Source organism: Megalops cyprinoides, chromosome 23 (genome assembly GCF_013368585.1).
Source record: "Megalops cyprinoides isolate fMegCyp1 chromosome 23, fMegCyp1.pri, whole genome shotgun sequence".
Classification (NCBI taxonomy): domain Eukaryota; kingdom Metazoa; phylum Chordata; class Actinopteri; order Elopiformes; family Megalopidae; genus Megalops; species Megalops cyprinoides.
Window position 1 is genome coordinate 4,253,408 of NC_050605.1, and position 143,847 is coordinate 4,397,254.

Below are 143,847 nucleotides of genomic sequence, written 5' to 3' on the forward strand. Positions count from 1 at the left end.
AATATTTTTTATTTATTAGTAATTATTTTAGTATCTGTAGACATAACAATTCCTTTGGACACAATTATTCCGAGTTCATGGGCAAATTGCTATTTTTAGCCTATAGCATTACTTCTGTGATGTGATCAGTGATCACTAGACATTGCTATGTCTTTGAAATCTTCATACTTTATACCAGCTTCCATAACTGAATCCTTTTGTAAGCAGTAGACTGCTGTGTGCGCGAGTGGGTGTGTGCATGCTTTCATGTGTATGTGTATGTGTGTGTGTGAGTGTGTGTATGTATGTAGGCATGTGTGTGCATGAGTGTGTGTCACTAACAGACAGGAATGAAAGCTTGGAGTTTGAGCTTCATGAATTCCGAGTCCCGAGTTTAATGTTACTGATCTATTAATAGTCTCTTGTACTCCCAGTGACACAGAGAGCCTCTCATCTAAATATCCAGTTCCCGCTTTTCGTGTGACCAGATAGTAACTGACAAATGACATTATTCCATAGAAGAAGGTCAGATTTGATGTTGTGTGTTAGTAGTTAACATTGTATAAATGCAGAGTTAGCATTTTATAAGAGTTTTCTGTTTGGTCTTGGTGCTGACTCACCGGCTATCTCGGGTTCATGACGGGAAGCCCCTCCTCTTGCCACTAAAGAGCGAGGGATGATTTGACGAGCTGCCACCTGTGGCCCCGTGACTTCTCTGGTGTTCCCTCCCTCCCTCAGAGGGAGAACTGTATCTGCCTGGGTACCTTTATTCCTCAGCAACGCCCTCCTTGGAACACCTCTGTCTTGGCACTCTCTTTCTTTGACTTTCTTTCCTTCTCTATCTCTCTCTACCCTTGCCCCCTTTCTCTCTTTCTTTCGCTCTCCTTCTCCTCCCTCTGAGAAGAAGCTGTCACGCTTGGAACATTTTCCAGTCCAGTGCCGAAAAGGTCACTCTAAAAAGAGGCCTCTTTCTCAGCTGGAGAGTCAACATTTAGCTCTGCGCTCGTCTACTCGGGTCTGCGCCATGCCAGCCTTCCTGAGGATCAGTTTCTTGAGTTTTGAGTTGGACCCAGGACTGGCGTATTATGAGGAGGTCCTCAACCCGTACTGTGCTGTGTCCCTGAAGGAGGAGGTAGAGACAGGTGAGCCACCAGGGGGAGCTGTGGGGACACATGACTTTGCTATGTGTATGTGTGTGTGTGTGTGTGTGTGTGTGTGTGTGTGTGTGTTTGTGGGGGAGAGGGGGTGATGTTGGTTTATGTGGTACTCCCGTTAGGGGCTCACAAGTAGATATACACTTTATACACTTAAACAAGGAACTTCGCATTGCTTGAGTAAATAGCCAGCTGCACTGTATAATTGGACAATATATGAGGTGAACTATCAAAGTTTCACTGGATAAGACTGTTTCACTACAGATAAATAATGGAATGTAATCTGTAGACGCCTACATATGTGTGCTATCTTGTATCTGAGTCTGATAAGTCTGGTTTATGAACTGTGCCTACAGCCCAATTCTACTAGCACATTGCTACAGAACTGCAGAAAGGATATGAATGACATTAGAACTTTCTCATGTACTTTACATATATTATGTCATAGTCTGCAACAATTTTTCTATGCACATTACCTACAAATAGCTCAAAAATAGACAAGGTGAAAATATCTATGTGTTTGACGTTTTGTTTCCCATTCTGTGCAATATTGGAGGTAAATGTCACCATACGGCTGTGAGCATGTCAGCATACAAAATTAAATGCAGTTGAGCATAGCAGAGGAGAAGCATTTTGACTGAATAATCACAGTGCTGCAGGGATACGTGTTACAGAATCACAGATCACGTGACAGACATCTGAATGGGCCCGTCAAGGCAGATGTCATCGCTGAGGGGAAAAAGAAGGTGTGTCACTCTTGGTGCACTAACAGAGCGTCTTGGTTCTGTAGGCACTCAGTTTGAGCCAGATATGTGACAACCGGAACCAGCAAGGGATGGGCTTTTGTTCACTGTCAATTCATTTTTTTCGTGATTGTTGACCTGTTTACAGTTTTCAATATTTTTCACTTATTTTCGTGAATTAAGAGTGGATTATAATAAAGTCAGTTTTTCCCTGCACAGAGATATGCAGTGGCTGAAAGGAACAAAAACTGTCCAAAAATCAGAAAGCAGCTCATCTTAATATACTCCCCAAAACTAAGGCCAAATCCCAAATTACAGCAGTAGAACCCAAATCAAAACCACCAGCACTGAAAACACCATCCAGACTGTTGTTGGATGGAGAGGTGCACTTATAGTTTAGTGAGTATGCTGCCAAGTGTCTTAGATCATAAAGGCACTTTTTTGAAGCGTAGACTGGGACCTGCAGCCATGTCATTTGACGTCAATGACTGGGAGCTGGCATCAGAACCCTGGGACTTGGATGGATGCCAATGAATTAGTCTGATAACATAAAGAGGGTGCCCCTATCCTTTGAGAGCGTCCTGTAGCGTCCTGTAATTGTAGTATGAAAACTAGCTGTGGGAGGTGTGCATGTGTATTTGAGGATTTCAGACACCTTGCTCCACACTGTTGCTGTTGTTGCAGCAGTGATCATCTTAAATGCATAACTGGTAGCTACTAAAAGGAAGAAAATGCAAAGATATGTTTGAAAAGATTTTATGCTGAGCAGAAACAAGGAAAATTACTAGGTTTCTGAGATGGCTGGGATGGTATTACATTCAAGTTAATAAGATATGATTGGGAGTGCCTATAAATGATCATAAATGGTCATTTGAAAGGACTGAGAGTGATTGACACAAATAATTAGGTCATTGATGCAAATGATCCTGTCATTTAGAGGTATGTATGGTCGCAAGTGATTGGTAGAGGGGGGTCACATGACTGACGGCTCCGTTCCCACACAGACAAGGGGCAAGCGTACGTGCAGAAGGGACCCACCATGTTCCCTCCCTGGGGCGCCACCTTCGACGCCCGCGCCCACGCCGGCTGCATGATGCACGTGGTGGTGATGGACGACACGGCCGATCTGAGGTCGGAGGTCAGCGTGCAGCTGCAGGGGCTGGCCGTACGCTGCAGGAAGGGGAGCGGCAAGCTGGAGACCTGGGTGAGGGCCGGAGGGCGGGACCCCCAGGGGTCACCCGGGGGGGTCAGGAGGAAAGGGACCACATGACCTGTCTTCCGCGTTATACAGACGGCTGGATGTGTGGGACAATTCCACATAAAAATACATTGAAAATAACACTTTTCTTTCTTTAGTTTTACTATTGTCCACATGCATCAAAACTATGAAATAACATAAATGGAATTATGCAATGACCAAAAAACAAATCAAAACTTGTATTTTAGATTCTTCAAAATAGCTGAAAAGCATTTTTTTAACTTAATTTTTTGGAAAGAAATTCACATGCAGGCATCAACTTCACTATTTATATTTGTCAAAGAAACAAATTTCAAGCATTTAAGCATGTCTTTAGACAAAAAGGTCCCATTATCTTAATCAGGTGTGTCCAAATGACAACATATTTCTCATTATATTACAATGTTACATGTATTATACATTATCACAATATTGCAATATCATATGGGGTGGTTCAGTACAGGGACTCATCCAATATATCTAAGTAAACACAGTGTTCACAGAACAGAGGGAACTCAATCCTTTGTGGTTTATTTAATGCTTGCTGGGGTGCATGAGTCTGAAACAAGTTGAGTAGTAAGTGCAGAAAAAAGATTTGCCTTCCCACAACTATATTGGAGAAAGGATTTTACTCTTATATTAAAAGGGGCAGACAAGTAACCCAAATTGCTTCCGTCACATCTGACATCAAATCAACCTGAAAATTAAAAACAAAATAATGATACCATTTCCATGTACAACTGTAGACTGAGTACATCTGGCTGCCATTTAAGGAATGAATCACCCGTCTCTAGTTCGGTGGCTGCTCTTATCTACAGTGACTTGCAAAAGTTCTTAGGCAATTAACTGCACACATGGTAAAACATGGCATATTTTAAAAAGTGAAGATGATGCAGCTATTTGTGACCATGTGTCCTTTCTCCGCCATCCCCTCTCTTCCAATCAGGTGGACCTGACGCCTCAGGGTCGATTGCAGATGGAAGCCAGATACTTTATGGAGAAGAGCGGTGAGTTTGCCAACAGTACCCCCGGCTCCTGTTTAAGGTAGTCAGTTCAGCAGGTCTGATTGATTTAATTCACATGGAATATGTGTATTTCTGTCATTTTGCAGATGCTTACCAAGATTGATTTACATGGGTTACAGTTTTTACATGCTATGCATTTATACAGCTGTATATTTACTGAGGCAATTCTGGGTTAAGTACCTTGTCTAAGGGCACAGCAGCAGTGTTCCAGGCGGGAATCGCACCAGCAACCTGTTCCTCACCACTGTGTTATACTGCCGCCCCTTGCTGGATGACAGTCCCCTGTCAGCTCATATTCGTACTTGCCTTGGTTGTTGGCCGTTGTGGTGATCTGCATCCTGTTCAAACTTAGCTGCCTGCCTTCTTTCCAAGGGTTAAAGTTCATTTCAGAGTAATTTTATCCATGGTCTCATAACTCATAGCTCATTATGCCCCCAACAGCTTCTTCCTCCACCAAGAATACCAGCTTGTTAACCACCGCCAAAGCAGGCCTGAAGACTATTAGCAATATTTCCATTTAAAATACAGTAAAGTAGCAGCTGATTTCAAAGTGCGTAATTTATGAGACTGAATATGGCCCCGCATGGACATTAGGGGTAAATCACCCTAATGCAGGTGATGAAAACAAAGCAGAAAAGGACAAAATGGCTTAAATGTCTGACAAAGAGCTAAGTTTGTGTTGTCAGTTGGGTTTGGGCGATCCGCACAGAGGGTGATATTCATCTCAATAAACAACACATTTTGCAGTCTACTGAGGCTCTCCATTTTAATTCTGACATTGCTAATGCCCTGTGCCCTCTACGACTTTAATCTCTCATTTATCATGGTTCCATGCTCCATATCCTCCAGGAGAGGATAAACAAAGAGTGAATCTCTGGGCATTTTTAAATCCTGGCTGTAGATCCACCTTTCAGGAATGGAATTTGACTCGTTCAAGTGCTAAGAAAAACAGAAGGTGCCCAAAAAATTCATGCCTTAAATGTATGTTTTTGTATTTCACAATGTTCTCTCAGGTCTCTTTAGTGGAATTAATGCAAATGAAGATATAGTTATCTATTTAGAGACAGACAGACAGATAGATAGATAGATAGATAGATAGATAGATAGATAGATAGATAGATCTATCTATCTATCTATCTATCTGCAGGGAGGTGACAGGGTTCCGCCTATGTCTGTTGCTGTGTTCAGACAGAACGGGACGGGGGGACGAAGCGGCGGAGGAGGCGGACCGAGAGAGTCTGTTCGCCCTGCACCAGAGGCACGGCGCCATCAAGCAGGCCAAGGTCCACGAAGTGAAGAGCCACGCCTTCACGGCCACCTTCTTCCCCCAGCCCACCTTCTGCTCCGTCTGCAAGGAGTTCGTCTGGTGCGCCTCTCTTTAAACCGGCATGGTTTCAAACGTTCTGCTCCGCTATGTAGGTGTCGCTGCCCCAGCGCTGTTTCACTTTCTGCCTCACGTACCCACACACACAGTTCAGTTCAGTTCAATTAAGTTCAGAGAAATTTAGGTTCAGCTCAGTTCAGCTTAATGCAAATTACAATCACATTTCACACTACTCGCTTACTGTATGTCACAGTACACACTTAGTCTACGTCAATTGATTTCACACTGAAGGAATATAAACTCCTGCGAGCCGTCTTTACCTTAACTCTTAACTCTTAATCTAAAATGTTTAATTTCATTAACTAGAATGTTTGCTGCAGTGACATGATCATTGCGTACTCACTTGATGTAGAGTGTAATTTAAATTCCCAGCAAGCACTGCTGTTTTATGGCTAATCAACATTTCAATTAATGTTTCAGATGGTTTTTTATTTTTTATTTTTTTTGTCATTAGGGGTCTCAATAAACAAGGCTATCAGTGCAGAGGTGAGTGCCATTTTCACCTCTGCTGTTTCATCCTTTTAAACTGGCCTCCTTTAAGCAGAGTCTAACCATTTCTCTCCACTCTCCGCTTTGTTGCAGAGTGCAACGCCGCCATTCACAAAAAATGCATCGACAAAGTGATCGCACTCTGCACAGGGACAGCTGCTAACAGCAACGAGACCATGGTAACCATTGTGACATCAGCGAATGGTGTTGGCAAAGAAACTTTTATCAGTCAGTTTAGATTCTGAACTACAATAATCTCTCAAGTTGCATGTGCCATTTGTTTTAACTCTTTTAGTTTTAGACATTAGTCATTTTAGAATTGCTTGTGGTACATTTAGCTGACATAAGAAATGGAAAAGCCCAGAGGTTTTTGCCTTACAGGACACATGTGCTCCTTGTGTCTAGGACAACAATGATGCCAGGGTCAAAAGTTAATGACACGGTGGTCTTGAATGGTGCAAACCATGCCATTCTCTTGTGTGGATTAGGGAGGTTTTCTCTACAGGGAAACCACTCCCTTGCTTCTATATTGATGTCAGGCTTTTTTAATAAACACTGTTTCAGTCTGAGGTGGCACATGAACCCCACTGTCTTCTGTGAGCATGTGCTGTATTTGTGACAGATAAACTGGAAGCCATATTCACATGCCTCACCCACCCAGACACAAGATGATTAGCTGTTGTGTTGTGAAGGCAGACAGGCACAACCAGTATTGCCGTTTCAGGACAGAAATGATGAGTCTCATTTGTATGCATGCCGTTACAGTACAAAGATGAGTATGCTGCTATGAGAGGAAAATAAAGAAACTTGATTTGTTTCATATATTTCTCTTCTAGAAGACTGATTGAGCATAAATGACAGTTGGGAGTGATGGTTTTTCAAATGTTAGATGGCAGCAGACTTGCTCATTCTATTCATAGGAAAGACATTAGTTATGCTGATGTTTGAATGAGTACATTTATATAGCTAGTCAGACATTTTCATTTGATGCTACAACTTGAAGAATTCATTTTGACCGGTTGGGGGGCTTGTTGTGAGGTGTCAAAGTTCCAGTCAAGAGGGGCACAGTTCCCCTCTCTCCCTATGACAGCATGTGATGTTATTGCACGGTATTAACATGTCTGTGTCTGTCTTCCAGATCCACAAGGAGCGGTTTAAGATCGACATGCCCCACAGGTTTAAAGTGTACAGCTTCAAGAGTCCGACCTTCTGTGAGCACTGCGGGACACTGCTGTGGGGGCTGGCCAAGCAGGGCCTCAAGTGTGACGGTGAGCGTCTGTCACGTGACATTATCACATGAAACGATCATATGGCATCACTTTGCTAGGGTAGGGCTTGAGTGTGAAGTGTGTGCTCTGTCCCCTCAGCATACGCACACATAAGTATCCACACTTCTCTGACTCACTGCTGAGGAGCACAACCCAGAGTGTAACACTGGAAATGCGAGATCTCACAAAGGACAGCATGAAGAGAGACACATCTGAGACAGATAAATTGTAGTTTAACATTAAATTACATTAAACAGTAAATATGTCAATTACATTAACATTTAATATACACTGAGGATAGCTGCACAGATAACTACAGATAAAATTTATTCTCCTTTGGTATCAGACCCCTATAACTCATCTAGAACACCTACCCACTTATATCACAAATAATTCACCTGTATCTCTGGTGTGTCTCTTCAGAAGAACATCTAGTAAGATTAATCTTGTTTGTGTGTTCTTTTTATGGACAGGATTATTGTTTTGGTGGTGAGTGTGTTCAGTGCGGTCTGAGTGCATGAATAAACGTTCCCTCCACAGAGTGCAGTATGAATGTCCATCACAAATGTCATAAGAAAGTGGCCAACCTGTGTGGGGTCAACCAGAAGCTGATGGCCGAAGCATTGGCCATGATTGAGAGCTCCCAGCAGGTCAGGGTCATGGTCATGTTTGAGAGCACCCAACAGAGCAGAATTATGTAAGCAGTTATTAAGTACATTAATGTCTCCTTTCTTTGTATTGTTCAAACACTGAGGAATGTCTGTTTTAACCATAGTATCAATATCACCTGCCAACACACAACCCCCGGGGGAAATCTCTGGGACTTTGGTTTGTCATATGCAGGTCATACACAGGACATAACCAGCTGTGTGCTCAAGCGTCACAAGGAAACTGGTCCTTCCCCTGAGTGAAACCAAGCACAGTGTTTAATTAATGATGTAAAGTCAAAGTCCTGACTTGTGTCATTAGTATTCATTTCCCCTTTAAGCATACTGAAACCTCAAGACGTTGTGTTTAAGTTCCCTTTACCTAGACTTTATCCAACCAGACTGAGGCAGACAGTGTTTTCAACTTTGTGAGCAAGAAGTAATGTTTTAGGTTAGAACAACTTTGAACATTGAGACCTCTACATTACAGCTTTTGTTGCTTTTCCTTAAATATTGCGGTGATCTGCAGTTGCTAGTATTTGAGCTGAAACTAATGCCTTATTTATTCTTCTATTGAATATTCAGGCCCGAAACTCTAGGGAGACTGATATCATCAGCTTGGGTGGTTCAGCACTGGTCAGAGATCCGTCAGGATGTGTCCAGTGCTTCTCCGTCCCTGCTATGGGACGGAAAGGTACAAAAAATATCAGATCAAAAATCTAGGGTTGGTTATGACCAAAATAGGACCATGGGTGGTTTAGAGCCCATTGGTGACCATTTAGCTGGCTCTTGTGAAATGTGCATGGTCCAGTTGTGGTCATTTTGCATTTGTTGTGATATAACAACCTATTCATTTGAATACTGAAGATTGGGATGGAGTGGAATTATATTAAATTGCTACCAAAATGACTGCTGACAATTCATTAAGATCACAGCATAAAGTCCTCTCTGTCCAACCTCTAAAACATAGGCCTGGAATCAGTATGTTTGATCACATCAGTGTGTAACAATGATCTGAAACAAATGATGTCACACGCATTTGGCTGATGTCGTTTCATCCCTCCCCCCCTCACCCAGAGCCCCCGGAAACTTCGCAGGGCGGCATCACGCCGAATGTATCACCACATTTGCGCCCCGTGATCCCGAAGTTCGCCATCGACAGCTTCGTCCTACACAAAACGCTGGGGAGAGGCAGCTTTGGCAAAGTCAGTGCTGGTCACCAACCGGAGCTGTAGCCTGGTCTTTTTTTCCCCTTTGTGTGGGATCTGACCCTGCAACCTTTTGGGGCAAGCTGTCTAAATCTTTCACCACAACATCTGTTGGATAGTTTGGATGAAGTTTAAAGGTTATAGTTGTATTTAAATAATGAATTTTAAAGGCAAAATTTTCTTCTCCATGACTGCCCTTGTCCACTACGTCATAATCCAAGACAACTTTGGTCTTTTCCATTATTGATATTAATTACTTCTAGTTGGATATTTACTGATGCAGTTCAGGTTAGTTCTGGAATTCCAGGGTAAAATGGTAGAGTTCTACAGAGGATTTGAACTTCTGGTTTCGGGTTCAGTCCCATGACGATTTTTCCCCTTTACTGCCATTGTAGGTATTTCTGGCAGAATACAAGCTCACAGGCCAGTTTTTTGCTATAAAAGCTCTGAAGAAGAACGTTGTTGTGATGGGTGACGATGTGGAGAGTACCATGATGGAGAAGAGGGTCCTGTGTCTCGCCTGGGAGAATCCTTTTCTCGCTCACCTGTACTGCACTTTCCAAAGCAAGGTACTGTCATACCCTACCCCCTCACATACTCACCTGTACTGCACCTTCCAGACCAAGATACTGTACTGCTGTAATGTACTACATGCTCTTTGGGTTGTCCTGGAAATTCACATAATAATTGGGCACTGCAATAATGATCCTGTTGACAGCACAATTTTTCTTTGACAGGAAAACCTCTTCTTTGTAATGGAGTACCTGAGTGGAGGTGATCTCATGTACCACATACAGCACTGTCGCACATTTGACCTGCAGAGATCAACGTAAGAGATGCTCATCTTTCAGGCTTTTGGGCTCAAATCACAGAGACAGAACTGGGGTCGTTGTTGCACATTGGAGGTTGGGAAATGACACTCTCTGCTTTGTCCTGACATCTCTGTCAACCTTAAACCACCAGGTTCTATGCGGCTGAAATTGTATGTGCCCTCCAGTTCCTCCATTCCAAAGGGATCATATACAGGTAAATACAGATGCTAAAGAGAAAGCATCCTGTATTTATACACTGTTGTTGCAGAAATGTTTTCTTAACTAATAGCTGCATTTAACTCTGTAAATCCATGCAGTGGAGGAAAAAAACCCATAGTGTAGAATAAATTGCCTTGCCAGCTGAGATGTGGTATCAGAAGGTGTCTGCAGTTAAATGTTATGCCCATTTGAAAAAAAAAGAAAAGATCCTGAAAAGTTAAAAAAATGTATGCACTTAATTCATTGGAGATATGTGTATGACACACAGGTAATCACAGAAGTTACAGGGAAGGAACTGTATAAAGCTAAATACACAGGTAAAGTACTGTGGAACAATAATGTATACAGGACAATCGATATGCTGGTAATACTGAATTGTATGTAGAAAAATACATATTCTAGAGAAGAGAAGGAATTGTATGTATATTGTACATAGGATAAGTTAAGTGGAATTCTGCCCCATTCTCAAAGGTGATGCCCCCCATTTTTGGGCATAGCAGTGTGGGGCCAGAAAAGGGTATGCTGGATACAAAACTGTGGGTTTGAATACCAGGAGACACATTCTTTGCACTTTTAAGCAGGGTTACATCATTTGCATAGCTTGGATTCTTTTTTTGATAATAGCTGTGTTAGTCTTCCTAGAGAATGTGTGAAAAGCTAAACGCTGTAAGCATAGGTAATGAGTGAGTCTTCCTGGTTCAGTGGGAGGTGATGATGTTTTAAATTATGTGGAATGTTATATCAGTCAGGGGATCCACTTCTATTTGCCAAAGCACATTATTAAAATGTACATTTTCACGAAGAACAGAGCATTGTGTATTTCTCCAGAAATGGCCATGAGGCCAATCTGAGACAAATAAGAAGAGAGATATTTTTCCCGGTGTTTTTGTACCCACAGAGACCTGAAATTGGAAAACATACTGCTGGACAGCGAAGGACACATCAAGATCTCAGATTTCGGGTTGTGTAAGGAGAACGCGCTGGGAGAAGCAAGGGCGTCCACCTTCTGTGGGACACCAGACTTCATTGCACCTGAGGTACCCTGCATTGCCATTCGTTCAGTTCCAAAAGGCCTTTTCGGTAATTACCTTCACAGTAAGGCTTCAGATAGTTGCATTTGATGACATAATACCTAGAAAGACCCTAAAAAGTCCTAAAAAAATACCTAAAATACCTAAAAAGTCACATAACGACTACCTTTTACCTTTGGGGGTTCAGAAATAGTGAGCTCTAGTACATGCTGTACAAAAACTGAAACATTACTCACATACACTTCATTTTATCTTTAACTCTTCATTTTAATGAAAATGTACTTCTCTTTTTGGTTTGGCAAGTTTTATAATACTTTGGGTGAGTCAATGTGACTGAGGCAGTCACCCACAGGGTCATTATCACAGAGAGACTGCAGAATTCCGGCAGTCCCCTAATGAGCATCACCACAGGGATAGAGGAGTAAGACCTTTCAAAACACTGATTAGTTTGACGAGTTGCTAGTTTCCTTCATGAAAATGTGGAGACTGGGAGGGGGAAAGGAAGAGACACGCCGAGGGGGAAATGACATCACTTAGGAGCCGATGATGTTGTTGCAGATCGTGCTGGGGCAGAAGTACGGGAGCTCGGTGGACTGGTGGTCCTTCGGGGTGCTGCTGTACGAGATGCTGATCGGCCAGCCTCCCTTCTCCGGGCGGAATGAGGAGCAGCTGTACCGGTCCATCCGCACGGACTCCCCCTTCTACCCCCACTGGCTGGATCAGGACGCCCGTGACATCCTGGTCAAGGTGCGCCCGTGCAGTCGCGGTCCGAATGTAACGTCATGTGACACTGTCCTGACAGTGGCCAGACTGTTAGGGTCGTCATGGTGTCGTTTCACTTCTCACGCACATCCTTACCTGTTCAGTCTGCTGGGTCTAGGCTGGAGCAACCTGTAGGAGAGGCACAGATGACTCAAACACAGTGGTGTAGAAGAGGATCTGCCTATAGCCTGTGTGACCCCATATCATGCCATGCCTCTTCAGCACCTTTAATTAATGTTATGTGAAACTGCTCACTTTTTCCATCGCTCTATTTCAATCCTTTGTGCTTGGAACCCTAACAAATGCTTTGATTGGTTGACAGAGCAGTGGGCGTTGACTAACCATATCTCTGTTTCCTGATTGGTTGCAGCTGTTTGTGCGGGATCCAAAGAAGAGACTAGGGGTGAAGGGGAACATTAGGGAGCACTCTTTTTTCCAGGATATCGAATGGACTGCTCTGGAGAACCGACAGGTGGAACCGCCGTTCCGACCCCTAGTGGTGAGAGAATTACCTTTTTACTATTCATAGGCTCATTAGCATTGGCAAATATATAGAGCCACAAGATCGGATGCAGTGTTCTGGCTGTCTTCACTTTAGGCCCACTCCAATGCTTCGTTCAATATGACATTCCACGCTGGATTTGAACCAATATACTTCAGGTCTGAACCACATCTTATTGGTTCTGACGATCAGGTGTCAGAGTTTCCTTGTGTTTGGATCAGCTATCTAAAATCAAGTCATCCACATGTAACAGTGACATAACAAGTGTGTAAAAACTGTAATAATAGCACAAATAACATAAACAGCTAAACAGCAGTCCTAAAAGAGATATTTAAATGTGACCCTGGACCCGGGTAATTATCTTGAATTATTTCAGTAAGTATCTGGATGTGTGAATTTAAAATATGTTCAAAAAGTTATCCCAAATGACAAGGTTTGGGACCAAATAAATGTTGGTTAATAGCTATGGAGTCTGATTCTCTGCCTCTTCTGACCCGCAGGCAATGAGTGGTGATATATTCTGGCTCTACTGCGAGCTTGAATGTTTGCCTTCTGTTTATTTTCAGAAATCTCCAGACGACTGCAGCAACTTTGATATGGAGTTCACCAGCGAAAAGCCGAGGGTGTCCCACGCGGACTATATCCTGATCAACAGCGTGGACCAAACCGTGTTCAGCAACTTCTCCTTTGTCAACCCCAAGATGGACTGTGCCAGGAAGCCCTGACACGCTCAGCGCTGTCACAGACGGGCAATGAAAGCAGTGAGCTAGTAGTGCAGGGTTCTCTACCCCGCTGAAGAACCATTCACTGTTTTTATTGTGTCACTGCGAACCAACACCTGATGAGGATCTCAGCTTCATGGGGTCAATGATGGGCAATCAGTATCTGTGTTTCCAGCTGAACTTCAGCATCAAGCAATGCATAAACTGGTCATAGTCACCTAAAACATGAAACATCACAGATGTTCGCTAGTCAATTTGTAATCAGCCCTCCGTTGAATTGTATTGTATTAGATGTTCTTGCTCATGGTTTTTTTTTAGGGGGGGTTTGCTCTTGAAAAATGCTGCGAGTGAGAGAAAGCCGCTCGAATGGCTGCACATCCCTGTGTATCTTTGGAATTTATTTATAGACATTACCTTCAGGTATGGATGCTTGTAGAATATACAGCCTGTTGTTAGATCTTCCACAGAGACCCATTTAGTCAGTGTTCGGATGAGTCACCAGTGTAAGAGCTGAGAGGTTAGAAAGGTTTGAGAGCCACAGAGGCCCTCAGGGGACTAACTCACCTCCACCCCCCTCCCCCGCCACTCACCGCAGAGAGAGAGAGCGCTCCCCCAACGTCAAACCGCGGCTTTGCTCTGAGTCACGACCGTGCACCGATCCAGTGGTGCAGACTGAAGTGGGTGCTCTGTGTTGCGTGCAAAGGGCTTCAATAATAAATGAATACATGTATGTTTCCATGCAGCACTGCCACAGCTGTGCCAAGAAGGCTATTGGTGGAGGACCTGCAGTGCCTTTGCCTCTGTGAGCCAATGATGGTCCAGCTTGCCAAAGGAGTCATCATTCACAAATATGTTAATGACCATCTAAGTTGTTGTTTGGGAAATCATCTGGCTGCATGACTCCTCGAATCGATTCCCTTGGTGTCATTGACCAGCTCACTTAAAACCTTTATAAAAAGCAGTTCTCATCTTCTCTTAATCCTGCCTCGATCTTTGCATGCCGTTGACAAGGTGACGCAGCTGTGGACAGCACGAACAAGTGATTGTGACACAGTGATTGAGATTAAGAGCTGCGTGGCACGGCTCCAGTCACCCGAGGCGACCTGCGTCCCAAAACCCACGGGGCCCCGGCGGCTGGCTTTAGCAGCTCTTCTGATCTTCTTGTCAAAGTCTGCAGGGACGTTGCGGGGCTTCGTTGCCTGAATGCACTTTAATGACCGCGCGTGATTAAGGTTGAGCGATCTGCAGAGGAAGTGACGCACTTCACAAAGAGTCACTCCTGTTTTTTTAGACAGCCTGAACAGCTCACCTAGTTCATTTTACTAATTACCACCCCTTCCCACTCCCTGCCCCCCCAAAAAAATCTGAATCTTTAAAAAAAGGCCTCATGTCCCCCCAGTCCTGTAGTAACACTGCATTTTAAAACTTGACAGGAAAATGAACCAGCAAAACTAGATAAAATATTATCTTTTTATCTAGTTTTGCTGGTTTCTTTCAATGCTTGTCCATTGTAACTGGAACAGTAATCTAACACCGCTCACATCAAATTTAAACTCTGTGTTAAGTCATTTACATGTCTGGCCACTAGAGGGAAATGTTCCTCCGCAAATCCATGGCAGAAAAATAACTTCATTGTTATCAGTATTCCATGAGTCACCAAGTGCGTGCCCATGACTCACAGTTTGAATATTTTGAAGGCATCACGTTCCTTATTGCATCACACCAGCGCGGCCTGATAAAAGAGGCATTGTGTGTTATCTGTTGTGGTTTTCATTTTCCCTGTATATTTCAATTTCCCCTCAGGAAACAAATTCCTTGAGTGTGTCCAGTGTGGGCTGTATCTTTATTTTAATTCACATCTAATGCTTTTTAGGCAAATTCAGGTAAAGTTAAGGGGTTCTTCCCGTGTGAAAAGGCAAAACCCTGGAAAATTCTTGCGCAACTGTGGCTGTATTTGAATTCGTGCTTTTTCATGTGTTATGTAACAGGTGACAGGTGGCACACAAACATCTCACTGGAGCTGTGCGTTCCCCAGGGTGGCAATATCTGCAATAAGAGTGAATAAAATTGTCATTTTAATTTAATTATTGGCTTTATTGGGCTCTAAATATTTCACTGTTTGCGCTGCGTGTTACTGGTGCTGATGGTACCCGACATCCCCAGTAATCTGTATGAGGTGAACCAGGTCATACTAACCCACTGAAGAGATCCGTTCCCTTGAATACCTGCTTTCATTTGGCTTGCTGAAGCACCCCCTAACCCCCATCCCCCGCATCTCAACAACAGTGTGAACTGAACTTTACCTTCACGCGAAGCCGTGACTCAGATATTCGTGGCTGCACCGTCGCGCGGTAACGGGATCAAACGGACTTATGATTACACAACACAGTGGCTAAAATCCTCCGCTCCTTGGAATAGCTCCCTCCGTGGACCTGCGCCAAGAGCGCTCGAACCATCCCTTTGACGTGGTTAGCGGGATGTCGACTGTTAACTGCTGAGAGTGAGGTCACTTCTGCAAGACCGTAATGAAAATAATCACATAGAGGCACAGTGCGTGGTTTAGAAACCACTTTAAGGGAGCAACTGCATAGGGTTAAAGTGTGGAGTGGCAGGGCACGATATTCGGCTTAATGGAATGGGGGACAGAACAGGATGTACAGGTGCTACCTGAGAGGGCAAGAGTTCACACAGGGGGGATCAGTGTTAGAGGATATAATTGAGGTTTGGGACAGGGTTAACAGGATGAGACTAAGATCTGTTACTTGGTTGGTGGCTTAGATGAGGGTCAGAGAGAGAGAAAAGATTGAGTCCGGCTCAATAGCCAATCCCACACCAAGCAGCGGACTCCATCCAAGACAAATGACCATCAGAGGCCTGACAGTTAAAGCATAGTCAGCAAGCTCAGGTGGTTCTATGACTTTGTGGTGGATTAGATTCAGCTCCATTGGGAGCTGAAGTTAAATAACATGAATGTTCTGTCAAAACAGACACTTGACCCAGAATGCCTCAGTGAATACCCAGCAGTACAAATGGACAACATGTGAAAATGATAAGCTGTGTGGGCATCTGCAAAGTATAATGTAGTGTAATGTTGTAAGCCAAAGGTTACTGGTTTCGTTCCCCAGTGGAGCAATGCCATTGTGCTGTTGGGCAAGCTGCCTCGCCTGAATTGCTTCAGTAAATATTCAGTTGTAAAAGCGGATGATTGGTATGCTGTATAAGTTGCTTTGGATAGGAGCGTCTGCCAAGTGGATGAAAACACAAAAGTAAGGTTATATCAGTCTAGGTTAAATGCAGTAACAAAGGCTCCGAGCTGGAACAAGGGGCATTCACTGACTGCACAAGCAGGCCCTAGAATTCGCGCCCCCAAACTAAGCCCCATGGTGAGGGGGTGAGACAGTGGCCGCATTTCCCAGACGTTGGCACGCGTCACATTCTAGCAATGCTTCGAAGGCACCAAGACAATGCGGCTCTGATGACACGGCGCGGTGACGATCGGGGGGGGAGAGATTGAGAGGTCAGCGGTGATTTAGTCCCATGCCCCACGGTGTGACTCGGTGGCACCCCTAGCAACCGGAGACACAGAGGGGTGAGTCAGAAGGCTCCATTCAAAAACATTGCACTCCTCAAAGGCCATTTTCACATTTGTCCAGTGAAATTCACAATTTTAATCTGCATGATGGTTGCTTTTAAGTGGAGCATTATATAATAGGTCAGGCTAGTATCGAGTCAGGCTGTTGTTTTTGAATTTGTAGCAGTGGCAGTGTAGCATAGTGGTAAGGCACAGGGCTTATAACCAAAAGGTTGCTGGTTCCATTCCCCTTTGGGCACTACTGTTGTACTGTTGGGCAAGGTACTTAACCCACAACTGCCTCAGTATTTATTCAGCTGTATAAATGGATAACAATAGAAAATGTGTAACCTATATAAGTCACTCTGGATAAGAGCATCTGCTAAATGACTGTAATGTATATTTATGTATAATTTTGTAATTTCTCTCAAAGGCTTTGACCAGCACTGTGTAGCTGATTGATTTCATCGGCTGCCCCAGTATACCGTGTGCCCTGTGCACAATCGAACTGGAACAGAACGTCCACTTCTGAGTGGCGCCTGCTTGCACACGTACGTGTCCGCACGGCACATGCGAAGACTCCAGATGAGGGGGGACGGGGGCCCTGTGCCATTGCCAAGGTGACAAGCTGACATTCCGGCCCCTGTTGGAGGGACACACCAGTTGCTTGCTGTTAATACGTGCCCCCTGCTTTCGTGCCTAGCCCGTTCATTGATCTCACAGGACAAAGGGGCCCGAAAGGAGATATCAGTCAATGGTGGAAGATTCCGAAGTATTAATTCCTGTCTTAATCAGGAACATTGTTCAATGTTTTTGATTTGTATCACTGTGTGAATACAAGCAATGAATTGCCTGTCACGCTCTCAGAACAGAAACACATTTCTCACTGTTCTTATGGAATTTGTTGAGATGAAATGGAGTCTAATAGAATGATCTCTAACAAAAATAATTATGACTGATGGTGGAAATAGAATCATGAAATGACCTTTGCCGGGCATATTTGGGCTGGTGCTTGCAGCTTGTGATGCAGCGATATGATTGTCCTTAAATACTGCTAATGCATTCCATTCCAAACCATCTCTCTGGGCTTTATCCGCTTCACTTGCTTTTTTAGCCTAAATGACTTCATCGTGCTGACTGAAAGCCATCCTCAGGAAGTTCTCGGGGATTTGTGTTTATTTTCCATGGCCACAATATCGCGATTGTGTGTGTGTGTGTGTGTGTGTGTGTGTGTGTGTCTGTGTGTGTGTGTGTGTGTGTGTGTGTGTGTGTGTGTCTGTGTGTGTGTGTGTGTGTGTGTGTGCGCATGTGTGTGTGAGAGATAATGTGCATGTGTGTGTGCCATGGGTGTGTGTGAGCATGCATGCAGTATAGGTATGTATATATATTAAACACACTTGTTTGCATGTTAAAAGAAGAGTGAGAGAGTGAGAGAGGAAGGGAAGGAGAAAAAGGGAGTGAGAGAGAGAGGGAGGCAGAGAGAGATGAGAGTCTGTATTACCAGCAGATTGAGATGCACGATGCAGGCTTGTATCAGTTAGCAGACCGTAACGCCATGGGTTGGCTTTCAACCACATTTCCCACACACTGTCAGAAATTAGGCAATAAAAATTGATCTCACTTGTGAAAACAGGATGCTCACAAATTCAGGGTTACGAAAAAATAAAAACCACAGTTGTTACCATTTCAAACACAAATAAGATGCTGCTGTGAAAAATGAGCAATTACTCAGCACATTAGCTGCGTTAGATATAAATACTTGTGGAATATGATTTGTTTCATCAGTGCTGTAATTATGCATGAGTGTTTCTCTGCTCTTTTGGATTTAGTTAGTCACCGCTGCTTGATGGTTTTCCCAGACTTTCTTCAAGCAGAGGTCAGGTAAGCTGTCAGCCCAGTGTCAAACACAAGCTCCCAATGCATACCATCGACATCTCAAGGACAGGGTCTTGGGCAAGCGGACCCACATTGCATTGTGGGTGATTTAACATGCCACAGCCAAGGTTAAAAATCAGCCAGCCCTTCCTGGCATCTGCTTCTGGGGACAGTGGAGCTGGAAGGTCAGGTGAGCATGAAGAAGAACGGGTTATGAGGTCACAGGGCAGGTCAGGCAAGCTCAGGAGACGAAGTTCAGAGAGAGGGCCCTGCTGGAAAAGTCCGGAAAAGACGCAACCTGCGACAAGCTGACCTAAGACCTTCAGCGAAACTTAGTGTCTGTCACCAGGAAGGGAGGGATTATGCAAGAGTGGCTCAACCAGGTTACCTCCAGGTCTGGTGATTTTGCTGAGAACAGGCTGACCTGACAGTCTGCCCTCTTTCTCAACGCAGGGATCCACAGGACTCTCATGTTGAGGAACGTGCCTGACTTCTCATTTAATTTTAAGCAACAGTTTTCCGCAGCAGAAGCCAGCAGAAGGGGAAGTGATCTCCCCTCCCTGAAGACTTCAGTAATGTTTAATTTGCCCAGTGAGAGGTAGACATTCACAGACTTTTTCTTTTGCACGTGCTGTGTGTTTGCATGGGAGCCACGGACTCCAAGTCTGAGTTGAGGCCAACATCTACCTGAATTATTTAAAGGAGGTTTAATCATCTCTTATCCAACAGGGCTGATGTCATCTCAAGGTTCTGAGCTCTCAGAAAAGGGAGGAGCCCCTCCTCTTTTTCCTGTTAGTGCCAATCACCAACACTCCTGACAACCACACAGCCACTCACCTGTGCTTTGTGGCTGTAGCCACTCCTTCTGATAACATCACAATGAACTCTCTGGACTTTTGTTGGAAAGGAAGGTCACAGGGGTAGATTTCAGTGTAGATATGCCTGGAGATATGCCAAAAGCTGGCAATACCCCAACAGAGAACCCTAAGGGATTAGTGCAGAACTGCAGTTCCACCTGACCAATCATGATCACATGAAGACATGCCTCCACTCTAGTGCTGGGTAACGAGAGACCTAAGAGCTAAGTGCAGCCCATCAGCATCCAAGTAACATAACATAGCATATAAATACAAATATAAAAACATGAAACATAAAAACAAATTTCTGCAAAGAACCCTGTGCTTTGAGAAGTGTTGAGTGGAAAATTCAGGGTTAGTTAAAGCATACTTGCCAATTCAGCATGAATCAATGAACAAATTGCTTTTGACCTCTGCATGGATTTGAGCCTGTATTTATCTATATCACTGATAACTTTCAGAGTTTTTGGTTCTTTCAAAGGAATGAGGACCATAGATTTGGCCCTGTTGCTATCACAGGTTTTTCAGCCCTGCTCGCCACAGCGGTGAACTCCTCCTCTTAATCCACTAGGTGCATGGGACAGCACAGCTGAGTCCTGATTGGCCGGGGACAAATGTGCGCAGGCGCTAAAGCTAAGCGGAGAGAGGAATCCAACCCCATCGTTATGTGAGGAAACTCACGTCCACCGCTCTGGCAGCCCCTCCCTTCCCATTGCCTCTCCATCCCTCTGTCTCTCTCTCAATCTCCCTCTCTCTAAACCATGTTTCTCTCTATCTGGACTGTGCCCTCTTTCTGTCTATCTCTGTCACCCTGTGTCTTCCCATCTATCTGTCCATCTTTCCTTCCACCTCTCTCTATTACATCTCTCAAATTCAAATTCAAAGGCTTAATACAATTTGTAATTATTTCCACTGCATATTACAAAATGAAAAAATAACATAAATAATAGGTTTACATCTAAACCAATGTACATGTTTAAAGATGAGACACTAAATGACAGACAGCTTCATGGTCTGCAGTGTCACAGCTACTCATAAATTTTATAAAGAGGATAGAAGAGAATGTCCTGATAGAATAGTCTCATCCTTTTTATTTTATTACTTAGGTGGTTATTATTTTATTACTTTGGTGGTTAGTCGCTGTCCCTCGGGCTAAGGAAGGCTGAAATGTAACTGAATGCAAGTGGGCTAATAGTCCTTCCCTTAACAAGAATTCATTTTTTTCTATGTTTGTCATGAAATTGATATTATTCTTAATTTGTGAAAGCATTTTGAGATTCCTTATTGTTGAATATTTTGCACAGTATAGGCGGAAGTACATCTCTGTATCTACAGTACCTTTCCCGTCTCAGTGATCACATGCGGCTTCTTTTGGTAACCAAGGCTTTTTGCGTCTGTCTTTTTCAGTTGCTAGGGTGTGGTCACAGAGCTTGCGCTCAGTCATGATCCGTCTCCCTCTCTTCAGTTTCAATTCAATCAGCTTTCTTGGTACGCTAAACATACAGCTGTTTTGTGAAATTAACAATCATATTCTCAATACATAAGATTTAAATGGTAAAGAGTAATAAAAATCCACAGAATATGGCTGTGTGATCCTCCTCTCTCTCATTGTTGTCACTCTCCCTAATTCTAATGCCACTCACCCCTTTTCTCTCCCAAGAGCAATGGCAGCCTCTCAGTCTCTGTGAACTTCTCAAATTCAGGGCTGATTTTGTTTATTTTGGCAAAGCAGTTTGCCTTTGTACCCCTGTACTTTTCTCATTTGGTGTGGAAATTCACCCCTCCCTCCTTCTCTTTGTCTCTGTGTGACAGACACTGCCATAGGTACTTCTCAAATTCAGGGCCAATTTTGCATTTTGCTTATTTTGGTGAAGCAGGTGTGTCCTTGTACCCCTGCACCTTTCTCATTTGGTGTAGAAATTCTCCCTCTCAGTTTGAGTGACAGACGCTGCCCTGGGTACTGGTCTGTGCCAGATTGCTCTGGGCAAGGGAAGCGGCGCGCACCATTCAATCTCCCGTCCCATGACTGTTCTACCCGCCTGAGCGGTGAAACACCACACCAGAGGAAAGCGCCCGCCGCCTGAAAGGATACAACAGCCTTTCCTCTCCAGGGAGAAGAAAAAAGCAGGACGAAATGGGACATGAGAATCTCTGCCAAACTGATCCATTATTCAGCAGAGATGTGGGAAACGATTGCAGGAGCGCTCACAGAGGCAGAATTAGAAAGAGGGAGGGTGGGAGAGAGGGGAAGAGAGAGGGAGAGAAAGAGACAGAGAGAATAAAAGAGAGCTAGACTGAGGGAATGAGAAGGGAGAGAGCAGGGCAGAAAGGAAGAATAGAGGGCAGGGAGGGAGTGAGAGACTGGCCGTACTGTGCTGTAGTGAAAGGTATTGATGTAGAGCAAGGGGGGCATCTCACACTGCACACCCCCTTCTGCTCCCCTGTATGTGCGCAGAGCCCTGTTTGAAGAGCAGCTGTGTAGGAAACTAATGGAAGAAGCAGAAGACAACATAACAAAATGACATGATACTCTTACAGGAAAGGAAGAATTTTCAGCCTCAGTACACAATGCACCTCACTGTGCATAGCTGTGCTAGCCAAAACATGGTCTCTGTATTGATCTATGGTCTGTGGTCTACGTGGTGTCCATGGGGCTCTGTGGTCTACTGTCCCTCGGATTGCAGGGGATGCAGTCATGCAGTCATCCAGACCCAGTGTTTATTTTCCCAGCAGGCCTCTTGCTGCATCACTTTTTCCATTCCATTCACTGCCTCGGTTTCACTTAGATATGCCTGTCTGCTGTCACATGCGCGCTGATCAAAAGCACACTGTCTTTTCTATTTTGCATTCATATCTCCGGATCATTACTTCCCTGAAACACGCACATGTGCGCGCGCACTCTCTCTATAGCTACCAGCTTAGACACTTCCCCGATTCAGCACTTCACTGAAACACAAACCCACACAGATAAACAGACATAAACACACACCATAGCCACCAGCTCAGACAGTCTCTTTTCTGAGTCAGTATTCACTGAAACGCACACACAGACACACAGACACAGACACACACACACACACACACACACCATAGCCGCTAGCTCAGTCAGTCTCTCCTCTGAGTCAGTATTTTGCTGAAATACAGATACATCCACACATGCATAACCACACACAGAGACACACACTAAAGAGCCACCAGCCGAGAGGAGATCAAAGCCATAATAAGTAATATTTCTCCTTTCAAAGTTTTGGCCACTCGCTCAGACAGTCTGCTTCATCAAGCTTATAATGAGATTTGATTTTCCTCTCAAATTCCCACAGTGCTCTCTAACTCACACCTACACGTACACATACACACACACACACACACACACACACACACACACAGACAGCAGCCAGACAGCCAGATAGCCAGCCACCAGCTCAGACTGTCTCCTATTTGACCATGGACATAATGAACAATAATGGCATTCTTTGATTCCCACACCACAAAGTTATTGTGCTGCAGGGCTGTGCTGACGAAGTGCCATTCACATCATGGCTTCTGCAACAACTCTGCTCTTCCACTTCTCCAGTTATCCAGAATATTTTCATGTGACTTTCAGAGTCTCTGCGCCTTTCTTGTGCCTCTTATTCCTACCATAATGACCATCTACCATAATGATAAAGGTGGTTTTCAATCATGCAGTGCCACAGTATCAATTGAACATCCATTGTTTTCGACCTTGATCTCTGTTACACTGCTGATAGTCTTATCATATTGTTTTGATATTGCGTTTTTCTTTTGCTGTTGTAGGAGCTCTTTGAAAGGTTAGTATAATTGTTTCACCAGCTCATTGTAGCTCTGCACATACATTGTGGAATTGCTGTCAAAGCTTTGCAGCTTCCCAGATGAAATGTAATTGTGTGAAGCCGCTGTGACATTGCAGCATTGTTCCAATACAATGCCGCAACAGCAGGCTTAACAGGGACGCCAGGTCTTTGATTATGTTTGCCGCAAAAAAATTTCTAAGATGTCTTACAATTTATTTTTCAGATTGATGTTGCTATTCAATGCAGACTGGCCCGGCACAAAATGGAGCATAGAAAATTAACAGGTAAAGAGTCAAACATAGCCATTTTCTGAGTCCTTTACCCCTTCCAGCAGCTCCAGCAGTGTAAGCAACCATTGACCCACTTGGCAAGGAGGACAAAGGCAACTCTTAGTGGAGGAGAGGGGTTTAAGGCTGTCTAAGCCTGAAAGGGCTTCTGAGCCAGCCCATATTTGTCACCTCATCTCTCTCTTCCAACCCCGGCCCACAATCCTCAATAGCCAGAAATGGCAGGTGGAAAGGAGTCAGGGGTCAAAGGTCAAACTGATATGCTGACTCACTAATATGTATGTGTCTCAGCAATTTGTATGTGTTGAGGGCAATAAAATGACAGTATGAAAACAATACTCAATATCCATGGCATTCTATACTGCCAAAAAGGGAAAATCTGAGATTTCAGGACTTCAGTCCTTTGATTCAATTCGCTATTTCGCAGGCTCCCTCTAGTAGTTGTACCCCGATGTCGATCGGAGTTCAATTGTATAGATCTAAAATGCACATGAAGTCCAGTGTTGAGGAATCCCAATCCACAGACACACTCCTCCTTAAACATTTTAAATGAAATGGACTTTACATCACTTGCTGAGTTAAAGTTGTGTTCAGTTAGCCTGGTACACATTCTCGATACTCGATACTGCCTACCTCAGCCCCTCTCTTTGAGGAGTAGGTTAAGTTTTATGAAAGCCTGGACTGAATGTTTTGGCAAGAGCACATATCTTGAGACCATACGGTTCTTGAATTCAAAGTCAACTATTTGTTGCTATATGTATGTTATGATAGATGTCAGTACTATGCTGTTTTAGTCCTTTACTTTTGAACATATTGCTATTAGATTGCACTGTGTGGATGAGTGTGTATGCTTTTTTTTTATTATACTTTTTTTTTCTATGTCCTCGTTTTAATCAGCTAACCAAATGACACTATTAACAACCTTTATTGCCAGTGATTGATGTGGTAACAAATTTGAATGCACTTGACTTGACCTGACATATTGAACGAAATGCAAAACACTCATTAAAATGAAAACAATATGTCACTGTCATCATATATTGAGTATGCTTCTGCTCCAGCACATCCATGTTTTCATCACCATCAATATTATTCTATTCAAACAATGTTGTAATAAGACAGGTCATTGGATTTTCATTGGAATACTAACCCAGAAAATGTTTCTAATATACAAAGATGTTGCCTCTCGTATGGTATTGTGATGAAATACAAGCAGTATTCCAATTCCAAAACAGTGTTTGAATAATTATAATAATAATAGTGAGAATAATAATAAGAATAATAATTGGCACCTGAGAAATTAATTAAATCAGAAATTAATTAAATCAGAGAAGGACAGAGACGCAAATGGAAAACTAAACTGAATAGGATAAAGAAGATGAGGTCACGGTCAAGGCCTGGTCATCATCGAGCCAGAGAAGGACCTTTGCTGGACATGGGATCAGACAGTGCTCAAACAGTGGTCGAGGACAATGGGGTGTCATCAAAAGGGCATCAGTGACTCAGTGACTATAAAGCCATCCTGAGACCGCAGGGAATACAGTTTCCTCCCCTGATGCGCTGCCACACCGTTCATTGAGGGGTAATCTAGTGTGAAATAGGGGGATGTCCTCTCTGTATTGCTAACAAATCCCTCTTCTTTTCACCTCCGTGAGACTGTTAGGCTGGGAGAGCCGGAGACGTGCCACCGTGCAGTGAAGTTTTCCAGTGACTGACCTGGCGCGGTGTTCTCCCTCACGTACACCCCAAACCCACCCCGCCCGAAACGCCCCTGCGACTCTCACCAACAGGGGCCCCGACACCAGCCCTGGCTCCTACCTACGTCTGCCCTGTCACATGTCTCCCGGCAGGAGGTCCTGTTCACACACACTGTGACCATCGCCTTGGCCCTGAATTAAATCATATGCAAAAGTAACACCCCTCAATCTATTTCCAATCTGTCAAGGCTGATCTTGCTGCTCTCCTTAAGCTTTGGCCTAGGCTAACTGGCATCAGCCGAGCTTGTGCCACTGTAATGTGAGTCAGAACCGTGGTTTGCATTTCATCGCACCGGCGCCCATATTTAGAGCTGAGCCTTCCTCACACCACTCACGCCTATCTATATTTGTTTGCAAATGAAAGAGTAATGAAATAGTGGCTAATGTCACACGTCAGATTTCCTCTAACTCATGACAAAGGAGGATATCCTGAAGCTGGCGTATTTTTTTTAATTTTGGAGAGCCCACAATAAAAAAATTAAGGAAGTGAAGGAAGCTGTTTATGCATAGTGGAGGTATGACTCTGGATGCAGTATCTACTGTATTTTAGCAAGAACTATCAATGAGACTTTAGCAAGATCATGCTGCATAGCTTGCAGTAAGTACTAAAAACTCTGTCTATGACATTTTGTCAGTTTGCTGTGAAAACACGTCTGGCTTGCCTTAGTTAGAGTTACTTGCAGGTGAGGCAGGAGAGTGGAAATGTACAAACAGCAAGGGTGTGTCTGTGGTAGACTGTTCTAAATCACCAAGAGTTAAGTCTCTCTGTTTTCACATGACCTTTTCGCATTTCACATGTGGTATCTCCACTATCTTTACCATCAGTTTTACAAATGGAACTCAGTTTCAGTTCTGTTGCAGCACTTCAGCACATGTTACAAAAGCCAAGCCTCATTTCAAGGCCAGATACTGGACACCACATCAGACAGGGCCGCCCCAGTCACTTGGGATGAACATAAAGCAAACATTCAGCTGTGATTTTTAAAAGAATTCAGATAACATGCTTGCTGAAGACAACTTGTATGTTGTGCATTAATATACTTTTTTGCATAATTTTTAATCATACATCTAATTTCCTTTACACAGAATGGGTCTGAACTGAATGCAAGAACAGATCATCACAATGAAAATCCCTAAATTGGCCACAGTAGCCTTTAACTTAGCTTTTTTAGAAAATCCCAGTGAATGATTGATATCTATGTGTCATATACAGTCATAAAAAATGAAAATGAATCTGAAATGTATCCTTTATTTACTTTTTGTCCAGGGAGGCTTACTTAGCTCACATTTTAAACATTGTCCATTTATACAGCTTGATATTTACTGAGGTAATTCAGGTTAGATACCTTGCTTGAGAGTACAATGGCAGTGGCCAACCTGACATTCAAACCTGTAACCCTGTAGCAATGAGCCGCTGCACCACAAAGCCATGGTTCTGCCCAAAACATCTACCGCCTGGAACATCTACTGTATTGTGTTGTTCTTCTGCTCTTTCTATTCCCCTTTTTGTGCTTGCTTTTGTGCTTGCTACAGTCATGTTTTGTGACGTACCACAAAGTCAAATATGACAGCTCACGTGTCTTTGTGTTTTATTTCTCCGGTTATCGTCTTCAGAAATCGACCCTGACCGGGAGAAACTGCTATCTAACTGGGGTAAATGGAGCTCTCACCATAGGGAAAATGTAGCTGGGAGATGGAAAAGTACCACTGCATCTCCCCAGAAATCAGTCTAGCCCCACCAGATTAGATTAGGCTGGATGGCTTTATTGTCCTCACGTGGCTATGCTATGTTGTCAGTGCGGGTCCTTGCTCTACTCCCTTTCTTGGTGGTGCTTTAACGGGAAAGCAGCTTAAGTCAACAGTGCGTCCCAAACTCTTGAGAAACACATGCAATAAAAAGTACAGGCTGTGATGTGTGCAGAGTCACATGGTTTCTTTATTACCTGTATGCACGGTCGCGCCTGTGATGGGGTGGCGGGTGGGCCGGGTTTGTTAATCAGCATCCGGGACGATGACGGTGCCATGCCATGCTCAGAGACCTTGAGACGGGCCGGCCACCTGACCCTGAACGCGGCCCTTGCTAGCGGCCGATTGGCTGTGAGTAAACATTGAGCTGAGTCATGTGTTTGGGGGGTAATCGCAAGTCACATGAGCGTATTGTCACACTGGGGCGGTGTGTTACAGTACTGCCGGAAACTACAACAGGAAAGAAATAATAAATGGAAGGAAATGAGGCCACACAATGGAATTTGAGAAAGCTTTAACAGTAAACCCTTTTTGGCCCCTTTTTAGATTCTCCTGTGGGAAAAGAGAGAGACAGTTTCTGTTTATTTGGGTTTAGTTTTTCTTATTTTTGTATTGTATTATATGCCTTGGGAATATTTACAAAATCTACTTCATGCCAATAAAGTAAACTGAATTGGACTGAGAGAGAAAGAGGCAGACAGACAGGGAACGACAGTGAAAGACAGAAAAGAGGAAAGGGGGAGAGAGAGGCATGAAATTATCCTATGAGTGCCACCGTTTAATATCTGAAATCAAATCCCTCATTAACATTCTATTTGTGGACCAATTTTATTTTAGCATAGCAAGCTTGCACAAAACTCAGGGTTGTTTGGACACAGTGTTAGACATCAATTTCAGCCTTTAAAGCCAAATTTGTTTTTAGGATAGCAAAGCAGGATTACACTGTGCAGGGTATTATTAAAATTACACTGTGTATTTACTACAGACATTCTGCATTAGGGGTGGAATGCACAGCAATCATTTGACAGATTATTCTTTATTTGAATAAATATTTCATGTGAGCAACCACGAAACAGCTGTGCATTTAAAAAAGCAATTTATATTCATTTACAGAGGAAATGGCTAATGACATCATGAAAACCACAGAAACTTCAAGCAGAGCTTCTGCAACCTCTGAAAGGAAGGTGTTTTCTTACAAAAAAAAAACAGAACAACCAGCGGGAAATGGAAAACCTACCTCAAGTTTTTGGGTGACCCGGTTTGACCCTCGCTGAGCTACTGGTCTTCTCTCTGCCAGGGCGGCGCCGTTTGGGCCTGCCTCAGTCACGTGACTCGGTGAGAAGCTTGGTGCGTACATGAGAGCGGTCACATACACTTTCTCGCCAGTGGTCACTGACAGCCGTCCAACCCCCTGAGTCAGCCCTCAGAGCCAGCCAGAGCTGGCACCTAGCATTGATTCCAGCACTGTAGACACACACACACACACAAACACACACTGTCCCGGCTCAGGATGTGTTGGCGGCTCCCTGTATTCGTCTAATTATAAGCAGACCTTGGAAAGTCTGTTTTTAATTTTATAGATGATCAAATGCTGTGGGAGGCCCACTAAGAATGTTTGCCTCAGCCATTTCTTTGCTTAACCACACCATTATAACGTTTTTGTTGTTTTTAATTTTCCACCTTTTTCAGCCCAGATTTGAAATTGGCAATTGTGTCTTAAGCTTGCCTTACCATGGCACCTTTCTGTACTCAGAACATGCCCATACTCAGTGCTAAAGTGAGAAAAGAGGAATACTCTGGCATATTTGCCAACAGCTAATGGCTGTTTTTCCACAGTGTATCACAGTACTGATTGGAGGATCGACGAATCTCTCGCTGATGTCAACTGAGCAACCTGTGGGTGCCTAATGAATCACTAGAGGGCGCTGTAGATTGATGAAGAACACTTGTCAGGGTAAATCCACCCTATAACCAGAAAACTATGTTCTACTCCTGTGGGCCCCCAGTCTTCATTAGTAATAGCTAATGACTCAAATGCCCAGACTCAAACGTGCCTCATCGTGGGCCACGAGACCCACCCTGCATTGTGAGCGATCTCCTTATAGACAAAGCCTCTGCAGAGCCCTCTCATTGGTTCAACACTTAATCATCACAAGGTTGCTGGAAACTGAGATTACTGAAATGTATTGTGCAAGAATTCAAAAATGCAATACTTCCTCAAATGCATTAATGTGAGTTAATTACAGCATGACCCAATTGTGCAATTATTGAATATTTGACACTAAGTTCCTTGTTCCTTACTGATATTTAACAATGAAAAGCTGAAGACTGAAAAAACAGTACTTGGCATTCTTGCAAGAATTCAAAAATGCAATACTTCCTCAAATGCATTAACGTGAGTTAATTACAAAGTGACCTAATTGCATAATTAAATGCCCTCTATTGAATATTTGACACTTGTTCATTGTTCCTTACTGATACGTATTTAACAATGAAAAAGAGTGAAAAAACAGTACTTGGCATTCTTATTCTATAGTGTTGCGTTTTCTCACTAGTGGACAGCCACCAGGACATGGAAATTCTATTCAAGGTAGAGACCAGGATTGAAGACTATTCCGAGCCTTGGAAATCGCAATGGCAGCTTTCAAATTTCGGTCTCATTTACTTGCTCTATAGAGAGCGACTGCCATCAGTTCAAGACACGCAACTTCCTAAGGTCGTCTCTAGCACAGTCAGCAGGATTATTACTGAACTTCCTGTGGAATTGGGCCAAGCTGGTGTCACATCATCAGTGTGGCTAAACCAATTGACTTGCATGCATGTTCACATGTGCCAAACCTGGGCTGTGACACAAATTCCCTCGCAGACCTGACAGCAGTCACATATTCTCTTTCCCACAATTCCTTGCGGTCCACAAACCCCTGAGGCTACCACAGGTAATGAATGGGGTAAGGAGCAGAGTGTAATCATCCTGCTGGAAGCTGTTAAAGAATGAAACCTCCAATGATGGGGTGAACAAAGTGGTTTTACATGTTTAACAGTCTCGCTTTCAAAGGGTAGAAATTACCACCCTGCCTCACTCAGATCCAAAAATATGCATTTCCTTCTAATCCACATTTAGTTGCAGGTGTCATTGGTCCACTTACTTGAGAGACCATGGTTGTGTCTCTTAACTATTGCCCTGTATCTCTCCATTAAATAGAGTGTTGGTCAGGGAGACATTCTTTCACAGAATTACATTTTTGTTATATTTTTTATTAGCATAACAGAAATGTATTTACTTGTACAACTATAATGTTTATTTTCTCTCAGAACAATTGCCAGGATGCCATTCCACAGAAGTTATGTCTGTCAGAGAAAAGGAATCCAAGTCTACCAATAACATGTTTGTGCTTTCTGTGTGTATTTTTTCAGTCCTTGTCCATTATGTTAGCTGAGGCACACTGTCAACCGGAAGATTATGCAACGTGATTGCAGAGGATGATGAAAGCCAATGGAAATAGCACCTACAGGCTGAACACAGTCAGGCAGCTGGAGCAGTAAAAGTACCAAAAATACCATTGTGGCTAACATTTGCAGAGTGGAGGGGTGTTTAGGAGCTTATGCTTTCATTTAATTGTATATTGTAGCAGAGTACTATTGCATGTGATAGCTTTTTGTGTCACAATTCTAATATATTTATTATGGGAAACGGTTTGTATGGTACTGTGTGAGATGTACTGACGTATGTTCAAATATCATTTGTTGTTTTCTGACTCTGCTATAGTTCATGTGGTGTAATCACAGGCACTTTCATACCTTTTCTTTGTAAGTCTATCTGAAAAAGAGTGCCTGACAAGTGACAAAGGATGTTTCTGGAAGTGAAAATTGCTCTTGCTGGAAAGGCAGTAGTCATCGTGGCTCAATAGATTTTTTACTGTTATAAAACAGTTCTGAAGAAATGTGTTCTTTGTACAGCCAACAGTACAAACAGTATTCACTTGTTTCTGACTGCAATATGCCTATTCTTGTGCGCAAACAGGATTTTCATATACAGTGCAGAGCATGCACAGGTCCCTTTCAGCGGAATACAAACTGAACCCCTTCATTCTCAGGTAAATTGCAGTTTGAAACCAGAGCAGGACACAAGGCAGAACAGTCTCAGACCAAAATAAACACACAAACACTGCATGAGACATTTCTTTCTTTGAGATGATTTATTGGTCCAGCAACTGCATAAGATAAGACACGTGTAAAAAGGCATTCGGATACACTCAGACGTGTACATTCACACAAAAACAGAATAAGTACAAAGAACCAGACAAGACGCCACACAGTAACAATCTCTCATTGCTCACCGACATGTAATAAGGTGGTACCCTGGGAAGCCAATCATCAAGCTTGTACAATCCACACTTTTGAAGTTTACAAATGAAGGTGCAACACTTCTTTAATTCTCAAGATTTATTCAGCAAACAAATGCTGGTAAAATGTGTCTCAAGCAGCAATGTTTCAACACCACAAATTTGATAAATCTTGATTACTCTTCAGCCTCATTTTCAAACTTTTTCATATTTAAATACAAATAAATAAATAGTTTAACAATATGTTAACAAAACAAAATTCAAGTATCACAATTAAATAAAAAGTCTCTCTCACTGACGTTAAGATTGGTGAAGACAACATCCTACGTTCCTTAAATCACGTGATCAAACCCCATAACTCGATTTGCTTTACTTAAAGACTGCTTCAGCCAATCAGTCATCCACAGTGTATTACAAAATTCTATTTCAAAATAGATGCGAGGGTTCCTTCATTTCATCAAACTGTTACATTCAAACTACTGTTATGAAGTTTCAAGAAAAAAGGTATTGCGTGACTTAATATTCTTGTATTTACAGTCTTATGTACATGTGGTTTTACTGTTCAGTGAAATACATTTGATAAAACAAATATATACTGTAAACAGCTCATTGCTATGGATGATATAAAATTAGTCTTCATTGTTAGTAAGCTAACAGCAAATTAATTTAAAAAAATTCAAAAGCCAACAGTAAAACAAAAGGATTACAACAGAATAAAACACAGCACAATGAATTGTTTAAAGTGAAGATGGCATGTAAGGACACTGCCGGAATTACCTAAGAGCAGCACATACAGAGATATGGAGCTAAGGAGCCACCTCCCGCCATCCCTACGTGCAAAATCTCATTAACAAAGCAGCACTGAATGTGGAGTACAAGCGCTAGGCACTGTGGCTAACGGATCTCCGTCCCTCATAAACAGAACAGATCAGAATAATACAAGAAGAGCAGAATAAAGAGACAAAGGAGAACTATGTGCAGATCATAACAAGACCAAAACCCCATTTGTCATCATTATCATCAGTTTATCATGATGCCAAATGAAGTTTTTTCTCCCATGTTTTCTCACAGTAACTCAAATTAATTTTCAGTTGTTCAGCTGAGTAAACATACACTGATATTGAGTATTGCTGTCTGACACATGCTGCAGAATTTGTGTACGTAAAATTGTTTTTGAGACCTTAAATATTACACAAAAATCAATTAGTCTTCCCCAAACCAGAAAACAGAGTCAAATAAAGAATTAAATATTCCATGCTCTGTAGTCCCAGTACAACTGGTAAGAATTCCACCTCCATCAACACCAAGGAGGAGAACAAACAAAACATCTTATAAAATACAATACACAACACCCAACACTGAAAACATCAAAATACATCTATCTTCATGTAACAAAGGTACAGTTTGGTAAGTGTTACATTCTTTTGTCATTAAAGAATGAGCTTTGGGAAAACTAAAGGATTAGGTCGATTGCTTTGATTGTGTTTTAAACAAAGCAATCTGTACCCCATCTACACTCCATTTCAGGTGCTTGATTGAGTTAAAAGTATTAAAAAGACAACATAAAAACACTATCATACAGTTTTGTGGATATTATGGCCCAAATCCAAACAGTATCATTGAATACAGTCATTTTTGGAGTCGTTTTTTTGAGCAGCCGGCAGACCTCACTTTGCTGGGTGCTGAATAACTTTTTTTAGGTATTTCATATAAGGGGTGTTTCAACCCTCTCATGTTCCAAGATGTGTTGTACCACCGCAGACCTTATCCAATAAAAGCCTGAAAACATGGCTAACATTCAGATGCACATGGATAACATGGATAACATTCAGTGAAAATACTTATTCTAGAAAAAAAGGTGCTTGATAGCTAAATTCTCAAGACCATGTGGTTGAAAAATACAATTTCGATTCAATGTATTTATAATTTCGACATATGTAATTGCTTTGTTGTTAGCCAAGTTTTTTTTTAGCTTTCATTGAATAGGGAGCGAGAAACCTTGATATATGAGAGTGTCAAATGTTGCACATGTTCTTTACATAAACCAGTATTCAGTTCAGTTCTTTCCATGCTATAATGGCAAGACAGTTTCTGCTGTTGCAAGCACCTCTAACATGGAAAGTATATGCTGGTTGAGTTAACAAGACAATCTAACTTTTGGGGGCACATCACCCAAGTGAGGTAAATCATTATTCTATGGAAAGTACATTTAGTGAAGGACCTCTGGACAGATGAGTGTAACTCATCTTATACACTTCCATGTAACACCTCTGGAAATACCCTTCAGGCAGAGTGAAAAGTACCTTGTTCTACAACATTTTCCCCTCGCATAAAGTGAAAACAGAGAGACAGTCACATTACACATACTTCATTTCATCAAACTCTGAGTTTGTGAACACCTAGGACAGACTGTGAGAATTGCTTTACATAGAGCAAAAATAATTAATTTCTTTAAAGTAAAAAGCTGAGACTCTAGAATTTACTGAACTCTAGAGCCCCTTTTCCTTCCGTTTTTTTTTCACAATATTAGAAACGTCACTATTCGTTTACACTGTACACTATTTACAGGGGCATATTCGATGAGGTATTTACAGGAACACTATGTGTTAATGTGTACTATAAGCACTTACAGATCGCAGTGGTGAGACATTCATTGACACGGCAGTGGAAAAACAGTCACGGCCCTGCACTGCTCAGAGCGATGTTCTGTTCCCCACTGATATCCCCGGAGCCGAAGCCAAGCCAGACAAAATGGAAAAATCATTGTCCCATCTGTGACATCACTTCCTGTGCGAGGGGTTGCTTAATGTCGTCTCACTGGCTGAGCTGCACAAGTTCATGGAGGTCCGATTGGCTTCTTTTCAGGTTCTGGAGGGGTAAGCCACACAAAGCGGTCACCCAATTGTACCACGCCAAAATACAAGGTTTAAAAATAACAAAATCAATACAATTAGTACAGAGACAGTATCTAAATACAGACACTACACGCTAAGGGCAAGGCAGGCCATCAGAGACACCACTTACTGACTGATACTAGACTTGCTTAACTTACTGGTTCTCCCTAACTTTGACTTTTACCTCAACAAAAAGCGATGAAAAGAATGGAAGAATTTGCATAGTTAATAAATGCCAGATTCTTCACCTGAATTACTCAACTGTCAGAGCCCCCCCCTCAAATTCTACACTATGTGTGCTGGTATGTGAACTGTATATTCAGAGAAGTCTTGGCACAAGCTATGAAAACATTCAAAGGAACTTGTGCAATGCAGAAATAAATAACTAAGCATGAGGCATGAAACCAGCAGGAATGTACAACACCGAGCAATAGAGGAAGAAGGCAAGCAGCAGTACAGTACTGTTTCGCAATATTTGAGGAAATACCTCCGATTTTAGTCATTTGATTTTCTGCTCATGTGACACGCTAGAGCCAGTCCACATGAAATGTGCAGTGGACTGTTCGATGCAATGCCGTGCAACAATCCTCTCACACGCTGCCTGCTCTAGACCTCAGCTGCGTCTTTTATAAAGGTTAGCTCTGGGGTTAGCCTCCATCTGAACAGCTCTGGGGTCAGGACAAGGACACGAAAGAGACAGGCAGAGGTACTTACAGACAAGCTTCACTAAGCCGGAGCTGTGAAGCAAAGGAAGAGGAAGAAGAGGGTGATGAAGGAGTCGCTCAAAGGCGAGGTGAACACACAAGAGGGAGATGTGTAACAAACAAAGAGATGTGAGATGTACAGAGTGGAGGAGGAAGGTGATTAGGCCATGGATAACAGGCAGTGAGGGGAAAGGAGACTTTTTTAGGGAGATCCCCTAGCTGGTGATCAGACGGCGCACAACTCACCTGTCCCAACAGGGCCGTGGGGAGGGCCAAGGAAGCGCAGTGGGAGAGTGGGGTGGGGGCAGGGCTGAACTCTGGGATGGTGCAGTCATCCAGCCCATCGAAGCGGGGCTTTTTGGTGGGCTCCGGGCTGGTCAGCGGGGTCACACTGTTCCTCCTGATAAGCGTGCCAGGACCCCTCTTCAACTGCTGCTTACAAAGAAAGGAGAGGTCAGGGGTCATGCCATCCCAGCATGCAATGCTGCATCCAAGGAGACCGTCAGACAGAATGCGTACCTCAGGTCTGTCCCTGTGAGTGTTCACTGCCTCAACATTCAAAAAGATGGACTCTACTTTGCACCCTGTGTACACAGAATAAAAAATAAGATTAGCTTTGATCATAGATACATTTGATCAAAGAAGACATTTAAATATAGATAGAGTAAATGGAAGAGTTTGAGTGGGTGACTCTCACCATAAGCAACAGGAGTGAGCTTCAGCACAGTGTGGAGAGGGCACTTCAGATACGGCATCTCATCTGCAAAAGTATAAAAGGTCAGGGGTCACATTAGGCACTGCCCACCATAGCTTTACAGCAAAGCTCAAGAATCAGGCCCTGCATGGTGACCTGTTATAATGTCCACACAGTTTTTGTGTTTGAGAGGCTAATGTAATGGGAATTACCCTCAAACTCAGAGATTCTGCAAATTAGGAGCAGTGGCTGGTGGAAAAGACAGATTGATGGTATTTGGGAAATTTAGAGTAGTTGGTGATGGGAGAAGGAGACCAGTGACTGATGAGTTACAGCTGCTCACCTGCACTCTTGTCCAGGAAGTAGGCCAGCAGACAGCGCATGACGGCCTGGTGGCAGATGACCAGCACGTTCTCCTGCCTCTCCAGCTCCATGATGACGGGCTCCACACGCTGGACCAGGTCCTGGTAGGACTGTAGAGACACAGACACACGTCAGGCTAAGCCCTGCTGAACCCGCACTCAGGACAACCCCTGCTTTAGAGGAGTGGCTAAGCCTGTAAGCACAAGGTTACGAGTTCCATGTGGCCAAACAGAGAATAGCTGAGTGGAGATTAGAGTTTACCTCGCCAGTGGGGTAGCGGTAGTAGTACTTGTCCTCGTCTCTGAGAGCAAACTCCTCAGGGAACCTCTCTTTGACTTCGTCATATGTCAGGTCCTCACACACGCCCTGTAGCCAGAAAGATGACGCATTATTAGAAAAACCATTAAAATACAATCAACTCCTGATACTCGGCCAGCCCTGGGACTGTTGTAAGGTTGTGCACCTAACCAGAGTAGACACTTATCAGGAGTAAGCAAAGCAAGCTGGATTAAAAGAGGCCCAGCTGTATGCCATACAATAAACATGTATGCAATTATCTGACATGTAGTTATAGGCAGTTTCATTATAATTACAGGGAGAGAGAGAGAGAGAGAAGCTTGCACTCACGGCGTCAATTTCGTTGAGGGCCTTCCACTGCTCGTAGGGCATGCCCAGGGCCTCAGCGGTCTGGATGCTCCGGCGCAGCTGACTGGTCCACACCTTCAGGTCCTTCAGATTCTGCTCCTCCACGAATGTGGAAAGGGCTGCGGCAAACTGCAAGGGAAGCCAGCAGGGAAAGTGTAAGGCTCCGTTGTTTCTCTCCTCTGCCTCAGTGTTTCTAGCCTGTATCTCAGTGTTGCTTTTCTGTATCTCACTGCTGTATCTCACCTTTTTTCCCCGCGAGGACAGGCCCGAGTCTCCGCCCAGCCGACCCTGCAGGTTGTACTCGCTCTCGCCATGGCGACACAGGTAGATGGTGCGTGGCTGCACATGGATGTTCATCAAGTAGTAGACGATCTTGCTCTGGATGTGGTCCTGGATCCGGTTCACCAGGAACCTCCGACCCACGTCAATCACCTTGATGAAGGACAGGTTCCTGAAGACCATCATAGAAGTGAGATTTAGCAACATGTTCCATCTTGTATTACACTCCAGAACTATCAGACTGTGCAGAGAGCTTCTGGCTGCTTCATGCGTGACTGTCTTAAAGGCGAGTGAATACCTGTCGTACTGGTCTGGGTCCAGAGGCTCGTATGACAGCCGGTAACACTCGATACGCTTCTGAAAGTCCTCCATGGCATCTGCCTTGTTGCAGTCCTGGTAGTCTGGGCAAGACACTTTCACTTCCTGTCACAAAAAGAAGCAGAGAGCAAGGTGACGCCCTGTACAGAGCGGAACCCATTGGCCTCAGTAATAATCAACAACTTCGGAGTGACACAACGACTACTGGGTCTTCCTTGGGATTACAAAGAGTCCCCCACTAAAGGCTGGGCTTTTCGGAAGTTTGATTTAGATCATAGCTCCGGTGCAGTGCACATAGCTCGGAAAGGAGAAGCGAACCAGAAAGCTCACGAGGTATGACTCACCATTATGTTTGTTGCGATGACACTGGGATCCTCGCACACTGATTCAATGAAAAAGATCTGCGGATGAGACGGAACAAATGTAAACGTAAACACGTGAGGAAAATGATTGATACCGATATCACCGCGAGGTAAATAACTGCATTAGCACACTGTCATTGACTGAAGGTGAACATCCAGGCATCCCTAACCTTAAATCCGTTCTCACTGCCAAAATTCAGGATCATGTCTCTTCTGCTTCTTGTGGTGTTGGTGGCATCGAAGACAGCGATTTGGCCGCCTTCCTCCGTCAGATACGACTTGACATCCCTCAGAGCTGCTAAGGCACACTGTCTGTGGGGTTGAAAAGATCAGATGCATTGTTTGGTATTTCCCTTCACCTCAGCCAATCAACCTCCTTTGAATTCATGGACCAATAGTGTGATTACTCACTGTCTTATTTTCACCGCGTCCTGGTTGTCGGGTTTGAAGAAGTCATACGAGCTGTAGTGCTTGACGGCCTCTCGCCGATACTCTCCAACATTGAAGACTGGAAACAAAAGGGACAAATAATAAAACCATGACTATCAGCTCCTTACTCAGTCTGTACATATAATGTTCCAAACAACTAAAGGAAAGATCACAAGCCAAGACTGTTTAATATTTTCCAGCTATCTAAAACACTGAAGAGCACCCTACGGGTATGGACCAAAGGTGAAAAAAAGTAAAGGAATAAATAACATCATGCTGGAGCCAAAGGCTCTTCTCTGAATAGCTGACATTTTGACAACACAACTAAAACATCACAGCAACGTTATGAGAACGTTGAGTGTTGACTGACCTCAGTTTCATGATGCCTAACGGGTGTACGTTGTGGAGTGTGTGGGATGTTAAGGGAAGTTAGTGTGTCCACTGTGAGGCAGGGATACCTTTGGTGGGAAGCCCGATCCAGTTGAGGTAGCGGGTCAGTTTCCTGGACATGTAGGTCTTCCCTCGCGCCGGCAGGCCAACCATCACAATCACAGTGGGCGGGTTGGCCAGGTGGGGGCCTCCCTCGGCTGGGTGAGACAGAGGGAGAGCATGATTCACACGTTGTTAAGAGCGCCTCCCTGCTGGGGGGGCTGAAACACTGCACCTCTGGGTGTGCTATGTTAACTAGTGATACTGTGGTCTAGCAGGTCTACAAACCAAACTCAGTTTTCGATCAAACAGTTGGAAAGTGAAATGCAAATTGTACTGCAATCTGCTCTTGTCAAACCATTTTTCAAAGTCTGAAAAATAAAGCTCTCCTGAATTAACAAATCAAACGAACCTGAAAAGCATACACTAGGCTAACTGCTTTATTTCAGTGAGATACAGTCATGACAGACATGGTGTTGATGTAAAGGATGTAAAAGGAGAAAATCAATTTTCATCGAGCATTATGCAGTCTCACACACACAGGGAAGCGGAAATACTGGAACATCACAGACTACTGAAAGCCCATCTATTATAACCCCCCGGGTGACACCCCCCCCCCCCCCCCCTATAAAGCAAACACCACCTGCCCCCGCCAGTCTTTGTCTGGTCCAGAATTAGGTCAGGTCCCTCAGTGACGCAGCATGGTAACGCCCCCCCCCCCTCCACGTGCAGGACTCTGGCTCGCGGAGGTGTGACGAAGCCGGACGTGAGCATGCTTGCATTTATTCTATAGAGCTGCGGTTTCTCCCGCTCCGGATGACGATCTAACCGCCACCCAGGTCCCGCAAACGGCACCATACGGGCTGGACTTGTGTCAGCTCATGCAATGGAACGTGACATTGACTGTCCTCCAAATCCATTCCTAAAGACCGCTCAAATGTAATGGATAACATTAAGTAAACTGTACATTACGGTTTTGTAATTGGTTTCTATCCCTATTTCATAGTGGGTCATGTAGAAAGAATATATATTGACCCCGCACCTATGCTATTTGTCAGTAGATACTATGCAAGCAACAATTACATTTTTTTCGTTGAGGACGTGCCGTGCCTATTTAAATGACTGCGTCTTCACTTTGCAAAAACCTTGTGTCTAATGTGCACTAAGGTGTGCATTAAAAATAACCAACAAGTTGCTGCTGCATTTCGGTCAGACCCACATATGTTCTTCGCATTACGGCTTATCATTTTCAGACCCTCTGTAAAAACTGGACTGGATGCAGAAACCTGAGCTCTCAAATTAGCACGTTTTCTCCCTCGCAGATGTAGGGAGTCGGTCTATTCAAAGTCAGGATGTGAGCGAGCGACGTTCACCGGTTTATTCCGGCTAACATCTGCGTCATTCTTACAGCGCTGACACCAAGCAGTTCCTAAATGACGTTCATATGTTAGCTTCCGTTTCACTTTCGCAGCGTGGGGAATTACAAAGTGAACAGTTGCACTGAATATATAAATCAATAATGCGTGTTGCTGAAATAAACTGCGGTTTATTAACAGTTTGGTCAGTTGATAAACTTATTACTGTCAAATGTAACTTCTCACAAAGACGGGTCGATTTTAGTACAATATAACCATACCGTAGCCTATCACGTGGAATCCCAGAAATGCATTCAGACTTCTTTGCAACAAAAAACGTGACTGCAATGCAAATGTATAATTTTCGCATGACCTCATTATCTGATTTATTTAAACCCATTAAAAGGTGACGTTCATACAGATCTCATCCCTTCAGAAAGACAGACATAGCTACTGAAATGGACATACACAGCTACGTTATAAAAAAAAAAAAACGATGTAGCTGGCTACACTGTAGACTTACATCTTCGAGGTACCGCTGGTTTGTCATCCTTAGACGGAATCCAGATTTTTTGGATCCTGTTCTGGGTGAGCTCTCTTGGCATTCCTTATTAAGAAAGACGAACTGATGTATTCTTATTTAAAGCTGTCCCAGTAGACGCCTTCGACTACAGTAATAACTCGACGGACGATAATCACGTTATGATCAAGCGATGTTCTTCGGCTGTGGTGGCTTTCTGTATCCGCTTCGATGCCTACGCGAATAGCTCTGTCTAGATAAAATAACTACTGTAGTCTCTTGTACTGTGCTATATACGAGTCCGCTCGGTCTGTGCCGGTATAATCTCTCGAACCGCGCGTCCCTGATCCTCTATTTAACCGTTACCGGCTCTCAAATCAGAAGGGCAACGTGACATCCGTGACGCTGAGGCATGGGCGTGTATTACCGTATTCAGGAATTCCCGTGGAGACGTCTTGCGCCCCCCTGTGGGAAAATAAGGTTTTGCAGATTTACTGAGACAGCAACATGTTTTTGTGGTACTCAGTGGCTAAACATAGTGCAGTGCAGGCGGAGTTCTGAAAACCAGACTGTACCCACATTCTGTAAACACTATATTTACATGTTTACGATACTTAAAGCAGCTGCATTTTAGATTGATAATGTGCGAAAATAGCTTAAAATACTAGTTGCATTGTATTGCTCTGAGATCAGGAAAAAATGTAAAATTTGTAATAGGCCTAAGTATGTGAAAACAAAGCTGATTGTACAAAAATAATGTGCGTAAAATTAGTTTGAAAGAACCAAGACAGAGGAATGTAAGTACCGAAAGCGCACGTACATCATGCACACTTGGCTGAGTCATTTTTATGAAAGAGGCTCATAGTGGAGATTCCACTTGCAAGTTACGCATCGAAACCCCAAATAAAGGGTGCACACAGGTGACGCTACCCATAAATGACTCTTGGCTATTAGCAAGGCAAATAGTCTAATAATGATAATAATAATAAAACACTTATGTTCTAAAGATGCTCTAACAAGACTGGCATATGATAATATTCACATATTCAAAATAGTCAGCAATGCACGAGTGGCCATTGTGTTTCAATTCGTTTTAATTAGTGCATTTGGCGAAACATATAGCGCACCGACTTTCATTGTTGTTTCTTTTTAAATATATGGATGTATAATTCAGTAAGACGGTACACAAACACAGTTGTTTACAGCTATGCCTTCTAAAAAGTTTGCGTTGCATTTCTACGTTGCTAACTGGTTCAAGAAGGACCTTCTCAACGCGGCTTTTTTAGGCACCAGTGGAAGCTTCCGGGAAAAATGCAGTGGTGTGGCATTTCAAACTTACTGTGGAAGTGAGTGCTACTGTCACAGCGGCACGTACGGCAGAGCAGAAGCCGAGGAGTATAGTGCCCAGAGGGCGGAGCTACTAAAGCACTAGTCAGAGATGCTAAGACATTTTTCCATCTATGGGATACCAACAGTAAAGTCTGTCTGAAATACGGGAACACCTTGGATGTGTCACACAGGGAACAATGCGTATAGGTATGCTTTCGGGTGGCTGAAATGTGTGCACTTGCTCAACTGCAACCCGCTGATCATGCAAACCTGCACGTGCTGTCTGAACGGGAACAATAAACCCAGTTGTCGCTTTTTATTTCCTGTTGACTTCGTGACAGTATTTAATTCGGTACTTAAAAGGTGTTGGTCTCAGTGATTTCTTGTCGACCCGCTCAAAGTTCTTACTGCAGAGCGATGGTCATGCACACAACACGCTACAAAAAACATTAAGAATAATTAAAAAATATATTAAAAAATCAGATTTTCAGGGAAATCTTAAATGCCTGGTAACTTTTCTTCCTTGTTTGACAACTGATTCCTTATTTGCAGAGACTGATAACGTTACACGTGTGTCAGCTTCTTTCCTGTTGCCACCTCTGATTACGTAAAGGCGTGATGACATGCTGTGGTCTCATTAGATGAGCAGTGTGGGCCCAGAATCACTAGGTCAAACCCAGTGGTTTATGAGAGGAAGAATGATCCTACTGCAATTTATTCATTGGATCATGATCACCTCTACCACGAAAAAAAATTGTATGCTGGAATTGGAAAACAACACTTACACTTGCGCGCGCGCGCGCACACACACACACGCACACTTTCCAGTATGAGATCTATAAGGAGAGCTTATGCTACTCCGTAAACTCTGTTAAGACTTGTCTTGTGACTCCCGTTAATGTGACGCTCACAGTGATGTGTTAAATGACATGTATTCCCCAAAATAATTTTACCCACAATCCCTTGGGTCCAACATTTATAGATGGACGCAGTACCTAACTCAGAACGGTACAGAATCATTTGAATCTTCGAAGTCGCATTCCTGTACAAGCACATGGCGACTCAGTAAAAGCTGGCTGTTTAGAAAGACGCCGAGGGTTGCGACAAGTGTCCAGCCACTCTGCGACAAGTGGGCTGCGCTTTATGTCACATAACGACGCACGGCTGTGAGATGCGATGTGCGCCAATATTGACCCGAAAAAGTCGAAAAGTAAGAGTCTATTATTCAGCGCATTCCCAAGCGTCGAGCTGGAGAGATCGGTGGCGAACGCAGGTCTGCCATCGCAGCTTGCGCGTGGGCGCCTAACGCGCAGTCACCGATGCTGACTCAGGGCTACAGATGCGTATTTTATGATCGCTGCAAAGGATGGACACGAAACGGCTGTGGGAATTCAAATCTCTCCTGCTCTCTGTCTGGTTCATCATCATAATCATCATCATTCTCTATTCATCTTCCATCCCATTCCCCAGCTTGGCTCTGCTGCTTCCCCAAACACACACACGCACGCACAAACACACACACACACACTCTCACACACACTCTCTCTCTCTCTCTCTCTCACACACACACACACACACACACACACACAAACTCTGTTTAACACTGGCAAACGCGTCATCATACACACAGCTCCAAGAGCCTTCACTGTATACAGTCTATTATTTCTGCAGAAGTGCTTCAATCCTCCCACCTGATAGTGGGATGACTGTGTATTCCCTCTCTGCAACTCAGTGTTGGAGTGGTGAGGTATGTTTAGAGCTTTGAATCCAAGAATAGTGACACACACATCACTGAGGGCCCACAAAGTCATATTGATTGTATTTTTTGAAATGAAAAAGACTCAGTGGACCTACAGCAATTGTAGTCATATTCCCTGGTTCATCTTCACCACTTAGTAAGTGGTCCTTGACTTTTTCTGTTAGCACTGTTGTTCAGATGGAATGCAAGGAGGCGAACATCCCAAACACCCCGCGACACCCTCTCTCTTTCACCCCATCTCTCTTTCTCAGACTTGCAATATAAATAGTATTAGGGAGAAACATTTTACCAGCAACATCAGCAGCAATGATTTGTTTCACATAAACCAATCACAACCCCCCCCCCCCCCCCGCCCCAATTTGTTTACAGCCATCAAAGTTGGAAGGATGGTTGGGTATCCACCAACAACTGAAGCCATAGTACGTTTACTATCACTTTGTTGAAAATCAGATAACATTATATGAAAGGGGAGAGTTGGATCAATGTAATTAATCCTTTCATGGAAACACAATTTTGTACATCTTGAAATTTACATTTACATTTATTCATTTATTCATTTAGCAGATGCTTTTATCCAAAGCGAAGTACAAAAGTGCATATAGCGGGCAAACAACAGGCACAAGGGCAAGATGTGTACATGTCATACAAAGTAGATGGTGCTGAGGCTGAGCACAAGGTCAGTGTAGCGAGACAGAGCTAATCTGATCTAAGGTTACATATATCAAATACAGTCACTGGGACAATAAAGTATCACTATACTACCTAGGCAAAAACATGCTACAAATACAACGTAAGAGATAGAGCTACAAGTACAAGCCAAGAATCTTAGATTTACATGGTCAAAATGGCAAGGGTGTCAATCCAGATAGAGTCTGAAGAGGTGTGCCTTCAGCCCACATCTGAAAGGTTGGGGTGAAGGAGTTGTTCTCAGGGGGGTGGGGAGTTCATTCCACCACTGGGGGGTGATGATGGAAAATTACATGTGTATTGTTATTTAATAATTTTCTCAGCTGTATTGCTTTTTAATGGTTATGCCAGTAAGGCAGTTTATTTATGTCTGCACTATTGCTAACTAGGCCAACATTGGCAATGTAAGGCCTCGCAGAGCTGGAGAGGGGCAGTCTGTTGTGGGACAAACTTGTTTGCGTCAGCCCTGAGAATAATAATACTCCCGCTTGCAGCTGTGCCCAAATGCACCTGCTCAAGCACAGCGGCCCCCTCCGTCGCATGCCGATGGGGAGTCCCTGTGCCCCCCACGCTCTGCGCCCACGCTGTTTACGGAGTGGTTTCCACTCGTGGACGAGGGGCAGATCACACCCCCGGCACGCCCGGGACTCATGGGTTTGTGTTTACCGCGCCGCAGTGGAACAGCAGCATTCTCACCTGTCAGCCCATCAAAACAGAATTCCAGGCCAACGTAACCCCTGAGAGGGAGGGGGCGGGGGAGGGAGTAACGTGTAGCACGCTGTGAGTGCCTGATGGGGGGGGGGGGGGGGGGGGGGCTGCCCCGGAGAGGAAGGGGGTGTCCAGGTGTCCAGTTTCCTCAAAACACAGCCAGCCTGCAGGACTGCGAGCGTGGGGCGCCTGGCACGGAGGCTCACGCTGCTGACAAGCTCACAAATAACATTCCCAAAATGTGTAACACGACACTGGAGTGACGTTCCACAGACTCCCCCTCATAACAGAAATCACACTCCTGAGCGACTTCTCCACGACCCAAACGCAAGGCTTTCAAGCACAGCTTTGCACTGTTCCCATAGATGAAATTCTGAAATTGAGCAAGTTTGAGAATACAACGGGAAGACACTTTCCCGGACACAAGCCTTTGGAAATATTATGTGTCTGCGTAGACACACACACACTTGCGTATGCTCCATGCGTCACTTCGATGTTATGATAAGACACAGGCTGGTCACTCTTAGGAAGTTGTTTATTTCTTAATGCAGGGGTACCATTAATATGAGGCAAGGGCATGAGGGTTTGTTTCATCTACCCGCAAACTACCGCCACCAATAACAAAGACACGACAAGTGGAAGTAAACAGACAGTCAGCTTAATAGAAACAGCTGGAGACTTTGTGTCTCTTGGAGTTATGCTAAGTGCCTTATAACTTTATTGGGTAGTATCAGTAGCCGGCGGACGGCACTGTACAGCTACTAAATCTTGGCTAAGTGCCGAAGCGAGGACATTATATTATGTCATTGTTGTTTAGCAGATGCTCCTACCCAGAGTGACGTATGGTATTTATCTTATAAACTGGAATGACGAGTTCCACAAATAGGACACCACTAACCACATATGAACAAGCGTCAGCGCCAGACAGGGTGCTCAGATCACGTGTCAACATGTAATTGGAACGCAATATACACAACACAGGGACTGAACCGTCCCAAATACAATAATTACACGTGCCCTGATGTAAACTTCCATATACATAATTACATACAAGGGGAACAAAAGATGATGCTCAGGTAGGAGAAGCCGAGGTGTAGCCTTAAGAGAAGGTCTTCAGTCTGTGATGGAAGATGGCCAGTTTCTCTGCTGTTCTGACCGCGACAGGAAGCTCATACCACCACATCTGAGCCTAGACAAATGCAACATGGACTGTACAGTTGCAAAAGGGGGAGGGGCTTTGGGGGGGGAACAGCCAAGTATCCTGAAGAAGCTGAATGTGGTGGCCTGGCCAGGGCATAGGGTCTGAAAATCGATCGTTTCGTTGCACACTGATGACCCCTGCTGGGCAATCAGGCACCCACAAGCCTTCCTGTATAAAACCGCACGTGAAACGTATTCCTCTAACTCAGTGTTTCTCAATCCTCTCCTGGAGTACCCCCTGCCCTGCATGTTTTAGATCTCTCCCTGCTCCAACACAGCTGATTCAAAAGATCAACTCGTGCTCAGCTGTGTTGGAGCAGGGAGAGATCTAAAACATGCAGGGCAGGGGGTACTCCAGGAGAGGATTGAGAAACACTGCTCTAACTCATGTCTGCCATGCAGGCATGGCAAGGGGGCTGCACTTTGAAAAGAAGTGGCGCTTGGTGTCACGTGTCAGAGGAGAGAACGTCTAAGTGCATGCACTCCCGGATTGTTAGCGGGGGTTGTAGCGATGATCGGCATCTCTATGATATAACTGGGCATTCCAAATAGAGAGAAAATAGGGTAAACCAACATTGGGCAATCCAAATCTAGAAAAGAAGGCAAGGCGGAGTCATCCCTGCAGGAGGTAAAGCACAATTCCCTTATTTTGAAACTCATCACATCAGGGTCACTCCGGGGGCACTCTCTTTGAATACCATGAGGTGCCTATTAACAGTGAAGTCATTTGGTGCATCTACAGTTTCACTGATGACAGATGCATTTATCAGAAGAGGTTGTTAAACAGTCTGCACAGAGATGAATCACCGCCTGCTCTCCAGGAGTGATACTGGCCACACCGATGCGCCTTTGCTACTTTGTATCCTAGTCTCTCTAAGTGGAGCGGCTCAGCTAATCAAAATTAAACCTCCCACGGAGACTTCTGTCGTAATACCCTCAGCGCCGCACACTTGCATAACAGTCCTTACACAGCTGCTCTTCCATACTCTGCGCTCTCGCTGCCAGCGGCCCAATGGCCCGTTCTTGGTGCGTATTTTAAGACCGAAGACTCCGCCTCTCGACACTGTTCTCATTGACTTTGATTGCGTCGGATGCAGGGGAAACTGGGTCCGCGGACGCAGGTTGTCTTGGGTAACGCCGGTTTCGTAATGTAGAATGAAAGGAAAAGCGCTGTAGCATAAAAATAGATGGGCCTGCATTTCAAATCAAGTGGTCTTGTTCTTAATGCTGGCCAGGCAAGGGAAACCAAATGTCCTGCATGTTGGGTAGGCAAGAGCAAACAAACTTGTTTTCAGGAACAAGACGTCTTACAAACTGAGGTGATCTGTGAAGTTTTCAAAAAGGAAAATGCATCAAGAAACACAAACATCACAAAATGTATAAAAATGAAACAAAAGCCTTTATTTTCCGGGTTAGATGTACGAGCTAAAGTCTTGAAACAATGATGCAAGCAACACAGCAGACAGTTCAGTTTACACGAAGGGGAGATGGTCAAACTCAGAACTGCTCTGTACATGTAACAACTACTACTTACCATGACTGCTGATACACTGTTTAAAATTTATTATTTAATTCTACTGGAAATTATTGCGCACCACACTCCTGTTAACTAATACAACAACCCATCCTTTGCACAATGTAATGTTGTAATAGCTACAACAAACAACTGAAATAAAGGGCTGAGGGAGACTTGACTGTACAGTTAGTGATGACTATGGATGTTCACAGGCTGTCGGACAGAAACGCATCACAGTAAGGCGCGCAAAGACGTCCCTCTGCCTTCAGCCTCATGGGTTTGGAGAGCAAGGATGGAGGGATGGGGGGGATGGTGGAATCCCCCTCTCGCTGTCCACACCTGTCTCACACCTGTTCCCCAAGGTCCAACACTCGGAACTTGTCCAGATTGTAGAAGCAGGCCTTCACCACCCGTCCGCCGAAGTATCTTCCATTCAGGTCAACAACAGCTGGAGGGGGACAGAGAAAATGGCTTGGTTAAACTTCACTGCACTTCTTGCATTAACTCATGACGTTAAATTCTGACCAAATTTAAGATTTACTGACCAAAAGTCACAAATAGACAAATAGGATTATTAATTTTATCCTTAAAAACGTAAACGTACACATTCACTGCAGGATGCTTAATGCCGATGCGCTTACACGCTCGGTCCACCAGGGGGATGAGCCACACTCACCCAGACTGAATTCTAATGCCTCATGGAATTATGAATCAGGACTGAGGTGTTTTTATGTCTGGTATATAACCCTCTTACTCAAAGTTATCTGTCCCACTTGTAGGATATGATGTAAGAGCGACTGGTGCGACTCTGGGGATTGGATGTGGGGCAGTGGGGGACAGCAGGAGGGCCCAGGTGAGGTGTGATGCAACACCTGTGGGAATGCCACGCACCTGATTACATATACCGGAATCTGGGGCGATTCTACTGGAGGGCGTCAGAGACCGACGCAATACCCCATGGGAGCCCAACATAACACCCGCGGGAACGCAGCGCACCTGGTTATGTATACCCAAATCTGGGGCGACCTGATTGGATGGCATCATAGTCCAATGCCACCTGTGAATGAGGAGCCTTCACCTGTCCCCAAAAAGCGCTGTGACTTCGAAGGTTTTTGACAGTGAAATGTCTGTTTTAATACCTGAAGGATCCAGAACTGTTTTTCCACTTACGCTCTGTAAAATAACAGCTTTGTTCTCACAAATCCATCTGACTGGCTAATAGTAATTGTTGCTGTGTGCAAATGGAATGTGTGTCTGTCAGAAAGCATCATTTCTTTGTAACATCAGCATTATTGTGATGTTGTTCCTGGCCATCAATACTGGTAACGATACAAATATCTGTGTATTTTTTATTATTTATATTTTCCTTTTTTCTGCCGGTCAGCACTTAGTTGCGTTCGGCTGAGGTGCTGGTTGGCTGGTTTTGTGTGGTATGATTTTTTAAATTAAATACTTCTGTTCTTCCTGCCGTTTCCTGTGTGGCATGCTGACCAGCGCCATTACACCAACACTAAAAGGTTATCAGTGACAGGACATCTTCCTACTGCCATTGGCTGATCAAACCTGCATGTTGATTGCGTGTTCTACCAACTGACCCTAGTATGAGAAACTACCAAGAAATGTTTATTTGCATTTCAAGGAATGACAAATCAATGGTCTCAAAGGGAAGCACTGATGTACATGTGACTATTAATTAATTTGCAAGCTTGCCTGTATGATTAATGAGGTTACAACACAAGAATAAAACTAAATATGACTTGGCTGAGACAATGAGGTGTTTGCTTTGTCTTTCTTGATGAGAAAAGAAAAGTGACTCTTCCTCACATTAGGCAGGGAAATGGGAGCTCTGGTCTAACTGGGAGCAGTCATCTGCTTTCGACAATGCCGCTCAGTGGTCTCCCTCACCTTTGATGGCGGACTCCACTCTCTCGAACTCCAGGAATATCCTGACGGCCTCTTCGTCTGACACACCAGAGATCTGTAGGGGTGAGGGCACCAAGGCAATTCACCCATCAATAAGTTCAACAGGGTACTGCAGGGGTGCTCTGCATTATAAATACTTAATGTGATTTCCAGACAGAATGAAAAATACAGTGTTTCTGCGTGTTTCGAATGCTGAACCTTGATACCGGAATGAGTCATGACACAAACCCCTACCTCAGCAGTTACCACCGTGGAGGTCATTCATTAATTTGCGCTCTCACACATACGGCAGCAGTTATCACCATGTAGATGACAATCACACACACACACGGCAGCCATTGAATATCAAAATCACACACACACACACTCTTACTTTCTTTCTCTCTCAAACAGCAGCAGTTCTTACCTCACAGATGACAACCACACTCTCACTCACTCACACACACACACACACACACACACACACAAGCAGCAGGTCTCACCTCGAAGATCACACACTTGATGACTTTGCCGTATTTCTCGCACTCCTCTTTGGTCTCGGCCTCCAGGTCCTCGTCCACCTCTCCTCTCCCTACCATGTTCTGCAGCAGGAGACACATGGCTCTGAACCGGCTCGCAAATACAAGTCACAACTCAGCAAGTTCACAAGTCACATTCTCATCAATTAGCTTACTTGGATATTTTGTCACTTTTTGACATTGAAGACGAGTTAAGAATTAAAGAGTTTAAAGCTTTAGAGATGAGTAAGTTGGCTAAGCTTATGAAGACCCCCCCCCCCCAGGGTTCTTACCCGCAGTAACACCACTTTGGTGGGACATTTGAGGATCTCTGTCAGTGGGTTGGTATCCGATTTCTTTGCACTGTCCGCTGGAGGGGCAGAATAACGGAGGGAAATGGTCAAATTTTGCTGCAGGAACTAGTCTGTGTATGAAGATCAAAAAAGGCTTCGCCACACTGCACTGGATTAACACCCATTTAACCTGGTAAGGTTAACCTGTCCGGAAGGTTTCACCTGTCACTACAAGCAAACTGTTAGGGAATAAGGAGGGGTACATGATTATCACTCAACCCCTGGTGCTCAAGACTGACAACTACTTGCAGGAGAAGTGTCACAAAGTAACTGTTGAGTCTGACACTTGCTGAATCGAGCTAAAAGGGTTAGCCTTTTCACTTGAGGTTAGGCCTAAAATAAACTCAATTTGGTTTCTAGTTCACTGTTAAAATGAAGGAAAAAAAAATTGAATAAATCAAACTGTGTGTGCGTGTTATGGAGTTCTGCTTCAAGGGAATAAAACTGGCTAATCTGGTTTCATGAATGAGCCTAGATGAAGAAGAGAAATCAACCGAAACTGTGCGTGTGTAAGGGGGTGGGAGTGACAGGCATGAGAACGTAAAAGCAATAATGAAGACTCAAACCTGCAGGCCCTGTGCTCCAGTTGGGCATTTCACCCGCGGGTGCAACAGAAACACTCTGACTGGATGCTGCTGCTGAGGGACAGACAGACAAACACACACACAGACACACACTGAGGCTAGCGTCGCCATGGTTACACCTCAGCACCATTACACAAGGGGGGGCTGTGACAGCTACTGTCGTGCACAGACATGTCGCGACAGCAGGTGATGAAGAGCACACTCGGCACTGACAGGACGGCAAAGGTCCGGTTTTCATGGCAGCTCCTTTTCCCAGCCAATATCCTTTCTCAGAGACCATATGGGCGGAGCATGACTGCAGGAGGTGGGACTGCCTACAGTGGCAGGTTTTATATTATGACATCACTTCCTGGGTAAGCTCTTCCTCTGTGGTGTCAGGGCATGTGTGCTGACTGTGGATGAGCTTGCTTTGGAAGACCTTGCTGACAGAGGGCACACATCAGCTACAACAGCAGACAACCACTCTATGTGGAAACTTTGGCAAAACATTTCTGAAATATTAAACCAAAGCCTCCAAAGGCTGTGGGACAGGCTGAGAATCTGAGGTGGAAACTGAACCAATGACATAAATTGAACCCAAAAATAAGGGCTGGGTTGAATCAAACCCTTGACCCAGATGCTAACTGCAAGAAACCCCACCCTCCTGCTGACTAATAACACAGGAAGTCTTATCATTGCCCAGAGTTTCTTTTTGGCCGTTGGCAGGTTAGTCAAAGATTTGCTTCCATGTAAACCTAAGGGATCCAGGGGTTAACATCAGTAACAGCATGCAGACTGAAAACTTTCACCATGCTGTTTCTGACATGATCAACAACAATAAAATCACAAGTAATCACAACACAAATGAGAAAGTGCTCAAAAAGAAACATTTCTGAAAACAGACACATCAACTGATACTCTTGGAACTAGAAACCAAGGGGGACTTATTCTAGGCCTTGGACTTATTCTGCTGCTAATAACTGATGTTGGAAAACAGGAAAATGCAAGGTTAAAACACACAGGTTACTGAATTTGAAGACAAGAGGGTCAAAATGGGTCCCCTCTGGTTAATTTAAGGGTTACCAGGCTCTGTGTATGTGCATGCATGGAAGAATAAATGTATGCATATGTGTGCCTGAGCGATTATGTGCATACCAGTAAGAGCAAGCACATGATGTATGTGGTAGGAGCTAGGTGTATGTGTCTGTGTGGCAGTGTGTGTGTGTGTGTTTGTAAGTGTGTGTGTCTGTCTGTGCATGAGCTTGGCAGTGTGAGTCTGTGTGTGTAATTGTGTATGACTGTGTGTGTGTGTGTGTGTGTGTGTGTGTGTGTTTGTATAAGCGTGTATGAGTGCAACGGTGTGAGCACGAAAGCGTTGCTGTACTCTTTTCGGTGACGTCGCCTATGATGATCTTGCCGCCTCTCTTGCTGGTCTTCTCCACAGACAGGGCGGTGCTAAGGCCCTGCTCGTGCTTCCCCAGGCCCTGGCCCTCCCGAAAGCCGTACTTCTGCATGATCTTATGGGCCACAGTCCCGCTGCAGGAGAGAGGCAGGACACAGCGCTGACCCCCAAATACACCACTCACATCTCACAAGCTCAGCCATTAACACAGGTAAACTGGGACTGGAACCCATAACCTTCAGCATGACAGCGCAATGCTCTATTCACTTGTACTGCAGAAACACAGTGGGTCCTACCTCCTTACACCTTCACTTCTGTCTACCTAGTGTCATTTGCCTCTCCCTCTTACCCGTTTTAAAACTAGTGCCCTGTACCTGGGTCACAGTCAAACCTCAGTCACCTCTATATCCCCCCCCCACGGGAAACTGGGATTCATCCAGTTCTTGGTGTTAGTGGTGCTCAGAGTCAAGGAACAAGAATATGAGTCACAATCTCCTTTCTTCCTCTTTTTTGTTTTCATTAATGGATTAAGGACCCACACCACTCAGAATAAAATAACTGTTGAAAAAAGTTTGTTCATTATGTTGGAACAGTAGTAAGACTACGGTAGAATGTCAAGATACAAAAAAGATCACTATCAGAAAAAAGTATACAGAAAAAAGTACTTTTTCTTTAAAACAAATGTTTCACATATGCGCCTAACAGAGTGGAATTACAAAAAAATAATAATAAAGTGTTGATGTTTTAATGTCAGACTGATATTTCTCCAAATATAAGAAATTAGGTTATCAATTTATGTAAAAAGGAAACTCACCCCATGTTGGCCAAGAAGGAGTTAGCAGGTCCGGGAGGGGAACGTGGGCGGTCCGAATCCTCGTACATGGGTGGCGGGATGGCAGCTTTCGACGAGGGGACACGTGGCCTTGTCTCATCCTCGTACCCGTACCCTGCGGCCAAGACTGAAAAAAAAAAAAAAAAAAAAACAATATATGATACCCAGCGCCATTTACCTATACTGCGCTCATCCTTCCAGGATCTTCACAATTATGGTCCGTCAGCACCCTCTTGTGGCGAGTCTCGCACACCACAATCCCCCATACATGCCAAGCCGAGACAACTTGTCATTAGCAATAATGAGTGACTGAGCATATATGCAAAATTTGCCATTGAGCCCCCCAAGAAAAAAATTTTCACTGTAAATGGTGCTCCGTCACATAAAACTGAACCTCCTCACTCCTCCTCAGAGAGAAACTGTCAGGAACACATTTAAGTATTTCAACTAAAAGAAAGTTAGTGAGTAAACAAGAAAACAAATACACTCCATTCTCTCTGATGATATAAAGAACATAGGAGTCTCCCTATCACAACGATACAGGTGCTGCCTCCAGGAGTGGAGCTGAAGTATCAGATTCTGTGCTTACGCTCTCTGTCCTTCTCCACCAGTGATGTGGGTGGGGCAATAGCAGCTCCACCCATACCTGAGAGATAGAGGGGGAGAGAGAGAAAGAGAGATATCAAGAGCTCAGACTCAACACAATTCACACACATACACACAGAGATGAAAAATTATAGGGTCAAACACACCATCCTATCCAAATATCTAAACATTCCCTCCCATATGGATGTAATCTAATTTAACATGGAATCATTAGATTTTTATTAAATTTAATTAAGAATGTTCTGTGATCTTGCACAGAATAGAACTATACTTTTCACTGCCATGCTCAACGTTAACTATATAGTTAAAATCATTAGTACCTGAATCCAATTTAAAAATTCTGAATCAACATTCATAGCATCACTAATAACAGAACCCAACCTAGTAATAATTCTTAATGTTCCCAATATCATTAACAATACCAGAATCTAATGTAATAATTCAAACACTCACTCCGTTTCCTCCTCTCTTTCTCGTAGTCCTCCTCTTCATCAGACTCTCCCTCTGTTGGGAAACGGGAGAATCCACTGGGGGCGCCGCCATCGTGACGCTCCTTACGCTTCCTGGTCACACAGACACAAGGGGTGCACATGTCAGTTGTGTACACAGAACACGTACATATTAGTTGCACACAAAATACTGGGCGTTCTGCTGGACTGGATCTGAGGTCCGACAAATTCAACAAGACCACTTGAGCAAGGTATGCTTGAATGTAGCCATGACTGCTTTATACTCTCTGAGTGTTGTCATATACATGCTGCACTGCATGCTACCGGGTGGAAATTTTGTATGGTGTTCAGTGGATTTATACTGCGCATACTCTGTACTTCACTTTGTAGTCACGTTAACAGCATTGTGCATTACCTGTGGGATACAACATTAAATGAACTGTAAATCTACGTATTATGAAACGTGTTACATGCTGTGGGCTGTGTGCCCCACAGGAATCAGGCTACTCCATACGTCTCTCTCCTTGCAGTAACATCTATTGTGTGTCACGTACTACCAGTGTGGCAGATTATCTCATGTTCGACAGATTTATATATTATGGTAGATTTATTCTGCAAGTTGTGCGTTGTGCAGGTGTTGGGCTACTCTGTACTTCACTCTCCCTGCAGAAACACACACGGTGTGTTGCAATTTAAAACATGAGTAGATTATTTTATGTATAATAGGTTTAGACCAATACATTTACATGGTAGATAGTAGATTTACATCTGTATGGTGGATGTGCTATCTGCTGGGGTGTTGCGCAGGGATCAGGCTACTTCACACTTGGCTCTCATTACAGTAACATGCATAGCACTGTGCACTACCAATGTGGCAGTTTATTTTATGAATGGTAGATTTATACAATATGGTGGATGTATTGCTGATATTGTATGCTGAGGGCTGTGTGCCCTGCTACTCCATACTTCTCTCTCCTTGCAAAGAGAACATTGCACATTACCATTGTAGTAGATTATTTTATGAATGATCGTTACACAGTATGGTGGATGTATTATCTGGCTATGTGTCCCACAGGGATTGGGCTACTCCATAAGGCTCTCTCCCTGCAGAGAGCATTACACATTAGCAGTGGCAGGTCTTTTATGAACGACAGCTGTATGCAGTAGTGCAGATGTATTATGTGCTGAGGGCTGTGTGCCGTGCAGGGACGGGGCCGCTCCATACTTCTCTCTCTCCTCGATCTCCTTCTGCCTCTCCTGCTCCCGCTGTCTCTGCCTCTCCTCCCGGTGGCGCTTCACCACCTTCTCGTAGTCATTCGGGAACATCGGGTCGTACTCGTCCGCCAGGGGGATCAGCACGTCACCCGAGGAGAACCCGCCCGGGACTGGGTCCTAAGAGTGTGGAGCGGGGCAGAAAAGGGGCCACGGAGCACACGGGTCAGTCTGGCTCAAACCGATCACGTCAGCGGCAGTAATGTTCTGTTCATTCTGCACCGCCCTGACGTTTCGGCTCTGTGACCCAATCATCTCTGACGGAGCGCTTCAGTTTTGTGGGGCTGCTGCGTGATGTTGCTCTCGTGTTTGCATTTTTTGTGCCGATTTGTATCATCACTATGTGCTGTAGTACTACTGATGTGCATAACGAGCCTGCCGATAAGAATACCTGCAATTTCAGCAACGGTAGAGAGAGGAGTTTCAATACATTAACATTCTGTGGCGGTACCATAATTGTTCTAAGTTGTTGGAATCGTTTCTCAACCTCGTGCTTTTGCGGGATCCTACCGCAAACGGTGCCTAGACGAATCAAATATGACTGATTGACAGCTCTCACCTTGAGCCCTGCGGCCACGTGCGGAGGCGTGTCTGAAATCTGTCTGTCATCGCCAGAGCTGCCCCTCTTCAGGTCGATCACCGGTGCCAGGACCGTGGTCTGCTTCGACCGCTGACTCTGGATGGGCGAAAAAACAACGTTATTTTGTGCCACCCTGCCCCCGCCTGTATAGTGCCTTTATGTTTCCTTAGACTGGATATCTCGCCACGTTACCTTTGCCTGTGTAAGCGCAGCCTTCTTCACCTGCAGCTGCGACTGCAGGAGCTTGAAGTTTTTGGACCAGCCTTCGGTCTTGGTGTCGCTGGTCTCCACACCCAGATCATCGTATAGGGACATGTTTATTGGAATGCAGCTAGCTAGCCAAGGACACACCTCCAAGAAAGACACATGGATTTTCAACAGTTAGTTGATGAAATGAACCCGCGTAACGACAGCAACGTTGATCTTAATGCATCAATATTACAATACAAAGCTGCTACATAGCCAAGTTTACCGGTTATCAACAACCAAGACAGAATAGTAAACAACACAGTAAAACAGACCCGCTACGTTAACTAAACAGCATGCTAATGTTTAGTTTGCAACAAACTTTCTTGCTAGCTGTTCTGATAACATGTGATTTACAAATAAGCACCTATCTAGCTAATCAAACAGATACTGGCTAACATAAACTAAAGAACGAATGAAAGTGAAAGACCGACAGTTAGCAAGTTAGCCACATACATCGCTCAACCAATGCATTCACTGGATACCTGGATACTGACTTTGCTAACAAGCTAGCCAGATGGCCATCTGGCGGGATACGTACCACGTTTTAACTGTAATCATGCAGCTAGCTTGTTAATATTTTTATAATGGACAAAATACCGATAGCTGTTAACTCACTTGATCCAGTACAGAAACCCCATGCAATACACCTTTATAAGGACCTCTATTTTACTTGATATTTTGGACAACACCGTAAGACTGAACTACCGCACTCCAGTCGACACACATAATCAAAAAGTGCGTAGAGATAGTCAACAAGAGGAGTCTTCGAACGCAAACGCACCGTGTTTTTCTATATTGCCACCATGCGGTAATTCACTGCAATGACACCCGTTGTACTGTAGCATTTTCAACACCAGGGGTTGCTGTAAATTATATGAATCGCTACAAAACGCATCGGACAAAAATTGGTTACTCATATGTAGAAAGCAGGTATTCGCTATAACATGGTGAGACAAATAGGTCTGCCATTAAAAATGTAGACATCACAATTAAGTTACGCTGAACCATACTGAAAACGTTAACTCAAGCAGACTGAACAGATACAATTCCAAAGCAGAGCTACTCAATGTTTCAATTACATTTATTCATTTAGCAGACGCTTTTATCCAAAGTGACTCACATAGGTTACAGTTCTTTACAATGTTACCCATTTATACAGCTGGATATTTACTGAGGCAATTTTGGGTTAAGTACCTTGCCCAAGGGTACAGCAGCAGTGTCCCGGCAACCTTTCGGTTACAAGTCCGGCTCCTTAACCACTATGCTACACTGCCGCCCACTAACTTAACTGCAGTGAATCTGTCCTATCCAGGATGAGAACCCTTTTCCATACTGGGTCGCTGAGCCCTTAGTAAATCTCCAAATAACAAATAATAGTATGGCCCCAGAGGAGTCCAGTCTTACTACCTGCATGCACTTTATTGTCAGTGTATTGACTTGTTCCCAACACCCATGTTAGAGTTATGTGCCATGTTTTCCTCTATTAGAGATTATATTGTCTGTTGAAAAGCCATATGCTCATCTGTATTTGAAAAATATGAAAACTATAAGAAATATATGCTATGCAATATATTAATATCTCTCTTATATTAGGAACATACCAGTCACTGCAGGCACTGCAGGTTTTTGTGAAAGAGAACTGAGCCATTTTGAATCACATCCCTCATAACAACGTCAGGTAAAAATTTCCAGAATGCCGGCATTTTGCAAAATTCAATATAAGGAAGGATGCGGCCATCATTCACAGAGGAAACATTAGAGGAGGTGGAGGGGAAGCAGTCTGGTGTTTCTGCTGGAAGTCACTCTTCACAACTTGGGAAGCGCAATGATGATAAGGATAAGGATAAGGATATGTTTATTGTCATTCCAGGACATAAAGTATAAAGACATAGAGTATAAAGTGAGCAGGAATCAAAAAGATAAACAGACAGTGGAAGTCATAGCAGCAAATTGTTCAATGGGAAGCAGCAGTTTTCCTGGGAAGCAGCATTTTTCTGTGAAATTACAGTCTTAAAGTGCAAAAGTGTTTATCAGACAATTGCAGCAATGCCCTGATATGGAGTGATAATGCCCTGATGTGGAGTAATGCCATGATAATAGTAGCAGCAATTGTTCAGTGGGTTGCAGAGTTTGTCAGTCTCACAGCATCTGGGAAGAAGCTATTCCTCAGCCTGGTGGTTCTGGCCTTGATGCTGCGTAGCCTCCTGCCTGAAGGGAGGGGGGGCAAACAGCCGATTAGCAGGGTGTGAAGAGTCCCTCGTGATGCATGAGGCCTTTTTCCTGCACCTGCTGGTGTAAATGTTACTGGTCTTTACTACCCGCTGCAGTGCCTGTCTGTCTGCAGAAGAGCAGTTACCGTACCACACGGTGATGCAGGACGTGAGGATGCTCTCTACCATACAACTGTAGAAGGAAGAGAGGACTGAGGTGCCAAGGCCAGCGCGCTTCAGCCTCCTTAAGAAGTAGAGGCATTGGTGGGCCTTCTTCACTGTGCTGGCTGTGTTGATGCTCCAGGTGAGGTTGTCAGAGATGTGCAGCCCCAGGCATTTGAAGCAGGGGGATGCACATCCCTGAAAACCTCCAAAAACCTTCCCTCACTGTGAAGAGTGTGAGTGACACAGAGAAATATTTCAAAAAAGTAAAGCATATTTTTGAACCCTATGTGTGTATGTTTGTATCCAGATCACACATATTGACATGGTAAGTCTGCATACTGCTGACATACAGATTTGCAGATTTGCATTTTCATGTGGTTTCTTAAGCTGAAACAATAATAAGATGATAGTGATTTTGTTTGAATAAATCCATATCCATTAATCATTTATTAAAACAGGTTTAAGCCAGACTGTGATGGACTATTACCCATCATTGGTGCCTCACAGAAAATAAAATTATTGGGTGCTGAGGAGTCATACACATGAATGTTATCTATGTGTAAGGACCAGGTTTATCTGACTATGGTGCCAATGGTTTAACATGAACACACTTCTAATGCATGATTACATACAACAGGAGTCAGAGTTATCTATAGCAGATACCAAGGGTTACAAATTATTTTCATAATTTCAAACAAGCAGACTGCTCCTCAGTGCTGGTGGGTGTGTGAAGGAGCTGGTATCCTTGGTGGCTGAGAATTCTGTGAAAACGTTGCATTCAAAATCCCCTCTAAAGGGCCCCAAGAAGCGCGAAGTCCAAGTGCAATCGGGTTCCGGTGAATGCGAAACTGCAAATACTCAAAAAAAAAAGAAAAAAAAAAATCGAAACACAATAGATTCCTTGAGTACTTATGTGTTGTGAATAACGCAAACCACATTTTTATGTATACTAAAAATTAAAATGAATCAAACTGTGACAATAGCAGACATATAAATAATACATGCAGAATAAAAAACCAACAGCTTGTATGCAAAGATGATCAATTTGAGCCCAATGGGTTAGTCAGTTGTGGAGTTGTGGTTATGTAAAAGTCAAAACCACCAAATACAATGTATGTTCAAAGACATGACCTTTTCTTGTCTCCTGTCTGATGCGCTTGCATTAAACATCACTTTTCCATCACACTTACATTATTAAACACAGACACACGGACCGTCAGTGAACATTTCACCAGTTTCTTTCCAGTCATAAATATGACTTAAGGCAGACATGAACCATTAATGACTGAAAACAGGCTTGTATCTGCCTCTTACATAACACATCGCAAATGCCAAGGTAGACGTAGCATGTGTTTTAATCGCGCATAGCACTCTTGTCTTGTTTTAATTTACAGCACTGTTGTGAACGAATGAACGAATCAATGAATGAACATTGCTGAGTAACGGAGCCACGTGGCATATAACCATAATAAATATAGGCTACGCCACGCGCACGGATTTACATTGTATCGCTCTGTCAAAAGTCACATTTCGCTTTCCTCATGCGGTTCTTTTGTGTGAAAGAGGGGTACGGAAGCTGGGACGTCATGAACAGATTTATGCAACAGCACTTGGACTTATTCTGCAACGGGTAACGCGATGCTGAGTCCTGCTTACTTCGCTGAAGTCGCGTGTGAGTGCCTCCAAACTTAAGATTTTAGTTAGGCTATGATGGCCAGCCACAATGTTCGTCCAGCAATTCTACTTCTGCTCCTGCACACGTGGAACGCTAACCGCGAAATTTTGGGGGTGAGAGGTGAGTGGCACTCTTTAAAGGGTAATACATTTGTTTTTGGTATTCTGCTGAGACAGAAACCCTTCCAGGGTCCAAGCTCACATAGTGAAAAATGCGGACTACAATGCACAGCACGACTTGACGTGCCAGGAGTTGAGATAACACAGATAAAGCTGACTATTTTAAGAAAACGTTGCAAGGGACATCTCTTGCTACCTTTTCTCATAACGTTTATTGTATCTACCTTAGATGCGTTGCTCCCCTCGTCTGCACAGAAGGATGTGAGCATATTTTCTCTGATTATTTGTCATTATCATTCATAATAAGGATCAGTAAAGATGGTTTTTAGAGTATGTTTTCCAGAATGTATAGTAGACGTTTTTATTAGTTAACTTGCATGAAAAATAATTTTAATTTACTATTTGTCAATACATCTTAATTGCATAATAGCCTACGCCGGTCAAACCTCATGACACACAGGTTAAGAGGTAATGAGTGATTATGAATTCGTTAATCATACACTTAAAAATGTTCTGATACACTAGTTCCGCGAGATGAAGGACGGATTGTGAGGTTTCAACGGCTGTTCACTGTGACAAGCACGTTTACGTCTCTAAGAATAGTTTAGAACTCAAAATCCTGGATACTACAGCTTTGGATATGTAGCTGCCAAGTTGCGCCTGCCAAAATGAAGTCACATGATTATACTACGCTCGTGTCCCAGCGTGCAGTCTGTGGGAACAGTCTTCAAACAATCACTCACACACATTCATGAGAACATGTGTACATATTTGCGTGTATAACACCGCTCAGACTTTGTGTTTCCATCTGGTTATGGAATCGGTCCTCTTTAATGAGTCATTTACATCTACATTTATTCATTTAGCAGATGCTTTCATCCAAAGCGACGTGCACATACTAAAGTGCACATAGTGGGCAAACTGGCACAAGGGCAAGATGTATACAGGTCAGACAATGCAGATAGTGCTGAAGCTGAGCACAAGGTTGGTGTAGCAAGCCAGAGCTAATCTGATCTAAGGTTACATATATCAAATACAGTCACTGGGACAATAAAGTGCCGCTATACTACCTAGGCAAAAACATGCTACAAGTACAAGGTAAGAGATAGAGCTACAAGTACAAGCCAAGAATCTTAGATTTACAATGTCAAAATGGCAAGGGTGTCAGTCCAGGTAGAGTCTGAAGACGTGTGCCTTCAGCCCACGTCTAAAGGGTTGGAGTGAAGGAGTTGTTCTCAGGGGGTGAGGAGTTCATTCCACCACTGGGGAGCGATGATGGAAAAGCGACATTGCAAGGAGTGTGGGCCTTTCGTTTTGTTGGTGGGGGGAGCGAGGCGTCTGGATATAGCAGAGCAAGGTGTCGAGCGGGTGTGTAGGGTAGGATGAGGTCCTGGAGGTAGGTCGGGGCAGTCTTTTTTGCAGCAGAAAAGGTGAGAGTCAAGGTTTTGAAGTGGATCTTGGCTGTGACCGGGAGCCAGTGGAGGGATCTCAGTAAAGGGGTGACACGGGAGAACTTTGGGAGATTTTAGATCAGCCTAGCAGCTGCGTTTTGGATGAGCTGCAGCGGCTGAATGGTACAGGCTGGGAGGGCATTGCAGGGCAGGGCAGTAGTCCAGGAAGGAGAGCACGGTGGCCTGGACAAGCAGCTGGGTGGAGTAGGTGGTCAAAAAAGGGTGAATCCTCCTGATGTTGAAGAGGATGAATCGACAGGAACATGTTGTCTGCAAGATGTAATCTTTGATATCCAGCTTGTTGTCGAGCGTGACACCCAGTCTCTTCACAGATGTGGAGGAAGTTACTGTGGTGCCGTCAACAGAGCTCTTGAAGAGGAGAAGTCTTGGCCAGGATGAACAGTTGTTTAAATACCCAGAGCGCTTTACAATCATTTCATTGGGAAAGCATCTGCAAGCACCAAGACCTTTCATAACTGCAAACCACAGTTAAATACATGGAGGTCAATACAGATTCTAGTGCATCCATTTCTAGAATTACGAGTCCTCGTCAATCAGGCCAACATCCTGTGATGTTTTTGCGATCAATACCATTGAAACAAAAACTTTTGCAACAAAACTTTTACGATCGCAATGGCAAAACCTTAACAACCACAGGCATCTGCCCTAGCCCCAGACAACTCAAACGATGTTCAATTATCTATTTCCTCTCATCTTTGCTGTACAGCTGTGTTTTATTTACAAAAAAGGTGAAATGAGGCAGAAAGAAGGAAAAAATCAAACAGGCTAAGGTATGTAACATTACTGGGATCTCCAGCACAGCAGTGTTTGCGGTGGACTGTTCAAAGCTCATTCCTTCTGGGTGGGGTTAATCTCTCAGCTGGGACAGCCAGCCCGCTCCATCTGCTGAGGTAAGACCTACCTGACGTAGGTGGTTTGTCTGATGGGGAGGACACTTTCAAAAGATGGCTGTGTGTTTTTCCTCCTTCCTCTGTCTCTGTTTCATCAGTTAAAGACGTCACCCAGTCTAGGTTGCGAGGCAAGTTAAAAGTCAAGTCTTTAAAAAGATTTCCTCCATAGAAGAGGTTTGGTAAGAAGACTCCAAAACCTTAGGCTGGCGATCATTGGTAAATACACCTCACAAGAATTATAATGCGACCTTTGCGATCTTTCAGAGATTGTATCTCTGAGTCACAGAGAAAATTTTGTCTGTGTTTTTGTTTAATATTTCATTCTGGTAAATATGCTCATGCTTAGTGGTGAATGTGCCAATCCTACTAGACTGTGTATTCCTTGCTGGCATGGCAGGATTTCACTGGTGTTTCAAACCTCCGGGGGCAAATCTGCTGATACCTGTAACTGCGGCAATGTACGCTGACACGTTTGTCAGCATTGTATAGAGCCACCTCTTTATTTGCAAGTCTAATCCTGTGAGAGTATCCCTTCAGGAGTGGCTGCAATATATTACAAATCAAAGCCTTCTGACTAAATCCATATGGCAGGATCAATTAGACTTTTGTGGCATTTTTCTCACTAATTTCATCTCCTGCTTGCTTGCTCCTGCTCTTGCAGATATATTTACCTCACCGCTACTGCAATACTGCTAGCACCATGAAAACAAACTATTTGGCAAAAACAGTGATAGAGGCGTGTCCCTTTTGATGTTGTTTTGATTTTAGATGCACCCAATCAATCAATCAATCAAATTTTATCAATTTTCAATTTTCTTTAGATTTGAGCTGTACATTCTAGTATAATGGATTATCCAGAGGGAAAACCCAGAGCCAACTGGGAAGGACCTGGAAAATTATTCCCTGACCCTGGGAAAAGGCCGTCAAGAGACTTCTCGAGACTAGCAGAATATGGGATAACACATTTATGTTACATTACATTCATTTAGCAGACGCACTTATCCAGAATGACCTCCAGCAGAAGAGAACAGAAGTGTATCCATTGGAGTTAAAAGAGCAACAGTTTCAGACCAAGCTAACAAGACTCCCAGACATTTACAGCCATCAGTTCATTGCAGTAGCTCTGTTATATAGCCAGTAAGGTGGAGAGGAGATGGCATGAAGGCCTCGGGCAGGCTATGAGTGGGGGACCCCTAACTGTTCGTTTGGCCAGTAAACCAACAGATGGTGGTGCTGCTGAAGCACCTGTTGCTTGGATGGGAGGAGAGACAGAGAGAAGAACAGAGAGAAAGGGAGAATGGGATAGAATGTATTGGTTTACAATGGGTGACCTGGCAGTTTGGGCGCAGTAAGTTATGGAGCAGTGTGACATTACCTAGCCTTAGCAGGGATAAACTATGTCAGCATACAAAGAGGAGGTGAAAAAAGTTTAGGACCCATAGCTGTGAAGGTGTGATCCAAGAATATCCCAACCCATTTAGAACAAGAGCCACCTAAAAGCAAAGCACTGTCCAACTGGAGATAAGGACTGTCCATAGCAACGTCCATCAACTGTCCATGACAACTGGATAGTTCAGAGCACCTGAAGTTTTTCATAGCCATTGGCCACCCTTCTCCTCTGCACCAAATGTGACTATAATATAATTTTTAAATCCATACTTAAAATTTGAGATGGTGTCTGATTCCTCAGCATAATTAGGTAGGCTATTCCATACCGGGGGATCTCCGTGTGAAAATGCTCTGCCATCAGATTTAGTTTTTTTCCCTTATTGGGACCACCAGCAAGCCAGCTTCTGGTGAATATAGTAATGTAGATGGGTTGAAAGGGATTAACAGATCCTGCAAGTAAATGGGCAGAAGTCCATTTAAAGCCTTAGGGGTAGTACTTTGAAATCAATGTGATATTTTACTGTTAACCAATGAAGAGATGCTAGAACTGGAGTAATATGATCACGTTTTTGGAGCAGCAGTATTTGGAACACATTTCAGGGGAATTAAGTTGGCAGTCAAGCACCCCGACAGAGGGCCATTATTGTGGTATAACTGAGATGTAATAAATGTATAAAATGGTTTTTCTGCATCTCTCATGGAGAGAAAAGGCCTAATTCTGGCAATATTTTGTAGCTGAAAAAATGCCAGTTGTAAAAGATGTCTTGTATGGGGTTGAAGAGAGAGCTCTGGGTAACCCTAAGGTCTTTAATAAGAAAGTTAGGGGTGACTGTTGAAGTTGAGCACAAAATTTGCCATGGTGAGTTTTTGGGACTTGGACTATAATGTAAGTTTTGTCTGAATCTGTGAAATTTAATGTCTTTAAGACATGCCTCAAGTCTGGAGGTCTGGAGATCTTCATTAGACTTCGCTGAGACTTATAGCTTTGTGTTACCAGCATAAATGTGCTGGTAAAAAATTTTTTCATGCTTTTAGATGACATCTCTAAGCAGTAATATATATAGAACAAAAAGGGCCCTAGAACTGAAGCTTGTGGGACACCATACCTAACTTTAGATTCTTAACTAAAGATGTATCTTTATTTGCTTGCATGAACTGGCATCTGTCAGATAGGCATGACCTGAACCAGGACAGCACACTTCTCTTAAGGCAAATGGTGCATTCTGGTATATTTAAAAGAATCTGGTGATCTAATTGTGTCAAAGGCAGCACACAAGTCAGGAAGCAGAAGTACAGAGGAACAGAAAGAGAAACAGCGTGAGCTTTGTTGAGATGGGGTTTGCAGGTTTGGGGACGGGTAAACTGCTGCTTTTGATGTGGCCAGGCGAAATGGACATTACAAGCCTCAGCGTTCTCTTCCCATGGTGCTGTTGAGTGACGGGCGGGTGTTTTCATTCTCTGAGATGGAGGGGATTGAGGTGGGGGCGGTTTCACATGGCACTAGGGTTCTCAGGGAATCCCCCTCCTACAAAGTTTTTGTTTAGGCTGTTGGTCCGGCGTTTTGCCAGTTCGTAGGCGGCCTTGGTGAGGGTTGGCACCACCGAGCCGGGACTCACCAGGGACCCTGAGGTACAGGAATTTGAGGCTGAGATCAGGCCCAGGAAGTGGCTTTGGATCCAAGTGCATCCTTAAGAGACTACCACAGGACTTCTTCCAAGTCGCAAATGTTACATCTACTCCTGCATCTGCATGGAGTAGATGTAATGAAGTCAAAAAAGGCAACATGCGCAGTAGGCATCATGAACTTACCACATTGAGGGCATCATAATGAATTGATTTCTCAAGCTTCTTTAAGAAACCTGGCTTGGTGCAGGCAGGTTTCCTGTGGTTTGTTGTCTTTTTTAAAGTAAAGTATTTGAAATGTATATATATTACTCCTGTTATTTTTTTATATGGAAAGGATTGACTAGCGTCTTCACAGAGCTACAGCTAGGGACAGACATCTGGTACACATTGAGGGGAGGATTAATCTTCATGATGGAACCACTTGCTTGTGTTTTTACACGTGGTCTCATGATTAATTCAGGCAAATTTACAGTTTTGGTGACACGCAAGAACAAACTCAAGGGAGATGGGTCCTTTGACCCTGAAAATGGGGTAAGCGTTTTGAATATGTGATTCTTTGTGATGGGAAAAGTTTCTTGCTTCAATTTTGTTCTCTTTGGGGATTTTTTTTTGCATACTCATCATCTGTTTTTATTAGAATTTTAAAATTAAATTAAGACTGTGCTATTTAAAAATGTTTTGGCCAAGGCTGCAGTGAAGGTTGAAAGATAAGTTAGAAGTTAAATACATATAATGTACCATATGTGCAGCAACTGAACTGCAGTATAAAAGTTTCTCTCACTTTCTTTCTCTCTCTCTGTCCTTTTTAGGGACGATTCCTTCCCAGCTTCCTGTAGCCAAAGGTGAGCATTGCACTCTCTCAGAACCCAGCGTGCACCCTGTATTATATGCACACTTATCACTTATCATATGAATAATTAAATAATGACATGAACAGAGTGAATAATTGCCAGTTAGGTGCCAGACATTTATTTGTTATGGGATAGATGGACTGCAGCATATGGCAGAGGGGGAATGAGAAGTGAAAGGGAGGAAGGAGACAGAGATGGAGAGAGGGAAAAGTAAGGAAGGAACAACAGAGAGAAAGAGTGAGTAAAGGAGGGAGAGAGATAGGAAGAGAGAATGGGGTGAAGGAGAGAGAGGGAAGGAGAGAGAGGGTGAAAGAGAGGGAAGGAGTTAGAGAGAGAGGGAAGGAACAAGATGGGGAGAGAGGGGGAAGGAATGACAGAGAGCAGGAGGGATGAGGAGAAAGGGGAAAGGAGGTAGAGAGATGGCATTTTATGACAGAGCGAGTAGTGAGGAGCAGGGTAGGTGGTGTCCGGTCTCCTAAACGTGAGAGACTCTTCTCTGCTCTTAATTCCTGCAGGAGGGTGCCCACCTCCTCCTGTCAAAGACCGAACCAAGCCCTTCCAGCCACTGCAGACTTACCCACAAGACTCCATATTCCGCTACTCCTGCATTGATGGCTACGTGAGGAAGGCTGGGACTTCCGCTCACATCATCTGTAAGAGGCGTGGAAATACATTCCAGTGGGATAACATCAGTGGAAGCGTTGCAATCAAATGCATACGTAAGCCAGTCCAACGACTCATATGTATTTTATAGTTCTAATATACGTGTGTCAAATAGAATCATAATCCATATCATACCATATACTGTAAAGTATAGAGTGGATAAAGTAGAGAGTATATACTGTATCAAAGTAAAGAGTGAACAGTTTATAAAATGCAACGTTGCATGTTTGTTTACCTCAGTCAGGTCACTATGCCAGTAACCTGTACAAAACTTTCTGTGTATTTTCTTTAATAGCACTTTGTATAATGTCCCTACCCCTAAGCTATGTGCATGCATGTGTGCAGACACACAGTACACAAAGACACACAGAAACACATACACATGCAGACAGAAGCAGGACCGCATTAAGCCTCCCCGGGGCCCAGGGCTAACACACCTCCCGGGGCCCTATGTCCACGATTTTCAACCGGAAAACTAAAACTCAAGTAGCAAAATACGTTATTTGAACAAAACCAATGTTTGATTTGGGTTGTATTTTGGTGTTCAACAAAACCAACATGTAAACTATGTAATCGGGTGTTAAACACAACATTTAAAAGTGAACACATCTGACACCGATTCCAATGTTTAATAAAGGTTTTGATTTGGTGTCAACTTAAACCAACCATGGAGGCCCAATAACCGACGTGACAGACACGTTCTAAATAAGTGTTAAAAAACGTTAAATAATGAACATAACTGAAACTTATTTCTAACGTTTAACAGCGGTGCTTATGTGGTGTGATTTTAGACAGAATACTGATGTGTTAAAAACGTTTCATAAGCATGTTTATCACATGTCACGATTCGGGTTGTCAGAGTCGTGGACTGAATCTTTAAATTTCGTGAGTTCTTTTCGTCTAGCAGCAGATGAACACACATGTAGGCTACTTACGGTTCAGTTGATGCAGATGAACGTACTTCCCAAAGAGGTCATCAAATTGAACTGTTGTAAAGGGCTTGGTAAATAATGAGGCTTTTGTTAGAATAATACTTGAGAATTGAAAGTTACTGTGGCTATCCCACATACCTAGTACAGATTGAAGACGAAATAAATGAATCACAGTCCGCACGCGTAAGTAACAATTGGCACAAGTCTGAATCCATGCAAGTGCCAAAGAACCTTTTATCATATTTTCTAATAGCCTCGTGAGACATCGCTGCGAAGTGACTAGCCTACAAATTCTCACTCTTATTTGTTGCAACAGGAGAATGTAGGCTATTCTACAGGTGGGAAACTGGACCAAAATGTTCAGTATACAATCAAAACACCATGAAACCCCATTCAAAAATTCAACGTAATCTGCTGTTCCCGGGGCCCCCTAGTGGCCGGGGCCTTGGGCTGCAGCCCATGTTGCCCAATAGGTTAACGCGGCCTTGGACAGAAGTACATACACACACACACACAAACACAGTTACTCGTAGGTCTTACAGAGAATTTGAAAAGAAGTCTGCTTTAAGCCAATAACGCCACAGGAACAGCAGTACACAGGGAATGCAACAAATCTCAATATATATCTGCCTATCACAAAGTGTGGTGACAGGAAGAGCTATCATAAATCGATAAAATGTGTTACAATGAAGTAGATGGGTGGTACTGACGACTTAAACTTCATCATGTTCACATTCAGCTGATCCAAGGAGAGAGAAGACAACTCAAGGTAAACCGCTTTCTTTTTACACTCTTGGTCCCACATGTCACTCTGTCTGCCCCTGTAGCTATTATATCTGTCTTAAAAGTCCATATACTACTCTTTGTATGCCTCCAAATTCCACGTTACTCTTTCTGTGTCTCCAAATTCCATGTCATACTCTATCTTTGTTTTTAAATTCCATATACTACTCTTTCTATCTCTCCATATTCCACATGATACTCTTCAAATGTCTCTGAATGGTGATTATTCTGTTTCAACAGCCTGCATGTCACTCAGTGTCTTTGATGTTTCACTGTTTTGATGTCTCACGGTTTCAGCTGTTCACTCTCACAAACTTCACTAACGAGAGAGCTCACCCTTGTCACTGAAGTCCCCTGAGCAGAACAGTCATAGGTTTTGTATTATTTTACTTCCTTTTGCAATGTTAACAGATTCATATTCCGTACTTACATTTCAAATCCGCATGCCTTTTAAGTTGGTCCCTTTTTGGGACATTTTGCTATAGTGTTGGAAATGCTGGAACATCCACTCAGTGACCGGTGATTTTGAGGAGGCTCTGAAAGGCCCTCCCTCTCTCTCCAATTTGTCCTCAGAATTTGGCTTCTGCCCTGATCACCTTGCCAGGTGGCGATTGGGCAGGAGCACTTCTAGTTTTGAAAGTGTCAAACATTGCCAACAACAATTTATTTTCCAAAAGGAACCAAAATACCCACTGCCTACTGGCAGCTCAACCTAGCAAGCATAGCCCTGGGGGAGTACACAGTGTACAGCCAGAGTGCTAGCAACATCTGGGCTGATTACCAAACAAGGTGTCTGTCTGCCCCAGGTCCTAAAGGCTTCCACCTTGTGGGAGACAGCAGAAAGGACTGACAGAAGCTAGCCCTCCTCCCCTTCCCAGTGGAAGGGAGATCATCCAAGTTATCTTGGCCTGCCGTTTCAATCTTTAATCATAGTCCGTTACGCTTGGTTGGTGTGGCAGTGAAATCGATGTGCGGCTGCATTCTTTTTGTTGTTGCTGTACTCTGCTGTGCCCAGCAACGCGTCCTGCCGGCGCTGAAAGTTTGGGCCCGGAAGCATCGCGTTTCAACCGTCTGCTCACTTTTCAGGGGCAAGAGGGTCAGGTGCTCTCTGTCTGCTCCTGAACTGAGCAGGGCAAACCTGTCTGTGCTACACTGAAGCAAGGCCTTAACTCGCAAGCACACCGACTGTTGAGAGATTTCTGCAAGTTTGTGCAAGTGTTCGTTTGCTTTCTGTTAAGAAGGTACTCTTGCTTCTCTCCTGCCAGCTCCTGTGACCCCTGTGACAACCACATTTCCAAGCCAGCCACGGTTCTCCACACCCTGGCCAGGGACTCGAGGTGCGTTGGAGTTCATATTTTGCTTTAGGAACTGGCTCGTCTGTGGGAGGCGAGAACCACTTCTCTCCTCATCTGTTTTCCTGCGAAGTTCTTTAAAAGCTTTTTAGCTTTTACCGGAAAGGACCAGAAATTTTATTTTTTCCCAGATTCAAATTTCCGTGCTACTAAGTTAAAAACTGTATGTGTACCACTGTTCTTTAACCATTTCAATGTGTCAGCATAAAAATCAGTAAAGCCAATTATGCGCTTCAAAAAGAAGAAAAAAACCTTTTTTAATTCATTTATTAATTTATTTCTACAGACTACTATTACTGTTGCTACTGCCACTACCTCCTGTTCCCCTGTCTTTAGGAAATGAATTAATTCATGAACTAAAAACGTTTTTGTATGTTTCGTAAATTACCATCAGACGGACCCTCTCCATTGTGGTTGCTTTCATGAGACTTCTTTTGCAACATCTTGTTCACACGTCCACAGCAATCTGCTACAAAATGTTGCAGAGTGTTATTGATCTCATTCTTATAGCTCTGAGTGTGGCACACTTGTACAACAATGTGAGACAAGCAAGACAGCCAGGCTGCAGATTCAGACTGATGATCTGTGAAATGAGTGCTACTTATCTTTGAAGAGGTCTCTTTCCGAAGAATTTGTCAAGCAGTTTCAAGATCCTGCAATGGATTTGTCCTCATCCAGCACTGGGCACTAACTTTATACTGAATACTGGAAAAGGACTTTGGATTTGGGGCAATGCAATGTGGAATAGCATACGAGATTTTGGGGGCGTGGTAATGTTGAATAGTGTACCAGGTTTCAGGGCGTGGCTATATGCATGTAAAGTATAGGGGGCGTGGTGATGTGGAATAGCATGAAAGTTTTTGTGGGCGTGGAAGTAAGGACCAGTCTGTAAAGGCTTGGAGTTGAGTCTGAGGTCATACTTGATAACGAATTTCCTTTTTTTCCAAGGCCATAGCTTTTAAATCTCCAGAGCTTTTAAATCTCCAGCTTTCTCCAGAGTAAATTCAGTTATTTATTTGGCAACGTTTCAATGTTGCTGATCACTGCGGGGGGGTGGGGGGGTTTCAGGTTTCAGAAGGTGCAACCAGACACAGGACATGCTGTAGGCCCGAGGAGGCACGCTCCTGGTGTGTCCTCAGACAAACCTGAAACCAAGAACATCATGATGCCAAATAATGCATCACAATAATATATGGATTTTTTGATTTATTGTCCTTGGATCACATTGCTTACAAGAAATTGTGAATGACTGTGTGTGTGTGTGTGTATGTGTGTGTGTGTGTGTGTGTCTTTGTGTGTGCTTGTGTGTATGTGCATGTACATGTGTGTGTGTTTGGCTTGACCCTGTCATGTAGATGTCCCCTGGTCTGCATAAACCAGAAGGATTCTTCCTTAGGGCTGAAATCCTATAAATCCAGTCGTGTGATAGATGTGTGTTTTGTGTCCTATGGATCTCTTGGTGGGCAGTCCTGTCTGTGTACAGTGTGCTTATGGCCAAGCTCCTATGTAATGTTAATGAGCTGATCACAGCAATGCTGTCATATATCAGATGAGACATTAACGTCACAGGAAGTGTGACTGTATGTATGTTTTAGTGTTCGTGTGTTTCTGTTATCCATCCTGTTGTTCATTGTCACTCTTGTTGTTTGCCGTGTCTAATGTGTGTTTGTGGCTTTTGGCGTTATGGAATGAGACAGGTCCAGAGGCCGGACCTGCAACAAGCACTGCAGAGCACAAAATGACAAAAACGACAGAAGCCAAGTCCACGCGCTGGACGTCCCCCGTCACGATGACGAGCACCATCAGGTCAACAGTGGTGACCGCCTCCCCTGATCCAACCGTGAAGCCACCATACACCGCTGCAGATCTGGCCACCTCCGTGCCGGAAGTGTTCCCTGACCCGGCCACCTCCGCTACGCAGTCCTCTGCACCGGACACGGCTTCAGGTACACGGCGGTGGCACCGGGGGGGTGTGGGGGCCGTGAGCCAATCGCAGACCGGCTGACAGGCGGAGCGGAAGAGTTCTGCAAAAGACCTCAGACTGTAACGGCCTCGCCCACTCAAATAAAATCTGCTCCCCTGACAGAGACTTTTTTCCCCTCCTCTCCTCTCAAAGAAGAGACCCTCACGCCTCCTACTTTTCCCCACAAGTTCTGTCTTACATTGTTCTCCTTTGCCCCTTTGCACTGTTACACAGTGAACTTTCTGGGGTTCCCCCCTAGCTACTTACACCAGTCCCTCTGCTACATCTCCATTTGGCCTGATTTGGTGAGGGTACCGTGACTACGTCGCCGCAGCACTTTCTGTTACAAGGCATGATGGGCAAAATGGCTTGGGCCCCTGGGGCAATTCTGGCAAAGCGCAAAGGAGGCACTGAAATGTCTCCAGAGACCAGAGTTCAAAGGTCAAAGGTCAGTTTTCCTGGGACCAGTGGCCAGTGAGGGTGTGAAGGTGCATTTTACCCCAGCAAGACGGTCATTAGGGCATTGGATTCTACCTGAGGGTCGTGAGACCAAATACCGTGTGTGCTAGAGTTATACTGTCAGTACTTCGACCCCCCTAGCTGTTGTTTTTGTGTTTCTCCCCGTCTGTCAGTGTCGTCCATGTGCTTTTGTTTATAGATTCCATGTGTTCCTGCCCTGCCCCACTCTCTGCCCTGTCCCTGCCCACCTGATTTCCTGATCGTCTCCACCTACCTGCCTGCCCACCTGCATTCCATCTCCTCATCAGCCCAGCCTTTATATACCCTGCTTGTCTCTGCTTTGTTGCCAGTTTCGTACCCGCCTGATTTCCTGTTGTGTTGATCCTGTTCTGACTTCCGCCTGATATCCGACTTCGTCCCTGCCCGCCGCCCTACCTTGGTTGCCTGTTCTGCCTGCCTGCCCGATTTGACCCAGCCTGCTCCTGTTTTTGATTCCTGCTCTTCGGTTATTCTGTCTCGGACTGCCTCTCTGGTTTTTTGACCCTGCCTGCTCTGCCATTACGTACCTGCCCTGCGACATCCCCTTCAATAAAGCCGCTTGGAACCTGAGTGCGCCTGGTCTGCATTTGAGTCCATGCCTGTGCCCTGACAGATAACAATGTATAAAACTCTCTGGATCTGGGTGTCATCTTAGAAATGAAACAACACTCTTTCTTAGTGCACACGCTAAACTAGGTTGATTCATAAGACACTGATTGAAATGAATAACGTTCATAGCACTGCAACTTATCATGTTGCAACTTCATTCCTCCACTGGTTTCCAGAGATCTGATAGTTTGATAATCTTAAATTGCCCTTGGACTCAGTCCCATGAATGTCCCATTATTCGGCTTGTCAGTTTGAGGGAACAATTTAGCCAATTTGTACACACAACAAATTAAAACTAAAACCTCTCCTCAATCTCATGTTTTTGGGATGTCAAAACAGAACCACCAAATATAATTTCATATCCACAAGGTGCAATTGATTCATAGTAGTACACAGTGGTGCACATGGTGAATGAAAACCTCACCTCACCTCAGCTGTGCCTTGTGCACAGCTGTACATGGACACACCTTTATATCACACGTGATCATTAAAATAACATTTCAGTAAAAGTATTCCATATATGGCAACAACAATCGCTAATTTAGCCAGGATTTTTAGTACCATTCACTATTGTCAAAAGCAAGGTGAACTTTGGACATATATCAAGCCGCCAGGGGTGTGGTAGAAATCTTGGCACAGTTTTAGAATTAAACAGTTAGTGAGGACACCCAGTTCAGTCATCAAACACAGCATACCTGTCAAACAAAATAATGAAGTCAGGTTTTAATGTTAAGAAAATAAAACAAAATGTACGCATGAGACAAATGAGAACCACTGCCAGACGTGTGTTTTTGACTTGTAACACTGTTGATTACTTCCCTCTGTGATTCCCACTGTCCTTTCCCAGAATCCATCAGGCATCAGCCACAATAATGTCATCCTCTGTTTCCAGCACCCCAGTTTTTCTGATCTTTTTCGGAGGTGGCTGCTATCCCACCACCTAAATGATATTAATGATCCAGTTAAAGACTTTCCTACATGTGGTGCAACCTGGCGTGAGTGACTGTTGTAGGAAATAAACAAGCCAAGACAGTGAAATATTGTTGGATCTTTAAACACCTTTTATTTGTAACTTACAATCCATTTTTTGATTTTTTTTAAATGGAAGGCAGTCCAGCAAAACAGTCCATGGTGAAATATTAATTCTCTCACAGTCCAAGGGTAAATACACCAGAGTGCTCTGTTTCTATTCCAGAGTCATTCTAACCATCCAAAGACAGTTTTTGCAGCTGGCCAGCCTACCCCCTGCACACACATATACACACACACCTGGCACTCTTTAAAACATTAAGAGAGAGATTGCTGCCAGCTGGATATCCACATTAAAGGATGGGGCTTCCAGTCTTGCCATTATCCCAGGCTCCAATCACTGTACAGCAGCCCTTTGTCTCTTTTCTGGGCTGTGCAATGCACACTAAAATCCAGAGTGGTCCAGCTGTCCCTCCCGGGGTCTGAGGAGATTGCTTTGCTGTGTCTCCCATATGTGCACATCAGTGGGCTAGTCAGCATGCTCTGGGACCAGATTGTATGCTGTGGTGCCAGTGACCATGTTAGCATGGTTTTACCACTTTGAGCACTGTGATGATGAGACACGAACAGACAACGCAACGCCACCGTCATTAATTACATCCTGCAGACGGGCTGTTGCACAAACTTTAGCTGTCTGCTACTCTTTTGCATTCTGGGAACATATAACTCATGCTGGCCCCTTTCTTGCATGCAAAATGGCGGCTAAACATTCAACTGTTTTACTTTTCCAGTGAACGGAACAAGAAAAGCAAGCAACGCAAGCATACCCATTGGTAAGTTGGAATGAGAAAATTGTGCTTGACCTATTGAATGACCGGATTTCATTGGCTGAAAGGCTGAACACAGAGAATCGTGGTTCTAATAGTTTGTTCTGTCTTTTCTGTGAGTCTCCAGGTGCAGGCAGTTGCGCAGGAATAATCATTCTCATAATGCTAGCTGTGGTAGGAGCTGTGATGCTAAAAAGGCGACGGTAAGAAGCATTTCACAGTTTTTCCTCAGCTGAAGGCAAAGGCTTTGAGCGTCGTCATTTTGGAGTCAGCAATGAAATGGGAAAAGCTGATGAGATACAACTGTAGAACTGTAGAAATGCAAAACAGTTTGGCTTCATCACATAAAAACTTGAGGTGTATAGGATGATTGGGGGGCTAGACGCAGGGTAAGACTCCCACCTTATTACTCTGAGGAGACTGGTTACTGGTTGATCAGACTGATAAGGTGTGATAAATTAGTTTATAAATCCAGTTTACCCTCTGGATTGTGGGTGGACCTCACGGAGGTTGTGAGCTGCACTGTGACAGAAATGACATCCAAGGAAGAAGCGTCACGGACACTGGCTGCGATCGCAAGTCTCTGTGTGTTCTGCGCTCCCAGGTACTGCCTCTGAGAAACCTGAAATGCTGCTTTGAATTGTACATGGCCCTTAAAGGTGCCGTTTTGAAGATTTCACTCAAAGTCTTCAACAGGCCCTCCCAAGCCCAGAGAAATAGAGCAAAACGAAGGCCACTCACAGTGAACTTATCACACTACTCTAGTAAACTCTCTGGCGACACTCCAATCCACAAGCAAGCAAGGCAAGTGCGCCACAGAGTTTGTACGTCACGTGACATCACACAAGCACATACTTTTGGAGGAAGAAGAAGGATGTTATTTGGGAGTCATCACTCAAAAGGGACTCCAAAGAAATTACAGGGAACCATGGAGACAGCACAAGTGATTACATCTAGAAGTCAAGTCAGAATCTTTGCTAACAATGTTGAAATTCAGTATCGATCTGACAGTGGGTTTCAGCATTACACGCAAAATTTGTGTCTTTCCTACACTGATCTTTCCCATTATTTACAAGCACAGTTTGGAAACTGATGGACAGTTTGGAGATAAAATTAAGTCAGTCCTCAGGAAGTAATATTAGATGTGCAATATGATGACAATGCACAAAACATTACACAAGAGTTAGAATGACAATGTAACAATTTAAGTGTTACATTGTTTATAATTGACCTCAGTGGGCTATCTATTTGGAGCAAAGTCACTTGTAAATCTGGCTTTATTGCAAAAAAGGCTAGTGAGTAGTATGAAATGTCTCGGTCTTCTAACTATTGATGGTCACCACTTGAAAAAAGATACAGTACATATTGTGATTCAAATTAGTTTGAGTGTTGAAATCCATAAGAGTATTATTATTATCCAGTATTACCACCATTTTGTGACTGTGTGAGAAGCTTTGTTAATACAGCAAAGTTCAATACTATCTGTAGCTCCCTCTAGTAAAGTGTTCTTTGGATGGTGATCCTCTTAGTGTAAGGATCACCATCCAACTCACTATGCCATGAGAACTACAGAATAAAGATATGTAAAATAAAATACATGAAAAATAAAATGCAAAATACTCATTGTACTTTCCTTACACAAACTAAAATGCAATTAATTCACTTTATCGTAACAGCATTTGTGTGACTTATAAAAAATACTCAACTGAAATAACACCACATAATCAATGTATCCAATGTACGTGTATACCAACATTACCTCATTCAGCTAGCTAGCATTGACAGTAATTCAATTGGCATTTACCGTACCACAAATTAGCATGAGAAATAAATCACAAATACATACTTCATTGGCTGCTTATTACCAAAGGAGGAACAGTAGATCTTCTAACTTCTTAACATCTCAACCATAGCGTGGTAAAATAAAGTATACTCTCTGAATTACATATTAAAACATAACTTTTAGAAAACCCATAATTCACGTGGGCCAACACTTTTCTATAAGTTCCGTCGATAATAATTGTCCCTCACTACAACAGTTCCTACCTATTGAGTTCCGCTATATTTGTTAAAGCTATATTATTTGTTAAAACATAAATGTGGGAAAAATCATAAATGAATATAAACTGACTCTGGTGTCAGTTACACTATCTGTGTGCTTTTCAGCATCACTGCAGCTGAACAGAACTCTTGTAAAATTCATAAAAAGCTGTCTGTGCAAACATTCACCACGGGAATCCAAAAGAAAGGGATCCTAGGATGCCACGCCAAATGTGAATGGTTAAAGCTTGTACACTTGCTCAAAGGGAGAAACGGGCAAGTGAAAGATCATTTTGGAATACCCTTGGTACCATTTTGAGGGTAAATGCTTATGGCAAACAATTGGGACACATCCTCCCTCTCACTCTCCCATTCTCTCTCTTGTTGTCTCTCTCCCAGTGGACAGAGGTCTGCAGAGATGCCGGAACTGCAAAAGGAGCAGGTGTCCTTGACCCACGCAGAACCACTCCCTTCCCATGACAGAGAACAATACACTGTTGTGGCAGAACATGACCAGTGATGCCAACGCCAAAATCTGAAGTCAAATAAATATCGTTAAAAGCTTAAATCTTTGAGAATACGTAATGTGAACAGAGATAATCTGCAGCTGAAAATGATTATTCTGGTGCAGGCATAGAGGGTGTCTGGGGATAAGATCGCAAAGTCATTCATTATGTGGAAATAAAACTTTCAGATTTAGATATCTCTTTTTTGATAGATGAAGCTGGCAGAGCCCCAGAGGGTTGCAGTCTTACTCAACATTTCACAAGTAGTTGTGTTTTTGTTTTGATGCATGACAGATCCTTTGCAACCGTCCTCCACACACACACACACACACACACACACACACACACACACACAGATGGGCCCAAATTCTGTTTCCATGCAACAATTACAAGTACATTTGTAATCTCTCTGTGGAGAAATAAATATTTAGACTTTGCTGCACCCTTTGGCGTAAATCTAAAGCTCTCAATCCTAACTGTAAAGTCTTAAGAACAGGGATTGAGTTGTGTGCCCTGGCATTGCAAGTCCAACAGTAGTTATACAAGTGATTGACATGAATTTTGGACAATGATACAGAAATGACAGAAACGTTCTCTACAGATAAATGACAGGTAATATTTGGGTAATATACAGAAGTTTCATAAATATACATATAATCTTCATAAGTATACAAGAGGTACATCTAAAAGGTAGCAGAATGTTAGAGATAGATTTGTTAGGGTACAAGTATTATTTAATGAAAGATAATATCCTCATTTTTCAGAGGCCCTCCAAAACTGCACTGAACTAAGCAGGAGTGCCAGATAATCAGGACTTGGAAAGAGGCCACAGGAAGTAACCACACCAATGATGTCAGATCTCCCCATTGCATGACACATCTGCTCAGATGGGGTGATTTATCTCAAAGTCAGATACACAGTTTGAATTCCAGTCAGACTGGCAGAATCCTTGGGCAGGATGGAAGCTGCCCTAACATGTCAAGGGGTGCTGGGGGAAATAAACACAATGTGTTCGGATTTGTAGCCAATGCAACAAAAAAAACAAAAAACTTGTAACCAAAGTACCATGAAAGGCTTAGGGAAACTCTTAGATTGTAAAAAAGGAGCCACTGCAGACATATACTGGCACCACAGAAAGGAAGACCAAGGTCCATGCCATAGTCCATTTCACCGGGGTTCATGGGAATTCTCTATCATTGGCGTAAAGCAGTAAAGCAGAGCCCTGCTGTGTTTTCCCCCACTCTGACTCATGTCAAATTCTTGGTGTTTGTTCATGCCAAAGTGTCTGGCAGGCCCAAGAGACCAGGTTTTTTGGCAAACCACACTGAGCATTGTGAAACTTGTGATGTAGCATTGCGTCTGCTCTTAGCCCAACCTTCTTGCTTATACTTTTGTAAGTTACTCTGGATAAGCTAAACGTAATGCAATGTAATCTTGACAGACAAGAGAGGCAGAGACAAAATTAAACAAGATTTAAAGAGAGGAGACTCTATTTGCATCAGCTATCCATTTCATTATTTCACTTCATCCATCCACCCCCCCCCCCCTTTTTTTTTTGGTCACTTGATTGCAGAGGTGGGAGACAAAGGCTACCCTCTGTGTTCTAAGGGTTTACACACTAGCTGGGTTTGTTTTTCTTTTTCAGTTTTGAAAAAGAACAGTTCACTGAATATTTTTTTAGAAACTTGGTGGGTTGAACTTGATATCTAAATAAAGGATTCTGTTATTTGTTTTGTCTTTGCGGGACCATTTTTTGGAAGCTTTTTTTTTTTGAACACACACATCCACACACAAGAAAAGTTCCAGTCAGGAAAGGTTGTTTGGAGAGACCCAGGCAGGGTGAAAGTGCATTGAGGTCGCTGTCCATCTGCTCTCAGCACGCATGAAGGTCTTCACAGTTCTGATGGATACGATGCACACATAACCATCTTGGTGAACCAAAACCATGCTCCCAGCCTTACTGTGCATACCCTGTGTGCATTTCACACACATACACACACACACACACACACACTCACAGCTTTTCAGTGGACAGTGGACATTGCAGGGTATATGTCCTGACTGCATTTGAGTTTGAGTAAAGATTAAGACTAAGGGACCAATGCAAAGACTCTAGGGAGCTCTTGTGTACTCCTAGAGGGTCTGATAAATGGCTGAGAGATAAAATGGAGAAAGTTGTCTTATGTCTGTCTTGTTCAAACGCGTGCCATGTGGAAAAACAAGCCACTGCACTATATGTTTTAACCAAGGACCTTTCCTTCAGCGTTCCCACACCCAGGTCCGCTGTCTCCAACCAGGACGTGGTGCCACCATGCTGGCCACAGTGAAGAACCGGGACTGATTCTATTCAGGCACTCATTGCCTCGCATGATTCCACCCTGCTTTCTTTCAGCCAGATGCTCATACTAAGGAAAATAATCAGCAGTTTGACATTTAGTGCAACTGCTGTAGAAGGCCTTACAATTGCCTTACCAAACACAGTGGCCTTGATGATATTCTATGTATTGCCCAGATAGTCAGCTCTGTGAGTTCCACATCCAAGGTCCTGGTCCTCGCCATTGCTGAAGCTGTAAGTGCCCTGATTGAATGGCTTGTTATAAACGTTGTTGAAGGGTCTAAAACTGAACATGACATGAGCATTAACACACAGCGAGCAGACAGCAAAAGGATCTCCTTAAAAAGGAAGTAAGCAGGACAGCAGGAATGCAGAAATCGAATATTGGGTCATAGTATACCAGCTCGTCTGTGTCATTCGAAAATTATTTACATATGAACATATGGGTGTAAACCATTGCTGGCCTCTCGTTTCCCTCTGCTTGTAACTAAGGAAGAATAAATCAACAGGACTAAAAACTTTCCCAGCACACATGGTCACAGCTGGTTCTACTTAATGGGAGCAGGGAGTGGGCGGGGTTCTCAGGAGTTAGATTAAAGCCAATGCACCGAGTCCTTCAGGGAAGCAAAGTGAAAGGCTTGGGAAAATGTAGTGTGGGCTGAGTAGTTGGGAAAATGTACATGTAATTAAACTAGTTAGCTACATTTTGCAGTAGCTAGCTGGTAGTTCAACTACATTCATATTTGCATAGTGATTCAAGTACTTACTTTTTTGCCATTTTTGTGTACAAACAATTTTGGGTCATAAAAAAAGCTGACATTCTTTGCAATTTCCCATGAATTGTGGGGTATTTTTTTTTTTTTGGTTTATGTATGACCTGTGAACAAGTGGGCACTTTTTGCAATAAACTCAATTGAGTGACATTTTTTGCTGGCATGTGACTTTTTTGTATTATATTTTGTTGTAATTTCGTATCACATGTACAATGTCAATTTGATAATTTTTTCACAAAGTAGTTTGAACTACTTTTTCTAAGTAGCTTTAGTAAACCAAACTAGATTCTCCCTAGGGTAGCTTTGCTGTAGTTCAACTTCTTCCAGTGTGAAGTAATTGGTAGCTTGCAAAGCTATGCTTTCAAAGTAGCTTCCCCAACACTGGCTATTAGTACTAATTATTTAAAATTGGGTGTTCAACTGTTTTGATTTGACAGGGGAAATTCGGTACGCCCCAGGCAGCACATGATCAAAGCTGACAACGGTCTTGCATCTCATCAGTGAAAATGTTAACGTTTTTGTTCATTCAGACCATCTGCATTGGTCAGATATGATTCTGCAAGCACATATATTGCACATTTTGAGGATAAGATTCAGTTATTGTATATTTCAAAAGTGAAATCACATTCAAGATGGCTGCCCAAGACCCAGATGACTGCTTTTGCTAATGGAAGATCCTCTCCCAGAAACTAAACCATCAAAAATCATTTTCTTCATCTGTAAATTCTTCATTGGAAACTGATTTTCCACTTTATTGGAAATGGTTATTTTTAACCTTTAGTAATAAGTCTAATGATTATTCATGCTCTATTCTCGTAAAAGCCTACATTCTACAACCTACAGCCTGTTGGCTTGGCAACTGCTAGAGTCTGGTGGGTCTTACTGACCTGGATCATTGTTAGAGAGAATGCTTCTCAGCAGACTGCTGCTTGTACAATCCTCTGATAATATCTGACCAAATCCAGGTCCTGCTGTCCAGCTGTGACACAAACATGGATTAGAAATTTGACGGATTTTGCTCTAGGAAGGAAATAGGCTTTATGTGCTTTAACATCTGCCTCCTAATGCTTAAATTACACCAGATTTTATCCTGACTGACTGCTCCAGGTTAGATGTATCAGCCGTCTCTGAAACCTGGCTGAAAAAAAACACCCTTTGGCAGAGAGATAACAATATCTGGCCAACAAATGATCTGACCAGGAAATCCCCAGTGGCATTCGGTCTTCCATGGGATTTTCAGAATCCATCGCCAAGCCACATGAATCATTCAATATGAAAGTGGATCCCTCTAGTGACAAATCCGTTCACTTAGCCTGCTGTTATGGCCATCCCTCAGTCCCAGTTATCACATTAACGCATTTTAGCGAACACGTTGCCCCTTCCTGCAGTCAGAGTTCACACAGACCCAAACTGGGATTTTTTCCATACCTCAAGAAACCAACACTGCCCCAACTGGATGCACTTAATCTCACTCCGGTAATTAAGGGACCCTCTTGTATAGACCTTAGAAATCAGGAAAAATCACTTCTGATTCATGTAATCCTTGCCAATATTCTTGATTTCTACAATCCAGCAGTATTTAGCCAGAATATCAGCAGTCTGTGGAAATAAGAGGGAGCGATAAGAGGGGTTTGCCACCACCATTTGTTTACTTTTAACTTTAAAAAGTTATCATAAGAACATAAGAACATATTATGACGAGAACAGGCCATTCGGCCCAACTAAGCTCGCCATTTCTTAATTAAAGAGTATCCAGAACTGCATCATAGACTTGAACACAGCAAGGGTCTCTGCCTCAACTACATGACCTGGCAACCTATTCCATGTATTGAAAACTCTTTGTGTAAAATAATATTTTAATAATATCAGTGCGGAACTTACTCTTAACTAGTTTCCATTTATGTCCTCTTGTTTTACAGACTGAACTCACCCTAAAAAATCTATTATAGTTATTGAGTCCTTTTATAAATTTAAAAACCTCAGTTAAATCACCCCTAAGCTTCCTCTTGCTTAGTCTAAATAGGTTAAGTAACTTGAGTCTTTCCTTGTAGCTTTTATGTTTCATGCCAGGAACTAATTTAGTTGCCCTTCTTTGAACCTTTTCAAGAACTTCGATATCTTTTTTATAGTGCAGTGCCCAGAACTGCACACAGTATACCAAGTGAGGTCTGACTAAGGCATTGTATAATTTCAATATAACCTCCTTAGATTTATACTAATATACTAATACTTTTGGCTATATATCCCAACATCCTGTTGGCCTTTTTTACTGCTACAGCACACTGCCTAGATCCTGTTAAGCTTGGGTCAACTATTACTCCCAAGTCTTTTTCAAATTGAGCACATTTTTCCACCCATGAATTAGTCTTGTCTAAGGTTCTTATTTCCCACATGCAAGACTTTAAATTTATCTAAATTGAATGTCATCTGCCAGGTATCTGCCCACTTTTGGATGCTGTTTAGGTCTTCCTGTATTAACTTAGTTGATTCTATACTGTTGGCTAGGCCCCCTAGATTTGTATCATCTGCAAATTTTACTATGCATCTGCATCAAGATCATTTATGTATATAAGAAATATCAAAGGCCCCAACACCGATTCCTGCGGGACTCCACTTCGTACAGGACCCTGCTCTGATACAATTCCTCCCACAGTTACAGTCTGCTTTCTATTAGACAACCAACTTCAAACCCACTCAGTGATAGCTCCTGTAATCCCTGCAGATTTTATTTTCAATATGAGCCTCTTGTGCGGAACTTTGTCAAATGTCTTTTGAAAGTCCAAATAGATAATTTCATAAGCTTGATTTGAGTCCAAACATGCTGTTCCTTCCTCAAAGAAGTCCAGGAGGTTTGATAAGCACGACCTGCCTCTGCAAAAACTGTGTTGGCTATCATTTAAGACACCATTTTGTTCCAGGAATAATTCCAAATTGCCCCTAATGATGGATTCCATTATTCTGCATGCGATACAAGTTAAGATGACAGGCCTATAATTTCCTGGATAAGTCCGGTCTCCTTTCTTGTGGATAGGTACTACACTGCCATGTTTCCAGTCATCTAGCATTTCTCCAGTTCTAAGAGACTGTGTAGAAATAACTGTCAGATGCTTGTAAACCACCTCTGCTAGTTCTCTGAGAACTCTTGGATATATTCCATCAGTACCTGCTGCCTTATTTGTTTTAAGTTTTTGAAGTTTATCTAGTACTTTTGCATCATTTAAATCAATTTTCTCCATAAGTCTCTGAGAACTGACTGCACCTGAAGGCATATGCGAAAACACTTCACTAGCGAAACTCTCCACAAAGTAACTGTTTAGTGTATCAGCAATAGCTTTGTTATCATAATCCATAACTCCATCCTTATTTTTTATACCTTTTATTTCATCCTTAACTATCCTTTTTTTGCCCCTAATATTGAAAAAAGCGTTTAGAGTTGCTCTTTGCATCTAGAGCAATGTCTTTCAAAACACCTTATTTTTTTCTTAACTTGAGCTCGCATATTACTGTATTCAATCTTATTACTATCTGAGCTCGCCAACCTGTATTTTCTAAATAATTTCTTTTGTTTCAAACTGTCCTGTAACGACTTATTCATCCACTGTGGATGCTTCTTTTTCAGCTTCCCTTTTCTCACTTGTGGAATGAATTTACGCTGTACATCCAGAATAATCGTTTTAAATATGCACCACATTTCTTTCACAGTTTTACCATCTACAAGAGGTACCCAGTTTATAGTCCTTGTATAATCACACATCTTAATAAAGTCAGCTCGTCTTAAGTTGAATACTCTAGTACTGGAGTATGCAGACTTAACTTGCCAAAAAACTTCAAATGTAATTGAACTATGGTCACTTGTTCCGAGTGGTTCCCCTACATCAATACTGCCGATTCTATCAGGATTAGTACACAGAACCAGATCTAGAATTGTGTTCTCTCTCGTGGGTTGAGTAACAGACTGTATCAAAAAAACAGTCATTTACAACATCCAAAAACTCTTCCTCACATTTACTTTGACCTGACACAGCTTCCCAATTAATTGAAGGGTAATTAAAGTCCCCCATTACTATTGTCTCACCCTCCTGACATGCTAGTTTAATGTTATGAGCATACTGTTGACACTGCTGTCTGAGGCTGGTGGCCTATAGCATACTCCAACATTCAGACCTTTTTCATTTTCCCCCAATATTTTAATCCATATGTCTTCACTAACACCAAGGGGCTCCATTCCTGTAATTTCCTGAATATTAAGATTATCCTTTACATAGAGAGCTACACCTCCTCCTCTTCTATTGATTCTATCTTTTCTTAGCAGCTCGTATCCCTCTACGTTGTATTCATCTCCATCCCCTGCACCAAGCCACGTCTCTGTGATCCCAACAACATCATAGTTACTATTAACATAACATAAGTTCAGCGAGCAGGCCTTTCTACATGACTTAAACCTGGACAATTGAAAAGGGATCTTTCTCATACATGAGGTTAATGATGTGTGGTTCTTTTTTAGTTGTTTTTAGCAAACTAATGAGCAAACATGCTCCTCCTAAGAAAGACTGAATCAATGTGACCGTACCAGGAGTATGGAGAAAAGCTAGAAAGTCTAGGTCTGACAGTCCCTGACAGTAAAACATATTATTAAACAAAGCTCAACCTCACAATTATTTTCATTTCTCTTTAACACAATAATTTAATAATGTGTGACAAAATTGAATGGTTAACAGTTTGAAGAACACATTATCAAAGCTGGCAGTATTTTTGACAGTGCTTTCCCAAGCCCCTTCAGCTGAGTCCCATCTCCTCACTGCACCATCTGAGCAATTTTATCTCCAGTGTCTCCCTCTGAATAATCTGCTGAACTGAAACCCATGACTCATTAGAAATCTGCATGGTTTAGACTCTATTGACCCCTTCTTCCCCAGACTCTCTGCTGGCCTGATGTCTCAACCACTGTATCTGCTCCCTTTCCAGAATTCTGAGTCACCTGGTGTCTGGGAAAACTACTTTTGTCTTTCCCCTTTAGAATAGCGGGAATTGCTGAGATCCCTGCAGCTACCATTTTACTTACATTTTATCCGGTCTTGCCAAAGTGAAAGATAAATTTGACAAGGGGTATACTTGTTTTTAGAGGTTTACTGTATTCTGTCCACTATACAGTCTGTCTTTCATGGCAGCCACAGCTGTGTCATTGCCTGCCTGAAAATCATAAATGATTTTAATGTATGTTGACCACAAGCACTTGTGTTCTGCAACATATATTTATCCATCCAGAATACATTACATTACATTACATCATTCAGCAGACACTCTTACCCAGAGCAACTTCCAAATAAGTGCATCACAATGATATATCAAGCTGTTTACAGCTTCTGATATAGTTTATCACACCATTTTGCCTCACAAACTGCAATATGCTGGGTTTCAGAATAACTTCCATAACCACTCCAAATATGTCAAAGCTGGTCTGCCTTACCCTGTTAAAAGCGCATCCCACAAGGCGCCTTCTTAGGCCCAACGCTGTTCTCTCTATACATTATCTCCATAGTCCAGTTTCACTGAATTTTACACCCACAACACCAACTTTTGCACAAAAGCCCAGGTATTCCCAGATCCAATCATCTAATTACAAACAAATTCAACAACATTCGTTCTACATCCAAAGGCCTACGACTCCTTCTTAACCCTGAAAAAGCAAAAGTGAGGATCTTTACCAATGGCCTTTGCTACCAACACACATACACAATGGCAACAACATTTTCATCTCTTCTGTTTCTAAACACAAGTGTCTTGGTAACTGGCTTGATCCAACACATTCTTTCAAAACTCACATTAACACAATATTATCAAAGTTGAAAGCTAGACTGAGTTTCCTTTCCAGCTTCTGCCACTCTTCCAAGAAAACCCTATTTCAGAGCACCATCCTGCCAATTTTTTGATGATGCCCTAATCTATACAGATAAAACAAAATGCTGTTAGCAAAATTGGACCCCACTTACCACTCTGCCATTGGCTTTGCCATGGAGCCTCATACCACACACATCACTGTGAATTCTGTTCCATTTCAGGCAGGCCTTCCCTTCACAGCCGATGTTTAGTGTGCTGGTACACACTCTTGTACAAAACAATCTTGGGTTTTACCCTGTCCTACTTGCCTTGTCTCCCACACCAATCAATCTTTCTTCATGCAAATGCACTTGGTAATGTTTGCTGTGTACCCTGTCTAACCCTATACACTGCCATATTCCTGTTGTTTTGTATTGTCACATATTGTGTGGTGACCTGCCCTGTTGTGATCACATCATGCCAGGTTGTCCTGTCCAGTTCTGACCTTTAGCAGTGCAAGTCAAGTGAACATAAATAAAAGATGATGATACCATGGCTGCTATACTGTGCACATTGCTATCCTGCCACCCATAATTAAATTTATTATCATCTATTATACTATGCCATCCTTGACTATATGTAAACATTACATATTTTTTTACCTTGTCCTATTTAAACAAAATATTTTAATTATTTTATGTTTTTTGTCATTTGTCATTTTGTAAATGATAAACAGCCCCTAAACTGACCCCTTGGTTAAATAAAGGTTAATAATAATTTCGTTTAATATGCCATGATGGATATAAATTCTGAACGTTCAACAACTTTTGCTCCGCTTTTATTATTCAAATAACTCAGCTAAATTTTCAAACGAGAAAATTCCTTCAGAGACGTCCATTTTCAGGCTTCGCTACCATCCCTTCGATAGCTCAGTTGGTAGAGCGGAGGACTGTAGTGGGTAACAGTGCTGTCATCCTTAGGTCGCTGGTTCGACTCCGGCTCGAAGGAGACCTTTTTAACCACACCACCTTCTAATGAATCAATTAATGTGTGCAAACAATGAGGTATTCATCGAAGTGTATTTGAACTGAGGCTCCAGACTTTCAAAACAACTGTTTTGTGATTGTACATTTCCGAGTGAATTGCACAAATAGCAGCATCCCCCCATTTAACACAGCAGATGCAGATTTAACATGTAGATGTTATTTAATCTGCAGCGCTATTCTGAAATGCATTTTAACTTTAAATTATTTGGTGCCACGAGCGAACATAGTCCAGCCCATTTGTGATATAGGCAGTGTTAACCTTGCACTGAAATGAATGTATGATTTCCCTAAGCATCGGCAGTTAGAGAGAGTGAGACGGCGCCCTCTGTGGATTTAACAGAATGCTGCCTGGAGGGAATACAGCTGCCCCCCTCATATACTTCTCCCCATAAAACAAACAAAAACATTATCAAATGATGTTAAATAAAATATTTAATTGCAGCTGTACAGTAATTCAGCATTGAAAGCACTCTGCAGAGATGGGTATTCCCCTCTAACGCTACTGCTCGTACTGAATCGAAGTGACTGTAAATCCAGCATGAACACAATGTGGTTCTTTGGAGTAAATGGAGTAAATGGTTATGCTCGCGAAACAACACAGATTGTCTGTACTTTGTGTGCTTGCGAAAGCTACAACGTGAAATTATTTGTTTTATTGTTAATCAAGGAGGATAAAGGGGAACAAGTTGAAAGTAATGATAGCTTTAAAGGTAATGTTTCAGCCTCCCCTGTTACCAGCTCACCAGCCGCCTCTGCGTATAATGATACTCGTATTGGCAGTCCTAATGTCATTGTGTATTTGTGCTTTACAACGTAACCGCTATTAAAACAATCAGAAGGCGAAACTCTCTCTCTCTCTCTCTCTCTCTCTCTCTCTCTCTCTCTCTCTCCTGCTCCAGAACCACTGTGCTACACTGACTGAACTTGAGGTACGCAGGGAAATTTGGGCGCAGCGATAAAATGAACGGCTCTCAAGTACGACTCGGATCCCTTCGTTCGAACCAAAGAGCCGTTCAAAACACTGGGATCGGTCGCGAACGTAACATCACTAAAATATTGACCAGCATACGTATAGACCTTCGATAGCTCAGTTGGTAGAGCGGAGGACTGTAGTGACTAATAGTACTGTCATCCTTAGGTCGCTGGTTCGACTCCGGCTCGAAGGACGCAATTTTAAATGCAACAGCTAATCCAAGTGGGTGGCTGCCATATTGCGGTACATTGGCGCCACCCTATATGTAGCCATTTAAATCATAGATTTAAAAATATTTGCGGTTGGGCTAGTGAATGTTTATTTTGATCAAACTACCTAGACGCTGGATACAAACCACAGCTAGAAACAGTGCAATTATCTAAGAATGTTGAAATGTGCTCAGCTCACATTTTTTGACTCGTCACCAAATAGGCCATTTTGTAGTTATCGTTAACTTTAAATCAAGTCATCAGTTTGGTCGTGGGTTACACGAAAAGAAGTTGTAACGCCCCAAAAAATATTTCTTTAACATAAAGTGTCCAGAACTCTGTTGGAGGGATGTGACACCATTGTTCCACGAGAAATTCCATCATCGGCTGTTTGTTCATGGTAGAGGAAAACGCTGCCTCTGGCACCACTTCAGAATATAACGCAAAAGTTTCAGTGAGGTTGAAATCTGGTGAATGAGATGACTAAGGCATTTGTCTTCCATTACCCTCACGCGTTCTCGACGATATGCATGTACTTGGGCCCTTTCTGTGATGAGTAAAAAGAAATACACCATTGCAGAGTTTTGCAGTAGTTCGCAAAGGTTCAACATGCAGTGAAACATTAACAGTGAACACAACTTTGCACACATCCACGCAATTAACGTACAGACTCGACAACCCGTCATTTCTGGTTACGTTTTGTGCTATTGCGCCCCCGTTAGAACTCCCGTCCCTTCGATAGCTCAGTTGGTAGAGCGGAGGACTGTAGTGGGCAACAGTGCTGTTATCCTTAGGTCGCTGGTTCGACTCCGGCTCGAAGGAATCCTTTTAAAATGTAACGGCTTTCAATAAATCAACCCAATTGTGTAGCCATCATGTACTAAATTGACGCCTCCGTATAAGCCCCATTTGGCCACTGCCTCGCAAATTGTTGCAATCCGGATTTTTAAGTTAATTACAACACGGTGCCACCATTTTTGATCAAACCAACTGGCTAACGCTGGATACAAACCACAGCTAAAAATCCTGCATCCATCTAGGAATGTAGAAAAGTGCTTAGCTCACAGTTTTTGAGTAGCCTGGTCACGGAATCAAGAATTTCAATTTTAAAAGACACACGTTACCAAAAGGCCATTTTGTAGTTATTATTACTGGTGACATAGCTTGTAAATCTGAAAATTAAGTCATCATAAAGACTGTGGCTTACACACACACAAAAAAAATCTTTTGTAACGCCCCCCAAAATAATTACGCAACATAGTGTTCGGAACTCGGTTGTAGGAATGTAACACCATTCCTCCACAAGAAATTCCATCATCGGCTGTTTGTTCATGGTAGAGGAAAACGCTGTGTCTGGCTCCACTCCAGAATATCCCGCAAAGGTTGAAATCTGGTGAATGAGATGACCAAGGCATATGACTTTCATTACCCTCATGCGTTCACGACGACATGCATGCACTTGGGCCCTTTCTGTGATGCGTAAAAAGAAATACCCCAGGAGGGTTTGTTGTAGTTCCCGAAGGCATCCACATGTAGTGAAACAACAGTGAACACTGCTTTGCAAATATCCGCACAATTTACAGACTCGACAACCCGTCATTTCTGGGTACTTGTTGTGTTGTTGCGCCCCCCTCTGGCTTCGCGTCCCTTCGATAGCTCAGTTGGTAGAGCGGAGGACTGTAGAGGGTAACAGTGCTGTCATCCTTAGGTCGCTGGTTCGACTCCGGCTCGAAGGAGACCTTTTTAAACGCAGAAACGGCTAGTCACTTAATCTAGATCGGAGGCTTCACCATCGAGATAAATTCACAGTACCACATAGTACTCTTACAGGGATGGTGGACATACATCCGTTTTTCCTGTTAAAGTGGTGCTGATATGTACAGTTTAATCAAACGTGAAAAGGCAATGTGCAATTTATGGACAACATTGCAGTATGCAACGTAATAAAATACCATCGGAAACATCTGACCTTTCAGCTGCATTTAAACATCAAGCAAGCTCAGCTGTGGCTCCATCGGGTTGATTTACAGTCCACGCGAAAACCCGCTTAAGCACATCAGATTTTACAAATCATCTGGCCATTGTGAAAACAAATAGACACAGCCATGAACCATTCAAAGTATTTAAAAAATAGAAAGCGTTTTCTAAGTGACATACAGTACATTAACATTCTTACTAGAACTATCTGCGCGTGCAGAAATCAGATTAAGCAAATTTAGTCAAATTTAGATGTCCTCCGACAAAAGACACAGTTAAGACAATGCTTGTTCTTTGTGAGTACCTCCTATCAGAAATGGCGTTATATCTCATGAGTTTAATATTATGTTTGTTGATCACGTGATCTTAAACGCTGACTAGATAAATTCCTAAACCAAATTGTTTTCAAATTACTCCAGTGATCTTTTTCTACATTTACATTTGTTAATTTGGCAGATGCTCATATCTATAGCAACCTGCAAGAAGGGCATTCTGTGCAGTTAGGGAATTAGCCCTACACATAGTGAATCATTAGTGGCATCCATGAAATATAGTTCCACTCTGGTAAACACCTCAATGAGAGGAATTGCTGTACACAGTATACATCCTTTAGCTAACACCACCAATTTCCATCCACAAGGTTCTTATCACCACTATAATATGCTCTAGATGTCTGAAATGCCACCAGGCTCTTTACCCTCTTTACTTAAACTGTGATCTATTTCACACTACCATCTACCATCCTTTTTTGCAGTGTTTTGACAGGTAGAGGTCAGAGTTTGGAGAGCCCAGATGCAGTCTGAACAGGTGAGTTTCGAGTCTGTGCTGGAAAGTGGACAGTGATCCTGCTGTTCTGACAGTCGTGGGGAGCTCATTCCACCGCCTGGTGGCAAGGGTAGAGAAGGGACATGTATGAGTGGAGCGACCCCTCAAGGAAGGAACTACTAAGCCCTCAGAGAGAGTGTAATGGAATGGAATGGTTTGGCAGGAGGGTAGCGTGTGATAATAGATTGTAAGTATGTTGTTGTAGTTTTTGTCTCTGTTCAGTAGGCTAGAACTTGAGTTTGAAATTATCCTGGTAGTCAACATAATTAGAGATGCAGTGTAATGAGACATAAAGAGAGGTGTGCCATGACAATATTTAGTTGTGTTGTAGCATAGGCTGACAATATGGATGTGCTGAAAATTTTAACTCCCAAAGTATCTTTCAAATCCAAATGACTGCATCCAAAAAACACTGAAAATAGTCCAAATGACAGTAGTTGTGTAATAAAATCTGATGCTACTACTACATTTAAAAGTGTTAACTCAAAATGGTGCATTTCACAACTACCAAGTTCTTCCCTTGAAATATCAGTGATGAAGGCTGTATGCTGAAACATTTAAATTTTTATTGCTCATCTTTATGTACAGAACATATTCCATGTGGCATCATGAGCTTGTCTATTTCCATGGCTGACTCATGTTATCTTAGCCCACATAAAACGAGTAATTGTGATTCAGTAAAATGAGTACAATGTTTATGGTGTTGTTAGGAATGAGGGCTACAGGTGCCTGTAGATTGGTTACAAAATCTAACATCTTTCCCGTTTGATTTCCATAATAGCCAAATGCACTGATGCAACCTTATACAATAATTTTACTCTCTAGTCGACTTATTGGACATTGAAGCGACGATATCTATAGCAGCAATTTAGCCCACAAAAGCGAATGAAAGGGTCTGTAGTCCTGTCAGACCCACTGACCTCCTAAGAGATCTCTCATGAAACTTAAATGATCTTCCTCCACTCTGGTCGCAAACTTGTCACATTTCTTCTCTGACTGACTGAAGGCTCAGCGGTGGCTCCTCCCCACCGCAGGCTGGAGCGGCTTGACGTAGGACCGAAACCCCTTTCACTTCCAGCTCCGCTGTTCTCCATTTTCTACTGTTCGAGGTGTGTGCAAGGAAAAGAGAAAAGACCCAGGAAAATGAATGAAGAATATGATGTTATCGTTCTGGGGACCGGGCTTACGGTAAGCAGATAACAGATTCCGCTGATCTAGAGTCGCGTTGCATATCTGAAAAAGAGAAGCCTAGCAAATCCCAATTGTTCTCATCAGATGTATCCAGCTAGGCCTGGCTGATCAAAAACTGGCTAGCAAGCAAGTTTGGCGCGTCCGCTTTCCTTGTTTTAACTCAATACCGGTGCAATCGCCCAATGTCTCCCTGAAATTAAGACCTGTCTGAATTTATTGCCAAATGCACTTTGCAATACGTTATATCGCTCTATGACAAACTTTCCATTTGCCCAGTGACTCCCTACCTAGCTGATATAAACAGGACAAGCCACGTAACGTTAGCTAGTTGGCTACCAAGCTAGCCAGCTAAGTATTTGAAACAAGATGGTTCATCAAGTGTTACTTTGTTGCGCTTTGCAAGCCAACCAGTTTACATTTGGCTGTAACGCTAATTTAGTTCCCTAGCTGTGTAGATGCGTTAGTTAACCGATGATTCAAGATCATGAGAAACCTAATAATGTTTGTAGACTTAACTAACTGAAGACCTCGCTAGCTGGTTTTTTTTTTGGTGAGTGCTCAACGGGCCGGTGGTTTGGGTGGAGACGGAGCTGAACAGACGGCGCCCTAAATTTTCTAACAAACTAACGTTAGCTAACTTAGCTAATCAGGCCGTCATCCAGTTTACTAAATCTGTTAGCCTGTGTCGACTTAAAATTAGCTGTCTGTACGCGCTTACCTACATGTGTTCATGCGGCATCTGTATCGCGTAAAGATAACTAGTTAGCCCGACGTTAGACCAGATGGCTACAGTTTTAACGAGCTATTTTAACTCCATATTTTATTAAATGGCAGCCATCTAGAAAGACAGCTAGCCTAGCCTAGCAAAATTTTACAGCTTTCACTTTTAGCGAATAAATTTAGTTTTCTAGCTAGGTAGCAACCAAGATGATAGTATGATTAAAGGAAATGCTGCGTTAGCTAGGAAGCTGTCCGGTTCTGTAGCTAGCTAGTATTACCGGTTCTCAGACAAAAAGTAAAAAAAAATGACCGTGAACTTAAACTGGCCAATGGCTAGCCTGCTGTGTTGGTGGACTACCATACACTTCGGAGTCCCCGCTTTGTTCAGGTACTTGTTCTTGGTGTTTAACTTTAGCTAAAGCTGAAATGGGAAGTCCTGGCTGACTATCTTGCTAGAATAGAAAGTGATCATTTCAAAAATTGTCAGATATTTGTGGCCGACCGGAAACCTGCTCGGCGAGCTAGCTAGCATGACAGGAAAACCTCGTGATATAGGTGGCTAGCCAGTTAGCTGAAGTTATTGTGTTTTGAGGCCTTCGCTTGTAGTTGGCCGCTGATCGTAGCCACCTCCCAAGTCAAAGTTTGATGTTTAATATCGGAACGTTTTAGGCGAAAGTTGTTAGTCTTGCTAGTATTTAGCAAGGCGCTGCATCCGATGGCTAAAGTGGACAGCTAACTGATAGACTTTGCGATTACTAGGACGTTGTGTATGGCTGTATATGAATGCACATAACCTCAGATGAACCCGCTCCTCTTATTGTTCGCACGTTAGCGAGCCTTAAACCATTTAATGCTCAACATCAAAGCGTTATTTGCTCGGGATTTTGCTCCCTCCACATTTTCCTGGTCTGAATGTCCTTTTTGTAATCTTCATAAAATCTCCAGCTGTTCCCGTGAGTGCAGTAATCTGTCCTGTCTGAAGAAAAAATTAACCTAATGGCAAAAAATAGATCTGCATACTTTAATACAAAACTGCTGCAGAAACACTGACATCGATTCATTTGAATGTGACACACACCATGTTTACTTTAATCCAGTGTAATCTCTTTTGTTTCGTTCATACCAGCAGCATCTGGAAGCATATGCCTTGTTCAGGCTGGCTAAATTTTGGTGCAGCTGGTTTGTAATAATATCGGCTGCGTGGCATTCATATGAGCTTTTGAGCTTTTTGAATTTCTGTTGGAACCCCTACAGGGAGAGTCAGAGGTTGACGCTCTTGACGTTGACGTGTCTTTTAGGCTGGGTGAATAAGGCGTAAAATAATATTAATATATCTAGGTATTCACTGCATGTTGGTTACCTTAAACTACTCTTAAGGGAACATGAGGTAGTCCATAAACTGCATCAGTATTTGAAAGGTCATTTTCTCACCCAGCTGCACTTGGGTCAGAGGAGACACCTCTGGATTTCTAGCTGCTTCTTCCAGCACAATCAAGCAATCAGCCATTTTATCAGATTTTTTTCTGCTTGTTTTGGTTACTCACCAAGCTCGGACATAGACAATGGGAGTTCATTCATTTTTTCCTTTGTAGTGTAACATTAGATAAGACAATTAGTGGAAACAGCCCTCTCTGATTTTATTGGTTAAAACAACTGAACAGTGCTTTCTGTGTAACCAGGGATGGAAATTATGCTCACCAGATGTGAGTACTTTTGGTCATGGGCAAATGCTAACACATCTATCATGGGTGTGATATTATTGTCAGTTCAGTGCATACAGACAGTACCAGAATAGTGTGGTTTCTTGATGTGACATGAATTCTGAAAGACACTTAGCAGTGTTAAGACCCAAATCATGTTATCATGTCAGACAGGGTTTTGTAAAATGACTGCATAGTTTTTCCTCTGTTTGTTTGCCTGAATGAATGCTTATTCATCTTAAGAATCACAAATGGGAGCTAGATCCAACAGGCACGGCGTGTTTACAATTCAAAGCCATTGAACACTAATCTATATTGTAAATATATTAAAAAAAAATATAAATAAAATATAGGCCTAGATACAGTAATTATGTATAACTGTGTCGCTACAGTTAGTGGAGCTAATGGTAAATTGACTGACTAAACCCTTTCCTTACCGCTTCAGTGCTGACACTTCTCAGCTAACTCTTCGCTGTTGTATATGTTGTGTTGCCAAAAATAGCAGGTAGCTCACTCAGAAATGTTTGTCAGAAGTATACGGTGCTGTGCACACAAAAAGGGGAGACATGGCTGCTGCCAGTTTTAATAACTGAAGATGGTGGGGGCTTTGGGGGGGGTTCATGGGGGCATGTGGGCAGTTTCTGTGACTCTGTCAGTGACTCCAAAATCAAGGAAAAGAGGGTACTGTGTGCAAACCAAAAAAAGAAGAAAAAAGTGTTCCAACAAAGTAAAAGGAAAGGCTTTGTTAGGTTTAGCCAGAGTGTCAGGATGGAAAGTGAGCTGCAGAAACCACACCCCTCAGGGGCGGAGCTTCACCTGGCTCTAATGTCAGTGCTACAACATCCTCAGCCACCTCTACGTGTGGGTGGAGCCAGGGCCGTGTAAACACGGCATTAGACCACAGTCACTCTCTTTGTTTCAACCTGAGCTTACGTGGCCGTGGAACAGGAGGATATGAGAGCCTTGATTCTGCCAGGCCCTGTGCTCTCAGTTCTCCCGTGGTGATAGTCAGCGCGTGCCACGGCAGAAGAGCAACACATTGTTTCGAATGTTTATCAGGACGTGCTTGGCATGGACCTCTTCCTCTAGAGGTGTTAAGAATCTGTCAGTTCTTTTGTTTTGTGCGTGATTGATGTAGACTTGTTTAAGTTCTCCAAACTGGTATTCCAACTAAGTATCATGAGTTATCAACACTGAATTTGAATGCATAATTTTAATATGACATAACTGTTTGTCCATAAATTTGATCAGTTAAAGTTCTGTGTGTCTCGTCCTCCTTTGCCGGAATCACCAAGTCAGAATAACGGTCAATACGTTTGTTGAAAAAAGAAATGAAATGGATCGCTGCAACATGCTTAGGGAGTTGAATAACACAGGATGGAACATGGGTTTGAGTCAGGCACACTCAGTGCTTAAAAATGCCAGTTTACCCACATTTTATCATTTCACATATGTCAGCAGCAGCTGGCACTTCAATGTCATAATGATGCTCCAGCAAAAAAGTACAGCTGTCAAATCCAGGAGGCTATGTTTTTGGGCACACCACACATCGTACAAACCATGAATGAGCCAGGGCTGAGGTGATGCATGTCCAGATATAACTTTCCCTAAGTTACATTTCTTTGAATGAATGATGTCAGGTTCTGTTTAATCCCTGGTTAGAGGCCGAGTGGATGGTGGGTTTCGGCGTTATCTCGGTCAGAGCAGAAGCAGCTGTGGGAGTGGTTAGCTGCAGGGAAGCCTTATGTTTCTCACAAGTCATGACTAGATGCTTCCCTTTCGACTAAAGAGAACTGGCGGGAAGGGGGAACCTGCGGTCACCAAAGCATCTGAACTTCGCCTTCCACCCCCTGTCTGACTCAAATGGTTTCACCCATCCATGACATACCTAGAGAGGAACCACTGGCAGAGGGGGGAAGAGCTGACCTGAATGGGACTCGTTCAAAGGACACACCCAACAAACCAATCCTTCAAAGGGCACAACCTGACAGATGAGACGACGCTCTAACGAAGCAGGACACCTTTGAGGGGTGCATTTACTGCACAGAATGCTTCGAAGCAGAAGGGCTTCAAAGTGTCCCTTTGCTTGGAAGTGTGTTTGGAAAGGTCAAAGGTCAGTGACTGCATACAGTGTGCCACTGCCACTGTCATGAGACCTAAGCTATTTGAACCAAGGCTTTGTACAGAAAATGATCCATGCAACCCTGCAATTTCACAAGTGTTTGATAATTTCATAGCATATCTCTATATGCTGTACTTTTTATGGAATCAAGCCTTTGTTCTACATTTCTATATGACCCACCTGTGAGAGTACTGTAGTAATGAAGAGGTTTTTCAGAGGTCAGACAGTACATACCCCAGCCCATCACACAGTACTGTAAAGTGCACGGCCTCGTGATTGTTCAGTTTGCTTGAAATCTTTATGTACCGTTTGTAAAAAATTTCCTGCACGTCAGTACTGATTCATTCAAGTGACATGCTGCCTTTTGAAATGCAACAGAAACGCTTTGATGGCACTTGTAAAGATAGTGTTTAAAAATTAAACTAAAATGCACAATAAATTGTACACTTTGCTCCCATCTACTGCTGGGATGAAGGAGAAAAAATAACAAGGTTACAGTGGTGTCTGTTGGGGACAGCAAAATTTTACTGAACTAGAAACCTGGTAACCTTTAACCCATTACCCACGGTTTAATGCATAACTCAGTCATGCCTGACTTTTTTCTGTTCACAGCTTAGTTTTTCTCCTCTCTTTAAGCAGAAATGTCATGACTGTTAGTGGGTCGGCGATAGCGCTACGGTAACGTTCATATTTACATTTCTAAAGACTAGGAGTCTCTTTCAAGGCCTAATCTGACCCGCCAAGCTTTTCAAGAGCAAATGTAGCCTTTGTCCCGGTTTGGCTCCCCTTCCCAGTGTTTGTATTACATTAGTTCTGACACTTGACGGATTGCTACAATTTGATGTGTCAAACATCGTAATAATGACTCAGCTATGAGTCACAGAGAGCTGATCCGTGAATTGTCTCTGGAATGAGGCGCCGCACTGCGTGTGGTGTTTCCAGGTGTGCACAATGTGAATTGAGCTAAGGAACGACCGGCGATGCGTTAGGGGAAGAATAGTCGATGGTCCACAGGCAGCTCACTCTTGGGAGGGGTCATGCTGTGTCCGCAACATCCGATGATCCCACGGAAGAAGGATGAGTCGGCGAGCCCCGTTCACGAGCTCCCGCCAGAGGAATGCTCAATACCTCCCCGAGCCCACGGGAGTGCTTTTAATGCCGAACAACATCCTTTTGTAATTGCACCTCATCAGCTGAGATGCAGAAGCAGGTATTGATTTGGTATTGGGGGGAGTAGGGTAGGGTGGGGGGGGGGGGTAGGGGATGTGAGCCGTTGTTGCATTTCGGCCAGTCTGGACATACTGTGACTCTTTTTGTCCTTGGGTTCCATAGAACAGTTACATAATCCTGTTTTCTTCATAACAGAAGGTGAGGGTTTTTTTTTTTTTTCTTGCAGCTTCGCCCACTTGCCTTGTGTTCACATTAAAAGTTCAGAACAGGAAGGAGACAAGCTTGCTCTGCTTCCAAGGAGATGTCATTGTGCATGAAACAGAGGGGATGAGTGTTTTTTGAATAGGAGAACAGATTCTTCACCTCTGTTCCCCAAGCTTTTTGCTAATGTTTAATTATATGTAATTATAGACTTTTCTGAATCACAATTATTATGCATGAGTTAACCATTGTATGTCATCCAGAATATGAATAGTCAGTACCAAAGACAATGTAAAATGTTCTGCTGATACTCCCTCAGATTGACAGCCAATAACCAGTTATGTTATTACTCACATAAAGAGACAGTCTTTTCCTTGTTGCTGTGTGGATTTTTGAGGGTTTGATTATGGCTACCCTTTTCCCGTATTAGGTGTTTTTTGATACAAATCTGCATGCTAAAGAAGTCTTTTATATTATTAACAAAGATGAACTGTTTACACGACACCAGAAACTTTGCAGTCATCCAAGGACAGAGTCACACTGTTAAATAGATCTGGCAGGGTCCAAGAACTCTGTGCATGGAGAATCTCCAGAGCATTCTCGCAATGCTACCGTAACATTGTGGCTGAGTGAAAAAAGTTCAGCGTTGTGTCGGTGTGTTGAGAATGTATCAGCTGGATTTTACCGAGCCGTGTCTGTACCGCAACTGCAGAGCTAAACCAAGGAAAAGACGCGGCGTGGAACCGCAGTGGCAGAAGCGTTCCCCTTGCAGCTTTGGCCGGGAGGGGGGCTGTTAAGATCCAAACAGAGGGTGGTCCTTCACTGATGTTCGCAGCAAGCAGTTGCTAAAGCAGATGACTGTTTTTATGGCTCAAGCAAACACTGAGCATAAATTTTAGCTGGCTCATCTCTGCAGAGATCAAAGATAAATGTGTCATGCTGTTAACATCTGAAGGCCAACTGATGGCTGTACTTATCCTGAATTTCCTCAGGAGATATCCAGCTGTATAAATGGTTATCATGTGAAAACTGCAAGATATGTAAGGATAAGAGTGTCTGCTAGTGCAAAAAAAATGGGAGTAATGTAAATAATATCAAAAATGTGCAGCGATTTGAAATTGATATCAGTATCGCAAATATGGGAGTACTTAAGACAGGCTGTGTGTTCGATAAGGTACACGCATATGTGTGTATCAGTATAGAGTGCGTTTATTCCACCCGAAAGTTATGTGTAATTACCCAGGGTACTGTCATGTCTCAGAGAGCAACCATTGACCTTTCTTGGTTTGTCTGCCATCTTGGGAAGGATGTTTGATACCACTCGGGTCTCTCCTGATTGGCTGGGGTTGACTGTGGGCGGGGAGCCATGCTGTAAAAGGAAATGAATTAGAATCATGTACCAGAACCCTGCTAGTCTTTGCTTTTAGTCCTGGTGCTGGTTCCAGTGTTGATATGGGTGGGGGGGGGTCGGGGGGTGGAGGGACTACACTGAGCCCTCGGTGTGTTGGGGGGGGGGGGGGTGGGGGTGGTGGAGGGGGTTGGCTGGGGCGGTCCCTGAGCTTTGTGACTAGCATTCTCCCCGTCACATGAGTTTGAGTTCGCCGCTTTTAAAACCTAACCACCCGTAATCGCATTAAGACTTTAGGCGCAGCGAGGAATTCCAGCCCCTGCGTTGCTCAAGCGCTCGCACTTCCAGTCAGAACCGTTTTGTATTCTTGTTCCGCTCCCCAGCAAAGATCGCTTGCTTATCTCTCCGCGAGATTGGAGGAATCCTTGAAAGAGCTTGTACCACAGCGCGTTTTGACCATGGCCTGATTTCAGATTCCGTGACGGTAATGGACTGTGATTGGAGCTGAACTGGCTGGAGCCTCCGCCCCCCTCTTCCTCCCTTTCCTCTCCCATCCTAGTTGCTGTTGTTGAAACAGGGCATTTATTATGGCCAGACTTAACTACTTAAAATGGTATTTTTAACCTTTCTTTTTTTGTTGTTTTTTTTTTTTTTCTTTTATGATTCCGAGAAGCTGAACAGGAATGCCAAGTATTGCTTCGCATTCCAGCTGTAGAATTCCTGTTCCCGCTAATGTAAAACAGACTGGGAAGCCCCTGTAATGAACTCTGTGACATATTCCCCCCCCACCACTCCTGCTAACACAAACCCGCATGGGAGCTGCCCGCTTGCCCTCGGACAAGAAAAACAGCTCCTGCAGTTTCTTCTTCGTATCATATTCAAACTGCAGTTTACATGCCACCATTATACTAGCCCTCAAACATATCAGTAAAAGCAGGGCAGAACATTGAGCTGACCTTTATGACTAAAGTGTAAGGTATGCCTGAGAGTAACCATAAGGGGATGTGTGGTGTTTGCTGTGTGCAACTGGAGCTCACAGCGGTCGTGCCTGATCTTTCAGCGTGATGCGCCCACGCCCTGTTCAGTGCCAGTGTAGTTTTGGCTATTTCATTCAGCTCCTTGTGTGAATGAGTAGCCTGTCCTCAAGGATGTTTTTTGTTTTCTTCCTGTTAGAGACATCACCTCAGGCTTGAAAAAAAGACTGAGAACGCCATTCATAAAAAAAGGTTTTCCATCTGAGCCGGTCTCGAGCATCTGATACAGCAGCTCTACGCCTCTGCTGGAAGTGGGAATCCAGCTTGCAGCCTGCGTGGTGACCTTTGACCTTCACAACCCCTGTGTCCGGTAGATACATTTACCTGCAGTCAAAAGCAGCTGGAGCATTGCCTGCTGGGAGAAGTTGAATTGAAAATTTATACAGTGGCACATGAAGGGGTCGGTCTTTCAAGAATTTGTCATGCTTGAGCTGTGAAGGGGGGAAAAAAAAGAAAATTCTGGGAAAAGGAAGTTTAGGATCTGAAACTGTTTTAAGAATACTGTGACAGTGATACCCTTAAATCAAAATGTCATAGCATTAGGAGGAATTTGCTGGATGATCCAAGTGCAAGTCGAATCTGTTACAGAAACTGAAGATGGTAAAAGGTGAGAGGCAAAGGCAAATGGCGGGTTTGCCTGCAGATTCGTGGGGCCCGATTCCCAGTCTGATGGTTTTGAAGACAGGAAGAACAGTGCAGGCTCACTTTGGTTCATGCCTCCCTCAGCCTCTGTGCCATTTAGCCAAACTAAGGCAAGCTTATGCAATTATACGTGCTCTACGAGTCTGAGCGGCGGCTGCTGTCTGTCTGCACAGCAAAGGAGTGAACCCACACAAGAGACCACTGTCAAACCACCAGGCCGCGATAATCTGGATTACAGACCCTTTGCCTTCCGACCGCGCTTGCCATTGGCCAGCGTTGTTGATACAGCCAATCATGTTTCTCCCCTTGTAATCCAGGTAGAGATCTCATTAGCGGACAAGGCACCCTGGACTAATCTTGGAGTGAGAGAGCCAGGCAGGATTACAAGCCACAGGCCTTGCTGGCACACGGGCACACGCACACGCACACGCACGCACATCTCTCTTGACCTGACAGCTATAATATCAGGACATAGTGACAAACCTCACTTACATTGTGGTGTGTGTGCATCACACATTGCATAAGTGACCAAGGCCCAAAGAACAGCACTGTGCCTCATTTCAGACACCACTAGAGCTGCACTGCTGTGAGGCAGTGGGTGAAGTTAACAGGCAAGCAGGCTGTGGGAAGAACATGGATGCACTGTACAGAAGCGCATCCACTTCTCCCTGAAGTCAAAAAGTGGTCGTCTCTTAGCGTCTCTTGCTAATAAGCGCGGACTGAATCATGGAATGGAATAACAGAAGCAGAACACATCATTTGCACAGCGATGAGCTATGTTTCCCAGTCTCTCGCATAAATTGCTGCTCATTAGCATAGCAGGCAGTGCTAACGACCAGTTTCACTACCTGCTTCAGGCCGGATTTACAACTGCTGCTTACCCTCCCACTCGCAACCGCGCTGCTTGGCCACTCGACCGTGTCAAGGCCAGAAAGAGGAACTCGTAGCTGCATTTAGGCACAGAGTGAGCAAGGCCATCAGAGCCCAGCGTTCAGGGTTTCTGTCTTCAGCATCGCCCAGGAAACGGCCCTAAATTTTGTGATATGACCTCATCGAAAAAGACGTGGCCCAGTTGCGTTTTGAAGTTGAGAGGCAGCCTAGAGGTGCAGATTAAAGATTGGGGGGGGGTGTGTGATTTAACTGTTTGCCAGACACCACTTTATATTGACTGGGGGACTTTTTCCTGTTTTTCACAGCGATGATTAATTCGGGTGAATCCTTGCTGGAGCTATTGTGGGAGACTACAAAAAATCCACCAGAGATTCAAACCCAGACAGCTGTGATGAGCTGTAGGGTTTTTTAAAGCTCTGCATGCATGTGGGTGCATGTCATGCCAGTGGTCACAACAGTTCAATTTTTAGTCTTATCTTTATGTATGAAGTGAAGCTGTTTCCGCTTGGCTATTGAAGAATTCTTCCTGAATATTACACGTTTATGTGGAACAGAAAGAGGTAGCCAGGGGCCAAGGTTCCTCTTGTGTTGTGAATGTATAATACAAGAACTATGGGATTGAGATGCTTCTTTCATCAGCTTTATTTGGTATAGGAGCTGTGAGGGAGAGAGACATCTTGTAGTGGGTTTATGTGGAACAGGATTTGTGGAATTGTGATTCCATGTGGATCATGTTTGTGGAACAGGAGCAGACAGTGTTGTATTGAGATTGCTCTTGTTTCATGTGTTTGGGTGGAACAGGTACAGACAATTTTGGATTGAGATCGCTCTTGTTCCCATTCCCCCCTGCAGGAATGCATCCTCTCGGGGATCATGTCGGTGAAGGGGAAGAAGGTGCTGCACATGGACCGCAACTCCTACTACGGGGCGGAGAGCGCCTCCATCACCCCACTGGAGGACGTATGTGAAACCGTGACCGTAAACCGCAACCGCTTACCCTGTGAGCCTGTGGTCTGCCACTGGGATCACAACAGGAACGAGGGGATCTCAATGTTCAGTCACAGACCAAAAGATGTGACCATATCTGCAAAAAAAGCAGTACCCTACGGCGGATAGAACTGTCACAACCCAAACTGTTGAAAAATTATATCCATTTCAAGTTATTCCTTTGGCGATATTATATGTAGCCTGCTTCATACAGTATTCATTATCTCTGAGTGTATGCTAACCCTTTTTCATTAATTTCAGAGGTTTGGTTTCTTAGGCAATGCTTAGGTTTATGCTAACTGGATGTCTTATATCAGCACTTGGCAGTCCACCACTTCAAAGTCCACAGAACCACTCATCATAAATGTCACAATTCAAGAGCCCCCACAAATACTTTTATAAAGGAATTTAAACAATAATCCAAATGTTTCTTACGCTTGTGTGCTTGTGTCTGCTTTCTGCAGCTGTATAAGCGCTTCAGCCTTCCCGGCAGTCCACCGGAGTCCATGGGAAAAGGGAGAGACTGGAACGTGGACCTTATCCCGAAGTTCCTCATGGCCAACGGTAAGAGCGACAACCGGCCAGAACCGGTACACGGCGGTCGGAGGGCAGCGGGGAGGTTGGAGGTCAAGGGCCCGATCTGTTCCAGGAGGCTGTGGGGTCTGGTGCTGGATTCCACCACAAGCTGCCATTGTTCTGCGGTCGCAATTTGGCCACTGTGCATTGTGGGTTTGACATTTTGAGCACATCCTGCATGTTAAATTTGTTTTGCTGACGGTGCAGTGAGAGATAAGATATGGCGTGATGTATGCATTTGTCCTCTGTCTGCGTAGCCCGAAGCCAGCTCTACTCTTGTGCTCGCTCGGTTACAGGAAGTCTGAATAATTGCCATGACAACATTACCCACAAGCCACAGAGTTGTTCTTGCATAAGGTGGCCTATTTGAATGTAGTCGAAGTGCAAGCTCATGGGACCCATTTTTCGATTTCACAGTCACGATTCTAAGCACTTTTCGTAACGGACCACGGAGCCTAGGTCACGCACACCTATGTTTGATGCCTTTGGCCTCATCACCTCGTCTCACCTGTCCCCTCACCTGTCCTCCCTCAGGTCAGCTGGTCCGGATGCTGCTGATCACGCAGGTGACGCGCTACTTGGACTTCAAGGTCATCGAGGGCAGCTTTGTCTACAAGAAGGGCAGCATCTACAAAGTGCCCTCCACCGAAACCGAGGCCTTGGCTTCTAGTGAGTTCCATGTCACAGTCAAGGCCTCAAAGAAAAATGCCTTTTTTCCCCCTCCTGCTGTCTGGCTTGAAACTGGAGTGTGAGGTGCTATAGATTTGAAAACTGCCGGCCTAATAGCATTAAGCACGCATTGTGCAAGTGTACAGAGAAACTGCGTGTTTGGCATTTTATCAGATGTACAATAGTTGCAATTTTGGCTCGGATTTATGTTCATTTTGAACTGGGTGACTGTTGGGTTTTTTGTGTGATTAAATGTTTAGTTGGGTACTTGTGTATTGTGCACAAGTTAAATAATCTGCTTTGCTCTGAAACCTGTTTGTTCAGTGTCCCTTTGGTCATGCCAGGGCTGTGTAGCTTTACTGTATTCTTTGCCTCGTTTTGATGAAGTCATAATGCTGATGCACTCTGTCCCTTTGGTATTGCCGGGGTTGAGTAGCTTTACAGAGTCCTGTGTCTGTTGTGGATGAAGTCATAGCACTGCCATTTTCCCTCCAGGCCTCATGGGGCTGTTTGAGAAGCGACGATTCAGGAAATTCTTGGTGTTCGTCGCCAACTTTGACGAGAATGACCCCAAAACCATGGAAGGCGTCGACCCAAAAGCCACGACCATGCGAGACGTCTACAAGAAGTTTGACCTGGGCCAGGATGTCATCGACTTCACGGGCCATGCCCTCGCCCTCTACAGGACAGATGAGTGAGTGGCCTTCACCCGATCGTTCTGATTAGTCAGCGTGACCAGCAGGGGCTGGTCTGATGCTTAGGCTACATTTGATGTGCCTGAGGTTTTGTCAGTATAAGGCATCTGCCACCTAGTGTAAAGCACGTTACTCCACAGTACAATGTCAGTCTGCAAAAGGGGTTCAAACCCATGACCCTCTGGTCCCATGTCCAGACTGCACCACTGTGTTCTTTTTTTCTCTGGCATTTCAGGTCAGACAGATGGTTTTATGGCCTGTCTACAATACAGACCCATAAAAGTTTATTACGGAAACTGACCCCGGGTCTGCTGACTTTGGATTTTAATATGCACATCCCAGCACAGTGTTGGGACATCGTGCGGATCAGAAGAGGTTAGAGGACTGGATTGTGGACCAGAGGGTCATGGATTCAGCTGTTAAGAGGGACATTGCTGCTTTTGCCTGAGATGTTTTGCTGCAGTTGGAAGAAAATGCACCCCTTTTTATCGGTTCTAGGAAGTGTTAAATCATCCAGCCTGTGTGTCATGTGGGCAGGGCAGCGTCAGTTGCGGAAAGCTGAGTTTGTTTGTCTCTTAGCTACCTGGATCAGCCATGCATAGACACCATAAACAGGATCAAGCTCTACAGCGAGTCCCTGGCCCGATACGGCAAGAGCCCCTACCTGTACCCGCTGTACGGCCTGGGGGAGCTTCCCCAGGGCTTCGCCAGGTAAGCTCTCACTCAGTACCCCCTTTCTCTCCTGCCCCCTCCCTCTCTGTCACCTACACACTGTGGAAGGCCTTCGCAGCTGTTCCTCAAACCCGTCTGTCCAGGTCCCTTTCTCTGTGTCTGCAGTGGGGTTCTGACTCTCCCTGTTCCTCAGTGTGTGACTGTCTCGTGTTATTGCTTTGTCTGTCTGTCTGTTTGTCTACCACCCATCACCCTATCTCCTGTCCTTTCCTTAACTTTCATCCTTCTTATTCTCTCTTTCCCTGTCCATTTCCGTCTTTCTTCGTCTTCATCTCTCTCTCTCTCTCCTCTCATCCTTCACGCTTACTCTGTCCCTGTCTGGTTCCCTCTTTTCTTTCTCCCTTCATCTCTCTCCCTTTCCGTCTCGCAGATTAAGTGCCATTTACGGAGGAACCTACATGCTGAACAAGCCAATTGAGGAGATCGTCATGGAGAATGGGAAGGTGGTGGGAGTGAAGTCCGAGGGCGAGGTGAGGTGTCGTACATACCCCTGCGTTTTCCATACCGCGCCCCCCATCCAACACACACACGCCCCTTCACAGATCTGCCTCCATCCATAAATACACCAGCCCTGATCACAGTTACACCCCCTCCATAATGTCATAAAGAACCAGTGACTGAAAAAACCACTAATTGTACCAGATGGGACTGAATTGTGTTCTGAATTGTAACTTATGGGAGTGGGTGCTGTTGGCTCATGTATTTATTCCAAACTGCTGTATTACAACTCTCACTGGTATAATCACCTGTAAAACGAGTTTACACGTCTCTCTCTTTCTCTCCCCCTCTCTCCCTCTCTCCCCCTCCCACACCCATCTCTCCAGATTGCCCGCTGCAAACAGCTGATCTGCGACCCCAGCTACGTGATGGACCGCGTCTCCAAGAAAGGCCAGGTGATCCGGGTCATCTGCATCATGAGCCACCCCATCAAGAACACCAGTGACGCCAACTCGTGCCAGATCATCATCCCCCAGAATCAGGTCAACAGGAAGCACGGTGAGTTCAGACGGAAAAGGGGGGGGAGATCCCCCTCAATGAAACCATCTTAAAAATACAGCTATGGAGTGTATACAGAGTGTATATTATGGAGTATATACAGGTACAGTACCAGTCAAAAGTTTGGACACACTTGATTAGGATAACGGGAAACATGCATTCAGAGACATTTTGGTGTAAAGACTCTTGCTTAAATGTTTGAAATTAGTTTCTTAGGCATCAACTTCACAATTTATATTTGTCTATATATGAATTTCTTTCCAAAAAAGTTTTTAATTTAAAAAAAAATAAATAAATCTAAAATATTTGATATCTTGACTTAACACTAATTCCATTTTTGTTATTTTGTAGTTTTGATGTCTTTACTGTTATTCTAAAATAAGTAATATAAAGAAAGTAATATAAAGAAAGGTGTGTCCTTTTGACTTTTGACTGGTACTGTATATGTATAGAGTTATAGCTCATTCAACTCATAGTTCATATGGGTGATATAACCTAGGTTATACGTTGCTTGTATAACTTAGATAGATACACTTGGGTTCTCTTGTGCTGGAAGTCGCTCCGGATAGGAGCAACTGCTAAATGAAAGCAGTGTAATAGCGGTGCCTGAAGTGCGGATCCAGAACAGTGCCTTTGCTAGACGGGCTTGCATTGTGCAGAAGGGTCAGACGAGGTCTGATTTGTGTGTTGAAACTTTCTATTCTCTTGTCGCCGCTGACCCCTCCCCCCCTCAGACATCTACGTGTGCATGATCTCCTACGCGCACAATGTGGCGGCCCAGGGCAAGTACGTGGCCATCGTCAGCACCACGGTGGAGACCAGCGACCCCGAGAAGGAGATCAAGCCCGCACTGGACCTGCTGGAGCCCGTGGAACAGAAGTATGAGCCTTGACACTCCGCTTTTACCTGTGTGTGTGTGTGTGTGTGTGTGTGTGTGTGTGTGTGTGTCTGTGAGATACTGTGTGTGTAAAATAGTGATCTATGACTACTGCAGTCTCTCCTTCCTCTGAACAGTTAGATGTGACACCTTTCATTTTACTGCAGAAAGACAGAAAGGATTGCATCTGTAAATTTCAGACGTCCTCTGTGTGTGTGTGTGTGTTTGTGTGTATGAGAGAGAGTGTGTGAACATGCCTACAACAAAATCAGAGATTTTTTTTTCCTCAAATCTTAGCTAAGAAAAGGATTTCTCTCAACAATGAGTGGTGAAGTGTGTGGGTGGTAAAAGCAGTGTGTATTAACTGATTTTTGTGTGCCTTTTCTTCAGGTTTGTGAGCATCAGCGATCAATATGGGCCTGATGACCTGGGCCTTGACAGCCAGGTGAGTAACATGTTTCGCCCTCGCTCAGTGTGTGCGAAGTGATTGAACAACATGAGATTTTAGGTGACATGGTCATACTCTGTGCTGTGACTTTGAGCTCTAACTTTACCTGCTGATACGAGAAGTGTATGGAAATAGAGGAGGAACTTTCAGATTTGTAGGTGGTTAGTGGTCTTACTGCAAGTTGTATTTTAGTTACACAACATGTATTGCAACTAACAACATGGACATTGGTTTGTTGCTTTACGCTGCCACCCCTGCACAGGGATTGGTACTGTCCAGATCTTTACCTTCACTGCTTTACAACTGCCACTGTTGTACAGGGATTGGTGGGGTCAGGTTGTTCTGTGCTGCCACCCCTGTACAAAGATTGGTACAGTCCAGATCCCACAAGTAGCAGAGTTGCAGACAGTAGTAAGATTAGCAGTGTGATTTGTGTTCACGCACTGTGACATAGTCACATTTTTCTACCACAATCGCTTGCGAAAACTAAAACGTGGCCGTTTCTTGGTCCCCAGATCTTTATCTCCCGCTCCTACGACGCCACCACTCACTTTGAGACCACCTGCGACGACATCAAGGACATCTACAAGAGGATGACGGGCACGGACTTCGACTTCGCCGAAATGGAGCGCAAGAAGAACGACATCTTCGGCGACGCCGCCGATCAGTAAACGCCAATTCGCACACCACTCCCTAAGTATCAAGATATTTGCAATTGACTGTAATCGTAAACGTACCAGCTGATGATCCAAGTATATGTTTTGCCCAATTAAGGAAGCCAATAAAGTATAAATTTGTATGGTTTGGGATAGGGAGCGGGGGTCTGCTTTTTTGTAAACACATTCTGACAAGTGTTGCACTGATTGTTGGTAAACGGCCACTTATTGTGACATCATGTGCTTTTTTTCTTTTCTTTTTAGGATGTTTTCCCTCACTAATAAGGGCGTTTTGTCCCAAGATGCCAAATAATCAGTTTTATCTAAGCGGTTGCATAAGGAGTTTTTCAGTACTATTAAATAGTATTTCTTTTTCCTTACATTTGAGGGAGAATTATGTGCGAAATGAAAATAAAGTGGCCATGTGTTTTTCAGTGTTGAAGGAGGTAGCAAATCAAGATGTCAGTGCTTATCATGGAGGGTAGACCTCCTGGACGGGCTGACCTTCATCTTTTCACAGATCCTCTGAAAAACCGGCAGTGTCTAAAAAAATCTGTCATCATTAGGAGCTTATTGCTGAGGTGAAGGCATGCCCCAGGGCTTATAGCACAAAAAAGGATCAGCGTGTGAGCAATTAAACGTCTATCATAGCGGAGCTCGAAATGCACTTAAAAGCTCTCAAAAACTATTTTGGAGGGAAAAAATCGAGTCAGGGGAAGGTGAAATGTTGATGAAAGGTCCAATTAAAAAAACACAACAGTGAGGTTAAGTATTACTCTGGTTGGGGGGGGGGGGGGTGGGGGGGGGGGGAACCCTAAGTTTTCTTTCTTTTTTTTTTTTTTCTTTTTTTTAATTGAACTGTGGTAACTGAAGTTCATCAGTGGGGGGAGGACTCGTAGTCTTCATTTGCAGCAGTTGACTTCAGTTGACCCAGTGCAGGGCAAAGCATTATACTTCAGCTGATACCCAGAGCTACAACAGATACCACAGAAGTATCAAACAGTTTGAATACAATGTACCTAAGAAATATTTCTCTCTCTCTCTCTCTCTCTCTTTTCAACAAATAAACTGAACGGATTAAAGCAGGCAAATTATGTGGCTGAGTTCGATGTACTTTGTGGCTTTAGGAGGACCAAATGTCTGTTGCAGTATCGACATGACAAGGGCCCTGGGCTAAGCACAGAGCAATGTGGGATGTTCAAAAGACAGGGTTCAAATGATTTCTGTACTGCTTAGTAAAAGTGAACTTACAAAAATCCATGCGTGTTGTAATTACTAATCAAGTGTGTGCCCATTTGTGTGTGTTGGATGCAAGTGAAATTGGTGCTTTTGTGTTTTTTTTTCCCCCTAAGTTCTGAGCGGTGTTACAAAGTAATCCTTCAAGTCCAGAGTGCTTGGAACAAGTGACCGCTGGGATCAAGTTAGCCTAATTAAGGGATGCAAATGTGAAGTTCAGTGCAATTATGAGCCAAAACCACACACACCTCTAGCACTGTAGCACAGGGATTGCATCATCTCTGCACTGAATGAGGAGCACTGAGGAAATTGGTCTTAAGTACAAAGCAGCAGTCAAACAGGCCAATCACAGTGTTTCTACTGGTTTGAATGGACCAATGGCTGGCAGTACCATGCATGAGTAGCTGTGTTAAGCCTGGTACGTCTATACCGGGGGGCCTTGTGAGAAACAATATTAGATGCTCCTACTCTGAGCTGTCTCTCAGGCTAGACTGCATATGCAAGTAATGTCACAGGAGCACACGGTCAGCATCAAAATATCACAGGAACCATCTGCACAACCCCAAGCTTGCAGTCACTTTTAAAATGCTAGCTAAAATATTCTCACAAGATTGCTGTCATGTTAGAAACATGAAACACTCATGCAGTATTGATACTTGTTTGGAGTGCTGTCATTATGCAAGACACAACCATCCCTTCACACTATGGCTTTTAAAATATATGACTTTCAAAATTAATATGAGCAAAAGCTTGTTTCTCATGCTGTGCGGATGTTCTCATCTCCCCCGGAGTCTCCTCCGTGTGTAACTCTTCACTCTAATGTATTTGTACGAAGCTCTGTCCATGGGTGTGGATTTGAGTGGCTTATTTTAAAGGATTTTGAAACTTTACTTGTAATTGAAGGCAGGAGCATGCATGAAATACGGTGTTGGAACACAGGATATAGCATGATTATTATTAGAAAAGAAAGAACAGCTCATGCACTGTGCAGCTGTAAAAGTCTTGCAGTTTAAAATTCAAAATGTGACATGGAAATCCATACAAAGGTGGTCATACACATTTCCCAAAAGAACAGTCCACTGTGTCTTGAAGTAAAGAGCATTTAATAGTACTTTACACTATTCATTACATAAATTTATAACATATTACATGAATTCACAATGCATATACTCTACATGACAATGTAAGGTGAACTCCAAGACATGTAAATAACTGAATGTCAAGTTTCTCTGCATGCTGGATGGACACCTCTGAGTACATAAAACTCAGTTTAAAAAGATACAATCACATTGTGCTGTTAGGTGACAAACGCTGGAAATGCAGGAACCTGCATTTTAAAATGAAGTTATACATGGCAACAAAATAAACAGCTGAACCATATCATTCTGGCCACCAGGTGGGGCACTACTGACCAGCTGGGTATCCAGGGTAAAGGGTGAACATCCGCAGTCCTGTTTTGTTTCTGCTGAGTGTTTATTGAAGTACTCTTTGGTGAAATACCTATTAAAAGTAGCATTATATTTGAAAATGATACTTCCAACCATGAGTTCGTGAGACGGTGGTGCATTTTTTGTCAAGTTTATTTTCTAGTTTTGTTTTGGGTAGAACGGTGGAGCCGGTCTGACGGTCTATTACAGACTGGACGGTCCCCACCGTTTTATTTCATTCTTTTGCGCACCGATCTCCAGATCTCCCCTTTTCTCTACTCCACATTACCTTCTTCCCTCTCTCAAACCACTCTTTCTAAAACACCTGTGTACTGCTATCTCTCCAACTATCTTTTCTCTGACCCGTATAAATACTGTTCAGCCAGTTAAAACTCTGAAGCACTCGCCGCTGCGTCGTCTGCCCGGCTGGAAGAGTGAGTAGCCGGGTTGTTGTACTTTTATGTGCGGAGTATTTATCCTGCCAACTGCCCTGTGACTGCCTGTAGTCACCTTTGGCAGGAGTCTGGCCGTAACATGTGTCGGTGTGCATGTAAGTAATTAATACCCATACTCCTTGCATAAGTACCACAGGATCTTCAGTGACCACAATGAGTCTTGTCTCTGCACTGGGGAATCCAGAAGGAAGAGTGCCCCCTGCTGGCACACCAATACCATATCCAGCAGCAACCTAGTTTTCCCAGGTCTCCCATCCAAGTTCTAACCAAGCCCAACCTTGCAAGCTGTTCAGGTTGACAAGACAACAAAATGGTATAGTTACACAATCCTACAAGATTTTTTTTAAATGTCATCTCTTACCTCTATGTGTAATTAAGAAGATGTAGAGGCATGAGCAATCTGGCAAATCTTTCGGTCGCAAAATGAGAGCCTGGGCAAAAAAAAAGCAAAAAGATGAAAAAAGCGGCATGCCCAACTGTTACCTGAATAGATCGTAACAAACCGTAGGGCGTTCGGTCACCCGTTGAAACTGACTGGGCCAAAGTCTGGGGGGTTGGAGAAAACAGCCTCAGACCACACAAGGAGGGAGTGGGAAACAACAGCAAAGAAACTTTGATAACTGCCATAAAATCCCCATGAACTGCAGCAGTGGTGTACTCATTGGTAAATAACAAGGATTTCTGGAAGAACCACGGCGAACCATTCAAGGCTCTGTGGTTGAGGTTTGGCTGTAAAATGGCAGCATTTGGTTGTGTTTACTGTAACTGATATAAGTCTCTCTGGATAAGAGCGTCTGCTAAATGCCAGTCATGTAATGTAATGTTTAGATGTTCTTTGCAGAACATTCTGGACTTTGACGTTAAGATAAATACAGATCGGTCAGGACAACGATTGGCAACGTTGCATTCATTTGTTGCAGAAACGCCAAATCTTGAATCCGCGCCAAGGAGGCATGAGATTTGAGATTCTGCTAACACTGTCGACCTTCCCTCTCAGGGCTGAAATAAACACATAAGAATAATGCCACTCTTTTAGCAAGAGAAAAAACTATTATACCCTACTATTCTTAAGATAATTTAGTAAGCTGTAAATGTAATGCGACATATCAATTAGGAAAAACTCAAATCAAGAAATGGGGGAGTGGTCATAATCTACATTCAAATACATTATCCATAAAGTAAGAAGTAGAGTAAAAAAAAAGGAGTAAAATGATTGGAGCACTGGACTCCAGACACTACACCCAGAACATGGGGAGGCCATTGCCCATAACCTCGAGTGAGGTTTGTGTAAACAGGGCTGTATTTCCACTGAGCCACTTCTTCTGTAACATAGGCCAGCCATGCCCGAGGCGGGGCTGGACTTGTTTCCATGGCAAACTTGCGTAGACAGACAGTGTATTGGCCAAGGCCCCAGACTCGATGGCATGTTAGCCCAGAGCCCACACAAGCCAAGTGGAAGAAGGTGAGTTCAACCTGTGCTGAATACTGTACCTAAAGAGTGTCCTCTTCAATGCTTACTCCAAGCTGGGTAGGGAGAAGGGTTCAGCGCAGAAGCTGTTCCGGGGGACTCAGCAGCACCTGGAGGGGCGGGTGAGACATTAGTTAAAGTGCAAACCTCAGTTTTGGGTCTCATTACAATGCCACATCTGCGGTGCATCTAACGTGTATCTTGTTCAGATTTTTTAATAGGTCAGATGGTGAGTACTCATAGTTAGTCTATACTGAGTTACAGTTTAAGAGAGTCACAGTTGGACTGGAGTCAGTTACAGTATAAGAGTCACGAGTCACAGCTGGGCTGGGGGTAGTTATGTTGGAGGTTGAGGAGTCACAGTTGAGCTGGAGTCAATTTCAGTGTTAGATAATAAGGAGTCACAGCTGGTTTGGGGTTAGTTATGATGTTGAAGCTTAAGGAGTCACAGCTAAGCTGGAGTTAGTTGCAGTGTAAGTAAGGAGTCACAGCTGGGCTGCATAAGGTGCTAAGATAAGTGAGCTGTAGAGGACTCACTGCTGGGTTGGGATCAGGGCCGTCGTGTTGACCTTTAGGGCTACATGGTGGTTGAGGGAGTGGATCTGAAATCTGGACCTCCAGTGGTGTTAGTGAAGCACTGTGGTAAAACATTATTACACCTCAACACAGCGCTGCGTACAAATCCATCATCACACACAGTACATGGCAACACAGTCATCATGTACTATCAATACATTTTACTAGAGCACACTATAAACCCACATCACACACACTACCCAACAACCATACCGCTCTGCAGCTCTCAGCAGTCTGATTTCTGAGGCTATGCATTGTTGGGTTTGGCTAGTACTTGGATGGGAGAAAAAAAAAAACAGATTGCTGCTGTAAGTGGTGTTGATGGGCCAACAGGGGGCAGTCTTCCCTCTGGATCTTGCAGGAAAATACCCCAGTGCAGTGAAAATGACAGTATGTTTCGGATGAGACGTTGAGTTGAGAACCTGACTCTCTGCGATCACTAGAAATCCTACAGCAGTCAGGGGTGTCCTGGCTAAATTGCCCAATCAGACTCTTTCAGTCTGCCCATCTAAAGATCCCCAGTGTTCATCAATGGAAAAAATCCCTCCCCCAGGTCTTCACTGTGAAAGAAAACTGCTTCTCAGCTGACTGCACCTGGTAAAAATTAAGATTAAACAAACATACAATTGATACACCTTACTTCAAATTACACATTCCTGTCACACCATAAACACATTGATAAAAAGGTAATAATATAATTATGCATCCTAAATCACTTATCAAAAGCCATCTAATCAGACAAACATTCAACAAAGATTTTATCTGGACTGGATGCAAGTAAAGGGGGAACCATCAAGTTTAATCATTAAACTTTTTTCATTGTTCTGATTTTAAAAATAGAGCTTGCACAATCAAGATATTCAATTTAGTTATGATATTTAATTTAATCAAAATTTGATTACACCTTCAGATAAGCTTAATTAAATAAAGGCTTGGCTGGGCTTAGTCTGTCAACACTACGGGTTTTACCGATGTGGGCGGTAAAGTTTTCAGTAAATCTAAAGTGCAGTAAGAGATCGTTTCACGGTTTACTACAGTAAGACAACCATGTCACTTTAATCACAGTAAAGGCCTATGTCTAGCTTTATCAAGGTAAAATCCCATTTCTAGCTTTATAACAGTGAAGGCGCGCATCTAGCTTTACCACATGAATGTTACAGTCACTCCAGTAAACTAGGTTTTAGAGCAGTTTGGCAGCATTCCTGGTTTTATTGCAGTGAGGCAACAATCCAGGCTTTGCCACAGTAAATCTGCATTCCAGGCTGCACCACAGTGAAACCACATTCCTGGCTTTACGGTGGTAGTGCTGACAGCCTTCAGCAAAGTACAGTTTGGGGCTGGGTACCTATACCCCAACGACAGAGGCATGGAGAACTTGGTCTCAACATGCAAGTACCCCACAACAGCAAATGGGCAGGTGTATCTGGGACTCCTGGGTGTAAAAAAATATGTACCTGTATGCACGCCCTGTTAGTTGATACAGTAAGGTAAGTAAATGCATACAGAATGTGACTGACACAAGGTTGTATTTGAGCCAGAACGGTGCTTCCCATTGTATATGAGGTTTGACATGATCTGCTTATAGATCAGGAAGCAGTTGGTCATCGTACGTAAGATCTTTCCTCAGTGTGATTAAAGACCAAGAGGGGTTAGGTCATCATAAATGAGACCATACATGAGTACGCTAATAAACCAGGAAGGAACAGGTTGCCGTATATGCGGGAGCATTTGTGATTACAGGTATCACAGGTTTCACAGTTTCAACTGGGATCAATGAATGCGATTCATTAATTTTGTAATCGAAGTTACTGGTTCTTCGAACACAAGAGACCTATTGATGGGCTATGTTTCTGTGCTGGTGGCTGCAGAGTTTAACAGACTCAAGACATTTCCATTCCACCACAACCAAGACAAGCACTGCCTGTATTTCCACTAAATCTTAAGAAACAAGGGAGTACAAAAAACTGGATGTTCTATGCCCCTTTCCTGGCCTAAGCGAAAAGAGAAACAAAGCACTGGTTCTGCTGTGCACCAGGTGAGGGCGCCATTGTGCATCTCAGCACACCATAATAACACTTAATCTCTGAAACCTTGTAAGGGATCTGGTGCCGTTATCTCCATTTGTACATGGAAGAGCTGTACAGAGTTTGGCCCAAGATGAAAAGCCTGAAGAATCCAACCTTTGATTCACCTGCTGAGGGTCAATTCTTTCTAATTTGCTTGGCAGACTTACTGTTTCCACATTATCCATTTGCGCTGGCTATTTACTGGAACAACTCAAGTTATGTACCTTCCTCAAGGGTCTATCACCTAGGAATTCACCTTGCAATTTTTTGGTTGCAAGCCCAATTCCCTAAGCTCTGTTGCAGCTGCCAGACTACAAAGTCATCTAAATCCTTTTGTAACGTGTTAGAGTAGCCTAAATATACAATAGACATTGGTGTATACTTCACAATTGTACAACAGTCATAATCAAATCAAACACCTGAAATCCCTACTTACTGCAATTCAGAAAGGAACTGTCTTGAAATTACTGCTTATGAGGTGAGTTGGGTTTTGCTATACATGCTAACTATCATGAACTGACCACCGATAACTTATCAACAACATAACATGTTTGTGCTTCTCAGGTCTGATTTATGCAAGGATTCTTCCAGACAGGGGATAAAAACGGTACTCGCATCTAATCTTATGCAGAATTTTGTCTTAGATTAGTTTCAATATCTGGTAAGAACTGGCAACCGCATCCGGAAACTGAAACCGGTGTACTCTCAGTACTGAAACCCTTCCAGTTTCACAAAGTACTGACAAAGCAGAGCCAGTACACTGGAAATCCCCTTGTACTGAGGCACCTGGACAATAACTGTGAAATAAAACCATTCTGTACCATTTAAGGGATCTCCAGGTGTCAGGCACATGCTGTGCACATGAAGTAGAACACTTACAGACACTTTCTTTGCCCTCAGTAGAGGCGAAACAAAAATGTGGCAATAGCTTTAATTGGGTTAAATGACAAGTGATTTTAATTGGGTTCAAATAGAAAACACAGTGATGTTGACTGTGTGCATGTGTGCAATGATTGTGGGTGGGTTTATTTGATGTCCACAGTGATTTTGACAGGGTAAATTGACTGGGTAAATCAGTGCAGTGATTTGCACTGATTTATATAGAAAAAAACTGTTATTCTGAAAGGGTAAATATGTAGTGATTTTCAGTGGTTTATATAATTGCAACTGTAATTGTAATTGTAATTGTAACTGTAATTGAGTCTGGAATAGTTCATAATTGCAGTTCTTTTTGTGTGTGCTTCTGACCGCACTGAACTACATTACCAGTAGGGGCTTCTTCACTTTTTCTCCCTCAAACAGCAGGAAGTGGAAGCACTCCTCAATCTCCTCCTCCACATGTCCCCTCTCTTTCTCCTGCGGAAAGGAGGACCCAGCTCTGTCAGGAAAAGAAGCATGGCTAAAGTTGAAACATGGCCAAGGTCCACTGCAACACAGTTTTCTCAGTATAACCACACTGTTTTGACGGAGCTCTTCATATGTACAGGCAGAGGACAGTTCAGGGACAATTCAGAGTCCAAGAGCAATAAACAAACCATGATCCATGACTTCTTGTTGATCCCTTAACAACCGAGGCAATGTTACTGCTGGCTGGGGAAACAAAAGCACCTAAATGCACAAAAGCGTGGGAAGTACACCAATGAGAGAAAGAGTACTCTTCCTGCAGGGCAGCGATGTTGATCAAGCGGACGGAGCTGAGTCTGAAGCACCTCCCAGAATCAGAGTACCTAGCAGCACAGGTTCCAACAAGGCTTTGTGAGGTACACAGACACAAAACTATTAGTGTACCTTACAAACAAGATGCTATGGTTACCGCCCATTAACTTAACCCGTCTCATTCAATGAGGTTTTTTTGTGATGGCCGATCACAAAGCTGCTAAATGTAGAAACTGGACCATGAACTATAAAAAACAGAAGGAAAAATCGAAATGTCAACAATTAAATGGAAAAACTCATGTGAAAAAGCATAAAATCTCAGTCAAATTTGAGAATTAGCGTTGCGATATTCATTTGGTTTGGCAGATGTTGCTATCCGGACGTATTAACATACATTCTGTTTCTTTGGCATGTTATTCATTTGTACAGCTGGATATTTACTAATACCGTTCAGACTGAGTGTCTTTCTCAGGGGTACAGCAACCGAACCCCCACCTGGGAATAAGTCTGACAACCTTCTGGCTACACACCCAGCTCCTTAACCACAGTGCCACAGTACTGCCCAAATCTAAGAATTCAGGTTTCTGTTTACAGCAAATCAAAAATTTTCCAGTTTTTTTTCCGGTGTTCACAACTCCCATGTTCTCTGTTTGTGGCTTTCAAAGGGTGCATTTTGTAAAGAATGGAAGAGTGGCCGTTTTATTTTCCCATGAAATCTACTGGAGGTCTCATGTTACAGTGCAACAATGCCCACTGTTGTCCTACCCAGACATGCCCAGGAAAGATTTAGATATGCTAAGTTTTGCTGATAGATGTTTTTGTTTATAACTGAAATGAATTCACACTGCCCTCTCCATGTCTTAGTGAGGTTCAGGGAATCTAAGGGAAAGGATACACTTCACCATGCAACCTGAAATGCCAGCAAACCATCATGACATAACCATGTTTTTTTTTATCTTGGGTGGTAGTTCTCATAGGATATGGTTGATGGTGGACAATTTCATCCCTCTAACTAGAGTCCCCTATGAGTCTACCTCATTAAGATCCACAAGTGTTTCTGTGCTCTTCAACCAAATTAGCAGAGACATGGAAAGTATGGTAACCCCTTCTAATGTTTTCCCCCAGATAGAACATATATTACATTATTGACATTTAGCAGTTACCCTGATCTGGAGCAACTTACATAGGTTACAGTTCTTACATGTTATCCATTTATACAGCTGAACATTTACTGAGGCAATTGTGGGTTAGATACATTGCCCAAGGTTACAACAGCAGTGCCCCAGCAGGGACCTGAACCAGCAACCTTTCAGTTACAAGCCCTGCTCCTTAACTCAACACCATACTCCACATGCTGATAATAGATGCTGATAACCTTGAGACATCTTGTTCCATGACTGCACTACAGAAGACAAATGTTTTTCAATCCACCTGAGCCCTTATGTAAGAGTCTTAATAAATAACCTTTCTACACCTGCTGAGTTAGGCAGGGTTCTTTACTCTTGAAGAGGTGTTGGTGAGCTGACAAAACCTCATAAAAAACCTCAAAAAACCACAGATCAACAGCTGAATTTTATTAACACAAACCATCCGTTTTGGCATACTTTTTATGTCACTTCACTCTGAATCATGATATAGTAAAAAAGCAAGTTCATATTTAGTCAATCTGATTTTGGAATGTCATTATTAGTTTTTCAAATTAAAGATGCAGCAACACACTTCTTTCATTCAATGCCAGAATTCTGCTCATACAGTACAAGGTATTACACAGGACTAAGTCCACTGACCTTGTGACCTTGGGATTCCAAATTCTGCCACCAACACACACTGCAAAGAGCCAGCACTATAGAGCTGTCCCTCTGTTAAACTTCTCTGGTACAAAATCCACTGCAACCATGGAGAAATCACTATCAATGGCAGGAGGGGAGCCACCACATCTCTCCAATATTTTTGTGTAACTTCCCATAGTTTTGGAAACATTAACTCTTTAATGTTAACTCAGTAACTAAGTACTGACAGGATGTGACGGGGATACAAATATTATTTGTAATTTCTTTGTAAAGTCTCAGTATGTGATGGTGCACTGTGCCTAAAAACCATGAAATAATAATAATAATTATTATTATTATTATTAGTGGTAGTAGTAGTAGTAGTAGTAGCAGCAGCAGCAGCAGTAGTAACAGTAGTAGTAGTAGTATCACAGCAGCCATTACTGATAGAATCACAGTAAATAATAAAATAAAATAACACTTACCTCAGCTGCTGGTGTGGCCAGTGGCTGGCTTCCTTTTTCACACACAGTCCTCACACTCAGAAACAATAACAATTTGAATAATTGAATGGAGATCTGTTTGTTAAGAAGATGCATGGAAGCTGACGAACACAAAGGATGCTGATCTGAACATACATATGACAACGTACACCACACTGTGTTAATCTCTTAATACTCAAGTATGACTTGCACTGACTACATTGCAAAACACGTTTGAAGTCATCACAGTTAATTTCAGGGACAGGTGGAGCTTATCCTCCACGCCACTTGTACGTACTGTACGAGTAAATGAGGACGAAGTTGAAACACTAATGAAGGGCAAAAAAGCTTAACTGCATATCCCATAATTCTACAGTCGCTCTCACCACCTGCGTCAATACCAGAGGTCACGTGACTTTGTAGCGTATTTACAAGTGCATTGCATCAAGCTTCTTGGACATGTATTTTTACGATTTTGCCAATATATTTCGCTCAACATATAGTATTTTTACTACGGGAAGCTAGGTTTAAGAATATCGCGTACCTCTGCAATGGAGATTACTCGCGCTAGACCTTCGCTCTTTGGAGACATAGGTGAGTTCCTATGAAAACACACAGTTGGTATTCAGAGCAATGCTTTCCCACATGACGTAGATGTAACTTGACCTATATCAGAAACACTGGTCTTCTTTAATCTTTAGCTATTGATGCGGAGTGATCTGTTACATCTGGCGTGTTCACTCTCTCCAAAGAAAGCTTTCAGCTAGTAGATTTAACTGAAGTAGACTAGCTAGTTAGCGTTCTACAGCCAGTTTGTAAGCTGGCTAGCCTGCTGTCCAGCCAGCCAGCAAGTTAATTTAAAAGCTAATCAGCTTGCCAGCTAACGTTTTGCTCTCGTCAAGAGACAACCGAAAGCGCTTTGGCCTTTGTCACCCTGACTCGCTAGCTAAAGATGTCCCGTTTCAATAGCATTAGCGAGCAAAATCAATTCAAAATAATATTTTCAGCCTGTCGATTTTGTTGACATGATGCATTAATTCCCAAGTCACAGTGACAGCTGGCTGTGTACATGTACACCATTACTCAGCGTTCTCCGGTGTTGACTTTGTGATTTCTCTGTAGAGTTGGTTGCAAAATGCGGTATTCTCAGGCAGTTAATAGCAATAGGCTACGACAGGTGCATGAAGCTAATGCTGATTAATTTAAAAGTCACATGTCCAGCGAACTCCATTCGGCGAATTTCTGAGTCTAATATGCAGTGCGCTTTCTCTCACTTCACTGGAATTAATATGACATGCCATATTGTGTTTATACCTCGTATGTGTTGGTGACGAGAAAAGGTGATGCATATTACGGGAGGCTGGGTTGGTTTCTTTATGTACTGAATTGTGTGGCCATCAGCCATAGCCCCCCCGCACAGTGCGGTGCGGTGCTGCGGACCTGCCCTCGCTGAGCTTGCGGTGTTGTGATCGCAGCGCACGGCCTGGGCTTTTGGACGGACCGCTCGGAGGTGCATGAGGCCGCCGCGCAAGGCCGCGCCCTGCAGCTGCAGCGGCTGATCGAGAGCGGGGCGTCCGTCAACATCGTGGCCGTGGACTCCATCACCCCCCTCCACGAGGCGTGCATACAGGGGCAGACGCAGTGTGTCAGACTGCTGCTGGATGCGGGAGCGCAGGTGAGAGGAAAAACAGGGCAACACACCTGTGAGGGACAGGACTGCAGCCCAAGTGCTGAGAGTCTTCAAAATAAACGTAATGTAATGTAGTGCACAGCTAAACAGAGCCTCATGTTTTGTGCACAGGTGAGAAAAGCAGAACCACATCTCTGGAGCACAAAAAATAAGCAGGGTTGGGCCCAGTGTGTCAAATTATTTCTTGATACGAGTTCACAGGTATTTGTGATTTTTTTGTATTGGAGCTGAATCACAGCCACAACTGGACCAGATTGGAATTAGATCCAGCCAGAAGGTAGAGAATGTCAGTAGATCTTTGTGAAACATTGCTCTGGTCCTGTTTGTAATGTAATGCAGATTGTTCACCAGTTGTGACGAATCTTAGGTCCTAGCCTACAGGGCAGCAAACTGGGTACCTCCTACTTTGTCTATCACCAAACCATACACTATTGCCAGACCACTCTGCTCCGCAACCTCTGATCACCTTGCCATCCCTCACTGAAAGGGTCTGTCTTCTCGGTCATGTCTCTTCTGCACTCTGGCCCTCCAGTGGTGGAATGAGCTCCCCACACCAGTCAGAACTGCTTGGCACTGCCTGGCAGAATACTATACATTATGTAAGGACTCCTACTGTCAGTTCCGATGATTTAGCATCATCTCTGCTCTTAGCCTAACCTTTTTATATGCACTGTTGTAAGTCACTCTGGATAAGAGAGCTTGTTACAGGATACCTGATAAGGGAGCCTGCTACAATAATAGACTACAGCAGGTGCATGTAGTTAGTGTTGATGAATTAATTTAAAGTCAAGGCTCCAGTGGATTCCACATTTGTCAGGCTAATGTGCAATGCACTGAATGTGAATGTGAGTGAGACCGCGTGCTTCGCTACCCTCGCCGCTGCAGGTGGATGCGCGGAATATTGACGGGAGCACACCGCTGTGCGACGCCTGCGCGGCGGGGAGCCTGGAGTGCGTGAAGCTGCTGCTGGACCGCGGCGCCACGGTCAACCCCCCACTCTTCACCTTCTCGCCCCTGCACGAGGCCTGCATGGGGGGTAAGGCGAGGGGCTAGCGAGGAGCTTTGCGTGCGGCGAGCTTCCAGTGTGTTTGTGGGCCTTTTTGTGTGTGTGTGTGTGTGTGTGTGCGTGTGTGTGTGTGTGTGTGTGTTTGTGTGTGCGCGCGTGCATGCGCACACACAAACACACACAAAAAGGGTTTGTTTGTAGGTCTGTAGGTAACCTGGACTAGGCATGTTTTCACTGTGTGTGAGCGGCTGTAGGCATGTGGGCCTGTAGATATGCAGGTAACACGGACTGCATTCGATTGTTGGTAATTCAGACTGTATTAATCGTTTAAAGTTACCTGAAAATGATTCATTTGCAGGTAACAGACTGTGTGTTAATTTGTATGTAACTTGCACTGCGTGTTAATTTGCAGGTAACTCAGCCTACGCTCTTTCTCAGGTAACTCTGACTGCGTGCGGCTCATGATCGCTAAGGGCGCCCACATGGAGGCGCACGACTGCCACTTCGGGACGCCGCTGCACGTGGCGTGCGCCAGGCAGCACGTGGACTGCGCCAAGGTGCTGCTCAACGCAGGTGAGGAGGGGGAGGCGTGACCATGCCCGCGCATGGGATCTGACCACAGATCCCCCTATAGATGAAGAGTCAGGAGGTCAGACATCCCATTGTGCGTAATGGTAAAACATATGTGCTCGAGGCAGCAAAACTGAAGCGATCTTTTTAGATATGTGATAAAAGCTGCTTTCTTTTAATCAGTGGTTTTGAAACATCGGTTTGTGTGTTTAATTCTGTTCGGTCAGATGGGGCCTTGCAATGCCCATCAGTACAAACATCTGTGTACATCCTGTGCATTCTGTGCATTCTGTTTCCATGGGTTCTATCCCTATGGGCAGGGCTGGCTTCCAGATATGGGTGGGTGTGTTTATCAAGCTTCAGGAAAATGATCTACTGCATGAATTTCTTCTCAGATACATGCCAGCTGAATAAGATACAGCATTCATTCCAAGAAGCAGCACATTTTCTGAGAAAGAGCCCATCTTCTATCTGCAGTATTATCTCAAAGTAGCTGTCAAGTACATCATATTCCTGTTTGCATGGTTAGAAGGTTTTTTTTTTTTAAGTACGGTTTGTGAGTTGGAAAAAATAATGTGCCACCACCCAGCCCTGGAAGTAAATTTTTTGACTGATCCCTAAAAGCCAAAGTGACCATATATGCACAGTTTGTGCACCACGCATGTCGTCTACCCAAAGTGTCCAGAGGGGAATAGCTAAGCCACTGCTCTGGAGGAACATCTTGAGAAGTGTGCTAGTCTGCAGCAGGTTGCATTGCATCTCTGTGAGATGGGGCCCGAAAGTCATGCCTGACAGGCATATAAGAAAAAAGAAATTTTCATAATGTCTGCCATTTAACTTCTTAACACTTTTCTATTCAATGAATACATACTGCCTGAATGTTTCCCATTTGTTTTAACTACGTAATTACTCTGTCTGCTGTTCTGTGATCAGATAGTGGCCTTTTTGGATTTTGTTGATTGAATTCTACAACAGATCAATATGAGATTCTTTCTCTTCTGTACATGAAAATATGTCTTCCCTCTCTCTTGTGTTAATTTTGCAGCCACCACTTACCTGGGGAGAAACTGCAACTTTTTATTAATCATTTGTAATCCCTAAGGCATGTGACTTCAAGGCCCCCTTGCGCATTTCTGGTTTCTGTGTTTCCCAAACACATGTATCCAGGGACACCATTTAACATTTGATTTTTAAATAGAGCAGTTGAGGTAAAGTATAGCAGTGTCCTGCTGCGACAGGTCAACCTAGATGCTCTGATTTTGACTCTTGAACTACATTTCCCAAGGTGCCAATGTCAATGCTGCCAAGCTGCACGAGACGGCGCTCCACCACGCAGCGAAAGCGAAGAACGTGGACCTGATCGAGATGCTGATTGAGTTTGGGGGGAACGTGTACGCCAGGGACAACCTCGGCAAGAAGCCCATCGACTACACCAGGCCCGGCTCGCCCCCTGCCATCTGTTTAGCATTTTATGAAGGTGAGTTTACATAGGATGGCTCTTAGGGGCAAAAAAATAACCCGATATTGGCAGTCTGTTTTGAAAATTCCATTTAGCCAGGTTGTCAAAATTCCACACTAGGCGGAATCTGATTCACCCTGTTCTGCTGATTGGGCCATGAGAGGCTGGTAATGAATGAAGTATTCACTCCTCAAATGAATGATGGGGAATAAGAGCTGTCGATGTAGAGCTTTATCTGTAATTTCACTTGCCAGTTTCAGGTGCTGAGTTTGTGTGTGTGATGTCATGAGTTTCCGTGAGCCTGTATATTTCCTGTCTGCTTGTTGATACACCCCTGAGTTTGTGTCTGATGTGCCATGATCATTTGTGTCTCGTCTTTATGTTACGTTATTTGCTGACCTTATCCAGAGCCATATACAAAACTATCATCCATTTATACAGCTGGATGTTAACTGAAGGTTGTAGAAATACCATGCTCCTCACCACGATGCTGTAGTCTAAGCTCATAGGTACACCCTGAGTATGTGTGTGCGTGTCTGTGTATGTGATGCCGTGATGTCCCATGAGCCTTTGCCTTTCCTGTCTGCTTGTAGGCACACCCCTCAGTCTGCAGCACCTGAGCCGGCTCGCTCTGCGGATGGCGCTCGGTACGAGAGCTCTGGAGGCCGTGTCCAAGCTCAACCTGCCCACCCGGATCATCAACTACCTCTCCTATTACTGACAGACTCTACATGTCTTTATCGAGCTAATTTTTGCTGATCTCCTGCAGACACAAGGAAGTGTGACATAAGGGATGAAGTAGCCAATCTGCTTCAAGGGACAATGAGTAAATGAGATCAAGACTCACAGGCATGGACTGCAGTTGGCACTGGTACTTGGGGTTGACCCCCGTGTTCTTTGCAAATGATAATCCGGGGACTTCAATAACTTACATGAGAGGGGAATTCAGTTTGATGTCTAATCCAAAAGGCACATCTGACACTACAGTGTCCCCACCATTGCAGCAGGGGCATTTGATTCCTGCTCACCTCACAATGGACGCCCTCTGATGGCCAGCTTCTGCTGCATTCAGCAGTAGGCTGGTTTTCCTTGGAAATGTCTCATCCTGTTATGTTTCGTCCATTTTGGCAGAAGATGGACGCAAGCAGCTGTGGCTGTTGGCATAAATGAGCTGAGCTCTATTGATCAAAACAGACACAAATAGTGCTAGTAAAAATGATAGTATCTTGAATTCTTATCACTACATTAATCATAGCCTCTTACATAGAGTAAAATATATGACTGCTCATCGGATTCTTCAGGTTGGTGTGTCAGATCCGGGTCTCCCAGATTTTCCAAGCCTGCGATCTACCAAGTGTGATAATTGGTTTCCCATTATCTACCCTCTAGTGAGAACCAATACGAAAAGCCATTCCAAAAAGCATGTTAACATTGTTTGAGGTATGCTTGTGTTGACATCTGCAACGGTTTGATTGCTCACATGTGTCAGTATGTGTGCTGGTGAGTAAGGATAGGAAATGGCTTAATTTCAGAAGCCTGAAAAGTGTGAGTTACCCTGTATGTATCTAGCCTGAATAGCCAAATGCAGTGTTTAATTGAGTATTTTAATGGTGCATTAATGTCTGTGCACTTTGTATGATCCAGAATAGCTGCTGTCTTTTTGGCATGTACCACTAGTTCGTCCCACCCCTCAATAAGGGAGTGTCTATGTTGGATGTTAGATTTGGAATAGTCTGGCTATAGCGCTGTCAGTAATTATGTCAGTAGTTATCTATGGACACACCTGTAGAACACTCGCTGAATGGAACATTCCTAATTGTGGGACGTCACTCTGCATAACCTTGGCAGGACCGCGCAAACGAGAGCCAATCAGAAACCTAGAATAAGTGACCAAATCTGTAAAAAGCATCTCTGGTCCTGCTCTGGTTGTGGTACAGAAAGACATGTTTTTGTTCCTCACATTGATCACACATTGCTCTTATGGCTGTAATGACTGTTCAAGACTGGCTGGGATTGGTTTTTACTCAGCGAATGCTCTGCCAGTCCTGCTGTGATGGGGTGGGATTCATCTCTGGGACGTGATTGGCTCGGCAGCACACCGGTGGATCTTTTGATGAGTAAAACATCTCACCTTTATCCCTCCCTTGTTGCTGTAGAGATGTTTTTTGTGTCTGAGCATCTTTGTGCTCTCATTAATGGTTGGAAATGACTGTTGTGCAGGCATGTGGAACAGATGTCAAAATGACCACATGCATGTCAATGACCCCTTCCCCCAATGCACACTGGACAACACTAAAGCAGCAGACTGTTGTGATAATGTTTTCATACGTGTATCACTGTTGCAAGGGATTGGGGCTCTTTGACCTATGACACACACAAAAAAATTCTTACTTTTTGTAAAGCATTTCGACTACTCTGTGTGTGTATCCACAGATATAATAATGCATACAGGCAGAATTCCCATTTATTTGTATAGCTGGCTAAGCATAGCCAGATCAATATATGTAGTTCACATATTGCACATTATCAGTTCATACCTCTGGATGTTTTCCAAAGCAAATTGGCTTAATCAATCTGTGTTACGACAGCAGTGCCACACCTGGGAATTCAACCTGCAAACCTTTGGTTGAAAGGCAGGCCCTGAAACTACAACATTGGGTTTGTGTGGACGGACGGCCGGTCTTATTGTTGTGGTTACCTTACAGGAAAGCATCTCTCTGGGTCACTTCCAGTAAGGAACAGGGAGGCACAAAGATGGACGCCCTAAGTGGAGCTCCTTCAAAATCCCTCTACGCCTCCCCTTCCGGAAGTTCTGTGTCCCACGGCCCCTGTCGCCAAAATGCGGTACATGAGCCAGAGGGAGAGTGGGCATTTGGCAGCGGCGGGCCAGTCGTCATGCCGACGGGGACACACAACACTCTCCAGACTGCGAAAATGGCGGGATGAGTCACATCAATCATACTGTGACAGTGCTGTCCAGATATCCCTTCTATTTTGGGCTTCCATCAGCGGCGAGCGGCAGAGAAACTGACAAGGGGTTTGTTGAGACCATCAGTGCCGAAAGAGGAAAAAAAAAAAAAACATAATGACCCTGTTCTGTTTCCACCATCGTTACTCTCCAGTGAGGCGTTGCAGGTCCGAATGAAGTCTTACTGCAAGTGATGTGAAAGAATAAGTATGTGTTCCTCCAGTGCGGTCACTATTTGAAAGCTCCCTGGATTTACCGTTTGTTGTGTTGAAAACCTTAATCCTTGGAAACACATCCTTGGAGATGTGCATACTACACTTACTTTGCTGACAGTTGTCTATTACATCAGGCACGGTGTATAACTAGGCTTGGAGAATTTCATGCTTTTGATATACGCCTTGCCATTGAGTACACCAGACACGTGTTGAGGTATTATGAGGTATTATGAAATCCCTAACTCAATTGGTTAAATAAATAAACGCCCAATCAAATGTTTACCTAGCATGTGAGAACATGGGCTTGAAGACAGTTCAGGTGTCTTTGTTTAATGAAAGGGATTGTTCCTTATCACATCTAGGAAACTATAGATTTTTTTCCCATTTCCTGTTAATCACAGACTTGAAAGACTGGTGGATGTATCTGTTGAAATCCTCCAAACCCCTCTATAACCCAATTACCACATCATAGTGTTGTTGCTCAATTGTAAACAACTCGTCTTTATCACTTAAACTCGTAAAATGGACCCCAAACACGTGAAAATTTACAGATAAAGTCTGCTCTGTATGCTAAACCAGTTTGTGTCTCACTGTGTGGAATCTGAATTATATCTAGAGTTAGCAGCTTGTTGACAGGATCAAAGGGAGAGGATCAGCTAAAATGTTAAGATATACTAAATGTAACATTATGTATATTTATTTAAGTAAATTACAAATGATTCAGAGCAGCCATTTGTACATATTTTTGGGTGCGTATATAGATGGGTATAAAAAGGCTTCCTGTAGGGGTTCAAACTCAAGTTTGTTTGTCACTCATGTATTACAGGGCCTCCACAATGGGAGTCAGATTCATCTGTATTTAAAAAGGCATCATATTCCATCACACTCAGCTATGTCTTTAGGCTGCCTCTGTTGTTGCCTCGTAATTTGCCCCCTGATATGTGATTTGAATTTAACTTGATTAAATTTCTGTTGTATCAGTAGGTGATTTATTATTTGCTGAGGTAGAACTCCAACGGAATTCATAGGCTTGCCCACAAACTCTTCCAGATATGTCCGAGAATTGTCCAGCTAGTTTTCCTTTAGGAGCCATGTAAATGAGAGGGCCTATGTCATGCACTGATACCATACCATGATGTCTTATCTTTTGGAAGAAAGTGGAGATTTTGTAATTCTGAAACACACACCTGGCTTTCCAGCACTGATGCATACATAAGGCAAGGAATGATTCATAAATACTCAGGAAATATTCAATTACCTGTAATTTGCCCTTTGTAGTTATACCAAAAGTTGGATTGTACGTCTCTAATCCAACCACTAGGTGGCATCTGGGGTCCTGATAGCCATGTTTTACCATATTGCATTTGTTTTGTGGATGCTCTTTTCCATAGTGACCCACATAACTTACATGATATCCATTTACACGTTTGGATATTTACTGAAGCAAGTACCTCTATGTACCTTGCCCAAGGATGTAACACCAAGGAGTCAGTCCAGCAACCTTTGGTTTATGAACCCGGACCTTACCACTACACCACAATGCTGCCCACAGTGGGCTTCATAGTATGGGCACACTATAAAAATGGTTGATAATGTGTGAAACCAGATAGGTTCTGTCACATCATTTTCTCGGTTAAAATAATCAGAAAAATGATACATTTTCTTAATAAACCACCTTTCACAAACAGCACACTGAAAAGCTATAAACACTTGTAAAACAGTACCTGAAATGTGCCATTTACACATAAAAGTGCATGGGTATGATAAAAAAGTAAAAGATAACATAAGATAAAAGGTGCAAAAGTATTTAAGAGCAGTTAAAGATAAAAGCGGTAACTGGAAGAAGTGGTAATGAGGAGAAGACCGGCTTAAGATGGGTGTTGAGGTGTGAGAATGTTTCTTAAGTTTATGTGTTTCTGTTGGCATGTTGCACGGAATTCCAGAGCCACGGGGACAGTGCTGGGAAAACGTTTATCTCCTCTGTATAATAAGTGGACCGTATAGAGCCCCCAGCTGAAAAATACATTAGAGCAACTTCTCTCTGTGACACATAAGCCCACCTGATACATGTCCTACTGGACTTTGACCCACTGACATATTTGTTACATACAACACCATTGGGTTCCTTTTATTGACAAACGAAGGACACGACGAGACACAGAAGTGGTCAAAGGAAGAACGTATGATGACATTTGTACGCTGCAGATGCCACCTTCCCACCTCAAGCCCTCTTTGAACTAGGTAGATCGATTGAGTAAAGGCAGTATCTCGCTAAGGTAACATCCTGTCCATACAGTTGCATAACTTTTAAGGGTTAGGACAATGCGTACTGTATTTTGAAGTTCAAGTAGTTAACGGTGCCCCAGTGTTCACAGTTAAGTGCCGCAAACACATACTCAACATGCTATTGAGACTTTGACGAAACGCAAAACTTGCGCACAGTTTATTTTTACGCGCCATGGCTTTGATTAAACCCAGCTATTGACCGATTCCATACCTGCACCTTTTCTAAGTTCCGAAATCGCCGCACGGGCGACATTAGTCACCATGACACTGAGAGCTCACAACAGTAACAGCTACCTGGCAGGCAGCGCTCCGAGAATTTAAGGAATTGGGGGACATGTCACACGATTGCCGTTGAGATCCTCTCCAGATGTTCCTCCCAGCTTGTAGTCCATTTAAATCGGGCCAAACAAACCCTACAACAGAGGTTTCTAAAATGTTTTTTTTTTCGGCGGAAATGGAAGACTACAATAGCGGTGTTTGTTTTTATTTTTGCCATGGAGTCCATTCACTTCTACGTAGCGGGACCTTAATGTGTTTGAAATTAATGTGGGACAAATGTGAAGTGTCTGCTTGCTGTAAGGAAGTTCCTATTTGTAGCCTACTCTGTTTGCTGTATCTAGGGGAAATTCACATTTCGCAAACGTCTTCCTGTTATCTGATAATATAACAGACTGTTATATCCTTATGCCAATTTACCAAGTTAGAGATTACATTTTAAACATCTAATACATCTTCTGTATCCTGTTTTGTAGTCGAGTGTGCATGAGAAATTCAGGTGAAGTGTCTCACTGAGAAGTACAACAGCAGCCCTGATCTGAACCCAAGCTTAACTTCGGTAGCTGTGTGGTGCTGCAATAAGGAGCATCTCTAACGTTTCAGGGGCACTTCGCCTAAATCACCTTACTAAAGATCCAACTGGGTGGGGGAAATGTAATCTTGGTAAATCATTCTGAAAAAAAGAGCGTATGCCAAACAAATGTAATTGGCAGTCCAGCCCTCAACGAGTCATGTTTGTGTGCTCGCGTATGACATTTTCTGCATTTTCAGCATTTCACCGCAAATTTAAGAGTAGGTGCTGCCAAGGCAAGAGCTCATTCCAGTGATGTAGGAGGAGATGTGGGAAACTGCATCCGGACCGGAGGAACATTTGCGGGTGGCTGAAATGCAATGCAACGCAGAAACACAATGGCTTTGATGTTCCGCAGCTTGACAGTCGCTTAAGGTAAAGGGGAAAGATCACATTACAGAAATAGTTTGCGGCTGACGCGTCAGGGAGTCAAAATCGTGGGAAAAAAAGGGGTACAGGTAAAAATCACTCAGCTCCAGGCCTTTCCCTGGCCCGCGGGTGTCTGCGCTGAAAAGCGCTTACATAATGATGGATGCGCAGTGTCACTCTGGCATTCGGCGCGGGATGGAATGAGGTGGAATGGAACCAGCCCAGAAGAACGCTGCCGTATTTTCAAGCATGCGAGGAATTCGCAACTTCTAAGACCGACTCTGTAAATCAGTTACAGCACTGATACCCTTATGATCCTCCTCACCTTGAAGAATATAATCGCGGTCAATCAACAAATAGTTAAAAAATATCGCCGACAACCCTCTGTTCTAATTATTCATCATATTACTTACTTTGTAGCTTTTAAAATAATGTTTTATTAGTATCTTCACTTCACTATTTTTACAAAGAAACAACATATATCAAAACAACCCACACAGTTTACAAAGATAGACACTGCACAGATGGGTAGCCTAATACTGCAAATTACAATGCGCAGAACACCAGCTTGGACCAGAGGGAAACAAACTGACAGACTACTGATACTGGGGAGAATAAAGTAGAAGACAAAATTAAAAAAGGAGCAGATGATCACAATAAACATTCAAAAAATATACAACACACGAATAGTGATACAGTTAGGCTATCAGCCCTGCTCCATAGGACTATGTCCTGCGAAGAAACTGCTTACTTTATAGTTTTTTAAAAAAAAAAACTACAGTGTGTTTAATTCAGAGTTCTGGCCCTATCTACCCATAAAAAGAACACCCATGTTAGTAGGCTTTGGCTAAGGGAAGTGGCAGAAACGAGAGCATTGATGTATGTGGGCCAAGGTAACAAGGTGAAAGTGTACTGATACTAATATAATTAGCTGTTTAATGTGAGGCCTGGAATTAGGCAACATTTCCTGTTGCCGCGCCTAACAGGAAGGGATCGCCCGGCCGTATGCACTTAACCGCTTCCTTATCAGCGGTGTAGCACTCCACTGAACATTGCACATCACACCCATATGTTTCCCCTCATTAAGGACATTCATGGACACCAACAACCTCTCTCCTGAACAGGGAGCGCATCCATGTAGCATTCATTATGGGGGATTATTGCAAACCTTGATGAAGGGCCAAACCTGTCTTTCATTGTTTTTCACTGAGCATGTTTTGTCCTGGATCGGAGGTTAGCTCAGCCTCATAAATGATAAATAAAAGTCACTTAGTGCAGCCGTTCTACACATAAAATCCAGTGTGATTCATTCGCATGGTGGCATTGTCCTATCAGATTGTCTATCTTTGTCGTGTGTGTGTGAATTTACCCATCCCTCAAGCTTTACAGTTCAGGAAACATGCATGGAAGCGTGCATGTGTTTCTTTAAATGTTACTGTCATTTTTATGTGTTTTCAATGAAGGGTATACAGTCTTATCTGCTGAAATACACTCTCTTTAATCCTTATTCCATCCTTGGTATTAATTGTAAACAGGTTGTAATTGTGATGCAGGAAAAGAGAACAATGCCTCCCACAGAGCATTCTGGTTCAAATTAAAACGTTCTGGACCTTGGAGCTCATTGTTTTGGCCTTGAACTTTTTAAACAGTAGAATTCCAGTCATTCTGTTCTATTTCACCCTGTTAGGATGGAGCACATGTGCTGGAGAGAGTCTTCACTTTGCTTTGATGACTGATGCTCTCCGCCTTTTGCCAGCATGAGGTCCCTGGCTCTCCTGGCCTGACGGAGCTGCCAGGCTCCTGCACTCCTGTTAATGGCCACTAGATGGCAGCAGCATCGTGGCATCTCTCTCAAACGCCTCAGTCGTGTGTTTCGTACAGTTTATCAGACTCTTTTGTTGGTACTGTAAACCATGCTGAGTAACTGAATCTACAAGGACCCCAGCACTGACACTGACAGTGAAAGAAGCTTTGTTGTTGATTCTTATTACATGCTTCGTAAAGGTAGGTGGACGGGTTGCGGTGACCCTTGAATTATGAGGTCAGATCACGACATCAAATGTGTCTATTGCTTCTTTGTTGTGGCACATACTTGGTGAGACAGATTTTTTTTCGATAGAGGATGGAATAATGACAGTGTACATTCCTCTAGAACCCTAGAAAATGCAATTGTATTAAAAAAGTAATTTGACTGAGGGAACTTTGCCTTTGGCCTTAAGTTGAATAGATCATTAGATAACTGCAGTTATAAAGTCACGTATTACAGCAAATGGACTTGTGGCCTTCATATGCTGGATCTGACTTAATGTGCTTACAGCGAAGGTTCTTCATAATGTTTTTTGTCATTTACACATGACCGAGGGCAGGTTGAGGTTTGACCCTGGAACAGTAAAATGTTAATTGCTCCAGGGTTCCTGTTTCTGCTCTTTTATGGACAGGAGCTATACTGTCTCACACTGCTCAAAGTGAGGCTTTTTCAGAGAAAACGGAACAAGAACAGATCATCCGATTTTCGATTTCCGATGCCGCAGATTCCCGACACTGTAACAGAGGAGTAATCCGACTCCGGTCTGAACCTCGTTTAGGGAAGACAGACGCGGTCCTTGGCCGTGATGGTCCACTGCTGGCCTTCTCTAATGGCATAAATCATTGAGAGCCCAGCAAATGATTTGGCCAATGAGATCCAGATGTGGGAGGGTAGTTATGGCAGATCCAGACACGATATAGCGTTTCTAACAGGCTGTCTGCTGTTGCCTTGGGACAATCCAGAGAAGAGTTTTGCTGTGCATGTAAATTTCCCACAGAAACAGATTATTACTGAAATAAAACAATTTAGATGATGCAGTATTGTAGTATAAATCATACTGAATCATTCCGGTTCTTCCGGTTAAAAATAAATTGTAATAAAAGAGTGTTGCACTGTCCTTTCCTGAACATGAACACATAATGTCTGATAGCAAGTCTGAATTAATCAAGGGAGTTGGATGTACAGTTAACAGCTTCCAACGTCATCCACTTGAGGCCTAGTTGCATACATGTAACCACAGCAACCACAGTGTGTGAGCATATCATAAAACAATATATACAGTATAAAACATATATATATATATATATATATATATATATATATATATATATATATGTTGTGTATATATATATATATATATATATATATATATATATAATGTTTATATTATATTTATATACAGTGTTTCTACATATATGACTTAATGACCATAGCTCCTCACAAAGTACACACTAGCAAATATAGAGAATATCTATCATTAGTGACCAAGTTCTAACCTAACCTAAGCATACAGGCAGATAAAAAATCCATGGCGACACCCACTTGAGGTCTAGCTGGTCCAGCACAAATGTTATTGGGATGAGTTGTTGCTGTAGATTGCTACTTGCTGTAGTTGCTACTTGCCTGTAGGCCTTGCAGTAATGCAGTGAGTGGACACAGATGAATGCACAAACTCTCCTCCCATGAGAGAAATGACGTTACCATCTGTTCCTCCGGCCCGGGTGCGCCCCCCCCTCTCTAACGCAGCCCTCCAAGATGGAGTCAGCACTTCTTTCCACCCAGACAGTCTCAGTTACACCCCTCCGCTTACAGGACTTGCAAGAATGGGAACACCCAAAGCTCCTTCTCATGGCCAACTTGTAAAGAACAAGAGGGTCTGTCTCCTTCCATACACTGTTTGTATGCTGCGGTTTTCCCGTTTCTTTATGTCTTGTCTTGTTGGCTTTGTACAGGCTTTGAGAGGCTAACAGTCAAAAATTTTTTTTCCTTCTCTGAGCCACGTAAATTCAAGCGAGACATTATGCTATAGTAGGCAGTGAAATTCGGTACGCTGACCCATTGTCTCATTAAACTGGTTTGTCCTGTAGGGTAATGTGGTTGAAAGGGTGGCTCTTTCAGGACCTGTTTGTTTAGGAACAAACAATTCTCCTGTTCAGCACATTACTCATTTAAATGTTATTCCCATGTTCAAATGATGTAATGCCTCTATGGTCTAAAGATGGCTTGGCAAGATCAAGGCTGATCAAAGGATATTTTGTGAAGGTGTGTGTGTGTGCGTGTGTGTGTGTGTGTTTGTCTGTTTGTGTTTGTGTGTGTGAGTATGTGCATGTGTAAGCAGGGGTGGCATGGAAGAAGTGGAAGGAGTAATACATAGGTTCATCCCCATTATTGGCTTGGGGGCATTTTTCCTTAAAAAGCTCCTTCTTCCTTTCGAATGGGTCAGAGAAGCAAAACAGTAACAGCACAACTCATTGGCAAGACAAAAAGCAGGTCAAAGCCTCGCCCCTGCTTTTCTGTTGGTTGTTGGGTTGTAAGGACTTTGCAACTGTACAAGTTATCAGCTGACTGTTTCCTCTACAGCCTACGCTGTTGCTACACACCTCTATGCCCAGGAGAATGACCACCATCAGAGAATCTTCTGCCACCTTCTACAGTCACACGAAGCATTTTTGCAATGTTGCAGTGAGGTTATGACGACGTGACAATGTTTATTCAGTGTAACAGAAACCCTGGGAAAACCTGTGGTCTTATGACTGACTGTGGTGCCTTGGCTAATTATTACTTTTGATATGCGTCTCCAGCCACTAGGTGGAGTAGAGGGCATGGGCTCTCTGCCTGCCTTTGTTTGTCCATCTGTGAATAGGATAACTGAGGACGCTACAGCTAGGTTTGAATGACGCTTGGCACAATGACTAATGCGACAACGAGGAAGCAATTTCATCTCTGGCCGCACCACCTTTACAGGGCTGTGGCGGAATGCACTTCACCGAGTTCCACTCGCGTTTGCAGCCCGCTTTGTGATGAAGCAAGCCGAACCCTGGGGGTTCACCCCAAGGCACTTTGCGCTCTCTCTAGGCCGGGAGAGGACACATTCACGCACATCTGCCCCACGCGTGTGCACACACCCACGCCCACGTGCCTTAACCCTGACGCAGAGCAAACGGCCTCCCATAAATTAAGCATCCAGTTAAAGAACTTAAAACAGGTCCGGTGGCATTTGTTCCTCTTCAGCTGCATCCCATTATTGTCAGGTTCGTCCCTCCCCTGTCATTTTACGTTGGCTATGTGATGAGAGCAACTGGCCTAAATGTTGGGGGGAGTTTGGTTTGCTGGATCTTCGTACCTGCAGGTGCGCATTTTGGTTGTGTAAGATACCTAGTGCCTACCTACTCCTCCATCCGCCAAATCTGAACTTTTGTCACAGATTCCATATTCATTTAAAAACAAAAAAACAACCAGGGCCCAGGACTAAGTGTGCCTCAGGCCACCGCTGTGCTGTTCTTGTGGGCCTGGTAATTACGCTTTCATCAACCATAATAATCACAAGGCGTGTCGGCAGTACAGCTTGATCGTTTGATTCGGCTGGCGCTTACGAAACACCTTTTCACCTCAGCCCTCGGGTGTTCTGACCCCGTCATGGGGCGGGGGGAAATAACCGTGTCACCGGGTTGAGGAGACGCTCCCAAAGAGACGTTCTTTCGGGCAGATGGTGAAGACAACACTATGCGCCGCCCAGATGCTTATGCAAGCTTGTTTGGTTGGAAAAGGAAGGCCTGATCAGAGGTGTCCTGGGGGCATCGCTCTCCCAGGTGTCTCTGAAGCGCTGACCTCATGCCCATGTCCTCGCCTGGCTCCCGGGTTGAGACTGGCAAAACGAGCGGAGCCAAATTGAGCGTTGCTGATTGATGCCATGCCGCCGTTACATAACCTCGCCCTGTGTGTCCTGAGAGCCTGCCAGCTGAGAGAATGCTGAGGCTGGTGTATAAAAAAAGTGGAACAGAGGGAGGCTGGACAATTTTAGATTTTTAGGGGGGCATTGGGGCGCTTCATCCACTGTTTTGCTGAGAATAAACAAGGTGTTGAGTCTGGATAAGCGTATGACTGGCCTATCCTGAGGCCTGAGGTGATTGTCCTGGTTTATGCAGCTGTGTTGGTGTGTTTGACCTATTCCATTATCACAGGCATAGTTCATGTTCATGTCCTATTTATTATAGAAAGTGTGTTGTGAAACATACCCCAGATGTCATAATTCATTGTGTGTGTGCGTGTGCGTGTGCGCGCGCATGTGTGTGTTGCATGCTGACCCGTACATTATAGTTCCTCACGATAAACATTAAGAGCCCACCTATGTCCTTACCACCCACTCCATATAGCTGTTGATTCAAACCCCAGTGCTGTTCCCCTACACCACACAGCTATTGGTCCAGGCCCTGATGCTGTTTCCCTACTCTACAGAGCTCCTGGTGCTGGTCATAGTGCTGTCCATCATTGCCCGGCCACCCACCCAAACGCTTCCGGAACTCTCATCATCACCTTCCACTTCTTACCAGAGAGAAGCTCATATCTAGTCTAAAATCATGATATGGACATGTTGGTCCCCCAAAAACACCAGTGCTACTTACTAACAGACACCCACCTCTCCCTACAAGGCAAGCTCATTCCTTATGCATCTCCCTTGCCAGATTAATACATGATCATAGTAATAATAACAATTTGGAGGTGATTGTGGTCTGCTCATTGGTGCCAGTGCATTATTCTGGTTTTTATATTTCCTGCTTTATTGAGCACATAGTTCTCCCCAAAGCTCACCTCCTCTGGCTGGCTGGATGGTACATGCTTTAGCCAAGGACTGGCACAAATTAAGTGTGTGTGTGTGTGTTTATCTGAATGTGTCAGGCTCATAAATATTCACCCAATGACATCATCCTTGCGCTTGCATCTTTAGAGAACTTTGGCCAGGCGATTGTAAACAATCCCCCCTGCCGCTCTTTGAAGACAGTCAGAAACTGACCTCTCTCTCTGTCTCTCTCTCCCTCTCTATCTCAGGGTCACAAGCCAGGTGAGGCCTGAGAGGTCGCCGCAGTGGTCACTGGGGGCTGCATCCCACAGCTGGCCTAACCATCACAGAGGCCTTGACCAATCCCATGGGGCAGCTGCATGCTTCACATTCTAACGCCACGTCAGTGTTTGGCCCTGTCAGTGTTACAGTGCTGTCAGTGTATGGCCCTTTCACACTGTTGCAGTGCAGTCAATGTCTGGTCCTCTCACACTGGTATAGTTTATGTTTGGGCCTTTCACACTGTTACAGTGTATGATTGGACCTTTCACGCTACTACAATTCAGTCAGTGTTTGGCCCTTTCATACTTGCCTTTTAACAACACACTCAATTTTGGGCCCCTCCATATTCTTACAACCTGGTCAATATTGGGTCTTTTCTTAGTCTAACAATCTTGTCAGCAGTGGATTTTTTCTTGCTTACACAGCCCTGTCAGTGACATGTCACATCAAATTCCCACAACCCAATCAATACAGATGTTTCTCCTTATTATATTTGGTTAATGTTGGATGAGACGCTGCCAGACCAAAGCCTCCACCAATGACAGACAGACAGGAAGACATTTCGTGCTTTAATTTCACAAGAGATGTCACCATGAGAACATGAGCAGAAAGAGCCTGAAGGGACATAAAAGCACCCTGCGCTTGCGGCAGTCAGTCCCCTCTCTGATAAGTCGAGGCCTTGGGACTGACATTGTGTACACACCACAGAGATATGCAGCGAAACCGTACCACCATTCACAAACAGCAGCGTGTTCAACCTCTGAGTCACTTATTCTCCATCGATAAGGACGCTTACGTTCTCGACAGATACTGAAACTCTTTAAAAGTTTAAACCGTTTAAAGCCTCCCCACACGTAACACTGTAAGCGCACACGCACAGTATTCCCAGCACAGGAAGTTAGGTAATGTCTAGATTCCTTGCGATGCGGTTTGTTCAAAAGGGTACATACATTGTCCACTAATTGAAGCCGCACTGGTGACAGAAGCTGGGCCCATTCCACAGCCAAAGTATGAACTAATGGCTTCGAAACCAGTATGAATTTATGTTGCAGCCAAAATGCTTTTTACCCGCTTCACCGGGAAGCCACGGTCCGTGCGTCTGAGGGACTGGAAAACCAGATGCTGCGCAATTGGAGCCGGTGTTATACATGCACAAGTGCACCGTTTTGATGCTTCAGCACAGCCAGCTGGCAGTTTCGCGAATGTTATTGTGAATTTATTGCCCCTCAGTTTTCATTTGGAAAAACTGGCAGTGCTGATTTAGGAGGGGAGGTTAGCGGGGGCTGCGGCCCGACAGGGCGGCCCGGGCGCGGGTGTGCGTGTGTGTACGCATGCATGTCTGTCCCATGCAGAGAGGGCTTCGCCTGAAATCAGACAGCAGGTGTGTGTATTCCCCCTGTGCCTTCTGTGTTCAGGGGGGAGTTCAGGTCAAAGGTGACATTCTGGTAAAAAAAATGGGCGTCCTAAGAGGCCTGAGATTGGTGATCCGGCAGCTGACCCCACAGTGGTACCCGTAATGCTCTTTCACAGCACTTTAAAACAAAAATAGATTACATGGCATTCGCAGAGTGGCAGAGTGAAAGACCAATGACACTCAGCCCTTCCCCGCTGAAAAAGAGCACAACAGTACATGGATTATCATTAAAACACAATGCATTCAAGGTCAGACTCATAGATCAGCGCTATGTGATATTCCATAATGTTGGAATATACTGTAGTCTGCTTAGCAGAGCTATGAAAGTGATACATTATGACAAGCGATTGCACCACTTCAGAAGTGAAACAAACATGCTTTTCACATCCATGTGCTGGCTCCTCTAGAAACAGTCGAATAGCTAATAGTGAAAACACACAGCTAACATGCACAGCTAACATGCCATTCATCTTATGATTAAGTATGTGCAAAGTTACACGTTAAACAAAGTTAAACAAATCTATTGTGTTTAAAGAAAATGCAAGTGCAATGCACAGTGGTTTATTTTAGTGTTACACAATAGATTGAATGTTATGTCCATTAACTTTATTGAGTCATAAGGAGTCCACAGTTGTAGGTAAAACGAAGACGACAACAAAGCTCAAATGACCTGGCAGAATCCTCTTTGCTGGAAATGGAACAGATTTAGGAGGCCTTTCCCCATCTTCAGAACCAGGCTCTCCTCTCATCGGCACATCTGTCAAAATATTAACGCATTATGTTTGATGCAGTTTTCCACTGCAGGAAATTGAATGGCCTCCCCAGCTCATGACTGCCGACAACCCCTGGCACAGAAGAGCACAACCTTTCACTTTTGGGATTTTTCTAATGTCTTTTGAGGTATCAATATCAGGTTACCACAATTTCTGGAATGATGCATGCGGCGTCCTTCTGAGGGAGGAACTCCAAGAACTTTAGTTATTATCCTCTTTGTTATTGGGATTATATAACTCCTTTCAAAAGTGGTCAGAGCCGCACTAAATTGGCTTTTGCAGGAGCGGAGCTGCAGTGGTAATCTTTCTCTCTGTTTTCTTCTGAGCGTTTCCCCTGCCTTCTGATCCATCTCTTTTTCTGTTTCTGTCTGCTTCGAATGGAAACCATCTGCTCATAACATTCCAGCCGGCTTTGGGAATATTGCCGTCCGCTCGGCCCATAAATCGACTCTGTCTCACCTCGAACACACCCCGGGTGAGAACCGCGGCGGCCTTTGAAGCGAATGTCGATTTCTCCCTCGCGCCGTTCCCCCCCCCCGCGCGAACAGACGCAGTCTGCCAATATCTTTCTGGTTGGCCTGTGATACTCCCATGTTGCCTCCAATGTTGCAGACAAACCCTAGACAAGTGCTCTCAGATAAACTGTGGAACATCTCTCCAATTCCTTGCCATCTCCTGGCTGTGTTAATTATTCACCTGAGAATAATTCAGCTGCTCTTCCCTTACCTTGTAGCGACTGTTAGCGTTTGCCCCCCCCCATGCCATTTGCAGAAAACTAGGGCGCCAAACCTGAAAGAAGTAAACTGACACCTGCACAAGAAGTAAACCAGTACCTGCACAGGAAGTCAATCAATACTTATACCTGAAGTGAATTAATATTTGCACAGGAAGTCAGCCAATACCTGTATACAAGGCAAGAGAGCCACCCTTCCTCTTGGTCATGTGGTTTTAGATGTGATGTGGCAATGTGGAAATCACAGTGAGAAATTCTCCCCTTCCCAGCCTACTCAAAGAAGGTCATATGGAGCCATTATTGAAGAAACAGCAGATCAGGTGTGCTAGACTGAACCAGCAACCCTGAGGGGAAATCAGTTATGAAAGACTGATGGTGCAGACAGCTGAGAACGGCCCAAGCTAACCCCTGACCATGGTAATAATGGTCACTGCTAGCACTATTGTGGCTTCTTTGTCTTCTGCAGGGGCTAGCTGTTACTGCTAACAAAGCTACAACCAAACAAGCACAGCAACTGCCTCTACTGCAGATGTACTGTAGGGGCCTTTTCTATGAGGCAGCAGGGGCCTTTGCATGTCAATAGCTTGAAGAAATTTCTGAATGTCTGACCTAAGTTTAAGGATAATTATTAGAGGGATGAAAAATTATATATAATTATGCAGATATAGTTAAAATGTATGAGATGCAGGTCTGTCGGTAAGAGCAACTGACAAGCCCATCACTAAAGCATTTTAATCTTGTAGAGGCATGACGTGCGTGCGGTTCAAAAAGAGAGTCTTAGTTTGGTTTTCACGGGTCTGAGTGCTTCTGGGAAGCCAAACGGGTGTTTGTCTTTTTTTTGGGGTGGGTTGGTTTCCTGGCTGCAGTGATCAGAGGCTGGCCGCTGACCGCAGAATCACGTGTCTGCCGGCCTCTCCACAACGATCTAGACCCCATTAGCGGCCCGCTACTGATCCGCCCATCTGAGAACCCCAAAACCTAAATCCCAAACTCTTTCAACGTTTGCCATAATGTTTTTACCATGTGGAACCGCCGGGGCGATTTAAACATGTCTGTTCCAGCTATTAAAGCCTGCGCAGACCCGGCAACCCCCCTGTTCCTGCACATTTTGTGTGCGCGCTCAGGAAATTATTAGCAATCATTTCGGGTCACACCTGGCTGTGTGAAGGAGCTGTGTTTTTACAGAGACTGGTGGAGTTAAAGAAAACAGACCGAGGCGCAAAACTGCACTGTTCAGCAGCAGGCTTCATCCAGAGACAAGACCGTAGCCAAGCAGTCTGTGGAGCCAACACAGTCTGTGTGTGTGTGTACGCGCGTGTGCGTGTGTGCATGTGGATGTGTGCACGTGTGTGTGTGTGTGTGTGTGTGTGTTGCTGTAAGAGTGTACATACATGAGTGTGTGATTTTGTGTTCTTCATATTTATGTGTGTGCTTATGTGGGAATGCATATGCTAGTGTGTGTGATTTTGTGTACTTTATGTTTGTTTGTGTGTGTGTGTGTGTGTGTGTGTGTGCATGTATATGTGAGTGTGTGATTTTGTGTCTTTTTTTGGTTTGTGTATGTGTATGTGTGTGTGCGTGTGTGTATGTGTGCGTGTGCATGCATACGTGAGTGTGTCTGATTTTGTGTCTTACATGTTTCTGTGCGTGTGCTTGTGTGAGTGTGTATACCTGAGTATATGATTTTGTGTCCTTCATGTTTGTGTGTGTGAATGTGCACATGTGTGTGATTTTGTCTTTTATGTTTATGTGTATGTGTGCATATGGGTGTGTTTGCAAATGTGTGAGTGTGTGTACATGAGTGTGTGTGATTTTGTGTCTGTTAAGTGTGTGGAGTGTGTGTTAAGTATGTGCGTGCGTGCACGCAACAATATATCAAAGCGGGCTGAGAAACTGGTGTCATTTCACTGAACACTGACGTTATTGTGTGTAATGGTATGTTCAACGCACACGCGCTAATTGAATCCTGATGTGGACTTTAAAAACATATTCCAATACATGGCTCGTGTTTTAAACGGCT

At 43.6% G+C, this 143,847-nt stretch overlaps 5 protein-coding genes and 4 non-coding genes across 12 annotated transcripts; 7 read left to right on the forward strand and 2 right to left on the reverse strand.

Annotated features, from left to right (window-relative positions):
* The first annotated feature begins 688 nt into the window (after positions 1-688).
* Positions 689-13,835, forward strand: prkcq (protein kinase C, theta). The gene is made up of 17 exons (XM_036517756.1): positions 689-1,121; positions 2,881-3,080; positions 4,060-4,120; positions 5,327-5,504; positions 5,977-6,008; positions 6,105-6,190; positions 7,150-7,279; positions 7,820-7,929; positions 8,512-8,620; positions 9,004-9,131; positions 9,530-9,703; positions 9,872-9,963; positions 10,098-10,160; positions 11,064-11,202; positions 11,755-11,943; positions 12,329-12,457; positions 13,027-13,835. The coding sequence occupies exons 1-17, from the start codon at positions 1,004-1,006 to the stop codon at positions 13,183-13,185; spliced, it is 2,097 nt and encodes a 698-aa protein (XP_036373649.1). The 5' UTR covers positions 689-1,003; the 3' UTR covers positions 13,186-13,835.
* Positions 13,836-31,264: 17,429 nt separating this feature from the next.
* Positions 31,265-40,771, reverse strand: pfkfb3 (6-phosphofructo-2-kinase/fructose-2,6-biphosphatase 3). Of its 2 annotated transcripts, XM_036517668.1 has the most exons (15): positions 40,426-40,770; positions 38,577-38,705; positions 38,101-38,197; positions 37,860-38,001; positions 37,672-37,728; positions 37,308-37,432; positions 36,974-37,181; positions 36,713-36,859; positions 36,347-36,451; positions 36,066-36,195; positions 35,726-35,788; positions 35,548-35,612; positions 35,275-35,460; positions 35,039-35,061; positions 31,265-34,298 (listed from the first exon to the last, which is right to left on the reverse strand). In XM_036517668.1, exons 1-15 carry the CDS (start codon positions 40,505-40,507, stop codon positions 34,292-34,294), a joined length of 1,566 nt encoding a protein of 521 aa, XP_036373561.1. In that variant the 5' UTR covers positions 40,508-40,770; the 3' UTR covers positions 31,265-34,291. The 2 variants fall into 2 exon arrangements, with proteins under 2 accessions (XP_036373561.1, XP_036373562.1); XM_036517669.1 differs by lacking the exon at positions 35,039-35,061 and having other exon boundaries at positions 40,426-40,771.
* Positions 40,772-47,516: 6,745 nt separating this feature from the next.
* On the reverse strand, positions 47,517-57,059 carry rbm17 (RNA binding motif protein 17). Of its 3 annotated transcripts, none has more exons than XM_036517864.1 (13): positions 56,963-57,059; positions 56,291-56,449; positions 56,078-56,194; positions 55,472-55,638; positions 54,251-54,360; positions 53,781-53,837; positions 53,174-53,318; positions 52,342-52,493; positions 50,961-51,029; positions 50,335-50,411; positions 50,027-50,125; positions 49,527-49,599; positions 47,517-48,069 (listed from the first exon to the last, which is right to left on the reverse strand). In XM_036517864.1, exons 2-13 carry the CDS (start codon positions 56,411-56,413, stop codon positions 47,966-47,968), a joined length of 1,293 nt encoding a protein of 430 aa, XP_036373757.1. In that variant the 5' UTR covers positions 56,414-56,449; positions 56,963-57,059; the 3' UTR covers positions 47,517-47,965. The 3 variants fall into 3 exon arrangements, with proteins under 3 accessions (XP_036373757.1, XP_036373755.1, XP_036373758.1); XM_036517862.1 differs by having other exon boundaries at positions 50,961-51,032; XM_036517865.1 differs by lacking the exon at positions 50,961-51,029.
* A 30,670-nt stretch (positions 57,060-87,729) lies between these two features.
* Positions 87,730-87,819, forward strand: trnay-gua. Its single transcript is given in 2 exon segments — positions 87,730-87,766; positions 87,784-87,819. It is a non-coding gene; the product is annotated as a tRNA-Tyr (tRNA).
* Positions 87,820-88,933: 1,114 nt separating this feature from the next.
* Positions 88,934-89,023, forward strand: trnay-gua. The gene is given in 2 exon segments: positions 88,934-88,970; positions 88,988-89,023. It is a non-coding gene; the product is annotated as a tRNA-Tyr (tRNA).
* A 748-nt stretch (positions 89,024-89,771) lies between these two features.
* On the forward strand, positions 89,772-89,861 carry trnay-gua. The gene is given in 2 exon segments: positions 89,772-89,808; positions 89,826-89,861. It is a non-coding gene; the product is annotated as a tRNA-Tyr (tRNA).
* An 824-nt stretch (positions 89,862-90,685) lies between these two features.
* trnay-gua lies at positions 90,686-90,775 on the forward strand. Its single transcript is given in 2 exon segments — positions 90,686-90,722; positions 90,740-90,775. It is a non-coding gene; the product is annotated as a tRNA-Tyr (tRNA).
* A 2,121-nt stretch (positions 90,776-92,896) lies between these two features.
* gdi2 (GDP dissociation inhibitor 2) lies at positions 92,897-110,303 on the forward strand. Its single transcript, XM_036517726.1, has 11 exons — positions 92,897-93,029; positions 103,713-103,820; positions 104,312-104,411; positions 104,958-105,092; positions 105,588-105,786; positions 106,367-106,498; positions 106,890-106,989; positions 107,344-107,515; positions 108,250-108,394; positions 108,783-108,837; positions 109,356-110,303. The coding sequence occupies exons 1-11, from the start codon at positions 92,985-92,987 to the stop codon at positions 109,509-109,511; spliced, it is 1,347 nt and encodes a 448-aa protein (XP_036373619.1). The 5' UTR covers positions 92,897-92,984; the 3' UTR covers positions 109,512-110,303.
* Positions 110,304-121,048: 10,745 nt separating this feature from the next.
* LOC118770352 (ankyrin repeat and SOCS box protein 13-like) lies at positions 121,049-126,395 on the forward strand. The gene is made up of 6 exons (XM_036517964.1): positions 121,049-121,225; positions 122,107-122,306; positions 123,207-123,357; positions 123,766-123,900; positions 125,183-125,374; positions 125,950-126,395. The coding sequence occupies exons 1-6, from the start codon at positions 121,183-121,185 to the stop codon at positions 126,075-126,077; spliced, it is 849 nt and encodes a 282-aa protein (XP_036373857.1). The 5' UTR covers positions 121,049-121,182; the 3' UTR covers positions 126,078-126,395.
* Positions 126,396-143,847: the final 17,452 nt, after the last annotated feature.

Coding starts and splice junctions, on each gene's coding strand:
- prkcq (XM_036517756.1), top strand. CDS start 1,004: ATGCCAGCCTTCCTGAGGATCAGTTTCTTGAGTTTTGAGTTGGACCCA. Junction 4,121..5,326: donor ATACTTTATGGAGAAGAGCG/GTGAGTTTGCCA, acceptor TGCTGTGTTCAG/ACAGAACGGGACGGGGGGAC. Junction 6,009..6,104: donor ACAAGGCTATCAGTGCAGAG/GTGAGTGCCATT, acceptor GCTTTGTTGCAG/AGTGCAACGCCGCCATTCAC.
- pfkfb3 (XM_036517669.1), bottom strand. CDS start 40,507: ATGCCAAGAGAGCTCACCCAGAACAGGATCCAAAAAATCTGGATTCCG. Junction 37,729..37,859: donor GCAGTGAGAACGGATTTAAG/GTTAGGGATGCC, acceptor TCTCATCCGCAG/ATCTTTTTCATTGAATCAGT. Junction 37,182..37,307: donor GACCCAGACCAGTACGACAG/GTATTCACTCGC, acceptor GATGGTCTTCAG/GAACCTGTCCTTCATCAAGG.
- rbm17 (XM_036517862.1), bottom strand. CDS start 56,413: ATGTCCCTATACGATGATCTGGGTGTGGAGACCAGCGACACCAAGACC. Junction 50,412..50,960: donor CTGGAGCACAGGGCCTGCAG/GTTTGAGTCTTC, acceptor CTGCCCCTCCAG/CGGACAGTGCAAAGAAATCG. Junction 50,126..50,334: donor CCAAAGTGGTGTTACTGCGG/GTAAGAACCCTG, acceptor CTCCTGCTGCAG/AACATGGTAGGGAGAGGAGA.
- gdi2 (XM_036517726.1), top strand. CDS start 92,985: ATGAATGAAGAATATGATGTTATCGTTCTGGGGACCGGGCTTACG. Junction 106,990..107,343: donor GAGTGAAGTCCGAGGGCGAG/GTGAGGTGTCGT, acceptor CCATCTCTCCAG/ATTGCCCGCTGCAAACAGCT. Junction 107,516..108,249: donor TCAGGTCAACAGGAAGCACG/GTGAGTTCAGAC, acceptor TCCCCCCCTCAG/ACATCTACGTGTGCATGATC.
- LOC118770352 (XM_036517964.1), top strand. CDS start 121,183: ATGGAGATTACTCGCGCTAGACCTTCGCTCTTTGGAGACATAG. Junction 122,307..123,206: donor TGCTGGATGCGGGAGCGCAG/GTGAGAGGAAAA, acceptor TCGCCGCTGCAG/GTGGATGCGCGGAATATTGA. Junction 123,901..125,182: donor CAAGGTGCTGCTCAACGCAG/GTGAGGAGGGGG, acceptor ACATTTCCCAAG/GTGCCAATGTCAATGCTGCC.